Raw genomic sequence first — 144,179 nt, 5'->3', positions numbered from 1 at the left:
CAGTCTTCTTTTTTGTGTGCTATCCTTGCCAGGTTTTGGTATCAGGGTAATGTTGGCCTCAGAAAATATGTTAGGAAGTATTGTCTCTTCTTCAGTTACTTAGGAGAGTTTGAGAAGGATAGGTATTAAATCTTTGAATGTTTGGTAAAATTCCTGAAACTACTTTTAAGTGTTAATAAAAATGGAAGTATTTTTTGCTACTCTTTATTTGAGTCAACTCTAACCTGCTAAGATACTAATATGTAAGAAACCCTCAAGGGAAGATTAGCTCAGCTAGAAAATACTTATGATTAGTGACATCTATTATCACAACTATATTCTGGGAAAATTAATGTCCACAAGTAAAAGAAAAGAGCTTAAAGCATAAAAAGAAAGTAAAGAAATAAAAATATACAAAGCTTTCAATACACACACACATTTAAAATACGTATATTGCAAAGGCACTTTAAATTATTAAAGAGGAACTATTATGCTTGTTATATCACATTTTGTATCACAGAGTCTATTCATTTTTGCTAGTAAGATTGTTATTATGAGGAGGCACTGAATACTAAGTTTAGCAATACAAACCAATTGTTATCATCTTTATATAGGACAAATATTTTTTTCATGTGCAACGATCTCCAATATATTTAGGTCAAAAGAAATAGAAGCAATTATAATGCCTTTTGAGTACTGTATGATTCATATTCTCACTAGCTAGAAACAAAACCTTTAAGCAAAATAAGTTCCACTTGATTGACATAATTTCTAAAAGGAAAAATATTTAGACAAAGCCAATAATAAACTGATACTCTAAAACTATGTCTCATGATAGGACTATTACAAAAGGCACAATACCCATTTTTCCAAACTGTTTGATTGGATCATAATATAAAAACAATAAATTTAAAGTATTTTATTATATATTTTCCACCAATTTCTATCTCTAGACCAAAAAGACTACAAAGACAAAAGAAAATATGCCCAGATAACAAAAGTTTACTAGACTAAAACATATTCTACGGAATGATGAAGAAAGATATCTTGTTTCTTGCAGCTGAAAAAAAAATCTGACATTTTGCTTTTGTTTTGTTTTGTCTTTTAGCAAATCAAGTGACAAATCTGAAACCTGAAATCAAAATGTTTTTTAAGAGGAAAATAAAATTTATCTTTCAAGAAAATAGAACTCAATTATAACTAAATTTAGAACGTAGGTCAAGCTCTTTCTATGCTTTCTTAGAAAATAAAGAAGGAAAACCAAAGAAATCTTCCCTAAAATCCAAATAAAATATTAGTTTATGGAAGTTCAAATTACCTTGGATATTTTCTGGTTAAAAGCATGTCTTGTTAAATGTCTTAGCTACACAATATGTTTTCTAAAAGAAGGAGAAAGAATGAGCAGAACGAACTATTTCTAGTCTCTTACTGGAGGCTGTTCTTAAATTTCTCTCTGGATTCGTGATGTAAAAGGGAAGCACTGCCCTCTAGAGGAACAAGTGTTTTTTACAGCAGGCAACTATACCATAATGTAATGTTGCTATACACATACTGTCCCACTAAATTTCGGTTTATGTTCTGTAAAGATTTAAAAAATAGAAAGGGGTTTCTGTGTGGGAAATACTAAAAAATTTCTAAATAAATTTTGGATTTTTCAAGATTTTGACAAAAACTGTACTTTTTATGGTACATTAATTTACAAATCTTCAAATAATTTATTTGTACTGCACTTGTGCAATAAAGATTTATCTGATAAAAATATAAAGTTTTTAGTTTCCCTTAAAATACATAGATTTAAATCAAAGAACTCCTCCCCAGTTACTACAGCAACAGAACCATGCAACAATACATACGATCTTATATTAAATTAAAAAGAAAAGTTGATAACAAAGTTGACCCATATAATTTCGGTACCATATTTAAAGTTAACATTTAGAGGGTTTAAAAGCAAGTAAAACTAGAGAATTTAAAACTTCAATGGCTAGTTATGGAAATCCAGGTCAAGGATTTCCTTTCCCCACTTCCAGAAGAGTTTTCAGCATACTCACATTATCCCAGGAATCAAAATCAGAAATTGAAGCAAGTCATTTAAATATCTGGGTCTCTCTTTTTAATATAACTGACTTTTTTTAAACAAATTATTCTCCCCAGTACCACAACCAGGAAGACGTGTGGGCATGCCTCATCCACGCTTCCACCAGAGCAGCCTTTCTCTTGTCCTTCTGTTAGGATTCCAAATAAACTTAAAGGGTTCCAGGCTTTAAATGGGAAGGGAGGGAAGGAGCAAGGGAGTTAGGGGAAAAAGAGAAGAAGTGGAGAATAAAAGGAGATTGAGAACTGTTGGAGTAGAAGTTCTCTTTACATTCCCTTCTGGGATTGTATAAATCTATTTCCTTTGGTTTTCTCTTTCTAGAGGTGGCAACAGCAAGAATCAGACTGACTCAAGCTAGTTCCTAAAATGAGAGATCATACCAAGGAAAACCCAAACAGAAAGCAGAGGACGATAGCAGGATAGGGTATTCCATGTCCTTAGCATAGATTCCACGCTGTAGAACACTCTTACAAAAAATATAAAAGAGAAGAGCATTTTACAATGGAGTGTCTATGCACATTACATGATGCAGATTAGTTGACATACCATGGCATTTTTCTTCCTCAATGTACACCTGCCAGCCAATTCACACTGACTTTCATAATTAGCCATGTGCCTTTTCCTTCCTGGCTTACCCCAAAGTGCCACACTGTTTTTACAGAACTATAAAAATGTCACAAAATAGAAAGGTGAGAGGTTTCAATGAACTATTACTGGAAATTGCCAACAGAAGTTTCTGGCTTGCCTCTGTTGTTTTCCCATAGGCAAAGGATTAAACAATTATTTAGAATAGGATCTGGAAGCCACAGTCCATTTTTGCATCTTGAGATTCAACCATATTGTAAAATTTTCAGCCACTTGTTTTAAATGAAAAGATTCGTTGACCAGGGCATGAGGAACTTTAGAACACAAACTACGTGTTCTAATTTAGTCATGAAATCCAAATTGGTCAGGCTTACCACACCGTCCTGGCTTATTTTCACCCCCACCCACAATGCAGTTACCTCATGAGGCCAAACCACCACAGAAGAAATGACACTCTTCTTTAATGTCTCAGGACGTCTCTTCCACTTCTTCCTGACATTTGCAGAGGCTGCTGTCTATCATGAACTTGTGATCAGCAGTCACTGAGAAGCCCTTCTGGTCCCTTGCCCACCCAGTTGAGCCAAATTCCATCAATCCTCCACTTCCAGCCTCTCCTATTCTTTCCTGCAAACCCACGCAGTAGGCCGTAAATTCTTTCCTCCCCTCAACCCAGTCACCTCATTTTGTCTAATGCCAAATAAATTATTAGGGTTTACAAACAACGCTCTCACTTATGAAACTGTCTGATATAACTAAGCAGAAATACATTTAGTGTGGACAAAAAATTAAAGAATAAGATTTTATCCCAGAAACTTCTACAAAAAAAAAAAATTTTTTTTTTCAAGCAAAAGTGTTTAAAATTAGTTGATAATTCATGTTACAACCCAGCTCTCAACCAAAATCCTATCCATGATTTTCTTTAACACAAGGTTGGAAGACATAATAATATGATAAATGTCTTTAATAAGTCATACTCATAATATAATCATGCCTTTTAAAGGTCCCCTAAATATTATCAAATCCTTTATGTATGTCTGACTGCACGGCAAGTGAAACAATGTACAGAATGGATACTGAAGTTGCAAAAATACTCAAAGTTTCCTGGACAGAAACAAGGCCTGGTGCTATCTTCCTGTTGAGAACCAAAGGTCCCCAAATTTTATATTATTATTATTAGCAGAAATGCTAATAATCACATCTACTGTGTATTTACTATTTGGTACATACTCTACAAGCACTTTTTTAATAAATTAACTAATCTTAAGAGTATGATTATTCTTGGCATTTTATAGATGCAGAAGAGAGGCACAAACAGGTTAACTGATCTGCCTAAAATTCATGGGCTTATGAATGGCAGAGCAGAGACCTAAACCCAGGCCGTGTGCTTGTAGGCCCCAACTTCCCTGAAATGCCTCCAAAAGTCCACTGAGGAAACATGGTGCAGACACACTCATTTTTCAGTTTTAGTGGAGACTAAAAGAACCTACCTATGCCCAGATGTCTATCAAATGCATGCTTCTATTCCTTTCAATCTGTCCCCACACAAAAGATGTAAAAAAAAAAAAAAAATCAGAAAAGGAAAAATAACCCTGACATAAGTGTCATTTGATTAAAGTTCAATCAATACATTATTTTTATGTAAGTTAAAATTGCGATTTGATTACTTACTTTCAAATTTGTAATGATATCTCGAACAGCTTTATATCACAAGGGAAAAGGTCTGAAGTCACTGACAGCCAATAAAAATTTCTCTCAATATTATTTTTAAATGTTCGTATCAACGTGGACAATTAGGCACAAGTTTTGACTGAGGAGTTAAAGGGCTGCATGAACAAAAAGTTCAAGAAAATGAAGCAATGACTCAAAATTATATGTGAAATCAAAGCATTTTATGTAATTGTAAATGAAATAAATCAGAATTACTCAGTTAAATTTCAAAAAAAATGTAAAGGTCAGGTACAAGAATGTTGTGTTTTTGTGTGTAGTATTCCTCACAACTTTTCAATTTCTACAAATTTATGGTACACTTAATTCTTAACTTTTTTGTTATTCTAAGCAAAGTAAATGACTGTGGTATTCATTTATTTACTGTGTGGTTAATGTAATGAATAAAATACGCTCTATGTGCCCAAAACCAGATTTAAATATATAATCAGCAGTTGCCAAAACTACCTGAAGTTATTTTTCTCAAAAATGTGCAAGTTGAGAAGGACTGTTTTTTTAAATGGAATTTTTTGTGCATTTAGTTTTCAATACTAGTGTAATTTTAAATTGCAAGTTTCTACAGCATCTAGCAACTGGAGCCAAGTTTCACAACTCACATTTTTCAGTACACAGATATTGACATTATGGTGTCTATCTGAATTGACTTGTGAAATTCTGCTATTCCTGACTCCCAAGGTACTATGATAAGCTTTCAAACGCTTTCCTGACACTTTTGCCCTTACCATGTAAAAAAAAAAAAAAAAATCAAATGAGAATAATATTGCTGCCAGAGCAACAAAATAACTTAGCTTTCTGGTAAAAAATAATCAATACTTTTCCTAGAAATGTTCTCGATACAAAATAGACCAACAATTCATATATCCATAACAGTATATACCTTTTTTATTTAGTATAAATCAACATACACAAGGGCTGCTGTATAAATATGATCCTAATGGTGTTTCTAGTGTAAACATATCCTTACAAAATTCTGTGATCCTAATCTTTGTGTAACATTAGATTCTCAACATAAAGTATAAATTTATCATTACAATTTATAGTACTCTTTGCAACATTGCAAAGTACTAGGAATAAATGACATAGAAAGTACACATCATAAAATTTAAAAATTAATAAAAAGTGAATAGCTTCTGTTACAAAATGTAGCACAAGAACAAAGTATTTGCCAAGAACGCACTCTAATTTTATCACTTAGGGGAAAATGAACATGTCATGTCTAGTTGTAAAAGACTTACCAAAACCCAAATTAAACTTCTATATATAAAAACTACAAATGTCTGATGAAAAATACACTGGGTAAGATTAATATCAATTAGAGATTGCAGAAGAAAATATTAGTGAACCTGAAGACAGAGTGATAGAATCTATACAAAATGAAAATCTGCAAAGAGGAAAAAATAGCTGGAAAATTTTAATAAAAGTCAGTAGTGAAGAGGGAATTTCAAGTAAATTAATAGAAGTACAAATTGAGTCTAATGGAGAAGCGACAGAGGGGAGGAGAAACAAAAATTTTGAAGAAATAAAGGCTGAAAATTTCCCAAATTTGATGAAAACTGTAAACTCACAGATCCAGGAAGCAAAAAATCCCTAGCACAAAAAAATATATATAAGGAAGCTAAACCCAAAATGAAGAGAAAAATCTTTAAAGCAGCCACAAGTATGAATTTAGAAAAAATAATACTATAGTATCTTTCTTGCGGTCATATTTCATTTGAAAACAATCTAGATTCCTCTTTCTATAGTCCCTCCAATTAGGACCAAGATTTTATTTTTCAACTAAATGTCCATTCATATATATATCATTCAGAAGCCAGCCTGGTGAGGCAAGAGAAACACCTATGACATAAAATTTAAGGAGGCAGTTGCCTGTGCTGAGAGAGGGTGCCTCCTTAAACTTTCACACAAGAAGCTTGTCTTGCATCTCACTTGTTCTGGACTTATTCTGCAGCCGTCACCAGAGGACCCATCTTAATGAGTCTGACTGACAAATATTAGAGCCTCATAGGAACTAAGTATTTCTAGAGATTGACTTGTATCCTAAGACCTATGTATTTCAGGAAATATTTAAAGTTCGCCTTATTTATCAAAAAACAAACTTAAATTTATCACTTTTTAAAGTGTCAATCATTATTAAATCCCCTGAGGATACAATGTAATACAAGATCTTTACTTTTAAAAGTTTATATCTAGCAAGAAAAGTTATTGAGTGAACACTTACCATAAAAATGGTAAGTATTACAGGGAGGTATGGACATGGTGCAATGGAAGCACTGGAAAGAGAGGGCCTATCACTGAATATTGGGCAGAGGATTACAGGGAAGGGCTTTCCATGGAGAGGGTTCCCTGTGTGGTAGGGAATGCTAACTCATGTCTACAGACCAAATATAATAAAATGTGACAGTGCATGTACAATTATAAGTGGTAACTGACAATACATGTCAATTTGCAAGGAAAAGGGGAAGTGGTGGGAATTATGGCAAACTAGAGTCTGGCCCAAAAGACACCACCACCCAACTCAGTTAAATGCTGATCTGTGGAAAGCAAGCTGACTATGGTCAGATATCCCAGTTTTCCAGAAGTTGGAACTCTGAATTTGGGGATAAAACTTCTCAACTGTTGAGACCTTGTCATTAAATCAACTCCTAAAAAGCACCATGCAGACCAAATCAAGTATGTCCATAGGCCAGATTCAGCACACAAACTGGCTATTTGAAATATCCACCCTGTAGTTCTTTCTAACCTCTGCACTAGAAATTTAGGAATTCAGATTAATACAAATTCTAAAACCACTGAAGTATTTGATTACATTTTTTCATAACCCTTGGCTTTTCCAGGTTAAAAAACCTTGACGCATATGCAAAAATAACCCCTCATGCTCCCTTCTATGGGTTTTTTTATTATTTCATGTGGTTCTTAAAAAACATTAAACTAGAAGGTCTTCCTATCTTAAACTATACTAAAAGGGCAAATATATAAACATTCTATTACAACTTCCAATCATAATTGTATGGATAATGTCAAAGGCCAAATGTTCAAAATAGTCCAGTTTTAATATCTATATTCTATTAATATTATGTATAAAAATATTTTTCTAGATAATATAAACATAAGGAAACAGAGAAAAGTGGCCAAAGATCTGTTATTCAAGAGCTGATAATAAATGCCTTAGTTTTTCTTCCTGCTACTTATCTTTCAGAAAAATAAACAGATGAGATATATATGAAATTTTTAAAAACACCAAGTTATCCTAAAACTAAAAATATCACTTAGTATATTATAACTTGGGATACTATCATACATTGGAATGAAAAATTCCAATGCTTTATTAAATATTGAAATTTTATGATTAATTTTCCCTATTACTCAGAATTCATCTACATATAGCACTTGGTTGAAAATCCTGTAGGAATGAAAATATTGACCTTGAAAAGTTTTAATGAAAATAAATAACAGATAAAAACTAAACATTCAAAATCAAATTATTAATAAATTTATCACAAAAATAGCCTGAACAGACTATGTACAAATAACCTAAAAATGAGGAGCATGTCCATTCTTTGCTTAATCTGACGTTTCATATTTCAAGACATTTTTATTTTTTAATTTTTTGTGATTTTAACTTTTTTCCCAATATATTTTTAGAAACAGATATAATATAGCCAACTTGGTTCCCATCATAATATAATAAAATAAAGCATAACAACAAACTACTTTTGCTGTTCCTAGGACATCTCTTTGTAAGTCCAAGGTGCATGAAAACTCAAGAGTTAGAAGAAAGCATTTTGTGGCTAATCACACCATATAATCCTGATGATATCTCTTGGTGATAAAACAAAAACTTAACCATTTTTTCTGGAAAAACAGAATAAAATCTAAACATTATCAGAATGTTTTCTACTTTCAGTTATGGGTAGGGGTGGAGAGGCGTTCTGAATCTTTGATGTTCTGTCTTTCCCAGGAGATGATAAGTTCTTTAAGGGCAGGAGTCATGTCTGTTTTATTCATCATGGAATATCCAGCATCTAGCACATGGTAGTACTTTAATTAATGAGTAAAATAAGTATGTTGTTTGCCATCTAATAATTATACTGTAAACTTGGCTAAATTTTTTACTCAATATGGTCATGAAATGGGATTTCTGATTAATTAAATAATGCTTAATACTGTCAATAAAGAAGCACCCTTTTCAATTAGATACAGTTTCTGAAAAACACACACAGAAACTTTGAATTCAAGATGAGTTAAGTTTAATTTCTAAATCTGCCATTTAGAATTACTTAATCTCTCTGAGTGTCAGATTTCTCATCTATAAAATGGGCCTAACACTGTCATAAAAGATGGCAACAGAACTAACAGAAAGAACTTGTGGAGTACACTGCATAGCTTTTGGTAAAAGTGGTTGTTATTATCATTTTAAAGAAACAATAACATTTTTGAAAACTACCACCATAAAAACTATACCAGACAGAATTGTGGGTGTTTTTTGTTAATTTGGGTCATACTTCAAGATCTTTCAGAGTTCTTAGTTAGAATTGATAATAACAGTAACAACAAAACAATAGCAGAAATGGCAGCTGAAACCTAACCGCTAGAATTCCAAATCATTAAAGATCCTTCTAATGCACCAGGCATCTATCAGCATGACAAGTACATAAAAGAGATTTAATCTCCTTAAAGAGTCTATATTTGTTGGAGGTAAATGGGGGGGGGGGGTAGCCAAGGGTCAAAATTAATAATAAACATGATACTCATAAATATGCATTATATGATATGCCAGCAAATGATAAGTGCTTTTAAAAAACAGAGCAGATTATGGGAAGATTGTAAGTAACAGGATAGGTGGGGATGAGATTATAATTTCAAATTGGGTAGTCAGAGTAGGTCTCATTGGGAAGAGAACACTTAGAGGAAGATTTGAAGGAGGCCAAGAACTTAGCTATGTAGATATCATTCTAAAAACAGTTGCATAATCAGTAATTTTCTTAATTTGTGGATTATTAATTCTCTATTCTATTTTTTATGTTTTAAATTTTTTATTTAATTTGAGAGAGAGAGAAAGAAAGAAAACTATAAATTTGGTGTTCCACTTATTCCTTGGTTCATTCTTGTATGTGCCCTGACCAGTCAAACTTTCAATCTTGGCATATCAGGATGATGCTCTAACCAACTGAGCTACCTGACCAGGGCCTAATCTCTACTCTAATTAATTCTCTAATTATTAATCCTCTTATTGATCATATCAATTTTTTCTTACTTTTTCTTATTTGAAAAATTCCTTCCAGATAATTGGTAAGAAGTAATGATCCAAAAAAGGATCAGAAAGAATACTGTCATTAAGTGAGCACTCACTAAGCATATTTTGAAAAAAATAACTTTTAAGAGACAAATTAAATTAGCTTGTTTAAATTTCAGAGATGACTCTTCAACCAAATAAATACCTTTTTTATAATAATGCATTTAATAGTTGTACCTCCAAAATCACTTAAAAATGTGACCAATATTTTTTAGCATAACATAAAAATCTGACTTCCATTCTAAGTAGACCAGCAGACTTGTGGTACTTGTGGAGCAAAATAACCATAAATGTACACGTTTCTTTAGGAAAACATATAAAAAGAACTGATAAATAAGATTCTTAGTAATAATGGCATGGATGTTCAGTATTTGTAGCTCCAAAAAGAAAAAATTACACAACCAGACTAAATAAAATCACTTCTAGAAAATTAGAGAAATTATTAAAAATTCAAGATTAGAAATGTTTAACATAAAAATGAATCATACAATAGAGGTATAAACTCTCAAACAGTTCTGAAAAATGTTCAAGCTCAATTATAAAATAAATGTTCAAATATACATTTTAATATCCTCCCCAGCACATTTCAGTATTTCCCTGAACCAATTTTATGTACATGTAATTTATGTTTCTGTGTCAAACACCTGCACGTTATAAATATATTAGCACAAAAACCTATTTTGAGAATTTTATTAAATCAGAAGCATGTACTAGTGTGCTTCCATTCAGCTGAAAAAGTTAATACAAGAGTTGTTGGCTAGTTATGGTACAAAACTGAGCCAGGGAAAACATTCACTTATTTATATACTGTAGCACATGAAAATGTTTCATTTACACCGTGCCCAGAACCACAAAATTTATCAAATAAATTTGCAGACTCTCTCTACCAAGTAAAGGCTACTTTTGCAAAGACACTGAAAAATTCTCATTAATTAAAAAAATAAAAATGAGCACTACATAATTGTATCTAAAAACCAAAATAAGAAAAATAGTAGTCAGTAAATGATGAAAAGAATAATGTATATTTTGTAAAATGAAGTATCTTATACTGAAATCAGGGAAATAATAATCCTAAGAACACTTCATGCAAAAAAAAAAAAAAAAAAATCAAGACTGCACATGAGAAAGATGAAAAACTAGGGAGCCTGGGCTTAAAACAAATTAATATTATTATAATAAGCATATAAGGAGACCTAAAATTTTCTACTTTTAAATTATTTATTTGTAATACTATTTACAATCAGCCTTTTAAGTTAGCCTGGAAATATTATGGCATCTAAATACCCAAATCAAGTCAGCCAGCAGCAACACGGATTGAGCCCAGCTAAAAATTCACATCCCTGTATTTCAGTGGTTCACCACTAGGGGTGATTTTGCCCCCTAAGGACATCTGGTAATGTCTGAGACTTTTGGTTATCACAACTGAGGGGGAGGCATTGCTGCTGGCATCTAGTAGGTAGAAGTAAGAAATGCTGCTAAACATCCTAAATGTAGAGGACACCAAGTACATAAAATAATTATCTGGTCCAATATGTTTGAGACCCCCCCCCCAATGTCAATCAGCTAAGACCAGGATAGCAGATTAAGCAGAACAAAGGTTAGTGACCTCCCTAAAGAATCCCCCAGAAAAGGGTGCTGTATTAGAAGATAACATGATTGACCTAATATGCTGCAAAAACACAGGGTACCTTCCTTTTGGCCATCTCCCAATTGCTTCACTCCTCTCTGGCCCATCTCTCCAGGACTTCTAGTTGGCTGAAGTGTGTATGTTTGAATCCTCCATATATCTTTCTTTTTCACTTTTTATTATGGAAAATCTGCACGTACACAAAAATAAATTAGCATGATGTACCCACCACCGAGCTTTAACAAATATCAACATTATGCCATTTTTTATATTGTCATTTTATCTTTGGTTCTACCAGTTTTTGGCTTACTGATTTTGCTGGGGTATTTAAAAGCAGATCTCATATTATTTCACCAATTAATATTTCAGTTACTACTTATATATTTACCCCTGAAAGAAGATATTAAGGATGAACTGGATATGATCAACTGGGGAAGTAGGCAACAATGGAATGAGATTAATTTGGTAAAATGAGGAGGGGCAGGGAAGGACCAGAGCAGATATCCTGTATTCTGACAGGAAGTAGGGCAAGCCCTCCACAGCTACAAGAAGTGAGCCAAGGGCTGCACACTAAAAGATGATAAAAGCAAAGGTGTTTATGGTAGCTGCAGTCAGACACAAATCTGTTAGGTCCTGTGCTAGAGTAAGGCAGCAGTGAAATGATACCACATAGATGTCGGCCATAAACCAAGTGTCTGTATCAGGAATGTTAGCAAGTTCCAATGCTCTTGTCAACTCTAACAATTTGATAGCTACCTGGAGTGTTCTCATAAGGCTTCCAGTACTCCGAGGGGGGAAAATTTCAAAATATGTACGAATAGGGAAGTGGTAGCACATGCCACAGAGTTGTCATTTCTTCTCTGGGAGCTAAGGTAATAAAACCTGGAGAGAAAACAAAGCTTCCATGGAAAAGACAGGCATTACCTGATATTCCAGGAGACCAGAGGAAGGAAGTCAAAGGCAGCATGCATCACACTGCAGAGCCACAGGAAAGGGTGGTCTGCTCTTTGGCGTCCTGCCTATTCTCTACCAAATGCGGGTGGCCCTCCACAGAAAACTTTGTTCAAAAATACCAACATAGAAGCTGTGTGACGTGCAACTGGTATGTCAAAATAAAAGGAGGCAGCTAAAATTCCAGCTGTGTACTCATGGGAAGAATTAAAAACTGCTGCTTTAAATTAAAGATGTTCAATTCGTAAACATACAGTCCAAAGGAAAGAACATGTATTCTGGCTTCTTTAGTGTCCAGTCTCCAAAGAGCAGCCCCTATGTGTTTTTTGAAAATGCAATCTGGAGGTTCTCTTACATCAACCGCTTAAGAGTCACGCTGTAAGAAGCAACAGCCTCTCTTCTTCCTCTCCATCATCCATTAGGCAGCCGCAAAGCAGCAACCATGCGTGAATGTATCTCCATCCACGTTGGCCAGGCTGGTGTCCAGATCGGCAACGCCTGCTGGGAGCTCTACTGCCTAGAACATGGCATCCAGCCTGATGGCCAGATGCCAAGTGACAAGACCATTGTGGGGGGAGATGACTCCTTCAACACCTTCTTCAGTGAGATAGGTGCTGGCAAGCACATGCCCAGGGCAGTGTTTGTAGACCTGGAACCCACAGTCATTGATGAAGTTCGCACTGGTACCTACTGCCAGCTCTTCCACCCTGAGCAGCTGATCACAGGCAAGGAAGATGCTGCCAATAACTATGCCCGTGGACACTACACCATTGGCAAGGAGATCATTGACCTTGTCCTGGACCGAATTCGGAAACTGGCTGACCAGTGCACAGGTCTTCAGGGCTTCTTGGTTTTCCACAGCTTTGGTGGGGGAACTGGTTCTGGGTTCACCTCCCTGCTGATGGAGCGTCTCTCTGTCGATTATGGCAATAAGTCCAAGCTGGAGTTCTCCATTTACCCAGCCACCCAGGTTTTCACAGCTGTAATTGAACCCTACAACTCCATCCTCACCATCCACACCACCCTGGAGCACTCTGATTGTGCCTTCATGGTTGACAATGAGACCATCTATGACATCTGTCGTAGAAACCTCGATATTGAGCGCCCAACCTACACTAACTTGAATAGGTTGATAGGTCAAATTGTGTCCTCCATCACTGCTTCCGTCAGGTTTGATGGAGCCCTGAATGTCGATCTGACTGAATTCCAGACCAACCTGGTGCCCTATCCCCGCATCCACTTCCCTCTTGCCACATATGCCCCTGTCATCTCTGCTGAGAAAGCCTACCATGAACAGCTTTCTGTAGCAGAGATCACCAATGCGTGCTTTGAGCCAGCAAACCAGATGGTGAAATGTGACCCTCGCCACGGTAAATACATGGCTTGCTGCCTGTTGTACCGTGGTGTTGTGGTTCCCAAAGATGTCAATGCTGCCATTGCCACATCAAGACCAAGCGAACCATCCAGGTTGTGGAGTGGTGCCCCTCTGGCTTCAAAGTTGGCATTAATTACCAGCCTCCCACTGTGGTGCCTGGTGGAGACCTGGCCAAAGTACAGCGAGCTGTGTGCATGCTGAGCAACACTGCAGGTATTGCTGAGGCCTGGGCTCGCCTGGATCACAAGTTTGACCTGATGTACGCCAAGTGTGCTTTTGTCCACTGGTACGTGGGTGAGGGCATGGAGGAAGGAGAGTTTTCTGAGGCCCGTGAGGACATGGCTGCCCTAGAGAAGGATTATGAGGAGGTTGGTGTGGATTCTGTTGAAGGAGAGGGTGAGGAAGAAGGAGAGGAATACTAAAGTTAAAACGTCAACGGTGCTGCTTTTACAGGGAAACTTATTCTGTTTCAAACATGAAAAGTTGTGGTCTGATCAGTTAACTTGTATGTAGCAGTGTATACTCATACAATTACTGGCCTATGCTTTAAAACATGAAGCTTTGTTACAGACCCAGCTAGTCCACTTCTCTGAAGGGTTTGAATAAAGTATTCCCTGTCTTAAAAAAAAAAAAAAAAAAGAAAATGCAATCTGATTGTGTTTCACGTTGCTTAAAACCCTTTATTTATTCTCATCTTACTCCAGAATGAAGTCCAAAATCCTAACACAAGCTGGCCTGGCCCTTGCCTGCTTTTCCGCCTCCAATGGCACAGCATCCTGCCTCACTCTCTTTCCAGTTTGGCCTCTATTCAGTGTCCCTGCCTTCATGCACTTGTGTCTCAGGCACTGTGGTAAGCACATTGCATACACCTTTTATTAAATCCTCTCAAAACCTTATAGGGTAGGTGCAGTTATCATCTCTACAAGAGAAGTGCCTTGTCATGGAAAAGGCAAGTGTGGTGCCTAATGAAAGGTTTCACTACATGTATTTCAACTAAAGCCTTCTACAACAAAGCTTTACCAAAAAAATGGAAGAATTTTGTTTTTAGATCACAAGCAAGCACTAGTCTCATTATTTAGTACACTTTTAAAAATTAACTTAGCTATAAAAGTACAATAATGCCCCCATTTAATTCAGGTCAGACCTCCAACCATTTCTTATCTTATACTAGAAGTTGGTTTTAAAAAAAGAGGTCAAAAAGCATATCACAAAATCCATAAACTTTATATCACAGGACAAGCAGTCATGTGTAGACTCCAACAATTAAGTAAACCATATTATGGTAAATATGTAGATAAATTAGTCAGTGAGAAGAGCCAGTACTTCAATAGTATCTGAAGGTATTCAATTTTAGTGAATATCACAGCATACTCAGTGATGTGTCAATGCATTAGAATGTAGTAAATATTTGAGATTCAAACAGGATTTAAGTCACAGAACTCAAGTTTTGTACAAATATTTTCATTCCAAATAAAACCAAAAGCTTTGATACTTACATATTTAAGTTTCAATTATTTAAAAATTTTTATATTATACTTATGATTTTGGCTAAATGAGATGTGCAACAACAATATAATGACCAGCAATCTATTAATTATTCAAAATATAATTTGAGAATTAAAAATTCACTGCCCTAAATGTAGGGCATAAATTTATTGTGCTAGTGGAGGCACATATGAAGTTTGTATCTGTGTTTGGATGTGCATATATAATTTAAAATAGTAAATATGAATAATTTATAGCTATTTTATAAGCCTCGGGACAAATCATCTAAATTTTAGAATCATTTACTCAGGAGAACAAAATATACTGACTTTCTTTCTCTGTGCTATTTTCTATTTCTTTTTAACTGCCCTATTATATGTATGCATTATGTTTCAATATTTATAATTTTTTCTTATTATGAAAGTAATAACATATTTTTTATACATACCTTTGAAAATATAGAAAAGGGGAAAAATATATACTACAATTTAAAGATGATTATTCCTGTTAATATTCTGGTATATAAGGTCTATACAGAAAGTATCCAGCCATGTAATATGAAAAGTAGACATTTATTGAAGATGATACGAGATACAAAAAGCATTATACAAAGGACATTGACACCTCAGTCCCCTTCAAAGTAGTCACCTTGGAACCTCCCACAGTTCTTCTAGTCCCCACTAGCTACCCTATCATATTTTCCTGAATCTCATCAACAGTCAGAAATCTCTTCCCTTTCAAAGGTCATTTTAGTTTTGGGAAAAGGCAGAAGTCTCAGGGCACCAAATCTGGGTAGTAGGTGGGGCTGAGTCACCGGGGTGATTTGATGATTCACCAAAAAACTCTGCATGGGAGGTGATGCATGAGCAGGTCCGTTGTCATGACGAAGCTGCCAACCACCAGTTGCCCATAGCTGTGGCCTTCTGAATCATGGAAATAGTTTCTGCAGAGAAATGTTCAAGCTTAACACAAAATTTGATGCAGATCTGTTGCTCTACTTGCTCAGCTATTTTAAATGCGACAGCCACATAGTATAAATGCTCATTCAACAGCATCTAGTGCCCCCACTGACTAGTGCAGTGAAGGCATCATTGTTCTAATCCACTTCCTTTGGCTGCCAGGTTACATTGATGTTATGCAAACCATTCTCATTATATTAACAATGGCTGGACTTTTTCCAGATAGACCCCACTATGTTCTTCCAAGCTATATATTTATTCTCTTTAAAAAACTGAAAATAGTCCATGCAACATTTTTAATGTAACAAATACCTTTCCATGTCTTTAAATAATTTTCTACATTACAATTTTAAATAATGAGGTTGTGCTTTTACTGTAACTTAACTCAAAAAATTTTAAAAATTGGTAGAATATAAAATATAAATAAATATTAACCCTCATAGCATAACTTACTTTAATCTGATTTTTATCATTATTGAAAGGCAAAATAATCTACATTATATTGTAAATCAAAATAAGTTAAAATATGACACTTGGATTTAAGGATATGTTCAAACTATTGAATGGATCAATAACTTTATAACTTTCAGATTTTTTCATCAAAAAAATATGATTTTCTGAAATCATAGAAACAAAAGCATATTGTTACAGGTTTTAAAATATAATGATAAGCCCTGGCTGGTGTGGCTCAGTGGATTGTCAGCCTGAGAACTGAAAGTTCATTGGTCCGGTTTGATTCTCATTCGGGGCATGTGTCCAGGTTGTAGGCCAGGTCCCAAGTTGGGGATGTGCCAGAGGCAGCCACTCAATGTTTCTCTTCCTCTCTTTCTCCCTCCCTCCACTCTCTCCAAAATTAAATAATTAAAATCTTTTAAAATTTTTTAAATATGATATTAATGAGGATTGTAAAGGTTGTTTCTGTTTAATAAGAATAATTAATAAATAACACACAGAATTCAGAGCCAATCATGTATGATCTTTAAGTGAATTTTTTATGAGGGAAAAAGATCATAATTTACCAAAAGAAGAAAAAGAGAAATAATAGAGTATATAAGTTACAGTAATATTTAAAACTTTTTTATTTTCAAATAGTTTTAGGTTTATAAAAGTATTGTAAAGAAGCTACAGCTTCCCTTAATCTGTGTCTTAGCGTCATTCTACCTTATGTAAACATGGTGTATTCATCAAAACTAAGAAATTAAAACTGGTGCAACACTATTAAATAAAATTCAAACTTCACCAGCTTTTCCAGTAATATCTTTTTCTCTTCCAGTGTCTAAATCAGGATACGCGTTACACTTAGTCTTGATGTCTACTTAGCCTCCTCCAATATTGATGAGGTCTTAAGTCTTTCTTTGTTTTTCATGACATGGGCATTTTTGAAGAGAACTAGTGTGCTATTTTGTAGACTGTTCCTCAATTTCGGCTTGTTTGATATTTTCTTATGATTGTATCAGGGTTAGAAATTTTTAAAAACTACAGAGGTGAATTATCCTTACCATTGTATCCTAGTATTAGGTATACAATATCAACATGACTTATCTAGTGATAATAACCTTAATCACTTGGTTAAGATAATGTCAGCCAAGTTTCTCAATAGAAATTACTATTTTTCCCTTTCCATACTCTATTCATTAGAAATGAGTCACTAAATTTTAGACCACCCTCAGTGGGGTAGAATTAAGCTCTACCTCTTAAAGGGAGTATTACTAGTCCAAAAACCCTATGCCCAATTCTTCAAAAGGCTGAAGCTCAAAACATAAGGATTAGTGTTACAGAGTGGGGGGTCTCCAAAAGTCCCCAGAGCCTGCAGGTTAGGGGACTGGGAAAATAGAACGGTTTATAAGATGCCTTTGCATGACTATGGCTAGTAGATTAGTTTCTCAGTTATGCAAATGGCTTTGGTTCTTCCAAGGCCCCAAGAAGATGGGAGGGGTTTGACCATGGAATGGTGCAGAAAGAGTATTACAGAGCCTACGCAAGGTTCTGTGAATGGTCAGAATTGGTTACCATGCCCACTGCGTCACAGGATACAGTCAGGGATTTAAAAATAGGCAGCAGACATTTTGGCTAGGGGAGCACCATGCAGCTTTGAGAAGAGGAGAGGAGATCCATGCAGTTTGCAGGAAGGGCAGAGGAGAACTCCATGCTGTCTGAAAGGAAAGAGAGAACTCCATGTGGCTTTTAAAGGGTGAAGAGAGAACCATGTGTGATCCAGTGCAACATGGCACATGTTTTCCTGGACTATTATATGGAGGCTGATGACATCGTACCCCAGATCCTGAAGGGGACAGCTGACAGATAAGGGATGAAGAACTTCTGGATATGTTTTTGGCTTCTAGCCTTTTGGGGAGCAAGGGAAGTTCTGGGTCCCGTGGGAGAATAGGGCTCTGAGCTGAAGTGCTCACTGCCCTCCCCAGGTTGGAATATTGTAGATAAAGACCTGTTTTCCTCAACACTAGTTGTTGGGTTTTACACCAAGGCACCATGTGAAGGAACCCCCTTTTGCTCTGTAACATTAGGAGTAAGGAAAGGTTTATTGATTGAGACAGTGCCAACCAAGAAGATAGGAGACCTAATCCTCAAATCTACCTTAAGAAAGTATAGTGTTCGGGTTTCTTTTATGTCCAGGGAAAGAGAAAATGGGAGGGGCAAGAGGTGACTGACCACCACAGACATCTGGGTTCCAGCAGGGGTCCCAGGAAGACTTGGCTAGTTGATGTGAGTCTGGTCACAAGGCTCCTGCAACTCTTTGGTAATACATACTTCTCTCATTTCCTCAAGCTTCAAGCAGAATTTCTCTAGTGATTAGCATGTCTGTATAAAAGACTAAGCAGAAGTTTTTAGCCTGAAAGCCATGAGAACAAAGCAGGCTTGAACAAAATGGAGTCAGACAGAGCATTTCACTCTGTTAGAGAAGTACTGAAGCTTTTGTGAACACATGTTACATCATCACAGTAATTAACAACTATTTTGGCAGAGATATTTTCAAGCTATGCAAATATCTCCTATTTATCCTTAAAGTATTGTCCATTCACTTTAGCATTCATCAGTAGAATTGCCTGCAGCAGTTACTACTGTGGTATGCTGATTGTGATTTTCTATTTCCCTATTCCTTTTACATTTATTATTTGGAATGTTTTTGTAAGGAAAATGTGTCTTACTCCCCCATTTACTTATTTATTTGGCTATTTATTTAGGTGAGTATGGATTCACATATATTTATTTTATTCTCTGGGTTACAATCCAATACTACTGCTATTTATTTTGTTGTTCAAATTATTCCATCTTTGGCTATTGGTTCTTTCAGGTTGCCTCTGACATTCTCAAAGCAGACTAAGTTTTAAGTGTAGCATTCAGTCTTTTAGTATATGTATTCTCAAAGTTGTGTAACCAACATCACTATCTAATTCCAGAATATTTTCACCATCTCCAAAAGAAACTTGTATGTTATTTTTTTCTTCCGACACTTCTCCTGACATCAAATATGTAGAGCTTTTTCTACACCAACAACCAATTCTCCAACACCATTGGGTGCCCAACAATTCCAAGTAGTTCTGACACTAACTCCCAGAGTTAGCAGACTCCACAAGTTATGAGCATAGTCCCACAAGACTACCTCTACTTCAGATGCCAGCGGTAAATGGGGTGCCCAGGATAGTCACACTTCTGCCCAGCCAACTACTAATTCAGAGGTCCCCACTCTCCCCATCAACTTCAATAATTCCCTAGATTGGCCTCTAGAATTCAGGGAACCACTTAAATGTTCTGTTTATAATAAGGATACAACTCAGAAACAACCAAATAGAGGAGATGCATCAAATTGGGCATGAGGGAGGAGGGCTGGTGCAGAGCGTCCATGCCCTCTCCAGAGGTGCCATCCTTCCAGAACAACAATGTGTTTACCAACCCAGAAGCCCTTTAAGCCCTATTTATTTCAGAATTTATGGAGATTTTATATGTAAGTATAATAAATTAAATCACTGGCTGGTTGTGATTTATTTCAATCTCTAGCCACTCTACCTTGCTTAGAAGTCAGTGGGTGGGGCTGAAAGTTCTAACACTCCAGCAACCAGCTCCCACTCTGAAGCCATTTAGGGTTTCCCCCAGGAGTCATTTCATTACCACATAAAAGACAAACAAAATGAAGACATACCTGAAGATCCCCCATGCAGACAAAAATCAGTTATGCCACTAAGCAAAACTTAACCTAGCTAGTTTCACGAATGTAAGCAAAACTTAATTTAGGTTATTTCTGGAAAATGCCTCTGATAATCATAATTAAAACTTAAGTCATCTTCCTAAAACATTATTAGCTAATCACTTTTAACCAACTCCTGGCCATCTGGAAATCAATTGTAATAACCAGTCATTGTAAAGGTTAAATAACTTCCTCATTTCCACTTTACAAGCCAGCCTGTAACATCATGCCTCTGAGCTTCATATCATTTTCAGGTTTGAAGTCTGCAAACAGTTTGTTTTCCACTCAGTTTAACATTCATATCAAGTAAAGCTTTCTGAAATTTCTTTTTACAACAGTAAATTTCAAGTTGTTTAGGGACTCTGTGTCAGGAACCATGGACACACACCAAAAACTTATTTTTTACGATAGCACAAAACCCCATACTAATTAGAAGTAATTCCACACTCTCCTACCCCCCATCCTCTGGCAGCCACTAATCTATATTTTGTTTCTATGGATTTGCTATGGAATCATACAATATGTGGCTTTTTATTTCAGCTTCTTTTCTTTAGTGTCATGATTCCAAAGTTCATCTATATTGTAGCAAATATGAATACTTCATTTATTTTTATGCAAAATATCATTTCATAGTATGGGGGTACCACACTTTGTTTATCCAGTCATCAGTTGATGAATAGTAAGATTCTTTCCAGCTTTTGGCTATTATGAGAAATGCCACTATAAATGTTTCAATGAAACCCAGTTTATGTCTTTTTCTCCTTTCATGCTTGTGGTTTTGGTGTCACACCTAAGAAACAATGACTTAATCCAAGGTCTCCAAGATTTATGCCTATGTTTTCCTCTAAGAATTGTATACTTTGAGCTTTTGTATCTAGGTCTTTAGTGCATTTTGAGTTAATTTTTGTATATGTATATGTATAGGTAGGGGTCTAACTTTACTTTTTTCATATAGATATCCGTTGTCCCAGCACATTTCTGGATTCTCACTTCCACTGATCAATATGTCTGTTTTTTGTCACTCTTACACTGTTTTGACTATTGTTGCTTTGAGTTAAGTTCTGAAATTAAGAAGTTTCTGTGCTCCAACTTTGTTCTTTTTCAAGATTGTCTTGCTATTCTTGATCCCTTGATTTCCATATGGATTTTAAGATCAACTTATCAATTCCAGGAAAAAAAGCATGTGGGATTTTGGAATGGATTGCTATAGATCAATTTGGAAAGGATTTTTCATTTTAATAATAGTAAATCTTCCCATTCACATATTTTCATTTATTTAGGGTTTTTTTTTTTTCAGTTTTCAATAATGTTTTGTAGTTTTCAGTATACAAGTCTCAAACATTTGTTAAATTTATTTCTAAGTATTTTATCCTTTTAGATATTACCATAAATAGAACTTTCTTCTTAATTTCATTTTTGGATTATGTAGTGCTAGTGAAGAGGTAGAAAGTAATTTTGCATATTAATCTTATATATCGCAACCTTGCTGAACTTTTAGTTCTGATAATTTGTGTGTGTGTGCATTCCTTAGAATTTGCTATATACAAGATCATGTCATCTGTTGTTGGGGTTCCCTTGGGAAAGTATAGAGACTTGGAGCACCTTGCAGGCCAGGCAAAGGAAATGAAGCCTGTAAGGCCTGAACAGAAAACCCGGAAAGCTGGGTGCTTATGTGCCTCGATGCTATAGCCAGTGGGCCCCGGTGGGAATCAGGCCATGAGAAAATGCTTTCTGTCCTTTGAAGCTTTCCCTGTTCTTTTACCTGGCTGGATTGCTTTATCATACCAGCAGCAGAGGTTTTAACTTTAACCCAAAATGAACTTACCCTCCCTATTTTATGGCCATCTGAAGTGTTTGTGTCCAACACACCCTGACCTGAGGGAGATTTCAAGTTCCTTCAACTGTTATCCCTGAACAGTATCTGTTTTCTGTAATCAGCACTGTTTAACATTGATTGATGTGCTTTACTTGCGAGCTATATGCCCTTAAACTTACTGCACTCAATAAAAGACCTTGGAGGAAGGCAACCAAGGCATTTGTCTCTCAGACATTTGCCGGCCTTCTATCCCCCAGCACAAGCTGCCTGGGAAGTCTTCATTTCATTCACGACACCAGGGGATATCTTCAGGTCAGGGGTCCCCAACAATCTGGGAATACAGATAGTTTTACTTCTTCCTTTCCAATTTGAATGCTTTATATTTCTTTATCTTGTCTAATTTCCCTAACTAAATCATTTAGTACAACACTGAATAGAAGTAAATAAAGCAGGCATCCCTGTCTTGTTTCTAATCTTAGGAGTAAAACTATCAGTCTTCCACAATTAAGTGAGATATTAACCTTGGTTTTTCATAAATGCTTTCTATTAGGTTAAGGAAGTTCCCTACATTCCTAGTATGTTGAATGTTTTTAGCATGAAAAGTTTTGGCTTTTTCAAATGCTTTTTCTGTATCTTTTGAGATGATCATGGGTTTTTATCTATTCTCTCCATGTGGTCCTTTATAGTGATTGGTTTCCATATACTGAATCAATCCTGCATTCCTAGGATAAACCCCACTTAATCATAGTGCTTAATCTCTTTTATATTTTTGTGGATTCAGTTTGTTAATATTTTAAGAAATTTTTAACTTTACATTCACAGAGATATTCATCTGTAGTTTTATTTTTCTTGTAATATCTTTATCTGGTTTTGCTACAGAAGTACTACCAGCTTCATAGAATGAGAGTTTTCCCTCCTCTTCTACCTTTTCTAAAGGCAGAGTAATTTTTTTTAAAAATAAGAATTATAAGATTTTCCACAGTCATTTAGTATTCAGATTTTGAGTGGGAAAAGAAAGACAATTATAGAAAAGATTTGCAGGAGCATAGATTTCTGTCTTTAACTGAGGGTTCAAAACAAGTCTCTCAGAATGTGCCACTTTGGCATGCCACTGTTTTGAGGTGAAGAAAACCAAAGCCCAGAATATTCAATGAGAGCCTTTTACTTTCCCCGTTAACTGCCTAAAATGATTTAGATAAGGAGCCTCTGCCAGGAAGAGAACTATTATCAAAGATAACTTATTTTTACATCAGAAAGACTTCTCTGCATGGCATGGCAAACATTTGTTTACTAATATTTGCTCTCTTATCTCCCCAAAACCCTGCCCCCTTCTCCTTAGCTCAGGTAGGCATGTAAGACTCATTTACCTGACTTTCTGAGAGCTTCATATCTTTGGGGTTCCTGTATGCATACAATTAAATTTTGTTTTTCTCCTGTTGATCTGTCTTATGTCAATTCAATTCTTAGGTCACCCAAAAAATCTAGAAGGAAGGAGGAGAAAGTTTTTCTCCCCTACATGGCCATGGTACAATAACTAATATTGGACTTACCCTCTGGTATAAGCAATTTAAAAACTGGACAAAATGTTTTTATAAATTGGACAACAAACAGAACAGAAATAAAATATATCAGCTCAAATAGAAAGTGTCAGTCTCACTGAACCGACAAGGCAAAAATCGGAGGCTGTGCTATTGAGGCAAGTGAAATTTATGGAGCAGAATTCACAGAGGAGGGAGTTGTGGTGAAGGGGTGACAAAAAAGTGGGCATAGAAACTCTCTTCAGGGTTTTGGCCAATGCCAAAGCCATACATTTCAAATTGAGATTCCATGAGGCTTGCAGTCAGTAGCTACTAAGAGTTGAATGGAAAAGAAGTGCAGTTGCACAAAGCTGGGAAATGTTGTGTTCTGACAAAAGGGAATGGAACGATCTTGCACAGCTCCTCAGGTACTCAACTGCAACTATCAAAAGGGTTTACCTTAACAGTAAAAATTACAACCTAAAAGAAGACGTAAGCCCTAGGACTAAGGATGAACTTGAAATAAACCACCATTAACAAACCATATTTCTAATTCTGACAGATCAAAAGGAACTTCTAGTTAAATTAACTGCCTGCCATAAAACCTGACCCAAATCAAAAGAAAAAAGAATCAATAGGAAAAGGTCCCAAAACGTCATAGATGTTGGAAGTAGCAGAAAAGACTTGAAAGAGTTTATCATATGTTCAGATAGTTAAGAAAAAGTAGACACAATGAGTAAACAGAGGGAGGACTACAGAAAAGTGGAAACTTTTTAAGAAATTCAAGTGGAAGTTATAGAAAGATAGACAAGACAGACACACAGACACACATTTGTAATATTTAAGTCAGTAAGATAACTGTAATAATAAACATTGTATTTCTAAATTATTATTAATGTTAAAATTATTAAAGATTAAATCATACTCAAAATGATGAAAGAGTCAGATTAGAAAGCTAATATCTTCATACAAGTTAACTTAGAAAGGTCATTATTCAAAAGACATTTGAAAGGCTAATAAACTAGTATCAATAATACAATATCCAAAAATAAAAAATACTTTACCAAAATTAAATTTCAAATGTCAAAAAATTTAAATCAATGAATAAGAATCATTGAAATATTAACTATGTACAGGGTGGGCAAGTAGGTTATTAATAATAACTAATATAATGATTAATAAATGATAATACAATAATAAACTGTTTTGCATACTCACAACTGTAAACTTCCTCTGCCTACCCCTGTATTTGAATGTAGAATCTCCATCAGATGTATTAAAATAGCTGTAGAGACCTCAATTTTGTATTATTTGGTATATTTAAATATCATGAGAGGAAAATATTGATTTATGGTTTTTGCCGAATTAACCTGTCATTTACAACACATTTATGGACCATCATGTATGCCGAGATGTTACAGAATGGGAGGTGTCCAAAAATCCCCAGAGCCTGCAGGTTGGGGATGGGGAAAGGAAATAGTTTTTAAGATGCCTTCACATGCCTGTGGCTAGTGGCTAGTGTCTTTGTCATACAAATGGCTTTGATACTTACAAGACCTCAAGAAGATGGGAGGGGTTTTGGACAGTGGGATGGTACTGAAAGAGCTTACAGAGCCTGTGTGAGGTTCTGTGAATGGTCAAAACTGGGTACCATGCCCACTGCGTTTCAGGATGCAGTCAGGGATTTAAAAATAAGTGGCAGACATTTTAGCTACACACACCATGCGGCTTGGAAAAGGAAGGGTACTCCATGCAGTTTTGAGAGGGTACACCATAAGGCTTGGAAAAGGAAGGGACACCATGCAGCTTTGAAAACACCTTGCGGCTTGGAGAAGGGAGAATACCTTTGTGGTTTTGGAAAGGAAAGGCTGGGAATCCATGTGGTTCTGGATTAAAAGCTGGCAGGCACCACAACTCAGAAAGGCCTCCCCAATCAGAATCGAATGATTGGCAGCTACTGGTAAAGCTGAACTGTGTCTAGGAAGTAGGGAAATGGTTTCTCTAACTTTTCTGAAACTAGCCTGGTTTAGTAAGGGGAGACCGAATTATGTGTTTGTGGGTGCTTTAGAGAAAATAAGACTTAACGGCAGAAATCCGCAAATAATCTAAATCTATGTAACTATTAAATAAACAGTACTTTTTATTTTCACCAAACTCTGGTATTGAGAGTTATGCTTCTGGTGGCGGGCAATCGTGCTCCTAATAACTGAACAGCCCATGGGTTCTGTTATATAGATATAAGGCTACCCTTAATAGAAAATGATCTATTTTCTCAGTGGCAAATTTAATTAAACAGTTTTTCCCAAAATGAACATAAAGACTTTTATGAATATAGATGGAATCACCACTTTCTATTAATAATATTTTTTATTAATTTAATTTATACTTGAATCACATATTATATAAGATTACATAAAAATCTAAAAATATTGCTTTGTTCCATTTAGAGTTTGATGAAACAAGTGTATTCACATGTATCTTCAACATCTGGATCTGGTTATTCAGTACAAGAGCCATTCACACCATGAGGAAATTTCAAAATAGGTAGTTGAGGAATGAATAGAGAACTTGCTCCTGGTTGTGTTCTGTCGACAGGCTCACTCACAAGAGATGACAGGAAAGGAAAATGGGAAAGGAACATGAGCCTTCCTATATGGGACTGTTCCAGCCCCAGCAGAAACAATTGACCCTAATGCAGCAGTGAGGTGCAGTTTCACTCCCAGAACTACCTTCACTGTGTTCCTCAGTGGTATGGGTAGTAGATGGCTGTTGCACCTCCCCAGAGTTCCCAGCCCAGCACCCATATTCCTGAAGTATCTGCACTAATCAAGCAATGACCCATCCACGAGCTCTGCATCCAGGCTCAGGATCCCTTCTCAAAGCCTCTAAGATTTAAAAATACCAACCATTTTCTTTTTGTACCCCAAACTTAAAGGGGGCACCTGTTTCCTATACCTGAGTAAGAATCTTTTTTATAAAATTATCTATTAAAACAATTGGTATAGTTTCTGTTTCTTGACCAGACTCTAATTCACCTTATAAGTTTTACTGTCCTCAATAAAGCCTAATGCATAGCCCATGAATATGACACTATACAATTTATCCTAAAGTCATGCTCAACCAGGTAGTGAACATAAAGAGACCCACCAGGCATTACAGTCAGTCACTTCCTGGAAATGGGCTGTTCTTTGACTTCTTTGAGGGTTGCCCAACCATACTCCAGAAGCATAGAATGACCTCAATACATCCCTCTCCTGTTTTTTCTTTTTCCCAGGAAGTCCCTCCAGCCAGACTTCTGGCTTTAGATTCTCAGGTAAAATAGTTACCAAGACCTATAGCCCCTGAATCCCTAGTGCCACCTATGAAGTTCTCTAAAAGGGTTCCTTCAGACCCCATCACTTAACTTGAGGGAAAGGCCAGCACCACTCTCCTCTCTCTGGGAAAGGCAGGGAAGAAAACATCCTAAATTACTATTATCTCTCTGCTAAGAAATACTCAGTACAGCCTTTCATCTCTCATTCTTCAGTAATCTCCAGCCTTCTGTTAAACATGAGAGAGGTCAATGATAGGTTAGCAAGAGTAGAGCTGAGTTTTGGAAGACTCTTTTTCCAACCCAGTACACATAGCCTAGAGTTTAAAATTAGAATGTAGATATTTAGTATCCATGAGCTGTGGCCTCTAGAGACTCCTCTGAAACACAAAGTCATTAGAAAATTTTTGAATAAAGCCCTATTTGTATTAGTTATGGTATGAACTAATTTTTTGTAATAACAACAACAACAAAAAACCTAAAATACACTAGCTCAAATAAGGTAGGAATGTATTGCTTTCTCATGTAACATTTAGAGGTGGTAGGTGAAGTGAATGGGAAGGCAGCCTCCTCCAAGGTGTCACCCAGGGCCCAGGGCCCTTCCATCATGCTTGTCAGACATCCCTGCAGAGAACTGCCCTCATCTGCATGGTTGATGCTGGCTCACTACCACAACAGTCAAGAATGGAATGAAACAGAAGGATCTACATACTCACTTGAATTTAAAAGGCAAGACTCAGAGGCGCATAAATAATTTTTACTCATATGCCATAGGTAACAGCTTAGATAGGTAACCAATCTATCTCTAACAGTCTAGAAAATGCAGTCTCTAGCTCAGGTACCTTGTGCCCAGATGGAGAGCAGCACTTTCTATTGCCCAAAGAAATCAACAAATAATAGACATTGAGAATAATTAGCAGATTCTGCTAACAATCACTTATTAATAAGCTGAAAATTTTAAATGAATACTGAAAAAGAAATTACTGAAAAAGTTTAACATGAAATGCTACATTCAGAATATACTTTTAAAAATTAAATGGCTGAAACTAATCCAAAATAATAGTGAATGTAAACTATAATTAAAAAGCAAAATTTAAATTAAAAATAGTTGCTGACATAAGAAAATAAATAAAATTATTTTATTACAGGGCAGTTTCATAAAAAATAAAGTGGTTTCATTTTTTAAATGTTTAAGTTTTAAAATACCTTAAACATGCATAAATTATAATTTACTTCACATTTAAAAAACTAATGTTGAAATTACTGAGACCTACTTTCAGTGATCTAGAGAAACAGTAAAACCAATGGGAAAAAAAATAGATACTTAGATAAGCCAGGACCTTCAACGTAATGCGTTCAAACTCTTAAGAAACATTTTATCAGAGCCAATAAAATAAAAGCAACAAAAAAAAATAGCATCATTTTCATTTCACTTCACTTTTTTTTAATCCACGTACCCTGAATTAAATGGGTAGAACAATGCCTAGAGAGAATCCATAAGGAAAAAGCCAAGAAAAGGGCTCAGTTTATGCACAAACTACATAATTAATTCTTCCAGTAACTGTAAAGAGTCCACACCTTAAGTACTAAAAGACATCACATCTAATATTTATAGAAATAGTGAAAGTTCTAAAAATCACCAGCTTGCAGGTTATTTTTTGGCTAAACTACATTGTGTACACTTTATTCCACGGAGTCTTAACATACGTTAGATACGTTCAGGGGGGAAAAAATCAGTTCAACATGATTTAATATTGAGGCAGCGACCACAGATCAATTAAAGCCAACTTTTGACCTCCTTGACAAGAACTCCCTAGTAGGTTAATAAATGAGTTTGACGTTTCAGAGAATTAGTGACTACGGTAAAAGCCAGCACTCTTTTAAAAGCTAGTTCTAACGTTTCCGGTTGTCCTCTGACGATAGATGGCAGCCTAACAAAGCTGAGGATTCTAAGAGAACTAAACAATCTTATTCTTGAGAAACCTATTTGAAAAGGGATGCAGCAATAAAAGTAGAAGCATCTGAGCATGTCTCGAGAGAGAGTGGTTTCCGAAAACTGAGAAGGAAGAACCCAGGATATGAACTGCTATGTTCAAGATGGACTTCCAGCAAGTATGCTGAGGGATTTATAAATTTACCTACGGGAAAGAATTTGCTGTATATGGGGGTCTGGCACCGTTATTGCCTTTCATTAAGCTTAACTGGAACGTTACTTTCACAATTTGAATCTTAGAGAATCTTTATTTTTGGACCATTACATACATTTATATATAGAAAATAAAATTTTCCTTTATGGACTCTTTATAATAATGTTTCAACTGATAAACACAAGTGACTAAATAACTACATTTTCATGTTTGTTAATTTATGTCAACAGACATTTTAAAGTACTCTCCAGCTAATTAAACCACCATTCCACTTTTGAATACTTCATTTTTATATTCGCTATTTGACCACTTCCTACTGAAAGTTTAATACCATATTTTATATAAAGTCTACTCTCATGAGAACTCCCTATGAGCAAATAATATTTTCATGTTAAAGAGTGGCATATTAAGCCATGTTAAAAGGGGCATAATAAGAATGTTTAACCAAGTTTAAACTTGGAAAGTCAGGCAGTAGCTTAGACTAACGAAAGCAATTCTAATAGAGGGCCAGTTAAATGTTGCATAGTCTGGATAATATTTTTAAAGCCCAGATTTATTATTCAGAGAAAAATGTCATAAAACTATGTAAAATGGGTGGAAACATGTAAAATTCCAGCATTTAAAAAAGTAACTTGGAATAATATGTCAAATGTTCTAATTTGTAACCAAGACAATAATATATACTATTTCAGATAACTCAAAACCCTTATTTAATAAAAATCTCTACCTGAATAATAGTTATTTTTAACTCTTATAAACAACTAATATAACAAAAAAAGCACAGTACTAAAATAAGTTTATTCATTAATTAAAGTAAGGCAGTGAAGTAGAAGACAAAACTCTGAAACAAGTTATTTACTCTCTGAATTTAGGTACCCAAAAAGAAAACATCTTGAAGCAGGCAAACCAGAAAGAGTCTTACTGATTTCCCTCTGTAGGTATAACAGAAAGACAAATAGAGTCTTAAAAAAAAAAAATTATTTTTAAAATTATTTTCAATTAGTTTACATTCAATATTATGTTGTATTACAGTATTTTCAGACACACAGCATAGTAGTTAGACAGTCATATACTTTACAAAGTGTTCCCCATGATATTTCCAGTACCCACCTGGCACCATACAGAGTTATTATATTATTATCAATTATATTTCCTATGCTGTAATTTACATCCCTATGACTGTTTTGTAACTACTAATCTGTACTCCTCAATCCTTTCACGTTTTTACCCAGTCCCCTAACCCCTCTCCCCTCTGGCAAGCAAGCATCAGCCGCTGTCCAATGACCACTTTCTTGGTTGGAGGTCTCCTCCTGCCTATCCCATTTGAATGGCAGTGTCCCATTAACACTAAGCCCAGAAAAACACTGGGGAACGTTGAGCCTCCCAGGCTTGTACTGTCTTAGGAATATCAGTAGGGAGTGCTCTTTTGATCAACCCCTGAAAGAAAGTAGGGAAGGAAATAAGATCAAGCAAGAATAGGATGAACTGTGATGCAATAACAAAAGAGGACTCAGTTGACCTATAGGGAGATCTGAAGACAGGATGATCCTTCAGAGATATGCTGAGTTGGGGCAAAGAGACTGAACCTTCAGCCCTTAGCCATCTATGTCAATCAGTCATTGCACCTGGGCAAACCCAGAAAGGACGTGTGATGTTGGGTGAGGTGGCTCCATTCAGCCTTTGCAACCAAGTGGAGGCTGACAGCCAAGTACCTTCTGCTAGCAGCACTCCCAGGAGCTGGGGGAAGTCAATCCTTTATTTCTGAAGGGAAATAGCTGAGCAGAACTTCACAATGTCCACCACAGTCCAGCCCTTGTGCTGCTTGGATCTACTTATTTAAGTTCTGGAAGCAGCTCCTTCATAGTTTCATTGAGTCTCTTCCTTGGAGAATCATAGAGGAGGAAGGTAAATGGGAAAAACTATAGCCTCCAGCACTGCAGTTAGTCTTGATCTATAAATGATATTCGTTATTACCTGAATTTACTATTCGTTCTAGATATCTCTCACCCTCAGCTGTCATGCTTGCTAATCTCTACAACTTGTCTGGCATAATACAGATCCTCATCCCAAAGTCTCTAAGCCCTCTCATGCCATGTCTCCTTGAAAACAAGTAGTCTAAGAGCACTTAGCAGCCACAGCTTATGTTCAAATGCACTCTGTGTCCCCTAGTGAAAATATTCCCCTTCACAAACCAAAACTTCTACACTTGATCTTAGCCAAAAGGCCGAGAAGCGATAAACCAAAGCTTCTAAACCCTCATGGTCCAGAGTTAATGAGACAAAAATTCCACAGGTGGATTATAAAGAATGAAAATAGGCAAAACCAATACTATTTCCACCCCTTGATTTTTAGACCCATGTATTCTACCTGTTGGGGGTTGAATAAAAGTTACTGATTTCTTAGAAAATAGCAACCCAAACTTACAGGGTAGTACCTCTGAGCTGACACTTCAGCAGTGCCTCCAATAGTCCATTCCTTCAATATACGTTCCCATCATTGTATCATACCAGCAGTATCTGACTGGCATAGGGATCCCATGATCATATGCATATTGCTGTATCTCTTTTGAAGTGAAGTGCAGTCCCATATATTTAAAGCAAACATTCTGTAAGCCTTACAATACTGAGGCCAGCTGAGCCCTGCAGACAGGAGAAGCAAACCCATACCTATAATATATGTCTATTACCATCAGTATAGACCTCTGATTCTGGCCCTTCTATGGTAGAAGGGACCCAATGTAGTCAATTTGACACCAATTGACCGATTAGTTTCTTCAAGGGATAGGGACTCAGCACTGGTTTCTGCAGAAGGCACCTTGACTGTTCAGGAACAGAAGGAGCTGCTTTAGCCTTGGTAATTTGAAGCCCGTATCTTTTCAGGCACATGTATAGGCTCCTCTATCTCTGCTACCATCACTAATTCATTTGTGTACCAATTGTGCCTTCATCAAGGTGGCAGGCTGCAATGACAGAGACTGGCTGCTTTCAACTAGACAAGGTTTTTAGTCTTACATGGTTGTTTTAGTGCCTTTTCTATGTAAGACATAATTATACAATCCAAAGAGCTTCACACTTGTTGTCCATTCCCATATACCCATTCTCCTGCCTCTATCTCAGAATTCCTTGTCCGCAATTTAACAAATTTTCCCCTTCCTGGCCCTTGACCAATCAGCCAAGCTATATACTTTGCCTATGAAGCCATGTATATTTTAACCTTGGGCTATTTATCTTGCTACACAAAGTGAAGGGTCAGGTGCACTTTCCAAGACTCTGCCTATTGGGAGGATATCCTCTGATCACTTGTCTCTCTACCCACCTGGGGCAATAATTCAACCAAAATATCAAAATGTCTCATCAATGACCCACATATGGGCTTTTTACTTCACTATCTGATCATAACAGATCAATCATAAAGGTATCAGCTGAAAAAGGGTTATTTGAACAATAGCGGATGACATGGGAGTCCAGGCACCTGTTTATGCAGCTTGTTTGTGCCCTCTGGGTCTGCTTGTGTTCAATCCTGAATGTACCACTTTCACCTTGATGGGTTGTTCCTGTGCTTGCTCAACCTTATAACATGATTGATCCATCAGAAGAAAATTCAGGAAGGACAGTTGTGGCTACACTGTCACTTGGTACCTCAATGTCAGGCACTCCATCTCTCTCAGGGCACTGCAGCATGCCAGAAGCTATTTATTTGAAGGTATATAAATCTCTACTGCAGAGTCTGCCATGCTCCAGAACCCTACAAGTTACACTGTGTTGCTCATCAGAACTTGCCATAAATTCCACACATCTATTTAGTTGGCCAAAAAGTTCATTTGGTTTTTTTCCATTACATAGATCTAATAACACTTAGTTGTCTTTAACTTCGTTCAAAACAAATTTTTTAGATTGTATTATGACAACTGTCATATCAGTGTGTGTTTTAAAATAAACTTATCAAAATTGGTGAATTTTTGTATAGCCATTTTAATTTGAAGACAGAAGAAAATAAGCAACATTTTTTGGCATATTATGCTTTATTATTTCAAGAAAGGTAAAAATGCAACTGAAACACACACAAAAAAAGATTTGTCCAGTATATGAAGAAGGTGCTGTGATTGATTGAATGTGTTAAAAGTAGTTTGTGAAGTTTCATGCTGGAGATTTCTCACTGGACGATGCTCCACAGTCGGGTAGACCAGTTGATGTTAATAGAGATCAAACTGAGACATTAATTGAGAACAATCAACATTATACCATGCAGGAGATAGCTGACAGACTCAAAATACCCAAATCAATAAAGTTATTGGTGAAAATTTTTTCAATATGTCTTTTATTTTATGGCAGAAACTAAGTGAATCTTTTGGCCAACCCAATATATATTCCATACTGTTTCTGTCCCCACCAATGATATCCCTAATACTCAAACAAATGGCACTATACCCCACATGCAGTAAAGACTATCACAATTTTTCTGAGGTTTAGAAAGTATATCTTCCGAGATCAGACGAGATCGGGCGCATTCAGGGTGGTATGGCCGTAGACTAGAAAGTATATCTTAAACACAAATATATCATTTTTATTTTCCTTGACTCTGTTTTTATTCAGTCTCCTTGTTCAAATTTTTCTATATTAACCTAATTTATGGGCCAGTAGGGGAGTTTAAAAAGTGGCCAAAAAATTAGAGGGAGAGCTTACTTCCTTTAGGATTATGATAGGTTAAATAATATCCCCACACACCAAAAGAGAGCAATGGGTTCTAATCCTTAAAATCTATTAATTTGCTCTCTATCCAAAAAAGAAAAAAAAAAAAAAAATCGTAGCTATGATTAAGGATCTGGATGGGCCCAAAATGCAATTAGATGCATTTTTATAAGATAGAGACATAGGGAAAAACACACAGAAATGGAAGAGGCAATGAAACTATGAAGGCAGAGACCAAAGGGGTGCAACCACAAGCCAAGAAATGCCAGCAGCCACAAACACTGGCAGAGACTGGAAGAAGCAAGGAACTGATTTTCCCTTAGAGAATCTGACGGAAGCATGGTCCAGAACTATAAAAGAATAAATTCTTACTGTTTTAAGCCACCAAGTTTTTAATAATTTGTTACAGCAGCCCTAGAAAACTAATAAATGGACAATAAAGAAAAACTGTATGGGGTACATAGCATTTGAAGAATAGAGGTAGAATTTACATACACAGTGATTGGATAGAAGAAAGAAAAGGAGGAAGGAAGGTGAACATTACAGATGAAATAAAAAGGCAGTGACAGGAAATCTAGTAAGTTGTAGAAGCAAAAAACAAAGTAGTTCAATTTTGCAAGCATATATGCTAGTTGAAAGTAAATAATAATACAGATTGTTAACGATATTGAATGCTAAGCTAAGAAGTTTGAATTTTAATCTAAAAAATTTAAACTTTAGTCAGTAATCAAGGTCCCCTGCAGTTTGCGAGGACAACAAGGTGTATGTGTGTAAGTGATGGGAATGGGAGTCTGCAAGGAGGAAATAACATGTTAAATCCTTTGCATAATTACTAGGTCTGTCCAGAAAAAGTCCAGCCATTATTAATATAATGAGAACAGTTTTGCACAACATCGATGTAACCTGGCAGCCAAAGAGAATGGACTAGAATGCACATGCATGAACAATGGTGACTTCACTGTACTAGTCAGTGGGGGAGCAGATGCAGTTTAGTGAACATATGTAGAGCAAGTAGAGTAATGAATCTGCATCAAATTCTGCGTTCAGCTGGAACATTACTCCGCAGAAACTATTTCGATGAATCAGAAGGTCACAGCTCTGGGCAACTGGTGATTTGCCGCTTCATCACAGCAATGTGCCTACTCATGCATCATGCCTCATGCAGAGTATTTTGGACAAACATCAAATCACACAGGTGACTCAGAGCCCCTAGAGCCTGTATTTGGCACCCTGCATATTCTGGCTTTTCCCAAAACTATCATCACCTTTGAAAGGGAAAAGATTTCAGACCGTCGATGAAATTCAGGAAAATATGATAGGTCAGTTGATGGGGACTGGGAGAACTGTGTGAGGTCCCAAGGTGCCTACTTTGAAGGGGACTGAGGCATCATTGTCCTATGTACAATGTTTCTTGTATCTTGTATCTTCTTCAATAAATGTCTCTTTTTCATATTACATAGCTGGATACTTTCTGAACAGACTTCATACTATTCTTTAACTTCAGTTTTTTTTTCTTTTATTGATTCCAGCAAAAGGGGAAGGGTGGGAGAAAAGGAGGGAGAAAAACATCAATCAGCTATCTTTTGTATGTAACTCAACTGGGGACCTAACCCGCAACCTAGGCATGTGCCATGACTGGGAATTGAACCCACAACCTTTCAATTTGCAGGACAACTCCCAACCAAATTAGCCACACCAGCCAGGGCTCTTTAACTTTTTATTAACCTCCTTCTACCACAAGACTTATAGGTTGGAAATGAGTTTCCCCAAAAACTGAGCAAAACTTCTGGCATATTTGTATGATAAATCATAAATGAGAGAATGAGAACACTGTGCTGTTTCGGTTTTAGTCATTACTAAGCATAATATGAGAGAGTGAAACAGAATATTTTAAAGTGCTTGAATCACTTTTATTTTTCAAAGGTCTTATTAGATGGGATAAGGATCTCAAGGTCCGGGCAGTTCTTACTAAACAATATTCTTGCTAAATATTAAAATGTAGCACAATATTTTGCACAGGCATATGTAAAGAGGATAAGATAGACAGGTACCAAACTCTGAAGCCCACCACAAAGAAGAAATCAACATGTAATTAACCAAATAGTGTATATAATAAGCAATGGCTATGCCTCCGTTGTAGGAAACAGCTTTAAATGTGAATCCTGGCTCCTATACTTGCTGCAAGTAAATGAAACTACCTAAAAACAACTGCACCTCATTATTGAATAGAACACCCAAAGTGACCCCCTTGAGTTCAGTAACAGTGTGATTAAGATTATTTTATTTTTTAAATATTAATACTGAAAATATGAGAGATTTGGGCTCTGTGTAATTAACCCCAGAAACTGCTCCAGAACCAGGACAGCAATTCTAGCCAAATGCATTCTATTAGTGGAGGTTGTCTGGAGCAGAGTTGAGAAGCAAAGAAAGCTTTGTGCCATAATAGATTAACAGTGTCTGCTAAAGTGTTGCATTGGGAGTAGATGTCCAAACGACTGTGCTTCTCGTTCACTATGGCTCCAGAAGTTGTAATGTGGTTTTTTAAAAACTTTTAATTTTCATGTCTTCTAATGTGACGTACAGAATGAATGAATGAATGAATGAAAACTCCAGTGGAGGTTTCCATTTAGTTGAACACAGCTAATTAAAGATTTACTGCGTTCAGGTAAAAAAGAAACCAAGGTTTACATTCAGTGATTTCTGAGTACTACTATTCTGGTTGGAAAGGCAGGGCATATTCAACTGCCTGCCTCTAACTATAGTCCAGGTTTTGAAGTACTCAGTAGGGAGGGCCTTGGAAAGAAGGAAAACCAGCACAATGATCAATGGAACCCCACATGAAAAAAATAAAAAAGGAACTCTACCGAATTCCAAAAATTACACTGAAGTTTTGAGACTGGACCTTGAGAGAGGCTAAACACCAGTTGCTGAAAATTAGATTAAGGATGAGGCGAGCTGCACAATCCTCTGTGACCATATGTAGCACCCACAGCTAGCGTGAGTGGTACCAAAATAATTGCCTTTTAAAGTTTTAAAATGTAACTCATTAAACAAGGTATTATAAACACAGACACTATCATACAAGTTTTGTTATCCCCATTACTATTGTAGGGACGGTATAAGTAGAGGACACACCCTTTTTGTCGGGGTGCAAACTATTTTTACAGCCCGCTCCGGTGACCATTTCTGCAGAGATGGAGAGGAGTTCCAGGGCCAACGTAGACTGCTCTCCTAAAACCCTTAAAGCCTCGTAGCTCCAGCGGCAACCATCTAAATGCAGTAGAAATTTTTGGAAATTCGCGGAAGAAGGAAAGGCGACCGTCCTACCCTGCAGACGTCGCACTAAACCCCACTCCCGCCAGGCGCAGGCGCGCTCCTGAGTCAAGCGAACCAACGTAAAACCTAAGTACGTACTGAGCAGGTGCAAGAGAATGCCAATTAACCACGCCTGCGGAAGGCGCATTTAGAAGGGTCTGCTTGTGTGATTACTGTCTTTATTTTTAAAGACATTGGCTGTCTGGAGTCGCACTTTGTTCATTTTCCTCCCCTCTTGTTGGAACTCACTTTGCCTAAAATAAGAGTTGCTGTTTCGGGATAAAACTTGATTAAAGCTAGCACTCTACTCGCAGAGTAAGATCGCTTCCTTATAGCAGTCAGTCCTGACAGATACGAAAAACAAAACGCCATGTTATAGCTAACATTTACAGTCTGCCAACACATTTACATGAAAAAAAATCACTTTAAAGAGTACTCTACCATTTCCATACTACGTGCTGCATAAGACCTAGAAGACGTTTTACTTTCCCATGCCAGTGAGAACGGTACTCCTATTTACTAACAAGGACCTGAGGTAAGAAGCCGCGCATGCGCGCCCCGCCCCCAGGCTGCGAGGCTCGCGAGAGTACCGACGTACTGTGCGTTTTCTGGTAGTTGTTAAAGAAGCAACGGGGCTCGTGCTGGTTCTGCAATGGGGAAGGTGAATGTGGCCAAGCTGCGTTACATGAGCCGGGATGACTTCAGGGTCCTGACCGCGGTAAGAAGTTAGCCGTTTACCCCTGTCTCCTGCCCTTTCCCTCCATGCGTCCTGTTCCTGGAGGTTTCTTGGGAGCAGCGCGCGCTCTGGGCACTGGAACGCAGTGAAGGTTGGGAATGAAGAAAAGACCAGAAAGTTGGATTTTTCCAAAGCTTTTGTTCAGAGGCTTTTATCGTCCCTCAAATGCAGACAGCCAAGGGCCCTCTTGTAATTGTTTCCTTCCTTTCTACTTCTCTTCTGTGCTTCAGAGCCACACGCATCCTTGTGACCCGGGAAGTGCATCTGACCCTGGGCTTCTGACTCTGAAAAGCGTTAAGGCTCCTAAGGAAAATGAATAGCATCGAGTTCCCCTCGCACAGACAGTCACGTAACATTTCTTCCTGTCCACTCATTCAGTCGACACATTTGTCGGGTTTTTAGTAACAATTTTAGGATATTCAATGGGGTTCAGACAAGTCAAGGGAGATAGATCATCAGTAAGTGAATAAATAAATAACAAGGCTAACATCAGACAATAACTACTATGAAAATGATGATAACTGAATAGAAATCATACATAGTGGGGGCAGGAGCGTGAGTGCCGTCTTTAAATTATGTAACCAGAAAAGACAGGCTGCTGAGTGCTAGAATCTTGTCTGTTAACTGTTGTAACCAGAGTTTTAAGGCTTTTTAAAAAGTTGCTGGCACTTGATAGATACTGAATAAATATTAAGTAAAAGAAAGAATGGGAGGATAATAGGCGCTGAATGAGAAGTAGTTGCCTCAGTGAAGTCCTCGGAACAAGGTGGAGGCAGAGGAAACAGCAGTAATCAGTGAAAAGGCTCTGAGGCAGAAACAGTTTTTGGAGAATGGAAGGGCCAGTGCAGCAGGAGCATATGAGCCAGAGGCCAAATGGTTGGGGAGGTAACTGGGAAAGGCAAGAGGCTGATCAGGCTCACTAAAGAATTTGGAGTACATTCTAAGTAAAGGGGAGCCACTAAATCTTTTCAAGCAGGGAAATGACAAAAACTGACTTCAGGGCACAAAAGGAACACATAGATTGGGCATTTGCAGAATGGAACTGTTTTAAGAGCTATTTTCTTTTTATTACAGGGATTAACCTATCAAATGCAAATTTAGTATGAAATTTGGAAGATACTTTTCTTTGTCCTCCGATAGCTGCTTCAGTTTTACTGGACTTTTGAAAGATATATTTCTTTTCTGCTTCCTCAGCACATTCACTCATTCCTTAATGTGGCAGTTTTCAACCTTTTTCATCTCACAGCACACATGACTAATTAGTAATAATTCTGCGGCACACCAAAAATTTTTTTTTGCTAAACTGACAGAAGTAAATAGGCATAATTTTGATTCATTCACTCCAGATGGCTATTGTTGTGTTGGCAAAATTTTTTATTTGACAGTCTAAAGTAAAAAAGGTCAGTGCCCCTGACTGAATAGCGAGGTATATAGCATGTTTTAAAAATTCTTGCGGCACAGCAGTTGAAAATCACTGCCTTAATGCCTCTGACAGAAATAAGGTAGTCGAGAGAAAGAAAGGCTAGAGGTGGGGAGAGACAGAACAAAGCGTGGAAGATGAGTTAAGTTTCAAGTGTGAGGTTTTTATTGGGGCATCAAAACGAAGCCAGATTTATCTTCTAAAACTTGGTCTCTGCAATATTTTAAGTTCTTTTTTGAAGCTCATTAAGAAATGACCTCATTAAGTGTAAAATTTCAGTCTCAGTTGAGTCTCACCAGCATTGGTATCAGTGGCTGCCTTCCTTGACCCTCTTCCCTTACTCCCCTGGCACATCCTCTATGAATAATCACACTTTCACTGGCCACCCTTACCTTTCAATGTGAACTTTCTTTTCTTCCATTATCCCTTGCTTGATGAGCACATCCATTTCACGGCTTCCTCTCTTACCTTTATCAAATAATTGGCCATTTTTTCCCCCTCTAATTATGACATCATGCTGGAGTGTAGATATGTCTTTCCAATTTTCTTTAAATATTTTCATTTGAAAGAACTTCCAGCACCTCAAACTCTTGGACAAATCAAATTCATTAACTTTGTCTACCTCCTTCTTTCCCAAACTTCATTGAAATAAATATTACTGTTGTTATTTTAAAGCTTTCTTCTTCTTCACTTCAGCTTTTGATTCATTTCCTTTACCCTCCCACTTCAATGCCAATCCCATACCTCTTTCTAAAGATCTCTAGTTCTTTCCTTCTGTTACAACCTCTTCCCTGTTGCAGCTTCTGTTTCCTGTTGCCTAGATTGTCTCCTTAGTTCTCCAAGTACCGCCTCCAGTTTTTGCTTTCTTTAAACCATTTTGCATATTCCTACTAGATTAATGTCCTTAAAACAATTGTTCGTACATCCCCCTTGCTGAACATCTTCAAAAGTTTCCTATTTTCCTCTGTATAACATCTAAAACTTTTTTATCTGCATTCAACGCCTTCTATATCTTACTTAAAAGCATTTTTCAGCCTTTTATTTTTTTCATGAACTCTGCATGTCATTCCCATCTGCTCTACCAGCTGTTCCTGTGTTCTGTGTTTTCTTGTATATGTGCCATATCCAAATCTTTTTTATCGTCTGTCTTTGGTATTCCCTTATCTGCTCTTTCTGTAATCCTGTGTCTCTCAAAGTCAGTCTCAGGTCCTACTACTTCCTCGAAACTGATTCCTCAGGTAGAAGTATTCTTATTTTGTCCTCAGCCACCTCTTTTTTAGCACCTAATCATTTCTTACCTTCTAATAGAATTAGATGTGTACATTCTTATTTCCACAGGTAGATAATATAGTCTCCAGGAATAGAGAATATATATGTGTATATATATATATTTTTTTAAATAATACCTACATATGATATTTTCTCATTAAGACTTTCTTACTCAATATCTATAATATCTAGTTTTTAAAGACAAATATTGGAATGTCAATAAATATTGTATTTACCACATGTCAATAATTATGTTAAGCATTCACATTCTTTACCCTTGAAGTACATATCATTTAGTAGCAAGATAGAATATGAATGTCAGTGATGATATATCAAACTGATTAAAAATATGTACCGAGAAGGCAGTGATTATGTCTCAGAATTGGCTGGGGAACTGCATGGTCAGAGAAGTTTGAAGGAGAAGTTAATTTTTTAGCAAAGTCTTGACAGGCAGCAGCTCTGTGTTGATTATGATTACCTAATGATTCCTTTTATTTCAGGTTGAAATGGGCATGAAGAACCATGAGATAGTTCCCTGCAGTTTGGTTGCTTCTATAGCCAGCCTTAAACATGGTGGCTGTAATAAAGTTTTAAGAGAATTAGTGAAACATAAACTCATAGCCTGGGAGCGTACCAAAAGTAAGTATTTGAGGCACCATTTGTGGTTTTTCATTTAACTGGCTTCCCCCAGAGTAGGTTTTCCAAAAGGCAGGAAGCGGACGTTGCCAGACCAGGAAAGCACTAGCATTAGGACTGATGCTTCGTATCTCCAGTGTTCTATAGGTTAAAGCAATCACAGGGCCCACCCAGACACCCAGATAAAAGAGGATGGGGAAATAGTCTGCACCTCCTGACAGAGGTCCAATTACATAAGAGTAAAGGGTAGAGACAGTGATGTTGCCATCTTTGGAAAATGCAATCTACCACAAGACTTCAGAGTGATGATTTCCTTTTTTTCAGCCTACTATGGATCCATACTTTTATAAAATAACAAATACTAGGAAAATGAAATAAACTGATAAAATGTGGGCACAAATTCCTTATTAGAGTTTAAAATATAAAATAACTTGGTCAAATTGATATAAAAATTTTTAACTTAACCACATGATTTCAGTTTCTCTGTCTTGTCACAGACTAGTAACAGACTGGTGTCAGTCAGTGGGGCACACTTTTGAGTAACACTGCTCTAGAGAAGAAAAAAATTATAGGAAGAAATGCTAACTTGTAAAACTAGATAGCTAATCTTCTTCCAGCACAGACATCCCATGTCTAAATTCTTGAATTGTTGTGACTTGGTGGTACAATGTAACTAAAACACGGTCTTTCTCATTTGCTTTTGTCTAGCTGTCCAGGGCTATCGGTTGACAAACGCAGGATATGATTACCTAGCTTTGAAAACACTTTCTTCTAGACAGGTAGTTGAGTCTGTTGGAAACCAGATGGGTGTTGGCAAAGAATCTGGTAAGTGCTAACAGTTCTGTTGAATACTTTTTTTTTGCTTTACTTTATGTTCCCTTTGAGAGAGCATTTGTCTTTTAGTTTATTCATTTTTCCAACTAATCAATAAAGTGAAGAGTAGTTTAGAAACAATACAGATTATGAAATTATCCTTCGTGTAGTAGATTATTATTATATCATAAGTCTGTCATGGAAAATTAAGTATACCAAGAATTCGTTTTCCTCTAACAACTGAAATCTTTGGTAAGTATTTTATTTGCTCTTCTATCTGATAAATTGGATATTTGCAACAGCTAAAATATGTAACACAAGGAAGTACTAGAAGACAGTGAATATCTAAAAACTACAAACACATTTTTTTCTTCATACCAAAATGACCAACAAGGCATAGTTAGGTATGTGTAGAGCACAGAGAAAAGCATTCTAAAATGGCGTTGAACAAATGCTTGTTTATTTTCTATGTGGAGGGCAGGTAGAAATAAAGAACGGGGAATGATATTCTTCATACCATGCCCTCTTGTACACTGCTTTTTTATCCAGTATGGTTTATCTTACATAGTTAAATTGTTTATTTGAACTGAGGAAGGAAAATTAAAGTTGGAAGAAGGGAGCCTGCTCCTAAGGACGTTGCTATGTACTTCAGATGATATGTCTTTTGTATTAATATGAAGATTATGGCATATATTGTAAGTAATACAATAGTGCTAAATATAGCAGTGTTACAGCAGTGTGTACGTGTAAAACATAAAAATTAGATAACGAAACACCTTTTGAGATATGCCTCCTCTAATGGCTTTTTTTTTTTTAAGAACTTCATTGCACATGAAATGATAATTAGTACAAAAGAGTACAATAAAAAGGAAATCTAACGCAGGTCTCAATCTCCTGTTATTATTTCACAAAGCTATCACTGTTTATTGATGTCCTACATATCCTTCTAGAAATATTCTATGTAAATACAAATATATAATGTACTAAGCATGCATGTGTATATAGTCACATCTTGTTTTCTTTCTTTCTTTTTTAAATACATTTTTAGAGAGGGGAAGGGATGGAGAAAGAGAGGGAGACAAATACCAGTGTGTGGTTGCCTCTCATGCTCCCACAGCTGGGGACTGGCCTGCAACCCAGGCATGTGTCCTGACTGGGAACCGAACCAGCGACCCTTTGTTTCTCAGGCTGGTACTCAATCCACTGAGCCACACCAGCCAGGGCCAGGCATATATCTTTTTAATCTCAGGTGAAAGCAAACAGTACTTACTGGTCTGCACCTTGATCTTTTTCCACTCTGTGCGTCTCTGATGTTTCACGTCAGCTGATTTGTCTTTCTCAGAGTTACTGAGTGTGACATTGTATGGATGCCCCTTTATTGATTTTACCATCCTAATTGTTATGGACATTTAAGTTACTATCTTTTTGTTTGTTTGTTTTGGTAAGGTGGTGAACACTTTTAGAGATTCTCTGTGCAAATAAATTTGCAAATACAGTCTTAAAAATTATGTACTCTTAAAAGTTTGATATTAACAAATTTCCTCCAAAATGTTTGTATCCGTTTATAATCCCACCAGTGTAAGAAAGAGGCTATTTCTTTATAACTGAAATAATAATTAAAACTTCCCATGAATAATTAGGACATGTTCTACTTGTCAGTATTACAAATAGCAACTTGTTTTGATAGTTGTAATACTTAGGGAAAGATTTGCTGCATTCTTATTATAAAATTATATTCAAACAACTGAGTATTATTCACTGAAGTGAAAAAGGAAGATATTGTTAAGTCACTTCTTGTACGTACAGGACACTAAGGAACAATTAGGTCTTTTCCCACTAAATTGAGTTGAGCATTGAGCACCTTTGGAGGCAGTGACCTTTGACACATTGCATCCCTGTTTTGTTGTTGTTTGTTTGTTATTGAAGTAGATACTAATATATGTCATCATTTGGATTGTGATTAAGTAAAAGAATATTGCTGACTGGTAAGTATTCTTGGTTATTAGGAAAAATAAAAATTGATACAAATAAAGACAAAGTTAGAAAGTTAGAATCGATTCAACTTATTGGTGTAAAAGTGTAATAATGATCTTTTTAAAATCTTGGCTCTAGATATTTATATTGTTGCAAATGGAGAAGGGCAGCAGTTTGCATTAAAGCTTCACAGACTGGGAAGAACCTCCTTTCGAAATCTGAAAAACAAGCGTGATTACCATAAACACAGGCATAACATGTCTTGGCTTTATTTATCGCGTCTCTCTGCCATGAAAGAATTTGCCTACATGAAGGTATTTTTTAAATAATGTTTCATTTTTTAACCAAATAATACTTCTAGCTAAAAGGCTGTAGTGACAAGTACAAGTCTGTTGCCCCCACACCTGCCTCCCTACCTCCAATTCCAGCCTTATAGTCACTTTAACTCTTGTTGATTTTTTTTCTGTTATTTGTTTTTCTGGTGATTTTTTTCTATGTGAAGGTATTTTTAATTGTTTTAAATGTATAAAGGCAACATATAATCTACAATATTAACAAGATAGCATAGCCTAAAATACAATGATGTGTGTCTCACAAATGTGTGTGTATAGTTAAACTGTACATATGTCTATCTCTAATTGAAAACAACAGATAATTACCATTTGTAGACATTTTAGTGTCTTCAGTAAGTTGACTAATATTTTTATTTTACATAATAAAAAAATGTCAATTAAAAATTTTTATTTATCAGAGTAAAAATTCTTAGTTTTTAAACTTTCACCTTCAAAATTAAGTTCAGCATTTACTTATTAAATATTTTTCATAATTAAATATCTTCAATAATAATTAAACATAAGGTAGCATTGCATTTTTATTACTTTCTCAGTAAGATTTATTTTTTATAACTTAATTTTCTTTTTAAATATTAATTATTAAAAGTCATCCAGTTTATGACCAGTGTTCTTGGAAGTTTCAGTTTGGTGTTCTTTAGGCTATTTTAATTCATGTGTGGAAAGTTGTAGTGATTATGGGGAAAAATTCTCAGCAGAGTATAAAAAAATGATACTAATACTATACATATTATGCATTTCTTATCTTATGCTAATGGTTTATATCCAATGATAGTCAATCAGTAAGTTGGCAGCTTGGTAGGAATCATTACACATATTCCCAAAACTCTGTTAGGTGTAGTCTCAAGATGTTTATACGAAGGTACAGCAGACTTGGTTGTGCTTAAATAGGCTTCTGAAATACATTGATCTTTTCTAACAGAATAAGATAAAATTGAGCGAAAGCTTAAGGGCTAAGCTAAAATACACTGGCTAGACCACTATGACGATTGTTAAGGTTGCTATATACTGTTAAGCTGCCAGGGCATACTCAAAATTACCTGCAGGGCGGGGGTGGGGGGGGGTGTTTTTAAGCCAAGCAACCAATCTTTGTTGAGTGAAAGTCATTCATTTCCTGTCCAAAGACAGTAGGAAGTAGAGCCTACTTACAGCCTTTCAAAATTAACCCTGTTAATAAATACATGTTGAGTGTCAGTTATGTGCCTACCACTATATTAAGTACTAGGGTCGGGGGAAGTATAAGGATAGATACAGAAGGAATAACCAATGCACTCTGTGTCTTAAAGTTGAGAAGATAACACGAACAGCACACATAAAACAAAAGGCAGTGTAAAAATCAAATCATATGTGTTAGAGAAACTAATGTAGAGTAGAATAGTTGATGAAGGAAGTTCATGAAGTTAGTGAGATTTGGGTAAAGTTATGAAGCTGCATATGATTTGGCTCTAAGGAAAAGACAGTAAAACAGTGTACTTTGCAGAGAAACCACTTTGGGTAAAGACACGAGTGGGTGTGAGCTCTGTGTGTCTAGGGACTCGTCACTGCGATGACTGTCCTGACTGCATTCCAGCATGCTTATGAGAGAGAGTATTAGGAACAGTAGGACTGGTTATGTGGATTAAAGAGAGTTTTGAAAACCAGAAAAAGTTCAGACTAAAATCAGTATAGCCATTGTAGATTTTTATTTTTATTATTTTTTTAATTTAGTGGGGTGACTTAACCAAACCATACAGGTTTCAGGTGTACAACTCAACAGTACATTTGTACACTGTACTGTGTGTTCTCCAACCCAAGTCAAGTAGCCATTGTAGATTGTTTTTTAATTGAGCATTGACATAAGCATCTTAGTTTGCTGTTGGTACACAGAATAAAGGTTAGGTGTGGTGGCAAGAACTAGAACCAGTGTTGGAGTAATTGGGTATAAATGACAAAGGCTTACTTAGAAATGATAGCATTTCAAATGGCAGGCATCATAAATCTTAACATTTTAAAGGAGGTAATAATAGAACTTTATAAGCAAAGGATAGAAAAAATTAAGAATAGGGGAAAAGATGAATGTATGGGTGATCTTAAGTAACATTTGACTCAGACTACTATAGTATATATACTAACTACTACAGTGTATATACAATATAGTTTTATATTGTATATTTGGTCTAAAGAAAAGGTCAGTGCTCTATAAACTAAAATGCCTAATCTACTGGAATATCTCACTTCCTAATATGTCAGAAGACAGAGTACTTTCTAAATCACAATTTATTTTTATTTTTTTAAGTACAATCCAATAAATTGCAGAAACTTACAAAAGTATAGAGGATATATTATAAAGGCAGAGACTTTTTCACACTTTTGTAACCATAGCGTAATGTATAGTATTTAGGAAATGTTCAATAAATGAATGTTTGGTGAAAAAGTGAATTAAGTAAAGTGGTTTAAGTGTTTTTTATGTATAGTTCATTTTATGCTGTGAATTAACCATATATAAATAATCATGTTGACTGTAATTTTGTAAAGGTTTGTATGTTTTCTTATGGTTGTGGTCAGATATATTTATTGTTCCTTAAAAAGTAATGGCCTCTTCATTAGTTCATACCTGTTTGCTATGTTTTAGGCATTGTATGATAGGAAATTTCCTGTTCCAAAGCCAATTGATTATAATCGCCATGCAGTGGTCATGGAACTCATAAATGGCTATCCTCTGTAAGTACTTACTATTATTGAAATCGTGGGTCATAATAAATGTAAGATTCAGTTTTTAAAAGTAAATTTTTTTTAACTAAGTGGAATATTGTTTCTAGGAGGTTGGAAATTAACATAGAACAGTAGGCAAATTGAAAATGCCATTTCATTCTAACAGTATGTATTTTATAATCTCTGTGATTCATTCAGCAAATACTTATTAACAATCTAGTGTATGTGGAGCACTGTTCGAGGCTCAGCAGTAACCCAAATCTCTGCCCTCACAGAGTTTACATTGTAATGGAAGGAGACATGAAGTAAAGAGCTAAATAAGAAAATACAGGATGGGGCAAAAGTAGGCTTAGAATTGTTTGTATGGAAAGTAATTAATAAATAATAATACAAGAATAAACTCTGCCCTGGCTGATGTGGTTCAGTTGGTTGGAGCGTCATCCATAAACCAGGTCACAGGTTCGATTCCAGTCAGGGCACGTGCCGAGGTTCCTAGGTTGTGGGTTTGGTTTCAGGTCAGGGACTTATGAGAGGCAACCGATTGATGTTTTGCTCTCACATTGATGTTTCTCTCTTCTCTCTCCCTCCCCTTCTCCTGTCTCTAAAATGAATAAGCCTATTCTCAGGTGAGGATAAAAAATAGTAAAAATAAACAGAAAAAAACTGTGCTTCACATACTTGCAACTGTAAACCTACATTTGCCCCACCTTGTATATATCAGATTGTAGCATTTACTATGCTATGGATAAAAATAAGCAGGGTAACGGGGACAAGAAGGACTGAGGTGGGTACAGTAGGCTGCTATTTTTACATGGGGTGGTCAGGAAAAGTCTCATGGATAGAAATCTTGGAAAAAAATGAGGGGACACCATGCAGATATCTAAGAAGAGTCTGGGCAGAGGGAACAGCAAGTGCATAAGATGTGGGATGGGAGTAGACCTACACGTTCAGGGAACAGTGAGGACATCAGTGTGGCCGGAGCTGAATGAATAAGGGAGAAATTGCAAGAGATAAGATCAAAGAGGCAGCAGGGGACCAATCACTTAGGGTTTGTAGATCATTGCAAGGCTTTTAAATTTCTTTTTATTGAAATACTGATACTGTGTAAATTAAGGTATACAACATGTTGATTTAATATTTTTATATATTGTAATATGATTGTCATTGTAGTGATACTTAGCACAAGGATTTTTTAATTTTGATTGAGATAAGAAGCCATTGGAGGGTTTTGAACTGAGACGAGACATGACCTGACTAATGCTTGAATAGGTTCACTCTGGCTCCTGGATTGAAAATAGACTGAAAGGAGATGAGGACGGCATTTGAAATTCAGTTTAGGAGATTGTTATGAGCCAGTCAAGAGACAGTGCTAGTTCAGATCAGAGTGATGTCAGGGTGACAAAAAGTGGTCCGTTTTTGGACATATTTTTCTGGAAGAGCCAGCATGATTTCATTTGGAATTGGATATTGATATGAAGGAAGGTGTGAATGAAAAGTTAACTACCAGGTTTTGGACCTGAATCATGAACTAAGTGGGGGGAATAAAGTTCACATTTATAAATGAGCTGGAAAGACTCAACAACAGTGTGAACTTAGAGGGTGGGGCCGTCAGTTACAGTTTGGGACGGGGTAAGTTGGAGGTGAGTACGGGTTCAGAGGAGACGTCCAGGTGTTTAAAGCAGTGAGCCTGAAATCACCAGGATTGATTTTCTATAAGGCCCCAGGATTAACGTTTGAGGAACTCCAAAATTTAAAGGCTGGGGAGGAGGTAAAGAATTTGCAAAAAGACTAAGGAGTGATCAGTGTAGAAAGAGGACAGCCTAAAGAGTTGATATACCAAGAGTCAAGTGAAAGAAGTATTTCAAGGGGTGGGGAAGAGATGAACTGGCAGACCAGATATGCTGAAGGCTGAGAACTGACCACTGGATTTAGTAACAGAAGTCGCTGGTAGTCTTGATGAGTTATTTATTGGAATAAAGTGGATGAAGAAAGCCTGTTAGATAAGTGGTTCATTAGAGTGGGAGGAAAACATTTGGAGAAAGCACATGTAGAGAAGTTGGACTGTAAAGAAGATCAAAGAAAGGATGTGACAATGGAAAGAAGATAAAGAATCAAGGCAGGTGTGGCTTAGTTTTTCAATAATAGTGGACGCTGTTATGTTTATGCTGATGGAAATGAAGAAAAAACTGCTAGGGAGACAAAGGTGGAAAAATATATACACACCTACTTTCATTAAAATCATAAATGAGTACAAATAATTTATTTTCATACTTAAAATACTTGCAGATGTCAGATACACCATGTTGAAGATCCTGCATCAGTGTATGATGAAGCCATGGAACTAATTGTCAAACTTGCAAATCACGGACTGATTCATGGAGATTTCAATGAATTCAATCTCATTTTGGATAAAGATGACCACATCACCATGATTGATTTTCCGCAGATGGTTTCAACTTCTCATCCCAATGCTGAATGGTATATACTGAAATTGATTGTGAATGTGGGTGTGTTTATGTGTAATTAAATCATTTTTATTTATAATTTTCAACTTTGTAATACTTTCAGTTGGGTCGGTAACTGGTTTGAAGTGACTAATGTCAGTGGTCTAAAATTTTGTTCTCTTATTTTTGATGATCTCAAACTACTAATTTTCCTTCTGAAAGAATCTTTTTTTATTCCTCAGTATTTTAAAAGGGGGGAAAGTGCACTTTGATCCAGGTTTTAAAACCTGTTCATTAAGCTTATTCTGTCCGTTGGAAAACTGAAGAACCTGCTTTTATAAGCCGTCAAAACAATTTGAATTACTTTTATCATCTCACAGACTTCCAAAAGTCAAATTCTCTTAGCCATGGAATCCTTTATTCAAACAAACATTTAAGTAGAAGCCCAATTTTTCAACAAACAAAAACCTGCTCAGAAGAAGTAGGGATATGGAGAGGGAATTCTAGAACCCCATCTTCTCTGCCTGTCCCCTTCTTTTCTCCATGGTTGCCTTCACGGGCTTCACCAAGCATAAGTTGATAATCTTAATGGCCCTAATGGAAGATAAGGGTTTGGACTAGACTAAGTTACCAGACCAATAATATCTCTCATATCATTTTTAGCTTTTATTTTTAGAAAAGCGTTCCCATAAAGCCTCATCCCTGACATAGGGCCGAACCACTTCATATACCATGATGATCTTATTTCTCACTTTATGTAACCACTTAAACTGGCCAAGTTGTGAAATGTGACAGAATATTTTCCTTTATTTGTATTTCATGATTTGACTGAGCATAATCAAATTAAGGGTATTTTTTATCTTCCTGTTTCAAGTTAAAATACGAGAAGCTTCTCCTTTTTCCCAAAGTTAACTATTATCACTTACATAGTACATTATGAGTAGAGTTTGAGCTTGAACCAGTGTGTGTTCAGTGACGCTCTTCTTCCTCCTGATGTTTATTAGGAAATGTCCACACTTTATTCTAGAGAACGAAATGTTCTCTAAAAATAAAAGAGTATTTCCAACAAAACAATACTAATAGATTAATGCCTGGCACTTAGGTGGTTAATATATCTTTGGATGATTACTGATTACCATTTTTATTAAAGTGATGTAACATAGTCACAATAAAGGAACATCTAGGAACCATCAGATTTGGAGACAGAAATGATAACAGGTTATGACATTCAAGTGAAATCTGTATTGTTCTTAAAGATATTATAATTTAACTTGAAGTTCTTTTGCAAGTAATTGGGTGAAGAAGTTGTATTAAGCACTAGAGATTAAGATATAAATAAGACCCATCTCTGCTTTTGAAGAAGTTGCTATCTAGTAAATGAGACATAAGCATATATAAAAACATAATTTTAAAATAATTTGAGGTTTTCCAAAGAGCAAATAATAGTGGCATTGTCTTCCTTTTTCTAAGCTGCATTTTTCTCGAAAATAATAATTTAATTAAAATTTAAGGAGATAGTCAATTCCATGTCACCTTTAATTCTACCTTATTTAGAAACCTTGTAGAGAATTTAAACTGCTTCTACTGCTTTATGTTAGACTTCAAAGTAACCACATATTCAGAGGTTCTTCTGCAGATAATTATTTATAAGCCCACAGCATTATTTGTCTCTTTTAGAATTTATTACAAGTCGGCTAATAGATAATAAGGATACATAAACAGAATTCACTAATTCTCAAACTGTTTCTTAGGAGTTACTAATCTATTTTTTATCTTCAGCTTTCTCAGTTGACAAGGGGTTCAACTAGATGTAGGGGATGGGAAGTATAACCAGGCATACTAGAGACTATAGAGGAAAGTTGGAACCCTCTGCCCCCAAATAATAGGCCCATAGTCTTCTGAGATTTATATTTATCTCTTTTTCTCTTAATGTATTAAGGGGAAGCCTTGAGTTTGCTGACTATAGGAACCGTGTGCCTTTGACAGCTTACATTCCTTGTTTGTTCCTCTGCTTTTACTTTCAGTATTTCAAGCATACTGTCGAAAGGTTTATTTCTCTTTTTTTTTCTTTTGAGTAACATCTTTTTTTTTTTTTTTTTTTTTTTTTTATGTAAGGAGTAGATATGTCATAGCCCTGGCTGGTTTGGCTCAGTGGATTGAGCGTCGGCCTGCGAGCTAAGTGTCGCTGGTTCGATCTTCCAGTCAGGGCACATCAGAGAAGGAAAACTCTGATTCCAAAAAACCTCCGCTGCCTTGCGGCATACCTCTTCAGGGGAAAGGCTAAGGGAGTAAACCCCGACAGAAAATCCGGAGCTGGAGTCCCTAAGGCGGTTTGACGTTGTAGTCAACACCCGCAACTCCTGCGGCGCACCTGAACCCAAGCTGTATTGACTCCGTCTTTCCCTTGGACCCTTCAGCTGCGAAGAGAAGGGGGGTCTGCTGCATGGGCAACGGCAGACCCTCCATATCACCCTGCCCAGGCTCTGTAGCTTCAGCTTCACTGGAGAGGACACTCCAGCGTCATCGCAAGATGTCGATTCAACACGGGAGGAGACAGATACCGTGTCACTCCCGAGTCGGACTGCACAGCCATTCTCGGCGGTTCAGATAGACTCTTAAGAAGCTACACCATCGTCTCTCGAGACGGACGGCTGCCTCCAACTCCTCCAAGATATGTCATAACATATACTGAGGATATTATCATTGGCTAATGAGGAAAGAATGAACAACAAAGGCTGTATCAAAAACAATTCTTTTCTTTTGCAGGTATTTTGACAGAGATGTTAAATGCATTAGAGATTTCTTTATGAGACGTTTCAGCTATGAAAGTGAGCTTTATCCAACATTTAGTGATATCAGGTTTGTACTCTGCTTAAAATGTTAAAACTCTGTTAAATACCTAAATATTTAGTTCTAAAAGTTAACATTTTTATCTTAAAAATTTTCAGATGGTGAGTGACCTTTGACACATTGTAATTGTTGAGTATTATAGCTGGGTGGCATATAAATGAAACTTAAATCTAGAAAACACCTTATTTTGATCCACTAAAACAGTGTTACTAAATTTGAGGGAGGAACACACCTAGTTTCTTATAAATTCCAGAACTTTTATTTAGTGTAGGATGCTATGTGAATAATCCATTTGTAAGGAATCAAGCCAAGTGTTTTATCAGAATTTATGTTTTTCATTTACTCATAATAGGACCTATCTACTTGATTCATGGACATTCTTCAAAGCCAGATTTTCTCATTTATTTTATAAACTTAGTTCAGATATTGTTTTCTGGCTCGGGATGATTGACATGAGTTAAGACATCTTTAGTCCTCTTTGAAAGTTAATAAATTTATTAAGTCAGTAAATACCAACTGAAGTTTCTGTAACCTTTCTACTAATCTCTATTGCTTTTCACATTCATTTTATTGTAAGTAACAAACAGCGTTTGTCTTTTACATTTGTGTACTTAAGTAATTTAAGTATTACATTTCAAGCAAAGAAAAATCTTTAAAATATATAAACTATTAAACTCATATAAGAATTATAATTTTCCAGAGTAATAGATATTTATCCATATCAGATGGCTTTTTTCCTCTCTGAATGCTTGGCATTTCTTTTCCTAGGAGGGAGGACTCGCTTGATATAGAGGTTTCTGCCAGTGGCTACACAAAGGAAATGCAGGCAGATGATGAACTGCTCCATCCAGTAGGTCCAGATGATGAATATATTGAAACAGAGGAGGGATCTGAATTCTCCTTTACAGATGAAGAAGTATCAGAAAAAGCAGAGGGTTGTAGATCACGAAATCCAAGTGAACGGGACCCTGCAGGGGGAGCAGTCGACTGCTGTTGCAGGCCAGCTGGAGACCTCGAGCACGGGAAGGAGGACTACTGGTCAGCACAGAGCGCAGCTGCGCAGCATTTTGACATGACTGCATTCAGTCAAGCTTTAGAAGAAATGACAGGGCAGGCTGTTGAAAACAGTTCTGTAACTGAATTTTCTAGGGAGGAAAACAAAGCTGGAAATGACACCAGGCAAGGTGGTAAGACAGGCCAAGGAGGAGTCCCCACGGGCTGTGAAGAGTGTGAAGATGAATGCCCTCCTCTTACAGCTTTGTCATCATTAAACAAAGAACTCAGGCCTTTCAGGTATAGATTTCTGTTGATTGATTTTTTTACTTTAATCCGGAGACCTATACTTTCTTCGATTCTGGTAAATGAGTATTTCTTTTCAATGATGCGACTGAGTTATATTCTGTGCCATTATGTGTAAAATGAAAGCAAATAACCCTTATGTTAAAATTACAGCTAGCCTTTACAGTCTACCTGATTCTATACAACATATTGATTCAGGTTTAAGCAGTCTGCCTTAAGGTACAAACTTTCAAAATAATTAATACAGACCTCTTATTCAAGTTGATCATGATTTAGGTGGATGAATTGTTTATATATTTTTATAATTACACATCTAATGTTTGATTTATGTATAGGCCAGTAAACCTGCAGTAGCTCTCTTCATGAAGTTCAGTGAATTTTCTCTGGTACTTTGAACCTTCTGTTCTCGTTGATTCATGTAGAATTCTATAATGTTATTTTTCTTTTAAGAATTTTCTTTTCTTGCAAATATTAGCCTTAGCTCAGGTTAGTAAATGATCTAAAATTTAATATTTAGATTTGGGATAGTTTATCCAGAATCAAACAACTATAGTTTAATGAAATACAGGTTTATGTATTTCAAAATAATATGACAAAATTAAATTAGTAGCATTTATTAGACATTTCTCAGTACATGTTCAGGCTTACATCCTAAGGCTCTTTTTGATTAGTTTCATTGTGAAGCAAAACGAGAATTTTTTTCCTTTTCCATGGAACTGTATCTTGAGACTCAGGGGTATTACCACTTAATTTTAATTTTACATGTTTTTTATTAAATAGTGGCAGTAGTTCAAGATTTTGAGTAATAGAAGAAAATCTACATAGGTTAAATAGTCATCTAAACACAGAATAATTTGTTTTTACTCTCTAAACACATATTGGGCAAAATTTTTATCAAAGAAATAGATGTTTCTGAAAAACATTGACTGTTAATAATATCATCTGAGTTTCTTATACATTAAAACTTTGAGCAGTGCATAGTACAAATTAGATCATTTCTGTCACTGCCATTTTTTTTTTTTTTTTTTTTTTGCATTAGCAGAGCAGACTGTAAAGTATTGTTTGGGGAAAAATGACAAGAAACTGTCCCAAGCATTGAGATCGCAAAAGTCAGATCAGTGAAAGAAGAGGGGAAAAGACATGGATTATGGCTGATAACAAATTTTGATGGCCAAAACATTTTACCATTTTGAAATTTTGATAGTGACTATCAGAATGCTGGAAAATGAAAATTGCTAATATATTAGGCTGAATTGTGGGTGGTTTTACCTTCATAGAAATTTTAAATATAATAATATTTCTGAGGTATTTTATGTCAAATTGTATTACCAACTAAGAAATAATATAAATTACCTCAATAATTAACCAGAAAAATTAACTAGATAAATTGTGATTTTGTATTAATTTTAGAGATGAAGACGACATGGAAGATACTAATCAATACAGAACAAGAACTCTCAGTGTTACTTCTGTGGGCAGTATTTTAAGCTGTTCAACAATTCCTCCGGTAACCATTCATTCCACATTTACAGATGTTTATTAGGTCTCTGCTGTAGGCATCTTACATGTGAGGGTTACTTGATGTACAAGACGGTCTCAGACATTTGGACCATGGTAACAGTATAAAGTTATAACGATTACAAATTTAGTAATACAAGAGAGAGGGTTATTTTTAGCTAAAATGATCAGAGCTTTCAGGGAAAGGGCAACATGTACATTAGCTTGAATTTGAAGGATAAGGTCACAGAAATTTAGATCCAAGGGGGACTCTGTAGATTCTCATATGTTCTAGTCCTTGCATTTTAACAGGGAGGAAAATTGAGGCCCAGTTAGGTTGCTTGGCTATGGCTGACATGTGAAGGTGCCCCAGCTCCACTAGTTAGTTCTGAAATTTAAAAAGAGAAAAATAAGTAATTTTTAAATTTTGGGTATCTCAAATGTTTGTTGGATATTTAGCAGCAGTGTCCAAAAGAATTTCATAAGGGCTATTTTCCAGACAGTCCATCTCCTGCCAAGGAGCTTTTCTGCCTACCAGCCTTCTCTCTGGGCTGTTCCAGAAGGAACTAGTTTCCTCTGTAGATTTTAAGAAGAGAGAGAAAATTACATAAATGGTGTGTTGGGGTTTTTTTTCCTTTTGCTTAAAGGTATTTTGAATACCATTGAAACCAGTTTTTAGTGAAAAGTTAAAATGAGCAAAAGGAGACAATCAGTTAGAAAGAAGGAAATAACATTATGTGGAAAGTGAATTCAAAAGAAAAGAGCTTTGTTTTTTCCTGAACTTACCGTATCTAAGTTCAGGTATATTAGCAGTAAGCTAAGGTGCATGTCCTATGGTGGGTAGTATGGGATATTTACAAAATTAAATCTGAATTATCAAAAACAAACTAAAAATAACAGTGCAGTATTTTATAAACATGGCACACTTTTACTAGTTCAGAGACCTTTGCTTGATAATAGAAACTTTTAGAGCTTGTCAGACCAAAATAAAAGAGTGAAATTTTAGAATTGGATTGGTTTTCATGTACTCTTTTCTGGTGGTCTCATAATGTATCTGGTTTGGGGACATAAAATTTAAATCTGTGTAATCTTTAAAATTATCTATTATACTAAAACATAAAAATCTCCTTTTAGGTAGCATTACCTGCCTTTGTTAAGAATTTCTCACATTTTATGTTTTCCTGTCCATTCTTGGCTTTGATATTTTTTATACTTACTGAGATTTACCTTCCTTTCTTAGATTTCTCAGATTCAAAACATAGGACTTTTACATCTAATTACAATGGTGTACATTGGTAATGTCATATAAAGAAAAATTAGATTGCTGATTCATGCTACTTTCTTGGATTCTAATTTATGCTCTCTTCTGTAATAAAGATGATGGCACTGATATTGTTCTGGGGTCTTGACTTGATCCCATTTTCCTTATCACTAACAGCCTATAAAGAATTGTAGTATAAAATATACATTTGCCTTCTAAGGATGAAAAAAGGTGTCTTTAGCCTAGCTTGGTTTCTCTCTAATCTCTGAAACAAATCCATCATCTTAACTACATTCTTATGGAAATTTGCTCATACTATTTTTCTTGAGGTCACATTTTATTTTATTAAAAAGGTCAGGAGAAAAACTTTATTTTGTTACCTCCTTTATGTTGATGATTATGCAAGGTAAAAGATTTTCTCTTGTGTTTTTTGATATTATTATTGTAAGATCTGTTTTCCTCCTTAAAATAATTTTTTAATTCCTTGTTTATTAGCAGTTGCCATTTATGCACCCTGTGCTTTCTAATATGCAACAAAGTTAAATTATAATTAAATGTTTAAGTATATTGCTTTTTAATATATAGTCACTATCAACAACAAACAACAATGGTATACGTGATTTTGATTGATATTTTATACGCTCCCTGAAATAATACAGAAGTATTGTTATTTCACGCTTTTAAAAAAAAATACTAAATGGGATTTTTCTCACACTATGTTAACTTCGTGTTAACTTGAAGAAAATTAATCTTGTAAGATTTGCAAATTGTTCTGAATTTGGTTTTCAGGGTTTAGTTTTTTTCTTTCTTCATGTTTTCCCAGTGGGCCCTAGATGTCACTATGTTGATTTGTTATTCAAAGAATTTTAACTATACTTTTTGCCATAATCTATACATATTTCTATTAGAAATATTTATTTTAAACATTTGTGTTTTATTGCTGATTTGTATAGTACTACTGTTAGTATTTAGAATTTTAAAATACATGCTTTTAACAAAAATTTGAAAAATATTAGCCAATATTTATTTTATTGAATGTTTACTTCTTATCAAAATGGTCAGTCATCAGTGATACTAATTACTGAAATCTTTCCAGGAATTGGTGAAACAAAAGGTGAAACGTCAGTTGACGAAACAGCAAAAACTGGCTGTCAGACGTCGATTGCAGAAAGGAGAAGCAAATATATTTACCAAGCAACGGAGAGAAAACATGCAAAATATTAAGTCAAGCTTGGAAGCAGCTAGCTTTTGGGGAGAGTAATGTATTTAGGGACATTTACACTGTGGAGTACTGTTCAGCCATAAAAAAGAAAATTTTACCCTTTGTGACAGCATGGATGGACCTGGAGAAAACATTATGCTAAGTGAAATAAGCTAGTCACAGAAAGACAAATACTATATGATTTCACTCATGTGTGCAATCCCATGAACAAACTGAACTAACAAAGTAGAGACAGACTTATAGGTGGAGAGCAGATGACAGCTTGCGGATGGGGGATTAAGAGTAAAAGGATTGAGCAGAAGGCAAAAAAGAACTGATTGACATAGACAACAGTGTGGAGATTGCAGGGGGGAGGAGGTATAAGGGGGATATATGGTAATGGGGAAAATTACAATAAAAAAATAAAGATCCTGAACACTTCAGAAAGTTACTATGATTTCTTTTTAAGCCACCATGAGTCTTTTGGACTATACTTTTAAAATTGGATTTACACCTACTTTGTAGGGTTGTTTTGAGAACCACATGAGGCAATACACAGGAAGCACTTCACATATGCATTCAGTAAAGTATAGGAGGGAGAGTGATATTTTTAATGATGTTTATCTTTCTGAAATTCTGCTCAACAACTTGATTGCAATTTATTTAACCACTGAAAGAATTCACTGCCATCAATTCTTAATTCTCTAGTATTAAGGGTAAGCCAATAATGTACAATTTTATTTTCTTCCATTTAAATTGGCAATGTCATGGGAACAGAAACTTGAAATAGTCCCACCATAATTTTTACAGTTGCTATTTTTTATGCAGGCCTGAGTAGAAGAATTAGAGGGGAAGTGAGGAGTAAAAGGAGAAGAGTGAAAAAGTTCCTTCTGATATTCATAGCAGGGTAGGTCTAAAACGTGTTTCACTTCAACATCAACAGATCCTTAGTGTAGGAAAGAAAGAAAATACATAAAACATGGTACCTCACTCAAAGACTGTAATTCAGTTCTATGTGAAGATGGATGCTAAAGCACATGCACCTGATCATATTCATGTCCCTTCATTGCCTAGGAAGGCAGAGCATCGCCTGCAGCAGAAAATGACCACTAGATGGCAATGTCACTGCACAGTGACTAGACGGGATGTCCTGAAATTACATTTGTGTTTATGATCTACCACAGGCAGTAACAGCAATTTTTTCCCCCAAGGTTGATAAAGACAGCAGATTTCTTTTATCTTTGCAAAATTAATTTTATTGTCTTTCTGCAAGCCTATCAATAAATTCACTTTAATAAAAATGGCAAGAAAATCTAATTTCCTTGAAAATTAAACTAATTTTGAAAATATATAGCTTTGAACTTAAATTTATTTTTTATAATGTCTAAAGCATTTTAACAATATTGACAGCTTAATAGAACCATAGAGTATATCATCAGAATACTTTTCAGAATGGCAAAAGCAAATTAGGAATGAAATAGATGACCATCCTACTTAGTAGACTCAGTCCACTTTTGGGTACCTACTATTATAAAATTACTACTACTTGAGAAACTTAGAAGGCAAATAAACATAGTTCTTATCCTTATAGCTTAAGCTTTCTGTAAGTCAACAAATTGATCAAATGCACAGATTAAAATTATTCAGGATTCAGTCTACTTTAAGAAATGTCTGTCAATTAGAAGTTTGCTTTATAAGACATAGTCAATCATCACATTTTAAAATAGTGAACAAGAGACTTCCGGCCAAGATGGAGGCTTAGACGGACACGCTAGGTCTCCCTCAACAACTATAGAGGAATACAACTACTTCAAAACAAAGGATAACTAGAAATTCCAGAAAATAAAACTACACGGAAGCCCAACATATGAAGTTATAAACCAGCGGTGCCATTTGGGCAGGTAAGAGTTAAAGAAGGCAAAGCTGTTTGCGGAGCGGCGGGCGGGGCGGCGAAAAATCCGGGAGGCAATCAAGCCCCTGGCGTGCGCGACTCCAATCAAGCCCCTGGCGTGCGCGACTCCGGGCGCTGGGGAGAGCAGCCGCAGCATCGCCTTGAACAGTGAGGCCCAGGGGGGCGGGAGGACGGATCCCGGTCTCCTAGCTGAATAACTGTGTGAATCCATCTTGGACCCCCGCCCCCACAGAAAGCACCACAGGGCTGCGAAATAGGTCGCGGACAGGCAGGCGCCGGCCGGTCGCTGATTTGTGACGCGTACACAGGCACTGCCCCCGACAGCCAGCCCAGGAAAACAAAACGCATCTGTCAAAATGTGGCAGACAAATATAGAGATCCCGGTGGCACAACTCACCAGACAGCAGATAGAGAACCTGACAGATGAACAGATAAGAAACCTGTCAGAGGCTCAGTTCTGGGCCATTGTTATCAGGTGGCTTACAGAATTCACAAAAGAGCAGGAAAAAGATATGAAAGAAGCGAAAAACTTTCATAACGAAAGGAACAAAACAGCATACGAGACAGATGGTGAGGAATCCAGAGTTCATTTCAACAAACTGGAATATGGAGAAGGAACAAGCAGTCAACCAATGCAGCGAGAGGAAATGGCAAGCAACAATGAGAGGATCAGAAACCTCTGGGACAGCTATAAAAGGCCCAACATAAGAATCATTGGTTTGCCAGAGAATGAGGAAGATGAACTAGAACTTGAAAAATTGAGTGAAAATATAATAAAGGAGAACTTCCCAGACTTGGGGAAGGGAATAGACATGCAGGTCCAGGAAGCAAGGAGAGTTCCCAAGAGACTGGACCCAGGGAGAACCACTCCAAGACACATTATAATCAAAATGTCAAAAATTAAGGATAAAGAGAGAATCTTAAAAGCAGCAAGAGAGAAGAAAAGAATTATGTACAAAGGGGTCCCAATTAGACTATCAGCTGACTTCTCAAGGGAAACACTACAGGCAAGAAGGGACTGGCAAGAAATATTCAAAGTAATGAAAATCCAAAACCTACAACCACGAATACTCTATCCAGCGAAATTGTCATTCAGAATAGAAGGACAGAGAAAGTGTTTCCAGGACAAAATAAAACTGAAAGAGTTCATTAGATCCAAACCACTGTTATATGAGATGTTAAAGGGACTGGTTTAAAAAACAGAAGCTAGGGAGATGAAACAAAGGCAAACGAAACAGGCAACGAGAGTAGAAAAGGAACTGTGGGTAAGGGAAGCATAGTGGGGGGAGGTCAACAGGGAGGGGGAGTGGGGAGAGGGAGGGAGATGATATAGAAATTGGGGATCATGGTAGGAGGGAATGGAATAGACGGAGAGAGATTGGGAGGAACTGTATGCACAACTAATGGACATAATCTAAAAGGGGGGGACAACTGGAGGGAGGGGGGCCACCGGGTGGAGGGGAGCAGAGGGAAGGGAAATTGGCACAAATGTAATATTTTAATCAATAAAACACATTAAATCTGAAAAAAAAGAAATAGTGAACAATGAAAACAAAATTTTAAGTATACAGCAGTGTTAATGTAGGTGTGTATCATGATGCTTGATACATTTTTTTGAGTCTAGGAGTTCCAAATTTAACTCCTGGTTCTACCACTTCCCAAACCTCAGGTACTTTCTGTGGCTTCTCTAACCTCACTTCCTGATTTGTGAAGTGACATTTAAAAGTGCCTGTCTCAGGGTTGTGCAGATTAAATGAAATAACACCAGTTAGAAGCTTAGCACAGTGCCTGATAATACAATTATGTCTAATAAGTATTGCTCAAATGCTTTAAGGTTACCCAAAGGAAGACTCCAGGGGAATCTTTCCTGCTTTAAAGGTCACTGGTTTCAACTATGACTCTTTTGGTATTCTGTTGTTATCAACACGCACATATGCTTTGTGTGTAGCCTTGCATCATGTACTTGCTATTTCCTTAGATAAGCTTTTGCTACAAGACATTGTACTGGTAGTCGTTGCTCTGTTCTTTACCGCACAGCTGGCTTTCCCAGAACCATAATGATCTTTAAAAGATACTAACCAGAACTTTAGTGCAGCTCAACATAATCATTCTTTTAGTCACATATTCGGTAAATTTTCTGGCAAAATATAGGTGCCTACTTAACTCACCAGATAAACTTACTGCCCTCCAGGTTTATCAGCCACTTCCACAGGATGGAGGGATGAGTCCATTAGGTTCTCAGGACAGCATTTCCTGAGACCGGATTCAATACTCTGGGTCGGCTAAGGCTCATCATCTTCATTGTTCATCTCCTCAGAACATCTCATTAGAAAACATCAGTCCATATCTTAGTTTCACCTTGATTTGCTTAATGAACTAGTGGAACCATATGGTGCAATTGTGTAAGGCTGGGGATGAGGTTCAGAATAGCTGTGAGCTAACAGTTGTGTAATAACCAGGAGTATGGAAATATCTCCAAAGACTGCAACACTCACAAAAACGTATATTAGTACTTTTTTTTCTAAGTTTTACTTCCAGGCAGGATGGTGGCATAGATAAACACAGCTTGCCTCCTCACACAACCAAATAAAAATTACACCTAAAACATGGAACAACCATCACTCAGAGTCATGAGAAATTGGGTTGAATGGAAGGCTGACAACTAGAATTAAAAGAAACCACATCCATCCAGACTGGTAGGAGGGGTGGAGACAAGGAATAAGCTAGTCACACATCCATGTGTGGTGGATAAAAATTCAAGAGGGATACCCCAGACCCACACCAGGCTCCCAACCCACAGTTCTAGTGCCAGGAAGATAAGTCCCCATAACTTCTGGCTGCAAAAGTCAGCAGGGATTGAGTCGGTGGAGAAACTTCTGGAGTCTCAAGCATTAGCCTTGAAGAACCCACTCACAAACTTACAGACTCACTTCCTCTGAGCTTCAGGTCAGGGTAGCAGCTTGACAGACACCAGTGGTATAAAGGGAGGCACTGAAGTGTCTGGCATCAAGGAAGCAGCTGGGGGATAGCTTTGTTACACACAAGGACAGAGGCCATTGTCCCTTTTCTGAGCCCTCCCCCACAGAGCTGGGTGCCATATCTGAGACTCCATCAACCTGGCTAACACTGTTTGCCCCACCTTGGAGATCTCATGAGACTCTGTACCACCCAACTAACAGGCCCACCCTAACTGTTAACCATGACTTTTCCATGTGAATGGCTGGTCTTGGTTCATGCTTCACGACTTCCTATATCCTATCAAACAAGCAAGAGCTGTCCTCGGTAAGACCACAGCTCCCTGTACCTCTTACTAAGTGACCCCTGGCCCAACACCAGCAGCAGTCAGCCTAGATTCACAGCTTGCCTTCACCAAGGAATCTCCAAGCCCAGCACAAGTAGTAACCATTTCAAAATGCTTTACAGCTCATGCAGGACGGCTGCAGGCAGAACACAAATGGGGCCTGACCTTGGCTTGCACTACCAGGGAAATCAAAAAGCCTGTGCACCCAGAAGATAGCTGCAGACCCTGTTGGAGCCTCTGTACAGCTGATCCTCCACAGAGGGTGGAGGTTGGTGGTCAGTGGTCACAGGTAGGCTTGCAGCTGACTGGCCTGAATAAGTCCCTCCCCTAGACCTGCCAACAGCAACCAAGGCTCAACTACAAGAAGAGGATGTACTCAGTCCACACAGGGTGCACCTTGAGTACCTAGCTTGGATGATAGGGGAGGCTGTGCCACTGGACCATACAGGACACCTACTGTATTAGGCCATGATACCAAGACAGAGAGTCACAGCAGCTCTACCTAATATATAAAAACAAACACAGAGAGGATGCCAAAATGAGGAGACAAATAAATGGCCCAAATGAAAAAGCAGATCAAAATTCCAAAACAGAACTAAATGAAATGTATATAAACAATCTATTAGATGCAGAGTTCAAAACATTGGTTATAAGAATGCTCAAGGAACTTAGTGAGTAATCTCAACAGCATAAAAAAGATTCAGGTCAAAATGGATACACTAATTGAAATAAAGAACAATTTACAGGGAAACAACAGTAGAATGGATGAAGCCAAGAATCAATTCAATGATTTGGAACATTAGGAAGCAAAAAAATAACCATTCAGAACAGCAAGGAATCCTAAAAAAGAAGGTTAGTGTAAGGAGCCTCTGGGACAACTTCAAGGGGTCCAGCCTTTGCATCATAGGGCTGCCAAAAAGAGAAGAAGAGAAAGAGCAAGAAGCCGGAAACCTATTTCAAAAAATAATGAAAAATATTTTCTAATTTGGAGAAGAAAATAGACATGTGAGTCCAGGAAGCACAGAGAGTCCCAAAGAAGATAGATGCAAAGAGGCCCACTCCAAGACACATCATAATTAAAATGCCAAAGGTTAACAATAAAGAGGGAATCTTAAAAGCAGCAAGAGAAATGCAATTAGTTACCTGCAAGAGAGTTCCCATAAAACTGTCAGCTGATTTCTCAAAAGAAACTGCAGCTAGAAGGGATTGGCAAGAAATATTCAAAGTCATAGAAAGCAGGGACCTACAGCCAAGATTGCTCTACCCAGCAAATATATCATTTAGAATCAAAGGGCAGATAAAGAGCTTCCCAGATATGAAAAAACTAAGGGAGTTTATCATCACCCAACCATTATTATATGAAATGTTAATGGTACTTATTTAAGAAAAATAGGAAGATCAAAACTATGAACAATAGAATGGCAATAAATGCATATCTATCAACGACTGAATCTAAAAAGCAAACTAAGCAAACAAGAAGGCCAGAGACAGAATCATAGATATGGAAAGCGTTTTGATGGTTGCCAGATGGGAGGGGGTTATGGAGAAATGGGTGAAGAGGTGAGTGGGTTAAGTACAAATAGGTAGTTATAGAATAGCAATGGGGATGTAAAGTACAGTATAGGAAATGGAGTACCCAAAAAACTTATACACATGACCAATGGACATGAACAATTGTGTGGGGACTGCCTAAGGAAGTGAGGAGGGCTGGAGGAGGAGGGCAAAGGGGGAAAAGTTGGGAGAACTATAATAGCATAATCAAAATATAATTAAAAATATTAAAAATTATAAATTTTTCTTTTACCTTAATATTGTAAATAATAATTGCATTAAATTTTTATATAATATTTAGAATCACATTACTGTAAACTTAACTCCATAAGTAGGAACATGCCTCATAATACAAATATGTTATTTGGGACATTTGTCACAACATTGCATGCTTCCATTTTTTAAAAGTAACCACTTGAAATAAAGGAATTAAAAAAAAAAAACCTACTTACTGTAACTTTGCTGTTTGTAGAAGAAGCTTGGCCTTCATTAGAAAGAAAAATATATATGTTCACACAGTTTTCCAAGAGTTTGGTATCATATAAAGTGATATCAGGAGGAGGGATTACACAGATTTTTAAGATAAAATTTTTGTTGGTTGAGAGCTTCCACTGTCTCTGATAAGACAACAATTCCATGACAGTACAAAGTAGTATACTGCAGAGACTGGTCTCACCAATTTAGTACTAAGGAAATTCTAAGGACTATGGGTAAGTGAAAGGCCAGAGCCCGCGGGTTGGTGAGTTGCTTTGAGCAAGAGAGACTTGGTTGAATAGGAAGACTGGAAAAGAGAGCTTGCACAGAGGAAATCATGCAGAAATGCCGTAGTTGGGAAATGGGTGTTGTGCTGCAAGGGACCAAATTAAAGACGATTTTGAAAAATTTTTTAAAAGTTTAACTTGATGTATTAGGAAAAAGTGGTTATAGATTTTAAGCAATGATTTGATTTTAGAGGGCGAGGAGGGATAGAACTAAGGAAACTATCGATATTAGACAACGGATTGGAGGGGGTCTGGAAGAGGGTCTAAAAGTTTGCTTACCCAGTCAGCCTGAGAATTAAGGTTAAGACCATCTGGAATAGAGTCCTATTATATCATACTAGAGTTAGTATAGAGATATTTTACCACCTTGTTTTTACTTTAGAGATGAGAAAATACTTTTGGATATAAAATTGCATGCCCAGAGTCACAAAGAGTGAAAAAAGTTTGGGTGAGTGAGAGGAAAAGATGGAATTGATAGGTACCAGAAAAGTGAATGGTGGGAAAACCAGCATAGTCACATGGTTCGGAGCTTTGAGGTCTCTACAAAGTCACTAAGGTCTACACATTTAACTTGTCTCCCTGGTGCTGTGGTATAAGGGAGACAGTCCTCACAAACAGGTCCAGGTTTTGAGTCCTACCCTTCACAAAGGTCCCTGCCTTTTAAAAAACAAAGTAAGGTGGTTTGTTCTCTCCCCACCCTAAAATAATAAGCCTTTTTATCTTCTCACAGGCCCAAGAAAACCCATCTCTATAGATGAAAGCCCTGAGTAGAACACTTCCATTTTTTTATGGGGAGGTGGGACAGGAGCAGGATGTTACTGAGGGAGTAGTTCTTTTTCTTTGAGCTTAAGGCTACTGAGGTACCTTGAGAGGATCAGAAGAATACATTATCCTCTAATACATTATTTCTTCAGTTTTCAATTTGTTGGGGGAAAAAAATAGTTCTTCTTTCTATGCAGTTTCCTAGTCCTCCTTCTTTAAACAAATTTTGAAGAGAAATAATATTTCTTCTGCATCAGCAGGATGCATGCTAAGTGCAGTGCTCCGATGGTGACTGCATAGGAAGTAAAGTGGAAATTATAGTTTACAGTGTGAAATGGATGGGCATCGGGCTTTTATCTTAATGTAAGCATATCCGTCAATGTAGCCTGAATTGAATTAAGTGTGCACTAATGATGCAGTCTTTACAGGAAGCTTCATCTAAAATATATGGAGCTGTGAAATGACTGGCTTGCTTGAACTTAACATCTCCATCAATTATGTCAGGTTGAAGTGATTTGTTTATAACCAATAAACATTCTCCCTAGATTTGTTTTCATCTAATATTACTAATTTTTCAGTCTAAATTTTCCCTTTAATATGCTCATTATTGTTGCAAATAGTTAAACATTTCATTTCATACAACTCATACCCTCAGAAACATGACTTTAAAGGAGAAAAAAGGGAGCTCCAATCAGCTCCTATAAAATTGGATGTGTTGCCTCCCTTCTCAGCGTGCCCCTTAGAGAAGAACTCATCTTTTTCATTTGAGAAGGGGCTCAAAGACACAGCTCGAGTTTAGAGACTTCTTTTAGGACCAACCTGATCACTTTAGAGCCACGCCTTGTATAAAGCTTTTTCCTGAACACCAAACAAAATAGATTACTCTCCTGGACAGTAGGACCCAAGGGGGGGGGGGGGGCAGGAGAGGTTTGTGAGAAAACACAGAAAGGGGAGAGGAACCAATAATCAGATAACTTCTTATGGAAGATAAAATCTTGTAAAGGCCACCAGCGAAATCCACCCCAAAAATCAAAAAACATTTTCAACTGTCTTTTTTCAAAAGACATATTATGCTCAGTTTTCATCAAACACATATCTAATGACCCAAGGGTTTGGTATCATTATTTCCATTCTTGGAAATTTGAACATCCAAATTCTCCCACCTTTACATACTCTGAGTTTATCCTGAAAGTATTCACCTGTGAATTAACTAAGACTCCTGCAATGATATTTTTGGCCTGTGAAGTATGTTTTGCAGAATCACTTTTACTTCTCTTTGGAAAGCAAACACCATGACAGGCCTGGGTAATTGTTAACATAATGCAATCAAGATGACAGGTGCTCCTTCGAACCCCCTTCTCTATGTAGAAGACCCAGACAAGGGAGGAGTTTACTTGTGTTATGCTCTCTGATTAAGGGCATTGCCTCTGTCCTGGCAAAGGAAAAGGGCAGTTCACTCCTAGTTTTAACTTGGGGGATGAAAACTATTTCATAAAAACATTTAACATAATTTTATATAAAATGAGGAAATATACATTCTTTAATCTGTAGAAAGGGCAATAATCAATTTTCTAATTATTTGTTCATGTAGTTCAAGAGATTAGTACTTAGTGATTTTCTAACATAGTGAAATATCAATGAACAAATAATTGAGATTCAGTTCTTTTATGTTACCTGTGTTATTAAATTTGTTTAATCTAGTAATCTGAATTTGCCTTTCTAACTGATGCTCTATGAGAAAATAACGACTCAAACATCTCATTGGTCCCTTCTCAGCTGAGAGTAAACAAAGTTGATGCTAATGAGCCATCATTCCTCCTCCTATCTTTTCCTCTCTGACACTAAACATCATTACCTTGGAGGGTCAAGTTTCTTCATGGCCCATCTTCACTCTTTCACTCCTCACTGACTCTCTTTGCCAAGTCAGCCTTTAGGTCCTTCCAGTTCCCTTTACCCACCTCCCACTGGAATTTGGAAGGAGTTGCTCTCAGTCCTTTACCATTGATTTTGCAAACTATGCTCTCTGTATTTATTTACTTAACTGCATGGATCCAATTCTTTTCCATTTTATTTAATTTATCTTAAATTGTAAGTTTTTCAGAATCAAGGCATTAGCAAGTAAGGGAAGAAATTACTCCAGGGAAGACAATCTTCCTAAATCTCCATCAGCCTCCACTTTTCCCCTCAGTCACCTGGTTCCTTTAGAGATAAGTAGTTACAAACTGGCTCAGACTCAGTTAATGCAGGCATATTCTTCCGAGTCTGTAATCCTCGCGCTAAAATTTTTCAGGACTTGGAGTCTTAAACTTCACTGCATCCTCATCTACAGGCCTCTCCCCTGCTTCACTTACCCCAACCTCTTCTTCCAGGACAGAGCAGATTATCAAGTGGGAGGTAAGGCAGATGGTGGGTTTTCCTTCCTGTATTTCACTAATGATGATTCTTTGGTGCACTTATTATGTTTTCTAACATTCTGGATGTTATTTCAATTAGTGGTCCCTGCCTCCTTATCATTTTTGTCCCTGTAATATACTATTTAACAACAAAAATATTACTGGAATGATAAAAATGAATTTTCCTTACCAGAAAAATTATTGTTTCCATATACTTTTTGTCACATTGTGCATGAAATGGTGCAAAATACGAGGTCTATCTGTAAGGGTCCAGCCATCGCTAACATGACAAGAACAGTTTGCATGACATCGATGTAAATAAACTGGCAGCCAAGGAGAGTGGGTTGGAATGCGCATGTGTGAACATTGATGACTTCAGTGTACTAGTCAGTGGCGGTGGTAGACCCCATTAAGTGAGCATGTGTATTGTGTGGACACCATATTAAAAATGACGGAGCAAGTAAAGTAATGAATCTGCATCAAATTTTGCATTAAGCTTGAACATCCCTCTGCAGAACTTATTTGGACGATTCAGAAGGCCACAGCTATGGGCAATAGGTGATTGGCAACATCATCACAATGATGTGCCAGCTCATGCATCACATCTCATGTAGTGTTTTGATGAAACATCAAATCACCTAAGTGACTCAGCCCCTCTTCCAGCCCAGATTTGGTGCCCTTAGACTTCTGGTTTTTCCCAAACTAAAATCACCTTTGAAAGGTAAGAGATTTCAGACAGTCAAAGAGATTCAGGAAAATATGAGGGGGAAGCTGATGGCAATTGGGAGAACTGTGTGAGGTCCCAAGGTGCCTATTTTGAAGAGAGGACTGAGGCGTCATTGTCCTATGTACAATGCTTCTTGTAATTGTATCTTCTTCAATAAATGTCTCTATTTTTCATATTACATGGCTAGATACCTTCTGGAAAGACCTCATACACCACCCTGATTTCTCATCTTCTCAAAGAGTTCTGTATTCCCTGGAAGCCTGGTAAGTGTGCTGTTGCACTGAGCCTTCCTCTTTTACCATTAGATGATAACTTGATCACTGACTATGTCAGTTGGATGTCATTTCTCAGACTTCTGAGTAGAACTCTAACAGGATTTGTAAAAACATTTTGCTTTTGACTGTAAGTCATGTACCCTGTGTCAGTACTTTGATTTTGCTTTTTGAATATTTTTACAGATGGTTGAGGTTGACAGTAAGATCTAACATGTGAACTATATGTAGAACTGGTACTAAAATAGACATACTGCACAGAAATTTCTCAAGTCCTTCCCTCTTTATCAGCTGCTTTCTGCATCAAAGAGAATGGTGAGAAACTGCTGAGTTTTTAAACTAGACTGTCTCACAATTGCACCTTAAAGTGAGACATCTTTATGGGCAGACAAGGAAGAAAAATGGTTTCATAAAACTTCTGCTGAATGAAAGGGCCTAATGAGAAAAATGAAATTATACCAACTGGCTGTAATGTTGTATAATATACCTTTCTAGGATTCTTTTTTTCATTTTTAAGATATAACATTAAAGAACATGATATTTTTTATGAAATTATCTTTGCAAAGCTGATTTTGGGTTCTCTAACTTTCTTTTTTTAGAAAAATCTTGTGGCAGTTGAAGATTAGTTAACAAATTCTTGCCTTTTGTTTTTTAGCATTAGCAGTATCTTTGAATTCACCCTATCAATTTGTATGCATGGATATGAGGTTGACTCTGGGAATAGAAGTTATTTGTTTGAAGACAAATCCATCTTTTAGGAAATAAGTATATGACTTTCCAGAAAGCTAGAAAATGTTTGATAATATCTGTGTTCATTTGCAATATAGCCATGGAATCATAGGTGGTAGATATGAGAGAAAGAATCCAGCTCAACTCGCTAATTTTCTAGATACGAACTCTGAGCCCAGACAAGATGAGTAATTTTTTTTTAGTTACACAGATAACAAAAATAAAATCCTTGATCTTACTAATCCCAAATTTAGTGTTTCATCCACCACACTACACAACCAAAATATTATATGGACTACTGGAATTAAACTTAAGCCATAAAAAGTCAATTTATTGATTGAAATCACAGCATCAATCATTTATAATTTTTATTTTTATATTATCAGTCTCAGTCCTTTGAGAATTCCATATTTTTTGTGTTTCCCTAAAGGGTACCTAAGTATCTCGGTTTCTGAATCAATATCACACTGAAAGTACTTACATCCATTTATACTTTATGTCCAATCAATATATAACTGTTTATTTTGTCTACAAACTGTCCAATTTCTCTTTTAAATGATAAACTGGATGGCAAGGATACTTCCTATTTAGTACAGCCTATGTAAAGTATCCTGTGGGACCCTAAATAAAGTCCTTAATGTGAAGTGCTACTTCTTTCAAGTTCTATTTTATAATAATATATTTGCACCCTGAGATGGCCTCATGCCTCTTATGTGTGGCATATACTGGCTGTGGGCATTTGCTAAATGATAGTCATTATAATAAGAATTATTATTACAGCCCCATTCCTTCTGTTCCCTTTTATTAAACCCATCGTCCTACAAACTAGATGAAGAAGCTGATCACATGGAAAACATTTTTATTTTTATATAGTCTTCAAAGGACTGGTTTTAGTTAATCATATAATACAGCATAATTACAGAATCTGAAAATTGGAAAGAATATTGGAAAGCAACCTCTTGTGCCTACTCTGGTAAAATATTTTCAATAAAAGTAAAGAAGTCCTCAATAAGTCTTCAACAACTAACACAGGTTACAGCCATTAAAATTAGCCCTTTTATACCTGGTACAAATTCTTATTACTGCAGTGGCATCCCATGCCTTATATTTATGTTTCTTATGGAAAGATTAATGTTGTGGGTAGTGTATATAGAAAAAAGAATCTGTTTTCTTAAGATCTTTTAATAACTACCTATATTCTTTTGAAAAATATTCTTTTGCTTCTCCGGCAGGTTTTAAAAGAAATAATTATCATGAAATAAAAGGGAGTGAATGATATCAGAATTAATTAAAGTCCATCTTGGGTATGATTTGCCTTGAAGTATAAAGAGGGAAACAAATGTTCCCAGGCAAGCCTAAAGTCAGTCCATGAGGTTCTACTTGTCGCTGCTCCTCCGTGACTATAATTGGGCGGTGGTAGGGAAGGGGGTGAAATTAAAAACTTGGCTTCCAAAGAGATGCTCCTGAATTCAAATAGAGGCATAATCGGGTGTCTGGCTACATTCACAATCTTTATAGCATTTCTTTACCAAAGAAGAATTTAGATTATACTGATTTCAAACTGTAAGTCTTGAGCTGGAAATTCCTTTGTTACTAAGAAAATTCCCTTGATCCTATATACCTGGGAAAAGCACATTTGAAGCTAGGGGACCAAAAGAAATATCCAAGTCTGAAAGCTGCATGCCATTCAGGCAAAATCTGGTTGGAGAAGAAAGCAGTTCCCACGATGAGGGAGCTTCCCCGGCTAGCCTGTAGGTGGGTGTGTTTAACAGAAGGAAGCAATGGAAACCTGCCTGTCAGCCAGCCTTTAGAGCTAATTAGCTGAGCACACAACAAAGATAAGTGAGCCTGGGAGGAGGGCCCCCTGAGGGGTCTTTAGATTCTGGGAAATGTCTGATTGGCAGATGTTAAAAGGGATTCTTTGGTAATCCTGAGCATCAATGAGCTGCACAAATTCAGTCCAGGACTGCGAGAATTCAGGCATGAGGACACTGTGCAGCAGGCTCTCACAGGCAGACCCGAGATGGACAGAACCTTGGAATCCCTGAGACACATCATTGCCCAAGTCTTGCCTCACAGAGACCCGGCTCTAGTCTTCAAAGATTGTAAGTACTGAAGGGGGAAAAGGGTGTTGTTTTTTTTTTTTACTTTTTAAGAAAATAGTCCTAAACATCTAGTCACATCCTATTTAAGTATGATTTCTTCTAAATCTCTGCAGTCGTGTGCTGTGTTCTAAGTGATATTTAACTTGTTCCTGACTTCAGTGAGGAGAATGATTCCATTTCATTTTACCTACGGGTATTAGCTGCCGGGCTATTTTGTCAGTGATACATGTTGCTAAGTGTTTAGAAGTCTCACCTAAAATCTGAGACTTGTCTAAGACTTAATGGAGTTTTCCAGATGTTTTTTTAAAATAAAGCAAGGCTGATTGCTACTAAGATTAAAATAAAAAATACCTTGCATATGATAATAAAATATATATTTACTAACCTACTTAACCTTTCCTAATATATATTAGTTATGTTAAATCAAGTGATGTGTTTGTCCAAAAAAATTTTTGCGACAAAAGTTAATAAATCATCTCAGAGCTCTTAAATTTTGGCGACAAATTACAACACATTAGTTAAAAGACCCATAAAATTAGATATCTTCCCACCTCTATAACACCCTTCCCCTCCAAAAAAATCTAAACTGCTATGACAAAGTTATTTCAAAATCATTTTTTAATAATTATGAAAAATAATCCAATCAAGCTTCCCAAATCTGGCAATGCTATTAAACCATTTGTCTTGTAACTTCATTTCTGGAACCAATTTGATTTCCTGCTGCTGCAAAATAGACTATCTTCACGTTGTATCTTATCTACAGTGGGTTTCATATTACAAAGAGCTTCCGAAATAGAACTTTGCTATGGAACTGCCCAAAAGGTAAAATGCATGTGGATTTCTTTCTTTCTTTCTTTCTTTTTTTTTTTTTTTTTTTTACTTCAATAGGTTACAGCTTTCCTCTTTGTAAATCTCGTTATGTTTGTCTCCATCAAAACTTCAATGGTTTGGATTTTTCCTTTCTGATTGCTGAATAATGTTAGTTTCCAGATGTCCTTTTAGTTTATATTTCTCATATGTGTGATGAAGAAAAAGAAATGTCAGACCATTTTATTCTATAAATTTTCTTCTTAGAAATTAAATTATAACCAATCTGCTCTCTAAGGCATAAAATGAAAGCCTTTCTTTCTTTCTCCTCTCTCTTCCTTTCTTTTCTTTTCTTTCTTTCTTTCTCTTTCTTTCTTTCTTTCTTTCTTTCTTTCTTTCTTTCTTTCTTTCTTTCTTTCTTCTTTCTTTCTTTCTTTCTTTCTCTTTCCTCTCTCTCTGTCTTTTTCATTGTCTTCGTGTGTGTGTCAATAGCTATGTTAGAACTAATAAAATCACTCCCTACCCCAGCCTAGTCTTGAGTCTATTCAGGTTTGGTATGTTTCTTTAAGTGAAAAGGGAAGGAAAGAATGTCTGTCTCTTACAATAGCACTGAATTCACTAGTGAAGGGTAAAGAGCTCTTGACTTGCCCAGAGCTTTGGATAAATTGATAATACCAGGGGTCTTATGCTAAGGGTTTGGATAGTGGAAGCAGTAAAAAGAAATAAAGTTTTACTGAGTTCACCATGAATTTAAGAAATTTAATCTGAAATCATGGCCCACTTTTTAAGATTATTTAATCCCAGAATTTATTTATAGTTTAGCACAGAGAATAAAATAGAGGGGTTAAAAATAAAGCATATATTATGTTTTGTCATTCAGACCTTTGCAGGAATCATTTTATATGGAAAAACAAAGAAGTACCCTATTTTATATATTTCATTCATTAACATAACCTAAAATTGATCAGATAGCATTGCCTGCTCACCCTAGAATGGCCTCAACTCTGCAACTGTTTGCATGACTTAATAGGAATGAATATTAAACTGCCGATCCTCTCCCTTCAGGTGTTTCTAATTTGAAAAATGACTGAATGAAAGTAAGCCAAATGGCAAATTTCTGTATCAGGAGTTTTCATAACATCAAAACATCCAACCACTCACCATGCTCATGGAATAAATGGGACCAGGCTTACTTTCTGGGGTAGGACATCAAAAGCAGGCCTGGGGCTCTGCCATGCCTTGGCAGCCTAGCGTGCACGTGGCCAGAGTTTAGCACGTGGGCTCATTTTCTTTGGCACACCTATAAGTTGCTGCCACCACACTCCTGTTTCACACAGCCTATGAAAAGCTGCCATCTGCCAGGAATGGCAGGTTCTGAGCAGCCTCCTCTCCTCCTAGTCACTCCTGGTTCCCCTTCCCCCACCCTGGTCCAGTCTCTTCCTTCCGGTAGAAAAGAGCTAAGCACTTAAGCACATCGCCGCCAATTGCTTAAGAAAGATTCCTACCTTACTTCCATGCAAGATGAAGAGCCAATCCAAGAATTTTTAAAATCCAGCATAGTTAAACACTGTAAAAGTGTTTTTCTAAATTTCTCTTCTGTAAATGCAAAGGCAGTTTTTAAAAATTTTTTAGAAACACGTAATACAGGTGATATGTGATAATTTTATTACTTTGTTGTCCTCAGTTGGCTTTGATATTTAAAAAAACAAACAATAGTAAATTGAATTTTCTATTCAAGTTGTTGAGGAAAAGCACCCAGAGTTTTCTGGTCTTAGACCAGTGCACATGGGGATAGTTATATTCATTTAAAGAAATAAAATCTGAATTCATTTCTCAGCCAAGGAGGCCTTCCAAGTGGCATTTTGCAATCCATTAAATCTCTCATTTGTTTTAGACAAGGTGTTCATATGGCATTGTTGTGATTTTTTTTTTATTTTCTTTCTGGAAGGAAATGAATTTCATTAACAATTTTTTCCCTTTTCCTTATTTTACACCTCAAATGAAAAATAATGGAAAAATGTTTTAAATAAGGTGGGCTCTCAATTTGAAGTTTATTCATTTAAGCTGTCACTGGACTATTCTCCACTCCCCAAATGTCCCCCCCATTCTGTAACAAGTATCAGTAACGCTGGGAGTCTCCACACCAGCAGACAGAATCTCTTGGCGAAGAAATGAAGGTGTATCTCCCTGTTGCCTTCCACTCTTGGTTTTGTGCAACATCCAGTTTCTTTTTATGTGTCATGTGTCACAAGCAAAGATGAGCTATCCTTAAAGCAGCCCTTGTTGACCTTGCGAGAGTGTGTGTGTGTGAGCTATTTGTTTGCCACTGTTAGACAGTTTCTCACATGCTTTCTCAAAGGAAATCACCCCATGATTTCAAGGTGGCCGTGCTATCAGATCCTACTCTGAGAGCTAACTCTTCAAATGACAGGCACAAAATCCGCTTATCTGCCATCCTGGGGTTCTTCTTTCATTCATAGTAATGCTAGTATGTCAACAACTCATATGATGACAGGCATTAGGCTAGGAACATTTATTCTTTACAGCAAGACAGTAATATAGGTACTATTGTCGTTTATAGGTAAGGGAACTGAGGCTCATGGAGGTTAAGGTGACTTGCCCAAGGTCACACAGCTAGTAACTGATAGAGCCAGGATTCAAATTCTATCTTTGAACACCTCACTTTTAGCGACTGTCAGACATTGCTTCTCAGAGGTGTTAAATGACCACATCATAACAATACCTGTCAGGAAAACAGAGGGGAAATTAAAATGAACTCTTCTGGAAGTGTGAAGGGAACCCATTCAATAGGCACATCTGAACAGGAATGTGACAGAGAATGAGAGGAGAGGGAGAGCATTTCTGAGGAGAGAGAACAGCTAGTCTGAAGGCAGATCAGGCAATACAAGAACAATGCATTAGGGGAAGTGGAGACAAGGCTGGGAAGGCAGGTGGAGTCACCCTGAAGTGCAGGCAATAGGGAGCCATTGATCCTAGATTAGTTCTGGAAGTTTATGGCCATATGTTGAATTGAGGAAAAGATTATGTTGACATCTGTTGAAGTTACCCTTCCTGATACTAAGTTGGGAGACAATTGCAGCAAGAATCCTTTTACCCATTCAGACAAGACACAAGCTTTGTGAATGTAAACGTGTTTATAGGGAGAAACCACACGTACTAACTGAAGGCCAAAAATCAAGCCAAACTTTCCCAAACAGACTGTTAAAAAGCTACATGAGTTGTCATTAAAGCCATGAGAATGTGTTGGTTTCTAACGTTGACTTATAGACTTCACCAATATGTTCCCCCGAATTGTATAATGAAAAAGATGAGATGGAACCCTTGCTAAACACTGCACAATTACGAGAAAATTTCTCACAGTTCAAGGTGCATTAATTCATCCATTTGGGGAAATATATTTCTGCATGAAAGGTTTTATTTATATCAGGTAGGTGAATTCTTTAGAAGTACATTTTTACCCTTTGGAAATATTAGACCAGACTATAGAGCTAAAATGTGAATCTAGCTGTATGCAATGTGAAAGAGCAAAAATCCTCAAGAGAAAAGCATTTTCTCCCTTTCATGCTTTTTAGTGTAGTTATCTGAAATCTATAAATTTAATGGTACATTTATGGTTTTTGCTTTTCATACAATAGAATGGAGTAGGGTGTAAAGGATGAAAATATGTGTACATCAAAATCTCTATGCCCTGGCTGGTAAGGCTCAGTGGATTAAGCACAGGCCTGTGAACCAAAGGGTTGCTGGTTCGATTCCCAGTCAGGGCACATGCCTGGGTTGCAGGCCAGGTTCCCAGTTGGGGGTGCATGAGAGGCAACCACACATTGATGTTTCTCTTCCTCTCTTTCTCCCTCCCTTCCCCTCCCTCTAAAAATGGATAAATAAAAATTAGAAAAAAAAAAATCTCTACACATATTGCACTGCATCCCACTACATAAAGTATGCCTAAAAGAATATGTTTAAAAAAAAAACTCCCACTGCATACTAGCTCAGATGATTGCATCTTAATTACAATAATTTGAACTGTGGATGTCTGGTCTACTGAAGTGTATTCAAATGCTAATTTTGCTTTAAAAAATGTATGCTAAGAGATAATACAAACCGTTTTTATTTGAATTATACAAAGAGAAAAATGCAGATTTCAGTTTAGATATCACTGAGATAAGCATTCTTCTCCTTTTTTCAGTAAATATACATTTGGTGGAGTTTAAATACTGAATGGCTCAGCCTCAGAGGAACATTTTTCAAAATGGCAAAAAGCAAGTGGCTTCTTGAACATTTAATGGCCACATCTGTCCTAATACATTTATTTCTTAATATGTAAAGATTTAACAAATCAAAATAAAATGTGATTGACACTCATTCCGTGACCAAATCAGGTGCCTCTTCCTGGTCTGCTGTCTCTTCTCACGATAGGCTTTTTTTTTAACAGTTAAGATTTGTTAGCCTGAACTCAAATTTAACAACTTCTGAAACTCGTGTGTTAAGTTACAGCCCATAATAGGATACAGCTGCACAAGGGTGAGTTTCTAAGTTATGAATTTTCTGTTTAAATGATACGGTTTTACTGATTATGTGCCACAGATTGATTTAAGAAATGTAAGACAACTTTAGAAGCCTTTCATAAAAGAATCTTCTTTATTTAATGCATTTCATATTGAAGTTTTAACCCCAAAGACTCATTTCTTTACCTCCACATTCAAATGCTTGTATAAGTTGAGTCTGTCAAAGTAGTTAAAGCAATCTTATTTTAAAAGAAAAAGAAATAAAAAGAGTCTTATTGAAAGTTTAATATTGACAAAATGGGCGATTATTTCCCTCTCTGTAAGTTCTCTCTATTCTCTCTCTGGTGTCCGTGGAATGCTGTTTGAATTATGGTTTGGCTTTTTCTTTCCTGCTGCGATGATAATCAGTTGATCCCCATTTTGATCTCATCCTGTTAGACAGCTGTGGGAACCCATCCTTTAGTCACCACTCCTTTGGCACTCATGGCCTATACTAGGTAGTTTAGGTTTCTCTCACGTGGCTCTGCATCATGAGTTATAGCTTCACCGGTGTGTTTTTGCCCACACTTAAGTTGGAAATTCTAGGAGGGCAAAGCCAAAGCTTGCACATCTATGTAACCCCCAAAGCACCTCCCATGTGGCCTGGCACCTAGCAGGTGCACAATAGACCTATTTTGGTTGCTGATTGGTTGGCATCCTCTCTCGTAAAAGGTAGGAAGTTTTTTCCATTGTCAGGTATTCTTCATTATGATGAAATAAACTGTACCGAGACCTTCTAAATCATCATCCACTGACACCTTAATCACAGCCTAATTGCATGCAGGGTTAATTTGACAGTCAGATGAGACAGGAGGGACCATAGAGTAAGAACACAGCCACCTCAGGCGACTTTCCTGGAGCACTGAGTCAGGTGGGCAGGTGGTAGAACAGCCTGAGTCACCCCTACACCACATTGATACAGTGACATACATTCAATCCTTACATTGCCCCCCAGGATCTACCCCCAACTGTGAGTCACCCAAGGTCTTGTACCACACTCTTTTGAGCCTAACTATGTGCCTTGAACATAAACCTTTGTAAGAAAGCTGTGGCAGGGTTTTGAAGAGCTTCCTTATAATGGTGTTCTCAGGGACAATATGTTATACGTGTGTCCAAAGACCCATGGGCAAAGATTTGACTATTTTAAATACACGGAACTTGTCAGGAAAGCAATGGTTTTTTTTTGTTTGTTTGCTTGTTTGCTTTGCTTTGTTTGTTTGTTTTGATCCTTGGTTGGTCATCTAAAATCAACAGTCCTACAAAGTCTCTTAAATACAGTACATTGTCAGTGCCTGATGGAAAAGGTTTTTATTTTACGTGGCTTTTGTGATGGTATGACATCATCTTAGCTATGGTGCTCATGTAAACCACACATGGGGACTCAAGTGCGCTGCTGCTGTTTAATTCTGGTATACCTAATGACTTTATATATTTAATTTTTTTTTGTACAATAACTTCCTCTTGCTCCTTTATAGTGTCTCCCCTCTGACTTTAAAAAGAAAAATCGCCCTGTACTTCCAAAGATACAAAAATAAGTGTTATTTGAATTTCTTCCCCCAAAAGTTCAGCAACTTTAAACTCTAAAGATAAAAACCAGACCAAAAAGAAGGATACGCTTTTTGCATATTTTGGAGACTCTCCCAAGAGGCTAACTTTGTAGAACACCAGAAGGGTCATAATTCCCTTGGAAAACAGTGTTCAGGGTAGAGGATGGGGAAGAAGCCAGAAGAAAAGAAGCAAACAAGAGAGGAGGCACAACCAGCCTTCCCGCTGCTGCAGGCGTTAGGCACTGGCTCTGTACTGTTCCTCAAAGAACATTTTCCTGTTGGGAACAAGACGAGACTCCGAGCTGTCTCAGTCCTGCTGTGTGGCTATGGCGACCTTTGAAAGAGTGTCAGCACAAAAGAGAAAGGGGCCCCAGTTTCCAACATGCTGTGCCCAACATACCAGCCGTGTCAGCAAGATTCCATTGGTGTGGGCAAAACTTGGCAAAGCCTGGGATGGTTATAAATGATTAGACATTTATAACAATAGCTGGGCCTGTTGGTCAGTGTCCTGGAGTTCACCAAGCCAGGCACACAATGAAAAGGTACCCCATTTTGCGACCTACTTTGCATGAATGGCAAATTGCATCACATTTGAGCTTATCCCCAAATTATTTGGGGGTCCTTTTCTTTTCCAACAAAACTAAAAATTTACATTGGTAAAACAATTTTTACATAATTAAGTTGCAAGCATAGAAAATACTAATTAACTTTACTTTAAAATATCATCTGCTAAAATTAATTTAATTGAAGATTATATTAAAATATTACAGAACATAAATCCATCTGTTGGGAGGCAAAAAATCAATTTGAAAATATGTTAGTCATCTAGAAAGCCTCTTAATGATTTATCCTTAAATGGTAGCCTTTTCAATTTGTCTTTGATTGTTTTTGGCAAGGTACATTTTACCCAGCTTGAATTTTTCTTATGTAAGGCATAAAGAAATTGGTTCTTTTCTCCTGATAGATTTATAACATACTTTTATGATTTTTTTTTTTTGAAGACAAATGATTGTCTTTCATGCAGGGCTTACATTACGTGATTGAACTGAGCAATGAACTATAATATTTCTACTTTCCTAAAACATAAGTAGTCATTAAACATTAAATAAGTTAGATACTTTCTATAGATAGTTTTTGCTAAGAGCAGGTCTACTGCTTTTAACATCCATGAGAAAGTGAATAATTGGGATAAGCATTCATGTTTCCAGATTTTGAGACATGTACCATTTCATCCATTTATTTTCTGGCTCTTAGGAAGTTTTGATTTTACTCTGAACGATATCAAAAGAGTGTTCCCTTTTCTATCTTGAACTCTTCACATATTTTGGAAATAAATTGAATAGCACAATGTATATGATTAGAGAATTTTCAGACTTACAGACTATTTTTAGGATGTTTAATGATATGATTTTCAATCTAGGAATAGTCAGCTTCAAAGATGCAATATGCAAGCATATAAGCATGCCTTTCCACTTCTCCCTTCACCTTCTCTAACCACTATAGCTAACATTCTAGCGCTTCCTACTCCGAAGCTCTCTATTCTGAGCATTGTCCACTTCGCACCTTACAGCAACCCTGTGATGTAAGTACTGCATTTTACAGATGGACCTGGAGCAATTAGGTAGGCATCTTACAGTGGCAAGGACAGGAAACAAACCCAAGGCATTCTGGCTCCAGAGGCCATAATTTTAATGACCAAGTAAACTACCTGCCTATAGATAAGAGGTGGAGAGACAAGATGCAAATTGAATTCTACTGTGTTTGAACCGGTGCCTTATTTGAGGACTCTTCTATGATGTACTCTAATCCATGGGGCATATACAGCCTCTACATCTCAGAATTCCCATTTGAAAACAGAGATCACGCGTCCCTACCGGCATCTCCACTGTTTCCATCCCATGAAAATGAATAGCTTCATATTTTTAGGCTAAAAGCCCTCTGAGTGTTCAGTCATTGATTTCCTTCTCTGCAGGGACTCTGTGCTCTTTCCAGGCTGCAGAAGGAGCGCTCTCTTGCTTACTTCACCCCTTACCCACTTAGAGATTTTTTTGCCCAAGCTCCCCCTGGAGAAGCACGCTCCTTGGGAGAAACATGCTCCTTGGGCTAACCCAGATGCAGAAGAGCAACCGCACGTTCTCTCCAAGTGCCTTGGCCCATACTCTTCATGGAGGGAGCCACCGCCACAGGCAACAAGACACTGTAGCGAGGCGTCCCTCCTGGGTAAACCTGGGACACCAGGACAATGGGGTTGATTTTCAGTTATTAAAAGAACCTAAGCTTCCTTATCTGTCTCCTGTCATATCACACCCCCTTCCTAATGGCTCCCTTTCCTATTACTCTCTTATATAACTCCTCAGCTGAGGCATTATTATTTTTCTTATTGTTCTTACTGTTTTGTCAAATACCACCCTCTCTGCTTTGGAAGCACAATTTCTCTCCCTTCTTCCATCCTGGGGTACATCTCATTTCTCTAAGGTGGCTCAGTTTAGGCCCTCCTTCTATGAAGATTTTTCCTGATGTTTTTAGCCCACATTCATTTACTTTTCTAGTTCCATTGATTTAATTATTGTGCTATAATTTTCTAGGTTTTAAATATCATTTTAAAATTGTCTCTGTTCTACATTTGTAGCACTCTAATATTTCACTCACTAATTATATTATGAATATATTATTTTCGCAATCAAATTGTAAATCTTTATGGGCAGAGACCTGTTTTGAACTTCTCTTTCACTCCATACTGTGAATGTCAGTGCCAGAGTATGTTAACGATGGTGTTCTTTCCACTGGTACCACAAGCTACTTTCAAGTCTTTTCAACAGAGTGCTGCAGGCAGTCAATGTAAAGGAATTAGAGATGGCACTCCAAGACTAAAATTACTCATCATCCCCCATTCAGGGTTTTCATACTTATCCCGATGGTAAAGCCCCAGCTATCATGCAATGAGCAAATCATTTGTGTGCCCTGACCAGGCTTCATTTTTCTGCACATACTCCACCACCTGCAGCCGAGGAATGGCAGCCACCACCACGTCCAAGTTGTGTGGACACCATGGTTGTTCATACGTGAAACCTGCCACTCCAGAGGAAGTGTTGCCCTCTCCATGAATCATAGTGCCCTCAGTTGCCTTCTATACATTCGTTCAGTCGCACTCAAACTGTTCAGATATGTAGTTTCCTTGGGTTCCAAATGAATTAACAACTGTTTCTAGATTAACAGGCCTGTGCTGGATTCCGAGGGGCTATGGAGAAGAATGAACCAGAGTCCCTGCCCTCTAGAATCTCACCATCTACTGTGGGTTAAGTAACAGAAACTGTACTCTCTAAGATGAATTATCACAAGGTGATTTATTCCTCTGACAAGAAGGCAGGAAGTCCAGCCAAGTCTGACTCGATAAATTTAGCCTTTGCTGAAGCTGACTGAGGAGTTCTGCTAGAGTGAGTCAAAGTTTGAATGGTCAAGGTGTTATACATTGTTGGATGTGTTCACTGGTCAGCTATCTCCTGTGAATACCTCAGTGCTGAAATTTAGAATCAAAAGAAAGCTTAAGAAAAGGAAAAATGAAAACATTATTTACGAGAGTCTTGCTTGGGGATATAATTACCACCCTGAAAACTGTCACGTCCAAATTTCGAAACACAATGAAAAAGAAAATAGCCACACTGATGTCTATAAACCATGTAGCAAATTGTCTTGGTGTTGAGACACAAAATATTCAAAACTGCTAAAGAGATTTATCTTAGTCAGCCTGGGCTAATGTAACAAAATGCCATAGACGGAGTGGTTTAAACAACAGAAATTTATTTCTCACAGTTCTTGAGGCTAGGAACTTCAAAATTCTGAAAGATTTAGTTCTTAGTGAGAGCTCTGTTCTTGGCTTGCAGGTAGCTGCTTTCTTGCTGTGTGCTCACACAGCTGAAAGAGAAAGCTCTGGTGTCTTATTTTGTTCTTAGAAAGGCACTAACAGAAGTCAAAAAAGGACTGGATTTTATGCTATTATTCCTAGGATAAAGACATTTTCCTTTAGTGTCCATTGAGACAAAGTAAAAACTTCTCAAAAAGAAAAAAATCTTTACCAAACTTTGGGATAAATAATGCATGGGTAAAAAGATGTGTTCCAGTCTATGGTTTCTTGACCCTGAGGTCGAGGGCACCATCAGGCATACTTGACCTTGACTTTTTCTCATGCCCCTTTGCCCAGAAAGCCTGTGTCAAGCCCTTCTCAGTCTTTTGTCATTTCCTCTTGTTCCTTTTGTGGTCTCTCCTGTAGACATCTTTCCTTGAAAGAAGGGACTATATGCCTAGTTACAGCCTCCTCTGAGATAAACAGTCAGTGGATATTTATACCATTGCTTTAAACCAGAGCAAAGTGTTGCCTGAAGCCTGATCATCAGCATGCCTGTTCACATGCACATAGACTGTTCATTCAGTATGATAATTCCTAGCTGGAAACATGTCATATCACTTGTATGAAAAATATCAGCCTTCGCCTTATTTGACTTTGTAAAGAACAAATGTCAGAATGGCCCCTGGCCTGTGCGGCTCCATTGGTTGGGCATCGTCCCACAAAGTGAAAGGTTGCTGCTCTGATTCCAGGTCAGGGCACATGCTTGGGTTGCAGGTTCAATCCCCTGTCAGGGCACATGTGAGACACAACCAATCGATGTTTCTCTCTCACATTGATGTTTCTCTCCCTCTCTTTCTCCCTCCCTTCCCCTCTTTCAAATACGTACGTACGTATTTTTTTTAAAAAGAAAAAGTGGCCCCTGAGAAAATCTAAGTAAAGGAGTTCTTATGAAGAGCCTCCTATGTGTCCCTACCAACAAGTATATTTTCATACCTGTCATGACATTTAAATACTCAACTAACATTTATTATGCTCCTACTGTGTTCCAGACATTGGGGAAAAATGACATAACTTTTCTTCTGAAGAGCACTGTCTCTAGTAGAAATAGACATACATGAAAACTACCTAAATTTTATGACAATTAGGTAGTAGCTCAGAATGAATAAAGAGCATGGACTATATACTCAGACAGAACTAGACTGAAAGTCCCAGGTCTAAAATTTAGTAGCTATGTAATTGTATCCTGAGCATTTTTTTATTTCTTATCTATGAGTTGTGGATCATAAAATCTATTTCTAGGGGGCATTGTAAGGATTAAATAAGAAAATGCATAGTGCTTGGCATATAATAGGTACACAATAAGGAAGATGAGAATAGCAACTTCATCCTTCCAAACTTTACTGTGCATTAGACTGCCTGAGAATCTTGTTAAAAAGAAGGTTCTGGTCAGTAGGCCTGGGTGCAGCCAGAGATCCTGCAATTCTAACATGTGCCCCAGTGATAACCATGCTGTTTCTCAGAGAACTGCATTTTCTGTAGTAAGGATTTAGAGATTTTCTTGGCTTTGGTTTTATTTCTAAGCAGCTGATGCTGGAGGTGAATCTTTAAAATGAGTAGGTGCCATCAAGGAAGACAACAGGCAGTGGAAGGAAGGGCATTCCAAGAAGAGAATGGAAATATAAGTCTTTCCAGTAATATAAGAAGCCTGGGAGCATGCAGGGCCTGGAAGGTGACTTGAAGACAGAAATTTGGAATGAGAAAGAGTATCAAGACATAAGGTTTTTTCTGCCTTGCCAAGGAGTTATTTATCCTCTAGGTAATGAAGGACTCACAGAAAGATTTAAGAAGCTGTGAGTGATTTGATCAACTATGAGATTCAGAAAGGTTACCCAGGAAACAGCTGGAGGGTTGGATGGAAGATGATTGGAATCAGAAGGGTAGTGTGGTGTACTTGGTGAGATATGAGCCAATGCAGCGAAGGTAGATAAACTGAGAAGAAGTGGTGCCTATGGAAGGCATCAGGATATGGAACTGACAAATCTTGGGCATGTATTAGATATAGTAAAAGGAAATTAAGATTCCTGCCAGGTTTCTGATTTAGGTGACTGGGTAGATGATCATATCACTTTCTAAGTAATTTGGGAGAAAAAGAAGAGTTTATGGACAAGAAAATGAGCTGAGTTTGGGAATAGGTTGAATTTGTGTGATATCCAAATGAAAGTGTGTACTAACAAACTTGGAGTTAGAAGAGAATGTTTGGGAACAATCAGTGTATTTTATGGTAGGCAAAGTCATGGAGATAAGTTCTGTCATTGCAGGAGAATAGTACAGAGAAGCAAGAAAAAACAAGGACAAGATTCTCAAGCAAATCAACCTGAGGAGTGGGCAAAAGGAGACACACCCACACAGAGAGAAGAAATGATTAGCTATAGAGAAGTAGATCAGAAAGACTACTATTAGAAAAGCCTGGGGACATGAGAGTTTCCAGAAGAAACTAATCAGTTGTGTCAAATGCAATTAGAAGTCAACTAAATAAGGGCTGAAAATTAGGAATTGGTACTATTTGCCAGAGTAGTTTCAGTGGAATCGTGTAGAGGAAAGACAAATTGTATTAGGTTAAAAATGAATGGAAGATAAGGGAACAGAGACTGTAATGTAGAATATTCTTTCTAGCAACTTGGTTATAATGGAAAACTTTTAATAACTAGCAGCTAGAAATAGTCCCAATATTGTGTTTCATTAACTGATTCATTTATTCATTCATTTATCATCTTGAGCATCTTTATGGCAGCCAAGAAGGAGTGCATAGAGAGGAAACATCTAAACAATAGGTCAAGAAAATGACTACTATAACAATGCCCAGGAGAAACAACACAAATTCATTTGAAACTGAAGGGATTAAGGTAGAACTGGGCATTTGTGCAGATGAGTCACTCTAGATATAGGGTTGGCTATCACATGCTAAGTTGCCCAAGTTTCTCCTGTAACCTGGAGGCAGGATCATTGCTGAGCATTGAAGGTACAACTGCAGCTAGAGACTAAACTGTGTGGGGAGGCCTATCCTCAAGCTTGGATGGATTTCTTTAGCAGTACTTGACCCTCTGCTTGCATTTTCTGTGATATCGCCCATGAACCTTGTTGTTGCTACTTCAAAAAAAAAAAATAGAGAGGGACATGTTTTTCATAAATAGAGTATCCTCTGATATTACCGATCTTTGGAATTCAAATAGCAAGCTGGACTTTTTCCCTCTGCACTCCATTCATCTGGTTTTCTTGTCGTCAAGAGGAGATAGAAATAGGAAGATGGATTGTGTGTGTGCGTGGACATATGTTGCACTCCTTAGAGGTGATGACATACATAGGACCATCAAAGAAATATTCTAAGGTTGCAGAATAAAAAATATGAAATCTGCTACTTTTATTCATGCAGAAATTTTACTTAGTACATACCTTCAAATTCTTTAATCCACATAACTTAATGTGCAAAATTCTTATGTTCGTTTTACCCAAATAATCATGAGTCTTCAACTTCCTCCTATAGTTCTCAGCTGAACATCATTCAACAATGAATTCACTTAAAATAGCAGCTAATATGCTTTGTTGACTATCAGAGCAAGAAGCCACTGCTTGGTTTTAGGCTTCAATTTTCAAGACACCTCTACTGAATTCTGGAGGCCAAATGCAAGTAGAAATAAACATCAACCAGCTCAAGATTCTTGTTTTCTTGGAAATAGGTAGGAGGGAAGGGAGGACAAGAAGCAGAAATACAGTTTAGAAAATAAAAGTTCTAATTCTATTTTACATTATATTAACTGGTAGAAAATGTTATTTTAAATAATTTTGAATTAATGGAAAAGCTTGGTAATGACCAATCTCACTTTGACGACCTCAACATGTATTTTATTGGTTAATTCAATAATCCCTTTTGAGAGTCTTATATTTTCCCAGTTTCGTTACAAACCACTCTTAAAAACTGAACACTACATTGTATGTCAATAAAGCTGGGAAGAAAGAAGAAAAGAAAAGAACTAAACACTGCAGTTTTTAAATATGCACAGGATTTCAACTCCTTGGTGTCTTGATAATTTGCCTGAAGTGCATACACACTGTGAAGCTGATCAGTGACCTAGGGTTGAGGTAAAGGAGCAGGTTCTTTAGTAAACAGTTTAAAAGGGCGATGTGCAATGTTTTTGCTTCCAGGCCAAACTCTGTGGCTCTTCTGACTTCCTGAAAAATATCAATGCCCAGTATTTTGAAGCACATCCAGGAATGTATTCCAGAGAATGTCAAAGGGCATAGACACAATGTTATATAAAGAGTGCTTGAAAGTACAAAAATTATTTAATCTAGAACTTGAGAAAACATGAAAGGTATTTTTATTAGTATGTTTTCATATGCAAGTGAGAGTTAGCAGTTCAAACTGGTTTAAGAAAAAATCAAATGTGTTGGCTCAGGAGCTCAAACTCTGCCATCAGAACTTCGTCTTTCTTTCTCTGTCTCTCAGTCTACCCGTCACTTGTTGGTTTTCTTGTCAGCGTGTTTCCCCTTTGCTTGGGCAGCACCACACTTAGCTCCTATCTCTGGCACCCACCCCCACCCCCAGCAACGCTAGTGAAAAAGGAGAATCTAGTCTTCCAGCATGTCCAACAAAATTCCTGGACTTACTGGCTCTAGATGACTTGACTTTGGTCAGATTCCCACCCTCAGCCTTGAAGAAGACATGGTTGAAGGAAAGATAGTTCTTTAATAAAAACTTTTGTGCTATTTCTGTGAAAAGGGGAAGAAGGCTAATAAATGGCAGGCAGGCAAAAACAACAGATGCCCTACACTGCCCTCAAGTTATGTGGTAGGCTATTGTGTGGGTAAGGGGGTAAGCTTCTACAAGGCCCCAGAAATTAGAAGTGGACCATTTGCATGAACCTTCCAGGAAAGCAGATTTCTGCTCACTCCCAAAAAGAACCTTTTCACAGTCAGAACCATTAGCAGTTAAGATAGGCTGCCTCAAGATATGCCAAGTACCAGGTCCTCCCACGTGTGCAGGCACAGGCCAGATGGGCGTCTGTCAGTAGTGTTGATCAGGGAATTCCTGCATTAGGCAGAGCTTTGCCTGCATGACCTGAAAGTTCTACAATTCTATTATCCTTGTTAATTTCCACAATTCAATTTGCAGTACAGGATAAACAAATCAACCTAATTTGATCTGGAAATTCTGCAGGCTATCACAGGTCATTTAATCTAAAACATATGGCTATAGCCATTACTGTTTGCAGAAGTCATCTACCAGACGTGGTCCTTAACAAGGTCTCTGTGTTATTAGTTTCACTTATGGCTTTTTCCAGCCTCCTGCTTATTACACAATTGCCTCTCATTCTTAAGACTGGGGTAGAGAAAAGCCTCAAAGAGTTTTCATCTTTGTGCCTTTTTCCTCTTAAAGCTTATCATAGGTGAGTCACAATTAAAATTACATTGCTTACATCTTTATCTTTGAATTTGGCTTTTACTTTGCAGGTTTAAGAATCTATGAGAAATGAAAGCAGGAGCCATAAATAATTATAGGTCTGGACAAAGTTAATTCAGGCAAATTTTCAAAGAAGAAAGAGTGAGATTTTTTAATTTGATATTAAAAATTAATTTATAAAGTACATTTAATATATGGCAATGTTGTCAGAATTAGGTTACCAAACCACCTGAGTAATACTCATGAAGGAATAAACACATTTGTGTTAAATAGTATTTGCTTTTTCACAACTGAAACATCCCTCAAATCAAATTTTGTTTTGCCAGGGTATGTGCATTCCTAATTACGGATTATGTTTCTTATCTTTTTCAGTGAATGTTGTGTCAATGTTACAGGAGTTTTGGGAAAGCAAGCAGCAACGGAGGGCTGCATTCCCAAGTGAAGGCATGGTGGTGTACGAGTCGCTTCCATCTCCTGGACCTCCCTTTGTGAGTTATGTGACCCTTCCAGGGGGAAGCTGTTTTGGCAACTTTCAGGTAAGAAGCAACCATAAACTGGTCAGTGAAAGTTAATTGGGTTAATATAGAGTAAACCCTTTTCTAAAATGGTAACATTGTAAGTTTTCTTGGTTGTAGTGAAAAAAGTTGTATCATATTCCATTATCTATACAGGAAAATTGGTCAGGTGTTTCAATTTTTTTAACTAGAGGTATTCTAATTTATACTGAGGTATCTCTGATAATTCTTTATGGAGAGTGTATTTTATAGCATTTTATTTGCATGATAGTTGCTGCCTTTTCTTTCAAAATATTTGGGAATATATCTTAAAGAACAAAGGAACTTTTGCAAAGTCTTTTCATCATGGCCGGCCCTTCCATCAATAAAAAGTTTCCACTGCAATGAATTTTGTGATCAAGGACTAATCATCTAACACACAGCAAAGCATGAACCGACATCAAAGGTTAAGATTTATAGGGCTGAGTTGAGGCACTTGTGCTAAGCCCAAACTCTGCTTTTGAGTAACTGTTTACTCTTGAGAAATTGATTTAACTTCTTGATCTCCTTGACTTTGAGATGAGGGATAATACCCACAAGGTTGATCAGGAGTCATGAGATATACATGCAATGTGTTTATATGGTACATAGTAGGTATTCCAACTATTATTTCAACAATTATGACTTCCAGTTGGTTAAATCTTTGTTATGTTGATGATGGGTGATGATTCATTTCTATTATACATCTGCTCACAAAAAAACATTGGCCTACATTAACCATCAACATCTGGTTATCCAGTGTATATAACAAATACCCATTGAGTAACTAGGAAGAATCAAGCATTGGGCCAAGTGATGAGAATATAGATTATCCCTTTAAGAAATCAATGTGGGACTTCTGGCCAAGATGGAGACCTAGACAGACACACTGCATCTCCCTCCACAACTAAGAAGGAATACAACCACCTCAAAATTAGACACAACCAGAAGTTCCAGAAAACCAAGCTGCATGGAAGTCCAACAAACAAAGATATAAAGAAGAAATACTCATCCAGACAGGTAGGAAGGGCAGAGCTGGTGTGGGGAGGACATGGTGTGCTGGTAGCAGCAGCAATGGCAGCAGCAGGCCAGCAGAAAGCACTGTCACACATTTTAAAAAGTAGAGAGGGACACCTAGGGAGCACTCCCCACACCAGACCAGACTGCACAGCTCACAGTTACAGCGCTAGGGAAAATAAAGCTTCATTGCCTCTGACCATGCAAACAAGTGGAGGTTGGGGTGGAAAAAGAAACTGCTGGTCTCTCAGCAGAGTCCACTTGTTTAAAGGGCTTCCATGGTCCTAGAACATCCATAGACCCACCCATTCTGGAAATAACGGCCAGGGCAAGAGCTAGAGAGGCACCAGTCCCATATGGGAAGCAAGAGAAGTGCCTGGAAAAGGGGCGAGTGCTGAGCAAGCAGCATTGTTCCCTGTCAAAACCCTCCCACACACACAGTGCCACAAGATAGTGGAACGGGTCGCACTCTACTGAGGAATACCTCAAGGCTCCGCCCCTTAAAATGTAACAGGTGCAACAGCTCTACCTAAGACACAGAGGCAAACAAACACAGAAGTCTGTCAAGATGAGGAGACATTGAGGTATGGCCCAAAAAGAGGGAACAAATCAAGGTTCCAGGGGAGAACTAAGTGACAAGGAGATAGCCAACCTAACAGATGTAGAGTTCAAAACACTGGTGATAAAGATGCTCATGGGTTTGACAAATATGCTTAAGTATGGCAAATGCATAAGGGAAGTAGTGAAGGATATGCTAAATGAAACAAAGGAAAATCCACACAAAATCAATGGTTAAGAGAAGGAAACCAGGGTTCAAATCAATGATTTGGAACATAAGGAAGAAAAAAAAGTCAACCAGCACAGAATAAGGAAACAAGAATTGAAAAAAATGAGGAGAGGCTTAGGAACCTCTGGGACAACTTTAAAAGTGCCAACATCCGAATCATAGGGGTGCCAGGAGAAGAGAAAAGGCAAGAAATTGAAAGCTTATGTGAAAAAATAATGAAGGAAAACTTCCCAAATTTGGTGAAGGAAATAGACATACAAGTCCAGGAAGCACAGAGATCCCAAACTAGCTAGACCCAAAGAGGAGCACACCAAGACACATCATAGTTAAAATGCCAAAGGTCAAAGATAAAGAGAGAATCTTACAAGCAGCAAGAGAAAAGCAGAGAGTTACCTACATAGGGGTGCCTATAAGACTATCAGCTGATTTATCAAAAGAAACTTTGCAGGCAAGAAGGGGCAGGCAAGTAGTATTCAAGGTGATGAAAATCAAGGACTTAAAACCAAGATTACTCTATCCAGCAAAGCTGTTGTTTAGAATGGAAAGGCAGATAAAGTGCTTCCCAGACAAAGTAAAGCTAAAGGAGTTAATCATCACCCAGCCATTATTATATGAAATGTCAAAGGGACTTACTTAAGAAAAAGAAGATCAAAATTATAAACATTAAAATGACAACAAACTCACAGCCATTAACAACTGAATCTAAAAAATAAAAACAAACTCCAACTAAGCAAAGCAAAATAGGAACAGAATCATAGGTAAGGGGATCGTTTGAAGAGTTATCAGCTGGGAGTGGGGAGGGGGAGAAATGGGGAAATGGTGCAGGGACTAAGAAGCATAATTGTTTGGTACAAAATAGACAGAGGAAAGTTAAGAATAATATAGGAAAGGGTGATGCCAAAGGACTTATATGCACAACCCATGAACATGAACTAAGGGGGGTGGGGTTTCTAGAGGGAAGGGGGGTACTGGAAAGTGGGAAGCAAGGGGAAAATAAATTGGGACTACTGTAACAACACAATCAATAAAATATACTTTAAAAAAACACAAAAAAATCAACGTACAAAAATATTATAGTAATTACATAGAATTATATTTGAGGATCAATGAAAGCATAAAGGAAGGAATTTCTAAGTTTACCTGTCACCTCTGTAAGTACCTCTTTAGTACAGTAAATCAGCTCTCAATTTCAAATAACTGGCAAAAATGCCTTATTTATAGTTCACAGATAATGTGAAACTCATAAATATTCAAGTTTCTCTCTTAGCTTTGACAACTAGAAAGCCCAGAGTCAAATTTTCAGTGTATCTCTTTGTAATGTAAGTCTACAGAACTTTATGTCATGTAATATTGAGTTGGTCAAAAAGTCCGTATGGTTTTTTCTATAAAATAAAAGACACACTTCATTTCCACCAATAACTATTGATTTGGATATTTTGAGTACATCAGCTATCTCCCACATGGTATAACATTGACTGTTCTCAATTAATGTCTTTATTTGATCGCTATTACTTCAGCTGGTCTACCTGACTGTGGAGCATTGTCCAGCAAGAAACCTCCAGCACAAAACTACGCAAACCACTTTTGACACATTCTGTCAGTCATAGCACCTCCTCCATACACTGCACAAATCTATTTTGTGTTTCATCTGCTTTTTTACCTTTCTTGAAATAAAGAATAATATGATGGAAACATTGCATATTTTCTTCCATTTTCAATATTAAAATGGCTACACAAAAATTCACCAATTTTGATATGTTGTTTTTTTTTTTTTTTAATGAACACCAATAGCCAATCCAACAAAATTGTTTCAAATGAAGTTAAAGACAGCTAAATGCTACTAGAACCATCTTAGGGAAAAAAACCAAACACACTTTTTAGCCTACCCAATATTTATATTTCTACCGTTAGTCTCCCTTTTAACTGAGTATGTCTCACTCATTTATGTTATCCTATTACCATTATATCTTTTTTATGCTATTTCAAATATTTTGTGAAGTAGGGGGGGATATAATTTAATAAGTGGACCCATAGGCCTATGTCTGTCTAGGGGAAGTCAAAGAAAGATTCACAAGGTGATGTATGCAGTTGAGGGTGTCTTTGCCAATTGGTAAAGGAGGGATGACATTCTCAGCATAGAGAACAGTGTGTGCAAAGGCAGGGAGAAGAAAAAATCACATTTACTTTCAGAATTTGGGGAGCCTATCTGTGTACATGGCAGGGAAGTAGTGGGAAATGATGGTCAGGCAGTCACATCAAACCATAGGGATCTTCATGCTTTCCGATGGAAAACAAGTTTTACTCTGCATAAAATCAGCACCCATGGAGGATTCTGAGCAGGAGAGTGATATATTCAAATGTATTGCAGAAAGGTTACTCTGGCAGTAGCATGGGATAATTTTTAGGATAATTTAAAAACTGCTTTCAAAACTTCTGACCCAGCAGTCAGTGACCTCCTGCCTTCTCCCACACTGAGCAATGATCACCAGTGGATCTTGACCTCTGAGTAATGAAAGTGAATTGTCCGATGAGGATGATTTGAAAGTGGGTTTAGAAGCCTCAGAATAGAGCTTGGTATAACCCCAGACACTTAGATAAGAATGATGGACAGGGCAGGAAGGCAGCACCGAGGAAGGGATTCCCTAATCCACGTGAGCCTGCAGTAGCATCATCAAAAATTCTTAAGGTGAAGTCTGCCCACTCATACAGAGCTTCCATACGACTTCCTGTTTCAGGGGAGACCTTCTGGGGAAACAGACCTGCTCAGCACCTAAACAAATCTATTTCTTTGTCTGAATGTCAATGGACTAAAGATTGCCAAACATTTCAGGAATCCAAAAGCAAAAGAGGAAAGTTCAAGGCAAGCAAATGCAAAAGACATAAGAGAGTATTATAATGAATATCCTCAAAAAATTGTGGGAAGATATTTATTGCTAAAATATCTATAATAAAAAGAGTAAGCAGGGAACAGAAAATTTAAAATGTGGCTTCCAAATTAGATAAATAAATAAATAAACAAACAAACAAACAGTAAATAGACACGCAGCCAAATTAGTAAAGAAGCCCTGGCCAATGTGACTCAATTATTTGGGTATCCATCATCCCGCAAAGCAAAAGGTTGCCAGTTCAATTCCTGGTCAGGGCACATGCAAGATGCAACCAATTGATCTTTCTCTCTCATGTCATTGTTTCCCTGCTTCTCTTTCTCTCTTCTTTCCCCTCTCGCTAACTAAATAACTAATTAAATAAAATCTTTTTAAAAATTAGTAAAGGATAACAAAGTAAAAAATAGTAAAACAGCACAGACAAAGAGATGGAAAACAATAGTACAGAAGATATTGGGATAAATCTTGGAGGGAAACATTAATTTAATAACAGTTCTAGAAAGAGACGAAGAACATAAATAACAGAAGCAATTTTCTCTTGAGTTAAAGAAAGCATCAGTTTTTATACTGAAATGGCCCACCAAATTCCAGCAGGATCATGACAGAAGAATCACTCAGCTCCATGACTATGTAGGACTTAGGGACAGCATTCTGCTTAAAAGATAGTTCAAGGAACTGTTTTTGATACAGCATTCATACATTGATCTCATTGTTTACTTGTCTTTTAACATAGGTTGAATATATATATGTAGGGTAGCTTTGGGGGCATTGATGAAATGGGGCAAAAACTGACAAACCAGGTCAACAAAACCAAAAACTATTTATTCAAAAAGGTAAATAAGAAAGACAAATGTTTGGCATTTCTGAGTAAGAAAAAAACCAACACATATACTACACTAAGCATGAGAAGAGGATGAGATTATAGGAACGTAATATTAGAATACTACATAAACAATTATACTCGTATTTTTTAAATGTGGAAACCGAGATGATATTATTTCCTGGTAACTCTCTATATTATCTTTGAAAATCTTCTGTAAGTTGAAATTTATTCAAAATAAAGTTTTTATTAAAAAGTCCTGAATGGCTCCCTATTACTTTGTTATTATAGTCTAAATTTCTTATTCTGTCAATAAAGACTCTACACTTGGCCCTAACATTTCCTTCCAGCTTTATCTCCCCAAATTTCTCTTCTGACACTCAGTGATTCACCCTGTTCCTCATTTTTGCCCTGACCTCTTCTAGCCACTCACACTCACGCTGTAACCTACTTACAAAGTACTGTTGCCAACTTCTCTTCATGTCTAAACCTTGCCCATCTCCCAGGACTCCACTCAAATATCCCATTCTCCATAAATTTTCTCTGAATTCCCCTGCTGTAGTTCTCTACTCCTGATTTCCCAGAGCAGTTATCTCAGTTTCTCTTCTAATATTTTATGTTTTTTTTTCTTTCACCTTACCTTAGATACAGCTACTTGTGTGCATGTTCTGTCTCTGTAGTAAAATGCAAGTATCTCAGGGACAGGGTCTGTATTCTTATATTCCTGTGACTCAGCACTGTGCTTTGTATGTAGAAAGTGCCTAATAAATTTTGTTGAGTGACTAAGTGAATGAATGACAAATCCCAAAAATTGATGAGGTTTGTATTTGTCCATTTCTGTGTATAATCATTACTGATTGATAAACAAAAATAGCATATAATAGTATATGCAGTATAATATATGAACTACTATATTTCACCTAAGTGTGTGAGACAGTGAGCTGAGAAGAAAAAGTCAGCTCATATTATTTTGTTCATAACTGTGGCTAAAGTTTTGGAAGTGGATTAATTTGGAAGTACTGATTTTAAAACCCTTCTAATTCTCTCTGCATTTAATTTATACATTAGTAACTCCCTCCATTCTATACCCATAACCATGAATAACCAAGATTTGGCTATACACACACCCAGATATGTATTAAATTTGTTCATATGTAGTAAGTACATTCATTATAACCTATCTAGAAAATAATGCATTTGACAGATAAGTGAATGGTTCCAGAGAATAGAAGTCTAATAAATTATAATGTTATTGCTTTTTCTACCTTGAGAATTATGAATTTCCCAATTGTCTCATAAATTTCTACCCAAAATGATAGAACTTCCCTTAAGAAGTATGTTCAGCATCCTCTTTGTGGTCTTTAAAAAATAGAAAACAAAATGAAAAAACAACTTTTCAGCATGGAGGAGTCTTGGTGATCTCTCTGGTCATTTTAGCGTTCCCTTTTCCTTATGTTCAAATCATCATATTTTAAGGTTCTCAGGAGAATTGTTAACATCCTTGCTTTAAAGGATCCAGAATTTCCTGAATCAAATATGTTTTGAAAATGTGTTTGGGTGATTGGCTGCCAAATCTGGCTCATTAACCCATTTGGCCCTCCAAAATATGATTTGAGAAAGGAAAACCAGGAAGGAAAAAAGAAAGAAAGAAAGAAAATGTCCCCCAAAGCAATGTCCTTGCACTTTTTTTTTTTGTCAGTTCAGAAACCACCTTAAATGCTATTTCCACCGTATAACATTTCATCATGTTTTTGCCAGCAGTTAGCTTGTGAGGGCATGCATGCTCATTCCTGCAATGCCTTTCACATAATCAAATGTCACCCTTGTGCATTGCAAACCATTTCACGATGGATTATTAATGCCAAGATCATGTGCTGAGACATGGAGAAACCATTATGCCAGCGGTAGCCTTCTTACTGAGCCATGGACGTCACCTCCAATGGTGCCAAGTAATTGAAAATACTTGACGTGTAGTATGGGACTGGATTGCAGGATTAATCCCTCTAGTTTCATGAAAGCTGTAAGAGATTACGCTCATTCATTCTTTAAAAAAGTGCTATTCAGGCTGCGCTTTAGTTTTTCTGAGTAATCAAAGGAAAGCAGTCAGAAGGCTCTGATGGACACAAACCTCTGGTTTTAGGCAAAGAAATAAATAGGAAGCTGTGTCCAAGCAGACTAATTAAAGAATGTGCAGTTAGTCTTAAACCTCCCCCCACCCCCCCGTAAAAACAAAAAACAAAAAACAGAGAGCCAGAGGGAAAGAAAGCAGCCACAATCCTGTCTTTAACCCATTCCTTCATAAACTACTATAGGAGAGGAAAAGAGAAGTGAAAATATGATTCACTCATTTTTGAACTTCTAAATAATAAATAAAATGATCTACTGATGCAAAATTATTTTTCTCTTAGAAAGTTATATTGAAACACATTGATACTTATAGTGTCCCATAAAAGAAACCATCTTCTTCTAATAATACAGGCATTAAGTAGGAATTCATGCATTTTGGATTATTTTTTTATGCCATTTTTGTCTAGGCAGTTAATCCTTCCCTAGCCACAAACTGGCAGTAATTTCCATTTTTTACAATAAGAGCAACACAAGAACCACCAGATCAACCTCTGGCTCCCCTCCTGATAAACTCAGAAGGAAAGCTGCTCATTGTTTCAGCAGCTGTTCTTGTTTCCAAATCCAAAAGGGGGACTTAATTGAGTGTTTTATCTTATTTTACATTTTGATTAAAAGGCTTGTGATTCAAGTTTTATTTTCAAGCCAGTGGCATGGTCTTCCATATCGTCTGCTAGAGTGATTTGGATTAATGAATTTTATTCTTATTTGGAATAAAACAGAAATTCCTTTGGGTATAGTACTAGACCATGCAATTATTTATGTGCATGAGTTATATGGTTGAACAAAGAATGTATCCCCTAGCTAAAACGTTGATATGCTAGCTCAATTTATTTGAAGTGTAGGACACATTCATTGGGGTATCATATCTTTTTCACAAGCATTTTGTTGTTTTTAAAGTCACTTCACAATAATAAATACAGGTGTTAAACACGGGGGCCAGGTACTTAGGCTATTTGTACAATGCCAAGCACCACACAGAACTGAGATATGTAATATTTCCATAGGCGAGCCATTGACTGACTTTTTTTGTTGGTGTTGCATAACAGGTCTGTAGAGTTGGGAGACAAGACGTGGAACACACAGTAGATGAGGTCCTTGCAAAACTTTGTTTCTAAAGTGCCTTTAATTTTTGTCCCACTTAGTTTACAAACCAAGACCTTTGCCTATGAACACACCTTGAAAAGTATTTTTCGAAGACAAATCCTGGCTCAAGGAATGATATGGGGTGTTTAATTTTGTTTTGTTTTAGCTACTTAACACAATAAGCTCACTTCACCTATATTATCAGATATAAAACACATATTTTATAATTTCATGCATTGAATGATTCTTCTCAAAGTCCAAGGAGTAAAAGTAATTTAAATCATAATAAGCTAAGTTTATAAAGTTAAGTTTTTCCCAGGAGACTTGACTTAATGGAATTGTAATGCTCCCTTTTTACTGATTATTAAATAAAGCCTAGTCTTAACATTCCATGCCCCAAGTAGGGAGTTAGTTGCTGCCATAAAATTAAGACTGTTGCCCATCACTAATGTTGTTTTAATGTCCAATATTTCTATTTGAAATCAGCCATGACCTCTTTTGTCTCTGTCTCTAGAGTTGTACACTTGACTCAGATTCATGACATGCTATGCAACGTAACTTAACTTCGAAAAGAGATATTTCTTGATAGAACTCTTCACAGGAAAACATCCTATTTTTGCAACCAATGAGACTCAAACATAGGAAGATTAGTTATAACTCCTCTCCATTTGGAAGTCCTATGTAACCTAACGATCAAACTGCAATGCCTTGTCCATGACACTGGAAGTGCATTTTGTTTTAATTAGATCTTATACTATTCTTCAGTGCTGCAATCTGTGTCTTTTCTTATCAAAGAAAATGAATAAAGATGCTTGATCTCCAAAAAGAATAGCAGAGTATACTGAAAGAAACACTTGGGAAAGGGCTCCATGGCTAATAAAGACATGGGCCTTACTCCACAGGAGTCTCCCAGCCCCTAGCTGCTAAGTTCTAGGAAGATGCTCACTGTCTCAGGAGTTTCTGAGTGAGGGAGAAAGGCTGACTCCATCTTTCCCCAGCCCCCCTTCTGCCCTCTCAGTGCAATCAGAGCCAAGTCCCTTTACATCAAAGCAACTATAAAAATAAACCAAAACTTTGAGCCCTGATCAATTCGTCTTGTCTTCACCTTACCTTGAAAAAAGAAAAGGAAGAAAAGAAAAAAGGGAAAAGAAAAAACCTCAAGGAGCAAAACACAACATGGTTTTGTAATAGTTACCAGGGACTTGGTCTAGGTATGTGTGTAGAATAGCATTTGTGGCAGAGGTAAATGAGGAGGAGGCCAGGTGGTTTATATTATAAAAATAACATTCTGACCCACCATGTGCATGAAACGTTTCTTTCACTTGACAGGAACTGGTGAGTTTTCTCTGAAAATTGGACTCCCAGGCCATTCCCCTCCCCCATACCTAACCAAGACCCCCATTCCCAGCACACACAGAGCTCCAAATTGTTCCCAACATATTTGCAGCCAGCCTGACCTATGGAGAAAGAGACATGATATTAACTTGGGTGACTGAGTTTCAGCCATTGCCCTTTTTCACATCACCATCTGGAAAGGGGGAAAGTGTTAATGTATCCACAATTAGATAAATTGGAACACATGTAAATGTTCATGCTTAGACCAGGGCAGTCAAGGTCTTAAAGCACTGAAAGGGGGACAATTAGCAGCAGGGCATTCTTTGTGCTGATGGCTTGCTGTCAGGATGAAACCAAGGTGTTGATGACACTGACCAGAGCTGGCAGGCCATGCACACAAATTCTGCAAATCAAGTCACTTGCTGAGACTTGGACTCCAAGTCACAAAACCAAAATGTTCCCAACAACCTGAATGACAGACTTGGCAGCCTAAAGGATTTGGGCAAGAATTCTCACCTCTCGCAGATTCAGTTTATTTGGTTTTGCCACCTGAAAAGTTATAGCTTAGGAGACCCCATTGAGTACCATGTGCTGTTGAGCTGAGTGAATGCTGCCTAAATAACACTGATCTGTTCTTGAACTCAGGAAGGGCATTTTCAACTTTGAGTTCCCATGTAGATACAATCTGTCACATTTGCTATTACAATACCATTTTTACTGAAAAACCTTGCTCTGTATAGACCATTATTCAGCTTCTTGGCACCCTTGATAGGTACTGAATAAAGACTGCCTAACTTGGTTTTATACGTTTTGAACTTGCAAACCTATTTTTTTCTTGATGTCCTTAAAATAAAATATGAGTAATTCTAAGAAGTCTGTTGTATGTTTAAACTAGAGATGTTATTATATCAATATCTTTCCGTGTGCTTTCCTAAAGAAAGCACTATAGTTGGGATGTGTGTACATTAAAATCTTGGGGTCCAGAAACAGCTGCTCCACACATGCATTCTACCTATGTTCTAATGCGAAGCATAGAAAAAAGAATTATTAATCAAATAAGGGCCACCAGGAAAGTAATTGTTCAGAGTATAAATTGTGCCAACCTGGCTATAAGTTTTCTTATGAACAGTAACACAATTATCAATAATTTTAAAGTATTTAAGAAATAATTGGACTTCCAGCCAAGATGGAGGCCTAGACAGACATGCTGCATCTCCCTCCACAGCTAAGAAGGAATACAACCACCTCAAAACTAGAGACAACCAGAAGTTCCAGAAAATCAAACAGCATGGAAGGCAACAAACAAAGATATAAAGAAAAAATACTCAACTAGACAGGTAGGAGGGGCAGAGCCGGGGCAGAGAGGATGCAGTGTGGTGGTGGTGGTGGCAGCGGTGGCAGGCTGGAGGAAAGTGCAGTCACACATTTTAAAAGCTAGGTAGGAAACCTGGAGAGCATTCCCAGCACCAGACCAGACTGCACAGCTCATGGTCCCAGCACCAGGGAAAATCAAGCCTCATTGCTTCTGACTGTGCAAAACAGTGGGGGTTGGGATGGAGGAAGAAACTGCTGGTCTCTCAGCAGAGTCTGCTTGTTTAAAGGGCCCCGATGGTCCTAGAACATCCACAGACCCACCCACTCTGGGAATGATGGCAAGGGCAACAGCTAGAGAGGCGCCAGTCCCATACAAAAATGGGAGAAGTGCCTGAAAAGGGGGCAAGTGCTGAGCAAGCGGTATTGTTTCCTCTCTGACCCCTTCCCCAAATACAGCACCACAAGGTGGTGAAATGGGTCGCCCTGTACTTATGAATACCTAAGGCTCCACCCTTAGGTAGAACAACAGCTCTACCTAAGACACAGAGGCAAACAAACACAGGAGCCTGTCAAGATGAGGAGACAGAGAAGTATGGCCCAAAGAAGGAATGGATCAAGGTTCTAGTGGGAGAACTAAGTGACAAGGAGATAGCCAACCTAACAGATGTAGAGTTCAAAACACTGGTGATAAAGATGCTCACAGGCTTGAAAAATATGCTTAAGTATGGCAAACACATAAGGGAAGAAGTGAAGACTATGCTAAATGAAATGAAGAATCCACACAAAACCAATGGTGAAGGAAAGGAAACCAGGGTTCAAATCAATGATTTGGAACATAAGGAAGAAAAAAACAGTCAACCAGTGCAGAATGAGGAAATGAGAACTGAAAAAAATGAGGAGAGGCTTAGGAACCTCTGGGACAACTTTAAACATGCCAACATCTGAATCTTAGGGGTGCCAGAAGGAGAAGAGAAAGGGCAAGAAATCAAAAGCTTATGTGAAAAAATAATGAAGGAAAACTTCCCAAATTTGGTGAAGGAAATAGACATACAAGTCCAGGAAGCACAGAGAGTCCCAAACAAGTTAGACCCGAAGAGGACCACACCGAGATACATCATAATTAGAATGCCAAAGGTCAAAGATAAAGAGAGAATCTTACAAGCAGCAAGAGAAAAGCAGAGTTACCTACATAGGGGTGCCTATAAGACTATCAGCTGATTTCTGAAAAGAAACTTTGCAGGCAAGAAGGGGCAGGCAAGTAGTATTCAAGGTGATGAAAATCAAGGACTTAAAACCAAGATTACTCTATCCAGCAAAGCTGTCGTTTAGAATGGAAAGACAGATAAAGTGCTTCCCAGACAAAGTAAAGCTAAAGGAGTTCATCATCACCCAGCCATTATTATATGAAATGTCAAAGGGACTTACTTAAGAAAAAGACCAAATTATAAACATTAAAATGACAACAAACTCACAACCATTAGCAACTGAATCTAAAAAATAAAAAAACAAACTCCAACTAAGCAAAGCAAAATAGGAACAGAATCATAGGTATGGGGATCATGTGGAGGGTTATCAGCTTGAGAAGAAAGCAGGGGTAATGAGGAAATTGTGCAGGCAGGGAATAAGAAGCATAATTGTTTGGTAAAAATAGACAGAGGGAAGTTAAAAATAATATAGGAAAGGGTGAAGCCAAATAAGTTATATGCATGACCCATGGACATGAACTAAGGGGGGTAGGATTACTGGAGGGAATGGGGATACTGGGCAGAGGGGAGCAAAGGGAAAAATAATTGGGACTACTGTAACAACATAATCAATAAAATATACTTTTAAAAAAATGTCACCAAGGACACACACACACACACAAAAAAATTAATAATAAAACTAGTTTCTTATTAGACATTTCTATTTTTATGACGTACATGACAACTGAAATTTTATTTTAATTAACTTAAAAACTTCTATACATACTAAAAAATTGACTAGCCACTGTTCTATTTTGGGACAGCCTACTGGCTCCATAATTAATCTTGGTTGATTAATTATTTTGTTGCCTAGTATAACACTTTGGAAAATTATCACTGAAAAAATAAAAACTGCAGAGCAAAAAAAGGAAATTGACAGCTCACTTAGCTAAACCAGCAGTGTGTATGTACTTCCTAAGGGCCTAATTTTAGAACTGTTATAAAGAATTTTTTTCAGCTGGAACACTGCTTTCCTTGAGAAATTTCCTTGTGAGGAATTAACATTTTTGATGGTAGCAGGAGTGGATTTACCACTGTGATATGGTGATTTATAATAAGAAATGTTTATATTCCTTCTTTATCCTGGTTCCTGGCACAGAGCTCCTAAATCTTTGGAATTTCCTAAGTGATAAGAGTGATAAAGCTATCTTCTTTTATTCATAACAAAACCCCTTTCTACCACACTTGAGTTTATGACTATAAGGTGAGTTTTGGAAAGCACCTGAAGATGAGGACTGGTGGCTAGGGCAACCAACCATGTGACTAAATTGTGGAACTTTCAGCCCCACCCTCTGACCTCCTAGGAGAGGAAAGGGGCTGAAGATTGACTTATTCACCAATGGCCAAAGATTTCATCAATCATGCCTACATTATGAAGACTCCAAAAAAAATCTGAAATGGTGGGATTCGCAGAGCTTCTAGGTCGGTGTATGTCTGGTAGTGCTGGGAGGGTGGTGTGCCTAGAAAGGGTGTAGAAGCTCTGAGCCCCTTCCTGGATACCTTGACCTGTGAATCTCTTCCTCTGGAGGTACCTGTTAATAAATCAGCGATCTAATAAGTACATTGTCTCCCTCAGTTCTATGAGCCATTCTGGCCAATGATGGAGGAGTGGGTCATGAGAACCTCTCATTTATAGCTGGTTGATCAGAAACACAGGTGACAATCTGGACCTGCAATTGGTATCTGAAGTGGGGGCAGTCTTGTAGGACAAAGCCATTAATCAGTGGGATCTGATGCTCCCTACAGGTAGATATCCAGCTATTGTCAGAGAAGAAGTGGGTTTTCTCCAAAATTTGGTGACCATAGTATTGAAATGCAGAGTGTTATTGCATAATGGAGAGAATTTTCCATTTCAACCATGAAGCCAAGGAAGCCCCAGCATAGACTTCTTCCAAATAACAATGTCAAGTTTTTAATCTGTAATTTCATATTTTTTTAAACAAGTTCCCCCCAATTTTTTAAACTTCATATCCCACAAAACCTGGTTCTGTTTCTGCCAGAGTAGATGTAAGACACACAGTGAAGCTACAGCAACATTGCTCTAAGAATCTTCCTGGATCTACCTGCCTCAAAATCACCTGTTAAGCTTGTTAAAATGCAGAACCCCCACCACCATCCATCTGAAGAGACTCTGATTCAGTAGATCAGATTGGGGCCTGGGAGTGTGCATGTTTAACAAATCCCCCAGGTGATCTTACTATAAACACTAAAGTTTTTGAAGTATTTCAAAATACCGGCTTAGGCTTAGCAATGATCTTCATAGTACCCTGTGGGATTCCCCATAGCTTGTTGGTGATGTAACACTGAAAATAAAATACAAGACCAGAATGAATATGAGCTGGTCTTGGGAGAATTTTTTATCTAGTGGATCTTGGGAACTTCTATTTAAATATCATTTACTTTTGAAGAGTTACCACTATTTTTTTTAAGCAATATTCTTTGGTAAAGTCCCAAATTCTTGTGATCTCATTTTTAATCAAGGGGTCTTGTCCAGACAACACAAGGAACTTCCTACAGAAGACGACATTTGATCTTCTGGTCTAGCCATCGCTGGCCTTTCTCTATCTGTTTTTCTTCTTTCTAAGTCCAGGTAGAGAAAAGCATCAAATGGGCATTAGAAGGAAAGAGAATTATGATCATTGTCAGCTCATTTGCCGCCTCATTGAGCATAGTTTCTTCAAAATGAAGCTGAGTTCCATGCCAGGTGGGAAGAGAAGCTCTTGGAGTCTTATGTCCAAATGACCCACAGAATATCAAAGTTGGCATCTTAGCTAAATAGTATACTGATTTTGGGAATGCTGTGAGGCTTTAACCAAATTATATACCCTCTCTATTCCAGGGTGCAGTGTTTAAAAATCTGTGGACTCAAGTCACACAGATGTGGACTTGAATCTTGTTTTGGTCACTTTTTAAGTTGTATGACCTTGGGAAATGAAATCACTGTTTCCTCATCTGCAAAATAAGGATAACAACAAAGCCAACCTCATTGGATTGTAGTAATAACTAGATGTGACGATAATCATAAAGTGCTTAGCTCAGCTATGAGGACTACTATTATTGGGCTCTCTGTCAAGGGCGGGCTGAGAGAGGTTCTGTTTGCCTGATGTGAACAAAGCCTCTGTATTAGTTATCTATGGCTAGACAACAAATTGCCTCAAAACTCAAATTGTCTCACACTGTTTCTGAGCCTCAGGAATCTGGACGCAGCTTAGTTGGGTAGTTCTGACTCAGGGTGTCCTGGAGTTGTGGTCATCTGAAGGCTTGATCAAGTCTGGAGGATCAGTTTCCAATCTCCCTCAGATGGCTATTGGTTCCTTACCACGTGTGCCTTGCTGTAGGACTGTTCACTACTTGGAAGCTGACTTTTCCCTGAGCAAGTGATCCAAGAGAGAAAGCAAGTGTGATCAAGAAAGAAGCCACAGTGTCTTTTTTAACTTAATATCAAAAGTGACATACCATAACCTCTGCCATGTTCTACTGGTTATACAGATCCACCCTGGTACAGTGTGAGAGGGGACTGCACAGAGTGTGAGTACCGGGAGGCAGAAATCACTGTGGGCTTTCTCAGAGGCTGGCTACCACTGCCTTTATACAGTTTGCACGAACAATGCCACAGACGCTCTCCTTTCTTTTTCTTTAATTTCAGATTAGAGCCAGGAGGCTTTGGAATAATTATAGTGGTTTATAATCTACCAGCAAATGAAAGGCATCTGAGCATCAAGATAAATGTCTGAGTGGGGTCTGCCGGCCACTTGAAAAGCATGTGGTTCCACATGCCTGAGAAATCCACAGCTGACTTTAGTAGAATCTTGACTATTAAATATTCCAGCTCTGCACTTTCACAAAGTGCAAAGGACAGAAGTTGTCTCTTTATATTAACAAGTAAGAATGGTTAGCAGATAAGGCACGTTTACAAATCTGTATTTATGATTGGGGTCTGGCTGAAAAACAGCAAGAATAAACCATACAATCTGGGAAGTCTAATTCTAGCAGGAAGTTGCTTCGAAATAACCCCATACTTCACTCACTCTCCAACTGATGTCTTTGAGGACCGGTTTGGACACATCAATAAAACATTCTGTCACTTATTATATTTTATTTTCTTGCAGCATTTCCCACTGTTTGATGATAACTCTAACAGTGCCTGTTCTTACAGCAAAAGCCACACTGATTTAGATTTGCCAAGCAGATTGCTTTTGGCTAAATTTCCTGCCAAAGCCCAGGTCCTTATGGTTTGAGAGGTCCCATTAAAGATCCCTAAAGAAAAATATGCACCTTTTACTGGCTTGGATTTGTAGCTCCAAACTTTAGGAGAAAGCAGCTGGTTAACATTATAAACATTTTGAAGTACTTGTCTTTCAGAAATGCAAAGAACAATAGCAAGAAAAGCCCTTTGATGGCTCAGAATTTATTTTATGTACTTATTAATTGATACACTTTCTCCCCCTCTCCCCTGTTTTAACCAAAGATTCTGTACACTGCAACAATAAAATAAGTAAAGACATGTGTCCGCTTTAAAATCATGATATTGGTGAGGTCTCCGCAGTCCTTTTTCATGCCTTCTGTTCCCTCCGCCCAGCAGCACTTTGATCTCAGAAGCAGTGCCATTTGGTTGTAAGTGTATGTGGTGCCTTTGATCTAGTGCTTAGCTGGTCTTATTTAAAATAGATAGCTTCTTTTATCTAAATAGTGTTTACCAGGTCTCTCTCTATGAAAGATGGTGTAAATTGCTATTATTTAGATAGGAAGTTCTATAAAGTTTCTAAAGACTGCCCAGATCTGAATCTAATTCTCTAAATTCTAAACCCCCAATAGCTTTATTATAGATTTTGTAAAGCAAATTCCTGTTTAAATGATCTGCTCCTATTGATGTCAAGCAATAGTTGCAAAAACTGCATTTGCTTTTTTAATGAGGAACGGATTTTCCAAAGAATAATAAGTGTATCCTATACTCAGGCAAAAATGGTAATCTCAGAATGTCTGAACTTAACATCCAATTATACTCTGAAATTCACATATTAATGTATTTTTTATATTAGTAGGCTATGCATACTATACAGGGTATATTTAAAAGGAACTTTTTTAAAACAATAAACATATGCTTTAATTCTTCTCTTGAAGCATTGCTTTAGCATTTTATCTGGTGCATTAGTAACTTGTGTTTGAATTTCCTATGCTGGATTTAGTTATTCATTCAATAAACTATACTGCAGGTGCAGAGACACAAAGATGACTAAGTCACAGACTCTGCCATCATGTTGCACACAGCCTGGAGTCTGGGGGCAGAGAACTAGCAGAAAATTATGTGACAGTGTGGTGAATGCTTCTCACGGACAATGATCATCCCAGCTGGCTTTGGGAATGACCAGGGAAGGCTTTCTTAAAGAGGTGGCACCCAAACTGCAGTGAAATCCTGCTGACTCAGAACTCGGTGTCCCATAATTTCCCAGCCAGGTCAATAATGCAAAGCCAACCTATCTGCCCAGGCAGCACCCCATGCTTCACAGTTTAGTACATGTGGCCTAAACCTATGGAGAGGTCTAAACCTTGAATGACTTTGCCTGCTGCCGAAAGCTACCTCAAAGCCTTCTTGCTTGTCATTCCACACTAAAGAAGAAGAGAAAAAAACAAACAAACAAACAAAAAAAAACCAGAAAAACTAGACTGCTTTTCACATATATTTTAGATCCTTAGCTCAATTCTTTATTTAAAGGAGATATTAGAAATCTCTTTGTGTTGTAAGCAAAAGTAGCTGTTTTTTTTTTTCCTAAGGAATATTACTATTACTTGTATTTTTCCATTATCATTTATCCCCTCTATACTGTCTTCTCCCTCCACCCACTCATCTCCCCTCCTCAATCACCACACTGTTATCCATGGCCCTGAGTTATTTCTCTTATTCTTTCTTTTTTGATTGATTGCTCTGTGTTTTTAGGGCACTGACACATTTTTTTCTATCCTCCTCGGTGTCACGTTCCGAGCCTGTCATAATCTGGTCATTACTTCATCTGCGCACTAACTACGCGTGTGTACTTGCTAGCACTGGCCCTGGGAGCAGGCACTCTGGAAGATGCTCAGAAACAGTCTAAGGGCCCTTCCCAGGCCTGGAGGTTGGGAGAGGGGCAGGAAAAAGACATCTGAGTCAAGTACAAGATCATTACAATAGTAGTTACAACTGTTCTAGGCAGGAGGTCTTAGCGGGGAAATCGGAGGGGCTAGGCCTGACCCCAGGAGACTCATACTGGGTTTGTGGAAATTGGAGAGGAAAGACTGGCCTCTGGATAGCACAATATTGTGAGCTTGGGGTGTCCCTGGTCAGTGCAGGATGGTCAGTGTTTGGTAGATGAAGTAGAGGAGGGCATGTGCAGAAAGCAAACTGCAGGGGGTTGGCTTTTTCCCGGTGGTGCTACCAAGCCACTGAGGCTGCAAAGCTACAAAATGAAGTGGGATCTTTGGTGCTGTTCTTTCATGGCAGTCCCAAGCGCTACTGATTCTGGGACTCATGCATTTTAGGTGTCAGGAGCCTTCAAAGTCAGAGAGACTAGCCTCTCCATTTATCCAGTGAGGAAATAAGCCCCAAAGATTAGGCATCTCAGGTCTCACACTCACTAACTAGCAGAGCCAGGGCTGTCTGACCCCCCTGTGGACCAGGACCTAGGCCTGGGCTTCTCTTCCTGGCTTGTTTCCCTCTAGGAATCTTGGAGTAGGGTCTAGGACCCTGGACAGTTCACAGAAGCTGTGGGAGAGAGGCCACCATACTCTGGAATGGGCTCCGGAGTCAGTGCAGTTCTCATAGGGCTTCATCCCTCTATCTGGACTTCCAGGGTCCACACCAAGCCATAACTGGAGTGAGAGTTGTAGTTGATATGCACAGAGACAGAGAGAACAGAAAAGAATCAGGATACAGCCCTGGCTGGTAGCTCAATTGGTTAGAGTATCATCCCAATACACCAAGATTGCTGGTTCAGTCCTCAGTCAGGGCACATACAAGAATGAACCAACAATTGTATAAATAAGGGAAACAACAAATCAATGTTTCTCTCTCTCTCTCCCTCCCTTCCTCTCTCTTTAAAATCAATACATTTTTTTAATTAAAAAAAAAAAAATTAGGATACATTGAGTAGACTTGTGTGAGCCACAGGAAAGCCAGGCTGAGAAGAAGGAGACCAATATTACGTTTGGGAGAAATTAATTTTTTTTAAGAGTTACTAATCGTATGCTGCCTATAGCCACTAACTTCAGGAAGGCCAAATGGAGCATGTTCCATCCAAACTGTATGGACTGAAACCAGAGTGGAAAGGTGGTCCCCAAGAAAACCAGGAAACTGTTATTAGAAGGAGGTAGAAGATAAATGCTGGAAAGGCAAAAATAATAGATTTTGACAGCAGCCCCCTTCCCCTAACCTGGAGGTAAAAAAGTACAAGACTGGAATGTTCTCACAGAGTGTTTCCATGTGGAAGGTGTTCTCACTGCTCTTTCTATATTAACTAATTTAGGCTATCCTCAAACCTAACACATAAGGAGGACTATTACTCACATTTACAGAGGGGGAAATTGAGTCACAGATAGACTAATTGTCCCAAGGTCTTTCAGCTGGTAAGTGCCAGAGCTGGGATCGGAAGCCAAGCAGCCTGACTCCAGAACCTGTAAAACTATTTTCCACTTCCCTTTTTTCCCTACATTTGTTTTCTCTGGGGGAAAAAAAAAAAAAGATTTGATAAAGGCCCTGAAAATGAATGTAATCACCCGGCACACAATAGTAGCCATTATTACTTTTGTGATTATTTATCAACAGAGTAGGCAAAGCCTCTGATGCCATTCAATGACTATGAAATAAGACAAAAAGCATTTGAAGCCCAACCAAGACATTTGCACAGAATCTGGGACTGAAAGAAATTCTGTATCATCTTCAGGGCATTAGCAATGGGCATGAAAGAATAGGAACAGACAGCAAATGTGCAAACAGAAATGTCTGGAGACCCATTGAGGTAGGGACAACATAGTGAAATGCTAACTCTTTCAATGAACCCTCTTCTCCTTCCCTTCTCAAGTGCTGCTTAAGTAGAGCTGAGGCCAGACGGGATGCAGCTAAAGTGGCCCTAATCAACTCCCTCTTCAATGAGCTGCCTTCTCGAAAAATCACCAAGGAGTTCATCATGGAGAGTGTGCAGGAAGCAGTGGCCTCCACCAGCGTGAGTACACGCCCGGGAGGGGCGGAGCTGGCTGCCCTGGGAATCCGGAGGCATTTGAATCATGGGAGAGGCTAAAGTGAGCACACTCTTTAAGAATTGTGCAGATTTAATTTTTACCAATTAAATCATTAGTTTTCAGCAAAAGAACACTTGATTGGACAGCACAAAATTGGATCTGGCTCCCTATTGTTTGTCTCAGTAATATTTTTAAACCTCCCTGATCATAATTAATCGAGCTTTCAATCAAGGTAGATCATTGATCCACCTTGATTTGTTTATTTGAATGTTTGCTGTTTGAGGAGCATTGATTTGGTTTAGGGCCTGAGACCACATGCAATCGAATACTGCTTTAATATAGAGGTAAACTAGCTAAATTCCCCCTAAATTTACCTAATCTAACAAATTAGCTGAAGTGCTTATTAAAAGTGCCAATTCCCCCAGCCACCATGGAGCTCTGCAATCTGTATTTTTATGGAAATGCTGACTGCTTAGATATGGGAAAGCTGTATGCCCAATATTTGTTAACTATTAGAATTATCATGCTTAATTAATTACTTCTTTCCAAGGGCTTTAAAAGTTATTAAAATGGATGTAACTGAATGCAAAGTACCTTAAGAGCAAAAAAACTTTGTCTTAGAAATTTAAATAGGATGTTTTCTCAACAGTCCAGGAGTATTTCATTTGCCCCATTAATTAACTGGAGATCCTGATCCTTGTTAGCTCCAAACTATAAGCCATGGAGGAAGCCTTAAATCCCCACTGTGACAGGTATCTCTTCCTGTATGTCCTCCAAGGGCCAGAGCTGGGCATTACCAAAGGGATCAGTCAACTCCTGGTTTGTCTTTAGCATAGATGAACCCCATCTAATATTCTCATTCTCTGATTCCCTTAATCTGATCGCAAAGGTTGGGTTATTCTGAAGAAGCTGTTGATAATGAAGGAACCTTATCATACTAGCAGATATCTTTTTTTTCCCTTCTCCCCTCATAAATGCTCTAATCACACAGAGGAGAGATAAGGAAAGGGGCAGAGAGTGGTTGACCTGGCTTGGAGACATCAGGAGCTCTGTTCTATATCTGCTCTGAGGATGAAAGGCAGCCTTTGTTTTGCCGCCCTGTAAATTTCAAGTGCCTTTGAGGAGGAGAAGTTAGGAAAATGGTGCCTGATTTCTGTGTGTGGAATTTACTCGGGAGCAGGGAGGGGCCGTCAATGTGAAGGTAATTTATCATTTTTTCATGGAAATTTCTAAGGAAAGAGAATATATAAGGTTTGCAGACTTCTGGATAGATTTCCTCTGGGATATTTAAAAAGCCAACATAAATATTTCATCAGCAGTTTGTTAATGTTATTGCATTCAAAAGCTATAAATCTGCTGCTATCTGATGCTGGTAGTCATGTGTTCAGTCTCACAAGGCCATTGCCCACCTTAACAGGAATTCAAAATCATGGGATGTTGAAGGGCAGGCCCAGAACTGATGTTAGCTTTTTTTATTGCTGCTCCCCCTTACCAAACTGAAGGAGAATTTCATTTTTACTCATCACCCACCCACCTTGCTTGCTAAAGATTAAGTGGTCTACAAGTGAAAAAATGTAAACCAAGACCCATGTCTCCAGGCCAAACACCAGCATATTATAAAAAGCTCCCATTAATATTTACGGCAGTAAAATATGAATGGTCCATACAGCTGGAGAATTCTTTCTCTGTCAGTTACACAATCTTGCCTGGTTATTGTCGCAATCAGAGCAAGGTCATCATTTCAGAATTTTAATAACACATGAAGGCGACCCTCAGAGGGCCACCATTCAAACATTAATGCCAACATCAACGAAAACCCTGAGCAAGGATACAGGACCTTCTGCTTTGGGATCCTTATTCCTTTAGTGAGTATATAAAATCTGTTAGCATTCCGATCAGAAGCCAGATTCAACTTGATTACAAAATCCTCTTTCCCCTGAGCCATGGTGAGCTTAAGGATTTTATCCCAGATCAACTGGAGATTTGGAGGTAGAATGAACATCTAAAGGATCAGGACAACAGCAGAAGGATCACTGCGGGGCCAGTTTTAATTTGTGATCGCCCGAAGAAGAGGAGTGAAAATCCATAATATTTTCATTTTCTGCTTCCTTCCCAGGGCACTTTGGATGACGCGGATGACCCCAGCACCAGCGTCGGAGCCTATCACTACATGCTGGAGTCAAACATGGGGAAGACCATGCTGGAATTTCAGGTTTCTTACTTCCTGCCACTTGTTTATTTTGCTACACAATCTAAAAGCCTGGGAGAATGCCACTGTCATCACTAACATCTCCTGTCCCCCAGATCCACTTTTTTTGTTTGCTTCAGACATTTTAATTTAGCCCTCTTAAAATCCATCATGGTAGTCCCATCTCAGCAATGCCTCAGTGGGTTAAAATAAACATGAAAGCAAGGCACAATTTTTGTTTTCTTAAAGGGGAAGTAGAAGACCTGAACCTGAGAAATAAGCAGGGAACACCACTGACTTATGAATCAAACATTTCACCAGCTTTTTAGTACAAAGTTCTCCTTTAAACCAGATCAGGCAGTGTGAAGTGTTGTTTGTGACCATTTGGTTCTCAATTTTCAGAAGTCATAGATGAAGTTTCCTGCAATGTATATTAAACAATGCCCCCTTACTTATGGTAGTTCCATTAAATAAAATCTGCCACCTCCTATCATTAGCTAAATAAAAAGAATTAGCAAACTATAATCCCTTTTTAATTTGCTGCAGACAGGAGGTAATAGAGCTGAGGAACTATATTATCTATTATTTCCAAATTAACTAATTATATCAATAACAACAGCAATAAGAACAATAATAGCTGGTGCTTATTGGGTGCTTACTTTGGCACTGTGCTGAACATTTAACAAATACTGTCATAATTGAACCTTCAAAACACATCTGAATATAATCCCCATGTCATCACTGGAAGACAGGTACCATACAGCTTAGCAAAGGGCAGAGCCATCTGAGTTCTGAGCCCACAGCCTCGACTATTAGCCTGTATTGGGCTGGGCAGATGAAAATTCAGTTGTAATTAGGCATGAAATATTTGTCCTCTAAAAAAACTGAACTTGAATGCAATTGAACATACCCCCCAGTATTTCTATTTTTTAAGCTTAGGTTCCAAGAAGCAATCAGAGATATAATTTTTTATGGGCAAAAAAGTGTTTATCATGAAATCATTTACAATAGTGCTACAGTTGACCCCTGAGGGCTCCAACTTTCAAGTACTTTCTTTGCTACCTTTCAAGCTCTTTCCTGACTACAATGGTGCAGCCACTTCGCAGGTGGTTATGTCCTTCCTGCCCACTTCTCAAAAGCAATATATTTCCTCATCAGTACCTTGTTTGAATGAAGCAATACTCTTTCTTCACCCTGTTCTAGGAAGATCTCAGCCATCTAGTTATTTTGTTTGTTAGTCTTTTGTTGTTGTTTTTAAGTGGCCATGGTCTCACAGACCTTAGTTACTGCTCTTCTTGGTTTGGAAGAGAGCAGGTATCCTTACAGCCTGCCCTCTGGAATAAACCGGGGCACACATCAGCTCAGTGGTTCTGAGCCCAGGCTTTGGAGTGGGCTGGTCCCTTTCAGCCTGGCTCTGCTCCTCACTTCTAAATCTGTTTCCTTATTTGCGTATAAATCAGGGAGAATAATAGTAGAGGCGTTACCTCACATTACCACTGTGAGGATTAAATGGGGCAATGCAGAAAGAGTCCAGAACAGTTCCTGGCATATCCATATCATAAATGCTTAATGAAGGTTAACAACCACTATTATATATGTTTCTAAAGAAGGACTGCTCTACTTGAAATGTCTGAGGCTGCTGGTGGAATCCCTGGACCATCTTATATAACCTAAAGGTTTCAGATGAGGACAGGGTAACTCCCCTGCACCAAACATCTCAGGGTCCTTGCTGTAGAATAAAAAGGTGGGATTGCAAAGTGTACTTCCCTCTTCCCCTCATAACAATCTAAAGCCAAACGGGGTTTTTTTAAAAAATAGAGAATCTTAACACAAAAGAAAGAATGGAGACTTTTTAAAATCACACAGACTTGTGTGTCCTGCATGTGAAGTGTGCTCTACCACTTGCCGCCTGCAAACCTAACTATTCCAAGATTCAATTCTTCCACATCTAAAATAAAAATCGTAATGCCCGTTGTATAGGATTTTTGTGGGACTTACATATGACATTTATAAAGCATCTAGCATAGGGATTTCCTCAAAGAAGAACTTTATTTTAAAAAAATTCCTCCCCTCTCAACCCAGACTAGAAATATTGTATTTCTTTTATTATAGAATGAATGGGTCTTGTTCCAGTACATAGTAGCTTGTATATGATTTAGTATTAATTTTCAGAAAATAAGGAATGATTTTTTGTTTGTTTGTTTTGAATAAACATTTATTGATCCTTATTAAATGGTCCGTGGTTAAGAAATGTACCTTCTCTGTCTGTGGACAATTCTCTCCCCTGTGTCCATCTTCGACTGGGTACATCCTATGACTCAACAGTCTTCTGAATTACTTGAACTCCTATAGTAGGTTTGCACAGAAGCTCAGAATCCTCTTAGAAAGTTGTGGTTAGTAGAATAAAGATCACAGCCAAAGCAGAATCTTCTTCATTTAACAAGCACTGAGATGAACTCGTTGCTTTCCCTGGAGGTGCTGGGCTTGTCTGGTGCTCTAGTTGTGGGCTCTTCTAAGTAATCTCCAGTGACACTTGCTGTAGCCTCTTCAGTGACTCCTTCCACAAAGCTGGGGATGTTTTATTCCACATCAGTAGACAATTCCAAAGCCTGTGTATTCACCAAAGAAATGCCAATGGTTGACTCTACATCAGCAGCAAGGTCTAGGCAGTGAGTGACTCTAGGTCAGTGGTTAGCTTTAGTTCAGCCTGTAACTCTTGAGTTATTGAAAATGTCTGTGTCTGAGTCAACATCGATATGTGGGAGCACTGAGGGGAAGTCACAGACAGGAAGAACCAGGTAGTGAGGAGGAAGGCCTTGCCGATCATGGTGGGGCCGGGAGCAGCGGAGAGCACAGAAGGCTGGAGAAGGTGAGGAGGCAGGTGACAGGCCTCAGTGTCCAGAATGATTTTCTTTTTTTAAATACAGTTGGGTTAGTCTGCCAAAGATGGAGAAGGCTAGATTTTTTTTAATTCTTAAAATTTCATCCCAGTACTATTATAGGCTGTTCTTAACCACCTTTTAGTAATGCTTTAATTGCCTTGGTATAGGCTGTGTTTTTTGTGTACTCTATGAAGTAAGGTATTTAAATATGTGAAATAATAATTTCAGCCATGCTGCAGAAATGCTTCAGAAATTCCTCCAGAGGAGTTTGGGGGCGGGATGTGGAGCAAACATAGAAAGGGGAAGATTTGAGGACTGGAAAAATCCAAAATCCCTTCCCCTAGTAGGGATGCTGGCAATCCAGGAAAAGGGCCTTGGAGCATATCCTTTCCTTCTACCAGTTCTAGGTTGTCTGCGGGTCCTGCACATTCCTTGGTGGCCCAGGTTCAATGTGTCAGCTTGTTTCTGCACATAATGGAAATTGACTGCAGACCTGGGCTCCTTGCAGCCAACACAGCAATTCAGTCTGTACCCCTGGTGGGTAATAGATGTGTGTTTGTATCTATAGATGACTATACCATATAAAAACAAGGCTGGTGTCTGCTGACTGCCCGCAGGCTTTCCAGGAGGGCTGTCAAGGAAGCAGCGCTCAGAGGAAACGTGATAGGCTTCTGCTTACCTTCACTCCGTGGGAGGGAAGCCAGGATGCCTGTTTGGAGGTAGCCTTGCCTTAGAGAAAGCTGCCTGATGTTTGGGGGGAGGGATGGTGACAGCACTAGCCACTGGGTCTTGTCAAGGTCAGATTCAAGGCAGACTTTGACTAAAGCTGGTTAATATATTTATTCTGTAGCCTAATGCAATCCAAGAAGGAGTTGTTTATTTACATCTCTGCTAAATTCTCCAGGTTGCCTTTTAAAACCCCATCCCATAAACAAATTTCCTTTTAAATTCATTCTCTTGGGTGGGGAGATGGTGCCCACCTGTTTTTCAAGTTCTCCATTTACAGTGTTTGTTTTTCTTATTTCTGATGAATCACAGAACCAAGTCAGTCTCCCAGACATTGTTCCAGAGAGAAGTGGCGTGCATTTTCTCTCTACAAAGCAGCTGAAAGGCCAAACAGTGTTTCTTCTAGGAGGAATTACCAGGAAGCACTGTGAGGACAGGGCCCAGTTGTAGTTGGTTTAAATGGAATGAATGACAAAATGAACCAAGAAAGCTGTACAGCTGCAATTTTCCCTGAAGAGAAAGAAAACACAGGGCTTGATGCTCCATCTGATGTTAAATTTACTTTGCTGATCAAGAACAGCTATGTAATTTGTGCGGCCCACTGCAAAACAAAAATGCAAGGCCCTTTGTTCAAAAATTTCTCAGAATTTTAAGACAGTAGAGCATTAAACCAAGCTCAAGTTTCTCTGTGACTGTACAGATCCCAAGCTTGTGAAGTTGGCCTTGTCCTTGAGACAGACCCATGAGAAGGGCCCAGACTAGGATAAGAAGAGCCAAGCTCAAAATGTAAAGGAGTGTCAAAGGGCTCAGTAATGAATACAAGTAATATTATAATGCAATATTCCAAAGAGTCAAAATTAAATGCAAAAATTCATGACAAACAAAATATCCAAATTTTAAATGATGACAGAATTTTAAATAATGACAGAATTTTAAATAAAAGACCCTGAACTTGCATGACTTACCTTAAATCTTGCTTCTCTCACCACACCCTAGTCTTGACCCAACCTATAGGCCAGCTTCTTGTTTATCTGTCAGAGTACCCAGACTCCCCAGGTTTCTAGATCAGCCCACATAACGAGCAACACAGCACAAGCACTTCTGTGATGAGCAGGACAGATAGCTCATTGAACAGACTTCCTTTAAAGAGACAGGACTTCAACAGGTAGAAAGCAAGACTGAAAGACCAGGGAACAAGAAATTATGGTGAAACTAGGAAGCGGATCCTTGCAGAAGTTCACAGCATCCCTCTTCTTGCCAGTCTGCAGTAATACAAGAATTTCCATTGGAATGAATCCATGGAAGGGAGAGAAAATTGTTCTGGGGTTGAGCCTAGGGCTCCTGCACTTCAGGAAGATCTGAAGATAATGAATTTGGTCTTATGAGGGGAAATAAAGAAGTGGGACAGGAAGAATGTGGAACTATTTCAATATATCTTTCATAATGATAGTAATACACTCTACATAATGGTAGCAAGGTTAATATCTCTACAGAAGAGGGCAAGCATTAGATGGGAACATAATGAAAGAAGGCAGAAAGAAGGTCATCTTCCCTAGAGGATTTTAGAAATAAGAGCAGCACTGAGGAAGAGGCATTTGTGTTACTTGCAGAGGAAAAAATGCTTGGTGAGGGAATAGAAATTTAGACAAGCCCGAGTGGGTGAGGAGATGAGCATCCTTCTACAGGCAAAAACAGTTCAAGTCTCTGTGGGGAAGCTGTTGACAGATGTAGGTAGCCAAGGGGCATGAGAAAGGTTTCTGGTTCTGTTCTCAGCAGAACTGTGGGTTCTGAAGTCTTGGGGGGATCTCTGTATGGAATGACAGGAGACTAGCTGGAAAGGGGGGTTTGTGTATAGATAAGAATGAAGAGCATGTTACTAAGGCAACAGTTGTCACAGCATGAAATAAGATCTTCGTTAGCAATATAGGCTGTCTCTCAGACTGTGCCACAGTTGTGTGAGGACAATACCAGCAGGGCTATTGGAAGCCACAGAGTAAACTCAGTATATCTTCCGGGTTGTCAACTTTACATGACGGCTGGGGGAGGAGAGCACATGTGGAGGGGTGGAGGGGATATTTATTTTCTTTTTGAAAAAATAAACATATACAACAGAATACAAAATCCAAGTGGAGAGTTAAGATAAAACATGAAAAAACGAAATGTCTTATTTGTAAATATCGGCCCCTCCGGTAACACCACAGAGACTGTTCGGTATCGTGACATAAAGGGTGTTCTTATTCGCTTTTTTGGCTGCGAAGTATTCAGTGAGTATGTGAAGGGAAGGTGAGAAGGGCAGCAGCATTCACCTTCCTCGGTCACTCGGGTTTCTTTGGTAAGAAGAGCAGTGATGAGAGCCAGGTTAGGCAAGACTTGGTTATAGAACAGACCACTCTTGCTTTTCCAGGTTAGCACAGGGATGTGAGAGAGTGAACATCTGGATGGGGGCAGGAGCAGTGGAGGAGAGCAGGCATGAGAGGGGCAGCTCTCTGGGCCCTGGCCCCAGCACCCTGGGCAGACAGTGGCGTCTCTGTTTGGGGCAGGAGTAATTCAGCTGGTTTCCATGTCGTATTTTAATTAACGGAAACAGATGGTTTTGTTTTTACTGAAGTCTCTGTGGGCTCCTGGGGTTGCTTACCGTGTAGTAGAACATAGACAAGAATCCCAAACTGGATCCCAAACTGAAAAGAGGAAAAATACTACATTCTAATGGCAATTTTCAACATGAGAATAGTGCTGTTTGCTCTTCTGATTATCTTATAGCTCTAAAATTTACCTAGTAATTCTAAGATGTCTGCAATCTCAGAAGGACTTTGCATCCCTTGATTTTCATAACAAAAACTTTTTCACTAGGCTGTAAAGACAGTAAAAGTCAGCTTTTTTGAATAGGCAGTAGCATATCTGTCTAAATGTAAGGTTTTCATAACTAGCTTCATTCCTAGGAAGTTCCTTAATTGTATTATTTTCTGAAAATTATATGGCTGTGGTCTGTGGTATTAATCTACAATAAATGTCTCTCTTACCAAAAAGCGGGGAAAAAAGAAATGCAGATAGCTTCAGTGGAAGATTGCTAGTCCTAATCACATTAGAAAACTAGTACCTTCAGTGTGTCTCTACTCTGTAGCTTGCACTTGACATCATGCAGGGAGAACATGATGCTGAAAGAAAGACTTAATGCTGGGCTCAGTGCCAGCTGCTAGTCACTATGGGAGCATTTTAATGCCAATTCAACCTTATTGTCCATATTTTAAGGAATTTCCTTGACTGAAATTTATAAATTTAGGAGTATTTTATAGTTTTTATAGTTCGTCCATTATGTGTTTTATATTTATTTTTGGCCTAATATTTTTTAATTTAAATTTTTCTTTACTATGTAATATTGTCACATGATTCAAAACTCAAAAAGTGTAAAAGAATGTCAGAAGAAGTTCTCCCTCACACCCCTGTCCCCTAGGCATTCCCCTTCTCTCCCAAGAGGCAACTAATGTTACCCAATTCTTTTGTATCTTATCAGAACTCTTCTGGGCATTTAAAAGCAAACGTTTATGGAGATCTTCTATTCTGTTTTTTATCAACTATTAGCATACATTATAGCATACATTGTACGTTGTTTTTATTTTATTTTAACAACACATCACAGAGATTCTTTACATTAAAACCTAGAGATCCTTTCATTATGATTGCAATACATTCAGTACTAAGAATGTACTGTAAGGGAGGAAAAATCATTTTCCCTCCACACTTCTGAGCTCTTAGCTAAGACCCTGTAATAAAAGACAGATTAACAAGAGAAAACTATAAGTTTACTGACATGAATACGTACCTCATATACACATGAGAGATACCTAGGGAAAAGCAAGTACTACCTCCTGAGGTAGCTTAGAATTCAGGATTCAATGCCATCTTAAAAAGGCAAGGGGAGGAGGGATGTGGGCCTCTTAGGGGAGAGGAAACAGTTTCAGGGAAGATGAACCGTCCCTTAGAGGAATAGATGGGAGGTGTGCTGGCTTGTGGCAGCTGACTTCCAGTTTCCTCTTCTGTGATAAAAGTCTTCCCTGGTTGATGAAACTCCCCAGGAGGGAATTTGTGACATTCAAGCGCCTTTTGGAGGACCTCTCTTTAGACAGATAAGAGGAGTTCAGAGAAAGCCTCTCCCTGCATTTGCTGTTCTTCCAGTGCCTTTAGTTCAAAATAATCAATATACCAAAGTGGCACATTTTAGGGTGGCAAGTTCTAAACTCATATTTTGGAGTGGCACATTCTGCTACCCTTTGATATCATACTTTATTTAACCATTCCTTTAAAAATGAACATTTGAAATATTTTCAGTCTGAGGCCATTTCAAAAATGATACAATGAATAACCTTGCCTATACATTATTCTCAGAGGCACTGGTATATTTAGATAACTTCATCTAAATATACTTATCAATTATTTAGTTATTGTATTGTGCAAATATGGATCTAGCAGGGGAAGGAAGGAAGAATGCTACAGAAGTCTGGGTCTCTGGTGTTTGAAAAATCTCAAAGTATTCTGACAATATTGTGTATTCTATTTTCCTGATACAGTTGGGGATCACAGTTTTGCCCTGCTCAGCTCTCACTAAGGCACTTTTTTTCACATTTCTGCTTTGAGACTAATGACAGATGTTTGCATTTTGTAGGAGCTGATGACTGTTTTCCAACTATTACACTGGAATGGAAGCCTAAAAGCCCTTCGTGAAACAAAGTGTTCCCGACAGGTGAGATTTGACAATCCGGAGCGGGTTTTTGTTGGATGGACATAGCAGATGGCTAGTAATCTTCCTAGGCAGTTTCCTTCGTTTGGATTTTTCCTCTGTTTAAATTTTGTACCTTATTTATTAAGAGCAGGGAACACATGGACAAAAAGAATATGTATATATTCCAGTTAAGTCAGGAACTGTCCAAATATGCATACTAAGAACATTTACTGGCATAGGACTGATTTAGATACTTGATTGAATGCGGAACAAAGGGATCATTAAGAGAGACTTCATTTCCAAGGCAAATGCAGAATATCCTCTATTTACCCATTCGGCCTGTTAGAATGCGTACCCTCCTCCTCTCTCCAAGGCAGGACACTTTAGAGTGCACTGCTTACAAACCTCCTCAGTGAGGGAGGTAAAGCTGATTGCAGCACAAGGGTTTTTCTCACCACCACCAAAAGTCCCCAGCATACAACAGGAAAGATTATAAAAGTGGATGAGCTGGCATTTAATCACCCCAGGTTTTCTGGCTTGGAAGTTTCCTTTGTATTTTTCAGAGACAGGGTCTCACTATTTCTTTGCTACCTGAGAAGGACCCTTCCCCCCTTTTTTAATGGCAAAGGCAAACCCCCTCCTGTGTATTTAATGGTTTTCACCCACTGTCCTCCAAGATTTATCCTTCCTTTACCCACCATTAGACTTTGAAGGATGGTAGTTTGTTTTTGAGAATTTGCTAACAGGAATTTGTATGAGGAACAAAGCCTCTAGTCAGCAACATGAGGTGGATGTAAGAGTTTCCATGCACTCCAGCCCCAGGAGTTTTTAGTTGTTCTTTGCGTAGAAAGTCTGGCTTTCAAAATGTCAAAGATGGAAAAGAAATGAGTAGCTGACAATGGCTTTGGTTATTTTTTCTTTTCCTTTGATTTTATAAAAGGCCTTTGAAATATGTGGGATTGGTTATAAACACTTTTCCATGATTGTTTTTAATTTGTTAAGGTCATAAATAAATACCATATGTTCTTGAAAATAAAAATAAGCAATGCATCCACTCTTCTTAAAGTGACTCCATCAAACCTACACATGATGTTACTATGTATTTGCAAGTTCTTCACATGAGAATGGACAGGTAGTGACTAGTTTTTAATTGTTTACAGAAGTAGAAGACCATGTACATGAAGGAACCAATAGGATACCACTAATGATAATGCCTACGTGCCACAACACATTTTTAAATTTATTTCTGCAGTTTCTGTGAGCGATTTGGACTGTCATCCTCCTTATGCTAACAACACTTTTCCTAGCGAGGTCAGACCTCTTTTTTTGTGAACATGATTGAGTCTTCCTGGTGTAGTGTTTTGGTTCAACCTGGAGTGACTTTGCTTTGCTGTATCAGCTTAGTCCTTCATTTTCTTTAAGAAATATGTCATGGGATTTGGATTCAGTTTGTGAACATCAGAGAGGTTTAGTTGTTGGTAAAACCCTCATGGAAGTGGAGGGTGGCAGAGGCAGAGGAAGAGAGGCGTGGGAAGGCCGTGAACACTGGTGCTTTTGTTGCTCTTTACTGACACTGTGCACGTTGTCTCTTGGCTCCCAGGAAGTCATCTCCTACTATTCACAGTATTCCCTGGATGAAAAGATGCGCAGCCACATGGCCCTGGACTGGATCATGAAGGAGCAGGAGTCCCCAGGGATTCTCTCACAAGAGCTGCGCATGGCCCTGAGGGAGCTGGAGGAAGCCAGGAGAGCAGGACAAGAACTACGATTTTATAAAGAAAAGAAAGAGATCCTGAGTTTAGCCCTGACTCAGATCTACAGCGATCCTGATGCTTCCTCACCCAGTGATGACCAGCTGAGCCTCACGGCCCTCTGTAGCTATCACTAGCCAGGCCAGGTTCCAGCCACTCCAGAGGCCGCAGAGGCCACACTCTAACATTAGGAAGCTCACCGAAGGAGAGTATTGGAAGCATTAGTGCCTATAGCTAATACCTGAAGGCTGTACTGATTCTCCCCGCCCATTTCATTCACAGGATCTGGGAGCAGAAAGACTCTTATAGGAAGGACCCAACATCCCACTCAGTGCAGTTTTTTCGTTACACTCACAATGGTTCTACCTCAGAATGAAAGGCTGGAGACAGGATGGTTTGAAAAATATTTTCCAGGTCTGGTTCCAACCTAAGGCCCAGTTGACATGTGACCTGCCAGATTATATATGTTGTTTCAAAGAATGGATAAGGGTAGCATCCCCCAAAAGAACATTAGCCAGAGAATGTAGCATGATAGCAACTTTTATTAAATAAAAATCATGGATTGGCATTAAATAAAAATATGGATTGTTTTTTAAATATTCAAAGGTCAGAGTTTCTCCCTAAGATTTGTAAGCTAAGAGAGCTTATACCCAATTAGCTGTAAACTGAAACTACAGAGGGAATTTTATCTGGACATCTCACTATCAAAGATCTTGAAGTAATAATAGTATGAAAATCCTTTTAAAAAAATGTAATGTGGCTTAAAATGCTATTGTGATAATAATTTTTTTAAATCCACACTCTTCCATATCACCTACAATTGAACCCTCAAAAAGAATCCTCAGGAAGAATGAATATCCAGGTTTTATGAGTCTTGCAATCAGTCATGTTCATTTATAATTTGCAAATAGATAACTTGAATTGACTTGTCTTTATTCTTGCCATTGCAGTCATATATCTATAAGGGAGAAAGTTATTGCCATTTTAAAAGTCGAACCATTTTGGAAAATTATTAGCATTTAACAATGTTTGTATTTGATTAGTTTCTCATGCATTAGAGAGAAGGAATCTTTAGCTGCCTTCTCTATTGTTCAAAAGCATAAGCCATCAGTAGCTCAATCTATTGTCATTTTTAAGTTTAAATTACTGGAATCTTCTTTAAAGAAGGTAAGACATTGCCATCTCTCTTTGAAAAGGGTTTGGGTTCAACAACTGCTTAGAAAACTAAAAGCAAATACAAACTAAATTTTAGATGGTCGATAGTCACTCAAATTTTAAAATGGCAGCAGCAACAATTTTAACACTTGTAGGTATTTCCATATCTATAACATGAAAAGGGTTTCCTTGTATTTAGTCCAGCAAGTCAAATTAAAAAAGAAAAAACAATTTTCTCGATTTTAAGTGTTTTCTTTTTCTTCATGCTTAGGCAAATACAAACTAACTTTCCCGAAAGCTAAAACTATTACAGTTACTTTAAGTTTAAAAAATATGATACTTTAGCCTTATATCTAAATAAGTGCAAAAGTATTTGGCCCTCCTTAAATCTCATATGAATACTGTTGTGCACTGATCATATGTATTTTGAAATTAGCCATAATAATTAAAACTTAACTTCACATATTACATTTCCCACACCAGGGAAAATTTACCTTCATATCTCCCCTACACTAAAGTTTTGAAAAGGTGATACTATGTAACATTAAATAAATTTTATTTAAAAATATTGTCTTAACAAAAATCACATTCCTCCCTTTAATGATGCTAAATGTCACCTAGAAGAAAACTTTATTCCCTTATATTCCCCCAAAAAGAAATAAAATTAATATTTGTAAGTTGGATAAATTTTGAGGAAACTTTCTATCTGAAGTAATTTCTTGAATAAAGTCATTACTCTTTACCATATGAAAAAAAGCCACAATTTCCCATGTTGAGTCCAATTTAAAGGTAGGTCCACCTTTACTGCATTTACAGCCTTTGACAATGATCACCTCAAGCTGACAACATCTAATTAGTTGTAGGAACAGGAATCAACTGGGAAAATATCAAATTTACTTTCTGCTCTATAGCTAGCAAATTGCACCCATTCTGTAAATGGAAAACAGAAGCTCTCCCTTGGCAACTATCGGTTTTCCTGACTGGTCCAAACTGCCCACTCCTTCTGGAATGCATGGAAGCTACAGCAAAGGACACAAAAGCCAAATTCTTTGCCACTGCTGGTTCCTCTGATGCTCGTGTATAACAAATCAAATTGAGCTAAGACATCGTGGCTGTCAGTACACCAGATAAACATCTGTAATCCTGGCCCAGAGAGGAGCAGGGTTGAAGAGCAAAGTAGAATATTATTATTTTTCCTTTTTGATATTCTGTTCTCAGTAGCACACTGTGCTGAAGAGGGCCAAAGTGGAGGATTCTCAATTTAAGTTTATGGAGCTCTGGGTCCTAACCTTTTATGATTATAAGGCCTTTGTGGTTATAAATCCTATGGACCTTCTCTGAGGAAAATAGAACTACATGTATACATTTAAAACTACAGTTTCAGAGAGTATGTGAACCTCCCCACATTCCATGGATTTTTCTGTCCAAGAACCCCCAGTTTGGAACTCTTAATTTGAACACATGCTTGTGGTCTCATAAACTGTTCAACAGGGATCCCAGCTAGCTCAGACATAGCCCCCTGGAGGCTATCACTAAGATAAATGTCATCATCCTTAAAACAAAATTACACTGTATTTAGACAAGAGACAAATTTAATTTTCACAAAATCCAAATACACCTGATTGTTATGAGGAAAAAAACAGCTTCAAGTAAACTGGTCACTACACTTGTGTGAATGTATCAGAATACCATAGATTTAATAAAGTCATTGTTCCTCTAGTGATCAGAATTCAGTTGTCCATGTGTTCAAAAACTATAGTCCACTGATAAAACTGCTATTAAATTCATTCACCTGTTTCTAGCAACAGATATTCTTGAAATATTGTACCTATGTCAAATATGAATCTGATCTGCTAGGTCTCAGGAAACAGAGAAAGAAATCATAAATGTTTAACGCTTTCCTATTTCTTTAAGGGAAGGCTTTTAGAGCCATGAGTATTGTAATTGCTTTATCTCTTAAATACTTCAGAGGATTCTGAGTTATACCATGCCATGCCTTTCTTTCTTGCCAAAGGACAAAAGAAGCAATACTAAGGATATTTTCATTATCTGTGAGTGTGGTCACAGGTAACCATTATTCAAAATATTCTTTTAAATATTGTTGACATCTTTTGTTTTGCCTTGCAGAAATGCAAATATCAAGATTTCTTCTATGGTGCCCATCATGTTAAAGAGGTAATAGTATAAGATTGTATTAGCCAGGGCTTCAGAAAAACAAAAGTAATATTTTCCCTGCCACAATGGTTCTCAACTTTAGCCACACATTAAAAATGTCCAAGGAGCTTTAAAGTATTCTAAATGTCCAGACCATACCCAAACCAATGAAATCAGATTCTCTGGAAGGGCAGCCCAGGCATCTGTAATTTTAAAGCTCCTCAGGTAGTTCTAATGTGCAGTAATATTGAGAATCACTGCTCTACCCAGGAAGTTCTGGCTTAGAGGTCAATGGCCTAACTAGTGGGAGCTATTATTCTCTTGGCCTTGGCCCCATTTTGAAACGTTGAGCTCTTCTGAGCCAGGCAGGAGCAAATCCTTTTGCTTGAGTGCACACACACACACACACACACACACACACACACACACACATTTTTGCAGGAGAACCGGATTCTCCCAGGGACCAGGCTTTCTTTCTCAAATATGTACCTGAACTAACTGTACCAGAATCATCTGGGGTGCTTGTTTAAAAATACAAGTTCCTGGGCACATACCGCAGATCTGCTCACCAAACTCCATGAGAGGGTCTGGATTATTTATCACTTCACCAGGTGTTTCTGATCGTATTTAAATCTGAGCTCTTTTGGCCTAAAGCTACCCAACACACTCTTTGCTAGCCAGCACAGCCCTAGCCCTCCTGCCATAACCAGCCCCTGGTAGCACAGAGAGGAAAAAGGAAAGAGGGGAAGGTTGTCTCTCTACCCCTCCTGAAGCTAGAAAGAAGCAGAAGGGGCAGCGATGGCTGCCTTTAATCTCCCACTCTTTTATCTCTTTCGCTCACATATTTGGGATTACTTTTAATTCCTTTACAGGAACCTATGAGCATCTCTATTAGCTCACGGTTAGAGCCGCTTCTTTAAACCTAACTAAACCATGTTAGCACTCTCTTCCTGGGGACACAGTAGGTTGTGGGAAAGGTAAGTGGAAGCTTCTTTCCAAGAGCTGTTGATTCTCCAGTGATTATTGGTTCCCAACCGCAAGTCCCAAATATCTATTTATAGGCCATTCCCAATTTTAGCAGCAATTATGTTCCCCAAGTCCATTCGTAAGTCAGTTAGTTGTTCAACCCTGAGGACACAGTTTTCTGTAGGAGCAAGGTCACAAATGGTGGCAAATTTCCAAGACTCTCCTATATAAGCAATAGGGTACCTAAAGTATTGATCTCTGGGACCAAAGACAGGTCCAGGCTGTGAGTGGGCAGAGGAGGGTAGGACAGGGGGCAGCTGTGGGTCTAGGGCATAGTATTCAAAGGCGTCCCTGGGGCGCCTTTCCCAGCCCCGACAGGTTTTCCAGATAGTCCCTTTATTTTCTCTTTGTCCCCTACAGATTAGCTTGCAAGTGCCCCACCCTTCACTATCACTTGTTGCTTCTGATCATGGCTTCTTTTACTTCCTGACTTACTGAAGAGGTGACTTCTTTAATGCTTTTACTACAAATCTTTGAAAATTTCGAAGAGTCGGTGTCACTGGAAATAGGAACATTCACATCACCTAAAAATTATAGCCACTTAAGCCTCTCTGCAGAGTCTGTTTTCACTCGATGCAGGCCTGATAGGGCAGGCTGGCCATGGGACCTGTGCCATTCGCCCGTGCCCCCGTTTTCCTGCTTCTTTGATGTTCTCACTTCGCTCCACATGGCATAACCCCATTTTGATCACAGCTGCCCCAAAGCTAGGCAGTGCTGGGTAATCTGGCTCAAAATTACAAACTGGACTGATCAGTCTGTCCCGTTCAGGAATGTAAACTAAGGAACATGGAAGAAATTTTCCAGTTCAAGTTGGAAGCTGAATTTGGAAGAGTCGTGTTCGTGGATGCTGCCTCTGTGCAGGCTAAGGCGATGAGGAAGTGGGAACCATTAGTGAGCAGGGCGGTGGGGAGAGGAGCTAATTGGTACAGATAGCAGATGCAGAGATAGGCAGAGACACTCGGGGAAGGTGAGAGTGGGAGGCCATAGGGATGAGCGTTCCTGGCCCAAGTGCCCCGCAATCAGTTCACTTATCCTTCATCTGAGCGTTTCACATACCTTGCAACCAAAGAAATTTCACGTTACTCATTTCAGAGAAAAATTGCATTAGATTATTCTGGAATTTTCATCCTAAGAATAGACCAAAAATACTGACAGAAGGAAGAAACTTGAGCGATAGAAATGCTGCTAAGAACTGATGACAGAGTTCACTTTTCCCCTCTCACCACCACCCCCACCCCCCCACTCCGCTGTAAAGTCTCCCACCAGTCAGGAGTCCTTCCCAGCTCTGAGGTAAATTTATGAATTACGTGCTAACCGTCTTGCCAACCATCTTGTCCTCACTCCCCTATGTAGAAATGTCTGTGTTCTCATGTTCCTTAGGAGGTATGACCACAGAGGAAAAATAGGATTCTATTTTTAAATACACAGAATTCATAACCTCAAATAATTTTTGTCTTAAAACGTCAGTCACCTTGGGAAGCTAATGACATGCTCTGACAATGCAGAAGAGTGCCATCTTTGCCAAAGACATTCCAGTCACGAACTTCTCCTTGGGAATGGCCCTCTGACTCTATGTGTACAAAGGAAGAAAAGCAGTCTCTTCTGTGGGCTGAAATCAATGCCATCTTGAACTGACTAGTTTATTTCAGCACCTCGACTATTAGGCCTAATATTTAGCCCACTCTCAACAAATGTTTCTCAAGTAGAAATCTGTCATCAGTGTCTTGGGGCCTTCTTACTCCATTGCTTGGTGAGTTAATTCATTCACCAGACCTGGCTCAATTCTACTGGATTCATCAGGTCACACTTGGTTATAAGGCAGAAATGCAAATCAAACTTCGTAGGCAAAAGGGAGTTTATTGACTTGTGACACAGAAGAGTCCCAGGATAGTTTTTGCTGCAAGTACATCTGGATCCAGAAGCACAAACCAGGACTTGATCTCTCTCATTCTACAGATGTACTCATATGTGTATACACACGTGTATCATTGTTCATTTCTCAAATGTGCTTTCTTTTGCATGGACTCCCATTTGTATACATGCTTTCCCCTTGGAGCAGCAAGCCAGTGGCCAGCAGTTTCCAATCCGGGATAGTAATTGCTCCAGGTGCATCTGGATCTAGAAGCACAAACCAGGATTTGATCTAAAAACTCTGGATCCCAACACTCAAATTCAAGAATTGAGTGGTCAAATCAGCTCACCCAAACAACTTATATCTACTGGTGAGGAGTAGTCAGCCAAGGTAAATATGGGCTCCATGACCAAAACAAGAAAAACGTGATCATTTACTAAGACATTTTTTAAACTAGTTCTCCTTCAGAGCCTTCAGAAACAGAATGAACAATAGAAGAAATGCAGTCTCTCCAACCATTATCTGTAGAAGATTTTTGGATAGACAAAAGACGGCAGATGTCCCCTATGAATACATTGTACCATTTCCAAAAATCAAATTCACTCCCAAAGGACAAATTTTGTCACTGTTAAGAATGTTCAAAAGAATACTGTGCCCTGAGGGGAAATCCAAAAGTGTTTCCAGACTAATCACATCACTGGAGTAAGTATACAGGTTCCCTAAGGACTTGCATGAGAGAGACAGCACTCATTTATACATAAGACTTCTGCCATGTGGGGAAGCCTAATCACCTGCATTCCTCTGCAGTAACACTTCTTATATCTTTCGTGCTGATGAATTGTTGCTGTGCAACTGAGTCAGGAAATTTCCTCTGGTCTATTTCAGGTGGGCCCTGGCTTTCATTATTAGTGGCTGCTAATGTCCCTTAATAGAAAAGAAAGCACTTGATCCCAACAATTGAAAACAGTTGTGGCAAAACTGGACTGTTCAATAGCCTGGGTAGTTTATTTCTGTGTAACTTATGACTGACTTACAAACCTTAACTATGGCTCCATCCTGACCCACGAGTCATGACGCAGACTGTCATAAAATGATTTTGGAAAGAATTTATTCTGAGTCAATTTATTGTGTATCTCCCAGTTATTTCCATGTGTCCATGTAGCAATTTGTTAGATGCTGTCTGGAAGTAAATAGGCAATACTTGATGCAAAATTCATAGGGAAGTATTGAAAACGCAGGTGACCCAATGAAATAAGAGAGGAATTAAAAAGCCAACCTGAAACCATAATAAATTAAACAAAAAATAGAAGCTATTTTACCCTTTCAGTTAATCTGTTCTCAAAAAAACCTGGGAATTTTGTTTTATTTATCTAGTTATTGGGGGCTATTTGGAATTTTTTTTATTCTAGTTTTTTGGTTACAAGGCCAGCAAAGCAAATAAATCCAAAACTTGGGGGAGGGGATTTTAATTATCTTAAAGTCTAAAACATTTTATTGTAAATGATTACTCACATAAATATATTTATTAAGGATTGGGTCCATTAAAACAGTAAATTCTAGTAGGACAAGTCTCCTTCATACTGCCTTTCAGCCAGAGCAGTCTAATTGGCAATGTGTTTTGCATCCTTGTTATTTTCTTAACAGAAATCCAGGTACAGTATCTTCTTGACCCATTTGCCAGTTCCTTGTGAAAAGTCAGAGGCTCAGCTCTCACTCCTCTGAAAAGAGGCTTCAACAGCCTGCATCTTGCCTCCTGGACAACTTCTTCCCAGGCATCACAGACGTCACACGCATGGGCAGTAGGATTTACAGGGTCTCGTCATCGTCGTCGGCAGCCGTCCGTCTCGAGAGACGATGGCGTAGCTTCTTGAGAGTCTATCTGCACCGCCGAGAATGGCTGTGCAGTCCGATTCGGGAGTGACAATCCCTGCCGCACTTGGTACAGGTGAAGGCAGATGGCTGTTGTTGCTGCTGCTGACGCTGCTTCCGCCTCGATCTTTTCTGGACCGCCTCCTCGTTGCGCGCAGCCTCTGCGCAGGACGTACCTTGCCTGACCGCGAGCCTCCAGGCTAGGCGGTCGTCTGCTTGAACTTCCCATGTGTTGAGATTGATGGAGCATTGTGTCATGTCCTTTTTGCAGATGTCTTTGAACCGCAGTTTTGGGCGCCCTGTCATCCTCTTGCCTTCTGCTAGCTCGCCGTAGAGGAGGTCTTTGGGGATACGGCCTGCATCCATTCTTTTGACATGGCCGAGCCACCTGAGGCGTCTCTCGCTAAGAACTGCATGCAAACTGCTCATATTAGCTCGCTTCAGCACCTCGGTGTTGGGGACCTTATCCTGCCAGGCGACATGCAGGACGCGTCGCAGGCACCTCATGTGGAAGCTGTTGAGTTTCCTTTCGTGCCTTGCGTAGGTGGTCCACGTCTCGCTGCCATAGAGGAGAGTGCTGAGTACGCAGGCTTGGTAGATGCGCAGTCTGGTTTTCTCAGTGAGGCTGGAATTGTTCCACGCTCGCCGGTTCAGTCTGGCCATAACTGTGGCTGCCCTGGCGATTCCCCGGTTGACCTCCAAGTCGACTGACAGAGAGCTCGAGATGGTGGACCCGAGGTAAGTGAAGTCGTTGACAACCTCCAGGGTGTATCCGTCGATGGTGATGCATGGGGGAGTCCCCGTGCCTTGAGCCATAACATTCGTCTTCGTCAGGCTGATGGCTAGTCCGAACTCCTTGCATGCGTGGGAAAGGCAAGTGACTAGCTGCTGGAGTCCCTCTTCGGAGTGTGATGTCAAAGCTGCGTCGTCGGCGAAGAGCATCTCACGGATGAGCACCTCTTTGACTTTGGTCTTGGCTCGTAGACGGGCCAGGTTGTAGAGCTTGCCATCGGATCTGGTGTGAATGAAGACACCCTCGCTGCAGTCCTTAAAGGCGTATTGGAGGAGCATGGAGAAGAAGATTCCGAACAGCGTAGGCGCGAGGACGCAGCCCTGCTTTACTCCGCTGCTGACTGGGAAGGCCTCAGAGGTTGCGCCGTTGTAGGACACCGTGCTGTGCATGTTGTCGTGAAAGGACATGACCACAGCAAGCAGATGTGGTGGACAGCCAATCTTCCGTAGCAAGCTGAAGAGTCCGCTTCGACTGACCAGATCAAACGCCTTCGTGAGGTCAATAAAGGCGAGGTAGAGTGGTTTATGCTGCTCGTGACACTTCTCCTGCAGCTGGCGTAGGGAGAAGATCATGTCCACTGTTGAGCGGCCAGCTCTGAAGCCACACTGGGACTCTGGGTAGACACGGGAAGCAAGGGTCTGCAGGCGGGCAAGAGCGACCCGGGCGAATACTTTGCCGACGACGCTGAGGAGAGAGATGCCCCGGTAGTTGTTGCAGTCGCTGCGGTCTCCTTTGTTCTTGTACATGGTGATAATGTTGGCGTCTCTCATATCCTGGGGGATGTAACCCTCCTTCCAGCAGAGACAGAGTAGATGGTGGAGCGGCTGTAGCAGGACTGGTTTCCCGCTCTTTAGGATTTCTGGAGGGATTCCGTCGCTTCCTGGTGCTTTCCCGCAAGCGAGGCGGTCGATGGCTTTGCCGAGCTCTGCCGCAGTAGGTGGGGTGTCTAGCTCCTCCATGACTGGTAGGTCTGGGATGGCGTTAAGAGCAGTGTCTGTTACGGTGTTCTTCGTTGCGTACAGCTCGAGGTAGTGCTCGGTCCACCGCCGCATTTGCTGTTCCTGGTCAGTGATGACCTCACCTGTCTTGGACTTAAGGGGGGCGATCTTGGAGGGGATTGGGCCTGTTGCCTTCTTGATACCCTCATACATTCCTCGTGCGTTGCCTATATCGGCGGCTTCCTGAATGCTTCTGCACAGGTTTAGCCAATAGGTGTTGGCACAGTGGCGGGCGGTCTTCTGGACTTTGTTCCTGGCAGCCCGTAGAGCTTGAAGTGTATTACAGGGTCTAAAATAAATGATATAAAAAATAAATTAAAAAAAATCCATTTCTAAACATAGTTCCAATTTGCTGTACAGTTAGAAGAGGGGAATATCAGAGTTAAAGAAGGAACTTGGTGAAGAAAAGGATTCTGGGAAAGGTGGAGCAAGTCCACGCACAGAGCACTAATCATGCTTAATAGCAAGCAGCAACTTGCCTCTTCCCATCCAACTCTATCTAATGCCCTCTCGTTATTGCTTTTCACCTGAGGAGGCACTCCTCCCTGGATTCAGTCTTCAGTTTTCCCTCATTTGTTGTTTATATTCACATTTGATTCATTTCACTCAAATTACTCTTAATTCAGACTTGAGAATGTAAGTTCTGTGAGAAGTAATCAAAGGCAATTGACTTTGTGGTAATTATGGACTGCTCATTTGAATTGAATCTCAGTAAAGCTACTTTTCGCTCCAGACTTTCTTTCTTTATAACCAGCATGCTTCTTATATCCTGAAGGCATAAAAAACATAAGTCACCTTATGTGTTTCTGGTTTTCCTTTACAAAAACGAGAGATATAGGAGGATAGTGTCTGTGCCAAACAATCTCAGCTTCTGCATATTGTCCTAGAAGTTTGAGGACTGCCCTGGTTCCCTGCTCCAGGCTGAGTGAGGAACGGGGGCTTTTCCTGCCAGTTCCCAGGTGTAAATGGTGAGGAGCTCCGCGTGTAAGAGGAGGGACATCTTCAGAATCTAGATACACAGAATGAAGGGCTGATCATCCATTAACCCAGACCATACAGTCAGGTGTTATCAGTTATGAGAAAAGGTCAAGCTCAACAGGCAGTTTACAAAAGAAGAAATTCTACTTTCGATTTCACTACTTAGCAAACAATAACATTTCCACCAAACTGGCCAAAAAATAATTAATTATATATTCAACATTGGTGAGGTTGTGAGGAAATGGATACAGTACTCTCACACTGTTTTGATGAGTATGTAAATCAATACAGTCTTTTTCTGGAGTCAAGTCTATTAAATTTGATATGTCTGTCCCTTTGACCCAGATTTTTCACTTCTATAATTTCATTCTGTAAAAACATTTTTAAAAATGTTAAAAGATGTGCAAAAGTATGTTCTTTATTATATTGTTTGTAATAGTAAACTTTGGGATGTTTGGATTAGAGAGTTTGTGGTACGTCTCTTGTTGCCCTATCCAATATGCTAGAAACTAGCCCCTTGTAATATTGTGCCCTTGACATGTGGTTAGTCTTACTTGAGCACACAATGGATTCTGAAGACTTATATTTTAAAAAGTCAAATATCTAATTCATAATTTTTATATTGATTGCATGTTGAAAAGATAGCACTTTGGACATATTGGGCTAAGTATACTATTAAAATTAATTTTGTCTGTTTCTTTTTACCTTTTTAATGTGGTTACTAGGATATATAATATTGACTACATGGCTCATATTTGAACCCCACATTGTATTTCTCTTAGCCAGCATTGACTTGTACTATGTACCAATCATTAAGAGAAGGTAGGTCTCTATGTACAGATATAAAAAGATACAATATAGATAAGTTGAAAAACTATTTTCAAAGCAATACATAAATTTCAAGCTCATTTGCTTTTGTTTCCTTTTTAATATTAAGTATATGTAAAAAAAACAAATTTGGAGGAATATGTCCTAAATCTTATTGGGGAGGTGCGGGTTGGGAATGAAAGAAGAAAATATTTTTACATTGTCTTTTAAATTGCTGTTTATATACATCAGGGGGGGAATTAAAAATAAAGCTAAAGATTAAGAACAAAGTAAAGAGAGTTAAAAACAACACAATGGTTTAGCATTTCATGTTTATTGACTTGGCATTCATTACCCATGAAAATCTCTTTTGATGGTATAATTCAAAAGCCTGCAATTTTTTCCCTTAATAGAATTATATATATATATATATATATATATATTACAATTACTATTAGTTATTTGTTTTTGCCTCGGTAAAGAAAATAGAAAAAAACTAAAAGTAGACAAAATTCCTTGTTCTGGTAATAAACAACAAGTCAGATTTCAGTTTATCAACAATCCATTTCTTGCAATTTCCTTCAGGGTTTGACAATAAGGGACACAAAACCTAAAATCCACCTACACTTTAACCATGTGATGCTTCAAGTACCAAATGGAAGCCATTGTTGAAAACTTCTCAAACAGGAGATTATTTTCACATTTTATGAAAGTAAATTTAGAGGATGGAAAAGACTTAAAAAACATTCAACGATTTTACCTCACATTTTATAGGATATATATATATATATATATATATATATATATATATCCTATATATATATATAGCTCTAATACATGTTCATCTTATTTTGTGTTCTATTTTAGTCATTTAACATTATTTATGTAAATCTTCCTATGTATTGCCATATTTCCTAAACTTATCTGGAATAGTATTTCAGCATGTTTATATGACAAGATTATTTACTCTTCAGGGGAATTTTTATTATCTTTAGTAGCATCATTCTGAACATACTTATATAAATTAAATTTTAGAATGTGATTTATTTTCTCTAGGGGTAGCTCCTCTAAGTGTTTTGAGTACTTTTTATGACATATTTTTAATATAAATGGACTCAACTCTTTTTCTAAAACCAAACGAGTAAACATTTTTTTATTTAAGGGAGAATTAACTTGACAAATGGTCTGAATATTTTTAAATCCTTAATATATAAAAGAACTTAATACACATTACCAGATTACTATCACAAAACAGAAAGCCAATTACTAAATTGTAATGAATGTGGTTCAATTTTCCCATAATACCATCTACCACCTTTTTAAGTTTTAGATTTATTGTTCTGCTATATTAATAGATGTTTCTTCTTTCAGACCTACAAATGCTGTCCACTACAAAAAAAAAAAAAAAAAGTTACATTTCAAAACCATCTGGTTACATGACAAAACCGTTTGTCATCTGACCAAAGATCTACTCAGTTAAAAAAAAAACTATTTCTTTGCTCTTCTATTTTCACCAATAAATTTTACTCAATCAAATGAGAAAATCATATAGAATGTTTAGAGATGCTTAGAGATAGCAGGCAATTATATAGAAGTGATGTATGTTTTTACAAAGTGGCTATTATCATCCATGTTAAACACAAAAATATACAATGAGTGAAAAGAAAGTGCGTGATTCAGATTAACAAATCCAGACTATTAGCAACTTTACACAAAGACGAAGAAGACATAGTCCTTGTAGAAAGTGGCTATATAAATATGTGATAACAAATCCCCATGTCTCTGTTACTTCTGCCAAATGGAGAATTCATACAAACATATTCTAGTTCTCTGTTTATGAAAAGTTTATCTTAAAATACTCAAACCAGTCACTGAGTCTCCCTCACATCCCTTCACCATACACTAGAACTAGGGTTTGTTGCTACCAAAGGGAGGAAAGATACTAAAACATGCACTTAGCAACTTCTGAAGATCCCATCCTCTAGAGGACAACTCTGCCTCTGTTAGACCTGACTACAGCAGGAGAAATGCTTGAAGCTTGTAAACGTCCCATTCAAATCATACTAGTAGTTTCCCTTTTCCTTTTTCTGTGCCTTTCTTCATTGCACCAATCCATTTGAATATGTCACTGAATATTTGTGTTTATATTCTTTGGTTCCTACCACACTGTTATGCTATGTTTTGAAATTATGTAATCGTCGTCGTCGGCATCCGTCCGTCTCGAGAGACGATGGTGTAGCTTCTACTGAAGCTACAGAGCCTGGGCAGGGTGATATGGAGGGTCTGCTGTTGCCCATGCAGCAGACCCCCCCTCTCTTCGCAGCTGAAGGGTCCAAGGGAAAGACGGAGTCAATACAGCTTGGCTTCAGGTGCGCCGCAGGAGTTGCCGGTGTTGACTACAACGTCAAACCGCCTTAGGGACTCCGGCTCCGGATTTTCTGTCGGGGTTTACTCCCTTAGCCTTTCCCCTGAAGAGGTATGCCGCAAGGCAGCGGAGGTTTTTTGGAGTCAGAGTTTTCCTTCTCTGAAATTATGTAATACAGATGTTTTATATCCTATAGCAGCTCTTGTGTGTTCTTTCTTATATAAAGAATATGCATATATGAGAAAGAATATATATGTGAAAGGATATATATATATATATCCCCTCTGCCTATCAGGAGAAAAGGAGGTAGGGCCAGAAAGAATAAAGAAAGGGACTTGAAAAGAGAAAGGCTCACATGGTGCCCATGTGCTGGTTACATACTTATTTTCCTCAGTGAGGCTGGCAAATGATGTCTTGAACCAAAGTACCATTAAACAAGTGAGCTCCTTCACCCTAACCACAGACGCCTTGACAAAATCCACGTGGTATAGCAGGAGGGCCAAGGCGCACAGCTGCGCCTCATCACTGTCAGTACAGAGGTACACTTTGCGGTAAAGGTGAAGTTTTAAATCTGTTAACACCAAGGAACAAAGACAACTGTGAGAATTTCTCCCCCACTCTCTTCTCTTGGTTTCCCCTGGTACAAATGAGCTATGTTACTCTGACTAATTAGACCTTGAGCATGTAAAACAAAGCCGTTTTCTGTATTTAGGAACATTATTCCAGTTTACACAAGTAATTATAAGAGAAAGTTTCAACATTTTGATGTCTGAACAGTTCTAACTGAGCACACTCTGATATATGAAAATCTGAGAGATTTCTCAGCAAATTTTATTAACTTTATGCGAATATTTTCTAGCATATAAACTGTCATTATCTGTCTGCACAATAACGTATATAATTCTGTTTAATATCTAGATTATTATCTGTATATATACATGCCGAAAATATTCTACTATCTGAACAATTGAAGGAATTCATTATATTTATAAATATGGAGATGATTTTAAAAGATGTATTTAGGTCAAATTGAAAATAATCTACTTCACTTAATGATAGATTAATGAGGGAGAAAAATCAGAATAGCAAAAGTGATTAAATAATCATCTATAGCTGAGTACTGCAGTTTCATAAAAATTATAACTTGGGTTGTGCTCTTTTTAAATGTATAAATATGCATGTTTAGTACTGTTTTATGTAACCTACTTAAATTTTCCCAATTCAACACAATTAGAGGTTCTAATATGAATCTATTTTGTATATCCTTTACACGTACCTGTTCTTCTGCCTATTAAATTGTCACATAATGATTCATTTGTTAATCATGGAAACTTTAGATTCAACATGCACATTCTAAAACTAATTGGCAAGTAACTTTATTTTACTTGTAGAATACATTTTACCAAAAAAAATATGCATATATGCTTTTATTTGGATTCTTAATTTTAAGAGTATCTGCACAGTCCTTTTATACCGGTCCAGTTGTTTAAGTCCAAGTCAAAGATACAATAGTATGTTGAGTATTAACATATTAGAGTTAAATTCCTATGATAAACATAGATGAACAAATACAGTTGTCTAAAGCAAATATTTTTATAAATGCTGTTATTAAAAAACATTCTATCGCCAACTTTATAAGGCAACAGTCATCAGAACTAATAAAATAGACCTTTCAGTTTTACCAGGAAGTTCTCTGCCTTTCTTAGTAAACAACAAAAACTCAGGTTTATGATAATAAAATATAGAAGAAACATTTTTAAGAGTATTTTATTGATTATGTTGTTACGGTAGTTCCAATTTCTTTCCCCTTTGCTTCCCTCTGCCCAGTACCCTTCTTCTCTCCAGCAATCCCACCCCCCCTTAGTTCATGTCCATGGGTCGTGCATATAAGTTCTTTGGCTTCACCCTTTCCTATATTATTCTTAACTTCCCCCTATTTTGTACCAACCAATTATGCTTCTTAATCCCTGCACCATATCCCCATTTCTCCGCCTGCCCCCTCCCAGCTGATAACCCTCCACATGATCCCCATACCTATAATTCTGTTCCTATTCTGGTTTGCTTAGTTGGATTTTGTTTTTATTTTTTAGATTCAGTTGTTGATAGTTGTGAGTTTGTTGTCATTTTAGTGTTCATAGTTCTGATCTTTTTCTTAAGTAAGTTCCTTTAACATTTCATATAATAATGTTACAGAACCCCTGGGCTTCTCCAATTGAAAACAAACCCACGGGCTCTTTAGTTAGGGGTCCAATTGACTGCCACCAGAATTACAACTCTTAATACTTCAGTTGAGTGAAAAGAAAATTGTTTATTTAACAGTTACACATATCCTTACCTCCCCCCTACCAAACCTAGCCAGTTTTAGGAAGGTCAGATACACCGTTTCCCTACTTCCCAAACACAGTTCAGCTTTACCAGTGGCTACCAATCATTCAATCTGATTGGGGAGGTCCTTTCTGTGCTGTGGTGTCCTTCAGCTCTCAATACAAAACCACCGGGATTCTCAGCCTCCTTGCAAACTGTCTTCTTTCTATAAATTGTGTGGATCTCCTCTCCTTCTCCAGAGCACCCCTGCGAACACCCGCCAGCGAGGGAGACAGCCCCAGAGCACGCCGTTCCCCTAAAGTGTTTGCAGTTGCCTGTATATTCCTGACTGCGTCCTCTGACGCAGTGGGTGTTGCCAACAGTTCTGACCATTCACAGAACCCCACGTAGGCTCTGTGTGCTTCCCATACCGTCCCCTGGTTCAAAACTCCTCCCATCCACCTGAGGCCTTGGAAGCATCCAAGCAATTTTGCATAATGAAAGACACCAGCCACCAGCCTCAGGCGTGTGGAGGCATTCTGAAAGCTGCTTCCTTCTCCCCATCCCCCAGCCGTAAATGCCGGGGATTTTTGAACTCCCTTGTTTCTGTAACAATAATGGCTCGGTGATGATAAACTCCTTTAGCTTTACCTTTTTTGGGAAGCACTTCATCTGCCCGTCCATTCCAAATGATAGCCTTGCTGCATAGAGTAATCCTGATCACAGGTCGCCTTTCATCACATTGAATACTGCTTGCCAGTCCCTTTCTGCCTGCAAAGTGTCCTCTGAGAAATCAGCTGACAGTCCTATAGGCACCCCTTTGTAGGCAACTCTCCGCCTCTCTCTTACTGCCCCAAGGACTCTGTCTTTATCTTTTACTTTTGGCATCTCAATCATGATGCATCCTGGTATGGTCCACTCTGGGTCCAGCTTGCCTGGGACCCTCTGTGCTTCCTGGACATGTATGTCCATCTCCTTCACAAAATTGGGAAGTTTTTCTCATTTTTTTTCAATTCTTGCTTCCTCATTCTGTACTGGTTGACTGGTTTTTTCTTCCTTATGTTCCAAATCATTGATTTGAACCCCAGTTTCCTTCCCTTCACCATTGGTTTTGTGTGGATTTTCCTTCATTTCACTTAGCATAGCCTCACTTCTTCTCTTATGCGTTTGCCGTACTCAAGCATATCTGTCAAACCTGTGATATCTTTATCATCAGTGTTTTGAATTCTGTATCTGTTAGGTTATCTATCTCCTCATCTGTTAGGTTGGCTATCTCCTCATTGCTTAGTTCTCCCACTGGAACCTTGATCTATTTCCCCTTTTGGGCCATACTTCTCTGTCTCCTCATTCTGACAGGCTCCTGTGGTTGTTTGCCTCCGCATCCCAGGTAGAGCTGTCATTCCTGTTACATTGTAAGGAGTGTAGCCTTAGGGATTTATCAGTACAGGGCCACCTGTTTCGCCATGTTGTGGTGCTATATGTGGGGGAGGGGTCTGAGAGGGAACAATGCCGCCTGCCCAGCACTATATCCTTTTCCAGACACCTCTCCCACTTCTGCACCAGACTGGTGCCCCTCTAGCTGCGGCCCTGGCCGTTGTTCCCAGAGTGGGTGGGTCTGCGGACATTCTAGGACCTTGGGGGCCCTTTAAACAAGCAGACTCTGCTGAGAGACCAGCAGTTTCTGCCTCCACTCTAACCCCCACTGGTTTCCACAGTCAGAAGCAATGAAGTTTGATTTTCCCCGGTGCTGGGACCGTGAGCTGTGAGGTCCGATGAGGAACTGGGAACAGTCCCCAGGTGTCCCTCCCAACTTTTTAAAATGTGTGACTGTGTTTTCTGCCAGCCTGCTACAGCTGCCATCACTGCTGCCACCACACCTCATCCTCTCTGCCCCATATCAGCCCCTTTCTACCTGTCTGGATAAGTATTTCTTCTTTATATCTTTATTTGCTAGACTTCCATGTAGTTTGATTTTCTGGAACTTCTGGTTGTTTCTAGTTTTGAGGTAGTTGTATTCCTTCTTAGTTGTGGAGGGAGACACAGCATGTCTGTCTATGCCTCCATCTTGGCCAGAAGTCAAAGAAACAGTAATTTAACTTAAATTTTGGAAAGCAACAGATATATGATGATCTATTTCTATCTATCTGATGTCATGGCTGACCCAGAGATTATCTTCTCAAAGCCACTAGTGTATCAACATTTTTCCTTCTTCAAGGTTCTTTACTGATAGAAACCCAAGTTAGTTGTCTCTTAAGTTACATTATTGTATTTTGAGGTTTATAATTTCCAGTTTACACTCTGTATGACTGAAGTGAGTTTATTAAGTTTTATGATCATCATCATCATCATCATTTGTGAATCAAGGACTATTCTCAGTGCTTTATATTTATTAACATATTTACTCTTCAACAACCTTGTGATATATTATTATCTCCTGTTTACAAATAAGAAATCAGAGAAGGAAAACTCTGACTCCAAAAAACCTCCGCTGCCTTGCGGCATACCTCTTTAGGGGAAAGGCTAAGGGAGTAAACCCCGACAGAAAATCCGGAGCCGGAGTCCCTAAGGCGGTTTGACGTTGTAGTCAACACCGGCAACTCCTGCGGCGCACCTGAAGCCAAGCTGTATTGACTCCGTCTTTCCCTTGGACCCTTCAGCTGCGAAGAGAGGGGGGGTCTGCTGCATGGGCAACAGCAGACCCTCCATATCACCTTGCCCAGGCTCTGTAGCTTCAGCTTCACTGGAGAGGACACTCCAGCGTCATCGTAAGATGTCGATTCAACACGGGAGGAGACAGATACCGTGTCACTCCCGAGTCGGACTGCACAGCCATTCTCGGTGGTGCAGATAGACTCTTAAGAAGCTACACCATCATCTCTCGAGACGGACGGCTGCCGACGATGACGACGACGATGACAAATAAGAAAATAGAGGTTAACTAGGTTGCCCAGAGTTAAAGGGCTAGGAAGTTAAAACCATCTATTACCACCCTCCTGCCCTCCTTTGCAGGTTAGATGCCCAAATGCTTCCTGCTCCATGGCCAATTCAGTATGTACTTCTCAAACTTTAATGAACACAAGAATCACCTGGGTATCTTTTGAAATGTAGTTTCCTGTTTCTTAGGTCTGGGGTCGCACCCAAGATTCTGTATTTATTGCAAGTTTCCACGTGATGCTGATGTCATCAACCATATACTTGTCAAATCCCATGGTTCTAGACTGTGTTGTGACATACGGGCCATGCCGTTAGTTGTCTAGCACAAATGTAAGATGTGCAGGAAATAACTTTAAGATGCCTATGAAGATTTGATATGGTCATCTGAGTCTTATTCTGACTATTGGAACCCTAAGATTGTGTGAGTTTCTGGTCGCCAGTCAAACTCATTCCCATCATCAGTGGAGAGAGCAGGTTACATAATAATTTCAGCCCTTTCCACTTCATTTCACACAGCTGTGCTCAAGATCTTAGGGGACTTAGAAGCCAGTGTGAAAATATGCGTCTGTCCTCTAGAAGACATTGTAGCTCAGAAGTTACTGATATAACCTCAAATTCTTAAGACAATGACCCAGGAGCTACTGTTGGCTAACAACTGTGCTTTTGAAGTCTGCACACAAGAGAGACAACATCTTGCAAAAACTAAGTGTCATGGGCCTGTGCTTAGACATAAGGAAATGAAAATATTTTTTTAATACATATTCATTGAGCTAAAGCACTTTGCTACACGATTTCATTTTATAGGTGAAAAAACTGAGGTTTGAGAGTTTTTCATGACTTACCCAAGGTCACACAAATAATATAAAATACATCTGGGATTTGGCTTCCAGCCCAGTGTGTTCTCTCCACTATATAACTTTGAAATTTTAATAGTCTACTCAGGACCTACACAGTCAGATGGACCTAAATTTGTACCGCAGCTCTTGCAGTTAATGGCTACATAACCATGGGCAAATTGCTTACATTTTTTAATACTCAGTTTTTTAATACTCAAATTGGGAATAATATCTTCCTTTGAGGTTTGTTGTACCGATTAAATGGTATTAATTAACCAGATTAATTTTAGGACAATGAGAATTATGTGTGGCACAAAATAGGTGCCAAATAAATTACAGCATTAAAAAAAAAAAAACACTCATAGGCTTATCAAGATTATTAGAGCCAAGAAGACACACTAAAACCTCAGGTTGAGCTAAGAGTGTGAACTCTTTTTCCTAGTCTCATATCTTATCTTAGAGTTCCCCATACCTCTATATTAATACACAATAGATGATATTTTTAAAAAATGACCTGTTTACATATCTGTTTTCCCCCAGTCTATAAACCCTACCATTCCTTATTTATATGTGTACCTCCAGTCCTAAGAGTTTCTAGAAAATGGTAGGCATGCAATATATGTGCGTTGACAAATTATAGCACAATGAAGAGAATTTTAACATGAGCAGCATGGTGTCCCAAAAGTGCTAATAAGTATTATAGAAGAACTACCTCAAGAAAGTCAGCATGTTCCTCTGGAGTCTGGCTGAGAGGACTTGTTTATTGAATAATACAATGATAGGCATAAAAACAAACCTTATTCTCAAAGAGCTCAAAATACAGTGGGAAGCCAAACCTGTGCTCAGTGACAACACAAGAGGACCATGCTGCAGCAGTATCACAGGGAAAGTGCAATGGGAAGCAGAAGAGGTAGGTCTAGAAAGGATGAGGGAAGAAAGTTCAGCTGAAGCTGAGCTGAGCTGTCTTGAAGGGTAAGGAGAAATTTGCAAGGCAGAATGTAGAATGGGGCAGAATAAGAAAAGTGTATCAAAATGGAAACATTGTGCAAAGACAGAGAGATAGGAGACAGCATGAAGCTTAAGGAGATAACAAACATGTCAAGGTTATTAACTCATTAATCTCTCCTCTACCAAACATGAGCCCCCCCCCAAAGCAAAAATCCTGATTTCCTACCTAATCCATTATAAATATTTAATGTCATATAGTAGATATTCCAGAAATAATTATTAAATGGAATAAATAAATGAATAAATCAGTGAAAATACTTAATACCTATAGTTAAGCTATAGCAAGAAAACTGGTCACGTGTTGGCTCACAAGTTGCTATTGGATTTTCAGTGTTTTAAATCAGCAGAAACCTAGACTCAACCCCAAGTTTCCAGAGAATACATTTCCATCTATACAAGTCATCTGGCCTCTGCATGGGCTACTATAATACAGTGCCATAGACAGGTGGCTTAAAAACCAGAACTTTATATTCTCACAGTTCTGGATGCTGGGGAGTCTCAGTCAATGTGCTGTCAGATTGCGTTCCTAGAGAGAGCCCTTTTCCTAGCTTGTAGATGGCTGTCTTCTTGCTGTGTCCTCATATGGCCAAGAGAGGAAACTCTGGTGTTTCCCCGTCTTCTTATAAGGGCATTAATCCCATCATGGGGCTTCACCTCCATACCCTTATCTAAGCCTAATTACCTCCCAAAGGCCTCACCTTCTGGTATGATCACATTGCGGCTAAGGGCTTCAACATATGAATCTGGGGAGGTCACAATCATTCAGTGCATAAGCAGGCCTTCATTTTCTCACCTAAAACGGAGATACTTTATCCTCCCTTTTAATGAGTATGATTTAATTTTCGATTTCATATCTCACTCCAGATATCACACATCTTAGGGATAACAGTAACATCACAATGACTGCAACAGAGTCATTCTATGACTCTGTCCTTGTTACTTCCCACTCTTTTAGGCATTCCAGCCCCCTGAAATTCCTCTCTTACTTGAGATGCCCCTGGAGACTATCTCATATATGCTTGTAGGCTCTTTGTCTCTGTACAACATAGTGTCTGCCTTTGGCCTCTACTTCTGCTCGATTGTGCTGTGTTTGATATCTTCTGTGGCTGTTGCTACCAAAAGCGTCAACGGTCCTGTCAGAAATGGTAATGCCACCAGTGATGGCCATGCTTGCCGAAGGAATGACTGCTTCTCCCAAAGCCAGGGAATTAAGGCCATCACAGAGACAGGCCTGCTCCTGCGTCTT

The 144,179-nt window shown here is 38.1% G+C and overlaps 2 protein-coding genes and 1 pseudogene across 2 annotated transcripts; all 3 read left to right on the top strand.

Annotated features, from left to right (window-relative positions):
- Positions 1–12,632: 12,632 nt before the first annotated feature.
- On the top strand, positions 12,633–14,252 carry LOC150008744 (tubulin alpha-1A chain-like; annotated as a pseudogene).
- A 23,403-nt stretch (positions 14,253–37,655) lies between these two features.
- On the top strand, positions 37,656–58,191 carry RIOK2 (RIO kinase 2). The gene is made up of 10 exons (XM_090276520.1): positions 37,656–37,783; positions 40,991–41,129; positions 41,835–41,951; positions 44,052–44,227; positions 46,875–46,963; positions 49,241–49,432; positions 52,165–52,257; positions 53,017–53,541; positions 54,958–55,054; positions 57,402–58,191. The coding sequence occupies exons 1-10, from the start codon at positions 37,718–37,720 to the stop codon at positions 57,564–57,566; spliced, it is 1,659 nt and encodes a 552-aa protein (XP_090132646.1). The 5' UTR covers positions 37,656–37,717; the 3' UTR covers positions 57,567–58,191.
- A 13,555-nt stretch (positions 58,192–71,746) lies between these two features.
- Positions 71,747–122,602, top strand: LIX1 (limb and CNS expressed 1). Its single transcript, XM_090279008.1, has 6 exons — positions 71,747–72,019; positions 88,610–88,773; positions 109,434–109,574; positions 111,707–111,802; positions 120,047–120,124; positions 121,704–122,602. The coding sequence occupies exons 1-6, from the start codon at positions 71,938–71,940 to the stop codon at positions 121,989–121,991; spliced, it is 849 nt and encodes a 282-aa protein (XP_090135134.1). The 5' UTR covers positions 71,747–71,937; the 3' UTR covers positions 121,992–122,602.
- Positions 122,603–144,179: the final 21,577 nt, after the last annotated feature.

This window comes from Furipterus horrens, unplaced genomic scaffold (genome assembly GCF_987537825.1).
Source record: "Furipterus horrens unplaced genomic scaffold, mFurHor1.1.pri manual_scaffold_5, whole genome shotgun sequence".
In the NCBI taxonomy this organism is placed as follows: domain Eukaryota; kingdom Metazoa; phylum Chordata; class Mammalia; order Chiroptera; family Furipteridae; genus Furipterus; species Furipterus horrens.
The sequence above is the reverse complement of the archived record's forward strand: the minus strand, read 5'-3'. Positions and strand labels throughout refer to the sequence as shown.

What these genes read in the sequence shown, in the direction of transcription:
- RIOK2 (XM_090276520.1), top strand. Translation starts at nt 37,718, where the DNA reads ATGGGGAAGGTGAATGTGGCCAAGCTGCGTTACATGAGCCGGGATGAC. An exon ending in CTCATAAATGGCTATCCTCT is followed by an intron (nt 46,964 to 49,240) that starts GTAAGTACTTAC and finishes AAATACTTGCAG; the next exon opens with ATGTCAGATACACCATGTTG. An exon ending in GCTGTTCAACAATTCCTCCG is followed by an intron (nt 55,055 to 57,401) that starts GTAACCATTCAT and finishes AAATCTTTCCAG; the next exon opens with GAATTGGTGAAACAAAAGGT.
- LIX1 (XM_090279008.1), top strand. Translation starts at nt 71,938, where the DNA reads ATGGACAGAACCTTGGAATCCCTGAGACACATCATTGCCCAAGTCTTG. An exon ending in GGCTCTAGTCTTCAAAGATT is followed by an intron (nt 72,020 to 88,609) that starts GTAAGTACTGAA and finishes TATCTTTTTCAG; the next exon opens with TGAATGTTGTGTCAATGTTA. An exon ending in AAGCAGTGGCCTCCACCAGC is followed by an intron (nt 109,575 to 111,706) that starts GTGAGTACACGC and finishes CTTCCTTCCCAG; the next exon opens with GGCACTTTGGATGACGCGGA.